General features: G+C 37.4%; 3 protein-coding genes across 29 annotated transcripts in view; 2 read left to right on the forward strand and 1 right to left on the reverse strand.

Moving 5' to 3' along the window:
* Window positions 1-25592, forward strand: part of LOC106670827 (insulin-like growth factor 2 mRNA-binding protein 2) — a 67047-nt gene extending 41455 nt beyond the window's left edge. For 2 of the 4 annotated variants that reach the window (XM_014401457.2, XM_014401460.2), the window contains 8 exons: window positions 18405-18566; window positions 18758-19015; window positions 19075-19212; window positions 19286-19402; window positions 19473-19608; window positions 24537-24707; window positions 24799-25248; window positions 25307-25592. In XM_014401457.2, the coding sequence (XP_014256943.1) occupies window positions 18405-18566; window positions 18758-19015; window positions 19075-19212; window positions 19286-19402; window positions 19473-19608; window positions 24537-24707; window positions 24799-25248; window positions 25307-25471 (1597 nt within the window). In that variant the 3' untranslated portion in view covers window positions 25472-25592. Of the gene's footprint in view, window positions 1-14156; window positions 14553-18404; window positions 18567-18757; window positions 19016-19074; window positions 19213-19285; window positions 19403-19472; window positions 19609-24536; window positions 24708-24798; window positions 25249-25306 lie in introns of those variants that run through there. The other 2 variants (XM_014401459.2, XM_014401458.2) reach the window with 2 other exon arrangements.
* A 12062-nt stretch (window positions 25593-37654) lies between these two features.
* On the forward strand, window positions 37655-118610 carry LOC106670817 (coiled-coil domain-containing protein CG32809). Of its 23 annotated transcripts, none has more exons than XR_002910446.1 (24): window positions 37655-37828; window positions 43800-44103; window positions 57929-57988; window positions 65067-65212; window positions 65309-65335; window positions 65413-65581; window positions 71287-71485; window positions 71729-71924; window positions 102217-102385; window positions 102441-102597; window positions 102678-102800; window positions 104258-104403; window positions 105089-105139; window positions 105463-105510; window positions 105627-105716; window positions 106519-106581; window positions 106683-106766; window positions 106837-107116; window positions 107173-107280; window positions 107556-107654; window positions 107712-107795; window positions 107856-107946; window positions 115198-115362; window positions 116633-116852. XR_002910446.1 is itself a non-coding variant. In XM_014401428.2 (23 exons), exons 2-23 carry the CDS (start codon window positions 43800-43802, stop codon window positions 117176-117178), a joined length of 3240 nt encoding a protein of 1079 aa, XP_014256914.1. In that variant the 5' UTR covers window positions 37655-37828; the 3' UTR covers window positions 117179-118610. The 23 variants fall into 23 exon arrangements, 19 of the variants coding, with proteins under 19 accessions (XP_014256914.1, XP_024083454.1, XP_024083455.1 ...); XR_002910447.1 differs by having other exon boundaries at window positions 116636-116726; XR_002910449.1 differs by lacking the exon at window positions 115198-115362 and adding an exon at window positions 114400-114469 and having other exon boundaries at window positions 116633-116721.
* Window positions 71941-86461, reverse strand: LOC106670819. Of its 2 annotated transcripts, none has more exons than XM_014401444.2 (7): window positions 86387-86461; window positions 75837-75981; window positions 75668-75773; window positions 72987-73201; window positions 72720-72930; window positions 72210-72655; window positions 71941-72152 (listed from the first exon to the last, which is right to left on the reverse strand). In XM_014401444.2, exons 1-7 carry the CDS (start codon window positions 86413-86415, stop codon window positions 72009-72011), a joined length of 1296 nt encoding a protein of 431 aa, XP_014256930.1. In that variant the 5' UTR covers window positions 86416-86461; the 3' UTR covers window positions 71941-72008. The 2 variants fall into 2 exon arrangements, with proteins under 2 accessions (XP_014256930.1, XP_014256929.1); XM_014401443.2 differs by having other exon boundaries at window positions 71943-72152; window positions 72210-72658.
* Window positions 118611-133433: the final 14823 nt, after the last annotated feature.

A 133433-nucleotide genomic window follows, 5' to 3' on the forward strand; every position in this document is an offset into this window, starting at 1 on the left:
GGTCCAGAATGAAAAAAACAAAAAAACCCTTGCATAAACTTTATACTGCAAGGTACATTTCATGGTTTAAACCAAAAATACAATATTTTCAGTTCATATTCCACGTACAACTTAATGTTAGAAAAGATGACAGTGTGGAAAAACCAACCACAGAATCTAGCTCAAAACCGAATTTTAAGCTACTTGAAATAGCAAAAACTCTGACAAATTAATAGATACTTGGGAAAAACGTAAATCTACCTTTTGATATACAGCCTGGCTCAGAATGAATATATATAATGTATATATATAATGAAATACCCATGTATACTGTAAGGTAAATTTTATGTTTTAAACAAATAATAAATATTTTCAGTTGATATTACACGTGCAACTTATTTTAAGAAAAGCAGACAATATGGACAAATCTACCATAGAATCTACGTACAACTTACTAGATACTTAGCTAAAAAGTAAAACCAATCTTTTGATATACAGCCTGACCCAGAACGAAAAAAACCATGCACAACTTACTAGATACTTAGGTAAAAAGTAAAACCTACCTTTAATAAACAGCCTGACGTAGAACGAGAAACCCATGTACAACTTATTAGATACTTAGGTAAAAAGTAAAACCTACCTTTTGATATACATCCTGACCCAGAACGAAAAACCCATGTACGACTTACTAGATACTTAGGTAAAAAGTAAAACCTACCTTTTGATATACAGCCAGACCCAAAACGAAAAAAAAACATGCATAAACTTTATACTGTAAGGTACATTTTTTCTAGGTATTATTTTTAAAAAAGCAGCTAATGTGGAAAAAACTACCACAGAATATAGCTAAAAACCGAACTTTACGCTACTTGACATAGGCAAAAAAACCCTGACAATTTACTAGATACGAAGGTAAAAGTAAAACCTACCTTTTGATATACTGCCTGGCCCAGAATGAAAAAAAAACCTTGCATAAACTTTATATTGCAAGGTACATTTCATGTTTTAAACAAAAAATACAATATTTTCAGTTGATATTCCACGTGCAACTTAATGCTAGAAAAGCTGACAATTTGAAAAAACCTACCACAGAATCTAGCTCAAAACCGAATTTTAAGTTACTTGAAATAGCAAAAACTCTGACAAATTACTAGATACTTGGGAAAAACGTAATACCTACCTTTTGATATACAGCCTGGCTCAGAATGAAAAACACCCATGTATAAATAGCCATGTATACTGTAAGGTAAATTTTATGTTTTAAACAAATAATACAATATTTTCAGTTGATATTACACGTGCAACTTATTTTAAGAAAAGCAGACAATATGGACAAATCTACCAAAGAATCTAGCTAAAAACTGAACTTTAAGCAACTTGACATAACGAAAAACCCATGTACAACTTACTAGATACTTAGGTAAAAAGGAAGACTACATCCTGACCCAAAACGAAAAAACCATGCATAAACTTTATACTGTAAGGTACATTTTTTCTAGGTATTATTTTTTAAAAAGCAGATAATGTGGAAAAAACTACCACAGAATATAGCTAAAAACCGAACTTTACGCTACTTGACATAGCAAAAAAAACCGTGACAATTTACTAGATACGTAAGTAAAAAGTAAAACCTACCTTTTGATATACTGCCTGGCCCAGAATGAAAAAAAAAACACCTTGCATAAACTTGCATTTCATGTTTTAAACAAAAAATACAATATTTTCAGTTGATATTCCACGTGCAACTTAATGTTAGAAAAGCTGACAATGTGGAAAAACCTACCACAGAATCTAGCTCAAAACCAAATTTTAAGCTACTTGAAATAGCAAAACTCTGACAAATTACTCGATACTTGGGAAAAACGTAATACCTACCTTTTGATATACAGCCTGGCTCAGAATGAAAAACACCCATGTGTAAATACCCATGTATACTGTAAGGTAAATTTTATGTTTTAAACAAATAATACAATATTTTCAGTTGATATTACACGTGCAACCTATTTTTAAGAAAAGCTAAGAAAAGCAGACAATATGGACAAATCTACCACAGAATCTAGCTCAAAACTGAACTTTAAGCTACTTGACTTAACGAAAAACCCATGTACAACTTACTAGATACTTAGGTAAAAAGGAAAACTTTCCTTTTGATATACATCCTGACCTAAAACGAAAAACCCATGTATAAACTTTATACTGCAATGCACATTTTTTTCTAGGTACATTTTATGTTTTAAGGAAAGAAAAATCACTTAATTTAACACAGAACGAAAAACAACCATGTACAACTTACTAGATACTTAGGTAAAAAGTAAAACCTACTTTTTGATAAACAGGCTGACCCAGAACGAGAAACCCATGTACAACTTATTATATACTTAGGTAAAAAGTAAAACCTACCTTTTTATATACAGGCTGACCCAGAACGAAAAACCCCTGTATAAACTTTATACTGCAAAGTGAATTTTTTCTAGGTATTATTTTAAAAAAGCAGACAATGTGGAAAAAACTACCACAGAATCTAGCTCAAAACTGAACTGTAAGCTACTTGACATAACGAAAAATCCATGTAGAACTTACTAGATACTCAGGTAAAAGTAAAACTTACCTTTTGTATACATCCTGACCCAAAACGAAAAACCCATGTATAAACTTTATACTGCGATGTACATTGTTTTCTAGGTACATTTTATGTTTTAAGGAAAGAAACATCACATAGTTATAACATACCTGATGCAATAGAAAACTCTATTATAGATATAACTTTATGAATGAAAACTCCCGTCTATAACCTACTAGGTATGTTTTATGTTTTAAAACATAGAGAATGTTTCCGGTATATATTCTAGGGTAAAAAACCTATTAAAAACTACCGTGGAAGTATAAATTGTTTGATACTGTAAAACGTACTAGATACTTTATATTTTTTTTTAGCACTAACAACCCAACATATAAATGTTATTACTGTATTGAATATAAGATCGTAGTAAAAATTGCTTTTTTTTAAACCCATGGGAAACTTAATTATGATTTAAAAACCCTTGCAAAACGTTCTTTTTACCTTTTAAATATAAAAATATTAATGGCCTTTTTGGGTTCATGTCCTACGTGAACAATATTATGGACTGAACACTTTTTTTTGAAACCTAACTCGTCAAAAGTTGTAGCCTTGTCGATTTGTCCCACTGAGACCATGGGAGGCGGTGGCGTAGAACAGCACTTATACGACATCCCAGGACGTTCCTCAATGATGATGGCGTAAGGCCAAAACGCGAGTCGTCAGTCCCGGTGAAGCGATCGAGTGCCGATTAACACGTGTTCACCGACTCGCCATATTTTTTTTATTATTTAAATAAGAAAATCAACGAAGTGAGTCCCGTGCCGGCCTTGACCGCATGTTTTTGACGTCAACGACTGGAGAGGAAATGACGACTCGGCCGTTCATTCAACTGGACGGACGAATTTATCAGCCGGTTTTACATTTCTCATATTTTTTTCTTTTTTCTTTCTACGCTTTGACGAAATAAAATGAATCGAGAGAGTGAAAGAAAGAGAGCGAGAGGGTTAAAAATGTGGGGCCGTGGGCCTCTTCTTCGCGACCGGCAAAGGTCATTGGGATGTCAATGAACTTTCTGGATAATAAACCTCTTCCCTAGCCGACAAACTCTTTAGACGCTCTTTAAGGAAGGTTTTATTGGTTTTTTTTTTTACAAAAAGCCGAAGGTAGATGGTTTTCACGTCTTGAATCGACCTATGTCCATCCATCTATGGTCCAACATGCGTCTTTGTCGTATCATGCCTACGGCCGGCCTCGTGCCCATTCAAAACCAGCACACCGTCTTGCACGAGGGTCTTGGATTTATTTTTATTCCTCCCTCTTCACTCTCTCACCCTATACTCTATGCTCAGACAACCGGTCCGTTGCTCAATTCCTGGACCCCTGGACTCGCTAATGAGAGAAGGTTTCGGTGGCGAGAAAGGTCCCCCCTTGGCCCATCCCTATTCTCTTTTTCTCCTTCTGCGGACCCCCGCCGCGCTTGCGACACACCCTATAGAAAAATCCTGGTAATTGGGGGGCTAAGAATAATTCTCCTGGTACTCCAAACTAGAAATGTCTCTCTCAAAAATTCTGATCTGTGCTGAACCCCAGAAAAAACAACCTGACCGTTTCAGATCTCTTTCCGCAGCATAGCACGCGGAAAACTGTCTCCTCTTGTGAGGTGATGAACGTATAGTTACTGATCATCTTGCAATGCCTGATGGCCTGGCTTTCTCTGCTCTTCGATAGACTAAAACAGCAATTACTGATGCACCTAACCTACTACATATCACCCTAACTACGTCAATCACTCTGCACACACACACACACACACACACACATTCACTAACTCACTATCAATCACTCTCACACACTCTCTCTCTTTCTCTCTCTTTCTCTCTCTCTCTCTCTCTCTCTCTCTCTCTCTCTCTCTCTCTCTCTCTCACACACACACACACACACACAGACACACACACACACACACACGTGTACATGCACACATTCGCTCACTCACTCTTCATTCACTAACTCTGTCTCTCTGTCTGTCTGTCACTCTCTCTCTGTCTGTCTGTCACTCTCTCTCTGTCTGTCTGTCTGTCTGTCTGTCTCTCTCTCTGTCTCTCTCTGTCTCTCTCTCTCTCTCTCTCTCTCTCTCTCTCTCCTGTACGCGAGGACGCGATCTAAAGTTGTAATTTTTTTAAAAATGAAATGATATTCATTCCTCATTTCAGATACTCAAAGGCGTGTTTGTCGGTCATGCGTGTTTGGTCTATCTTTCGCCCCGTTCCTCGACGGGATGGAACTTCCTCGGTTCCTTAGTGTTCATTTGCCAAGAGAACAAGTGTCAGACGGTTGTAAAATCATCTCTGTCTATCCTAGGATACGCTTATAAAATAAACCCGTAGGAAAATTGGGGGAACCCTTCGTCTTCCTACTCTTTCCCAGTGATATTTGGTAGTTTCTATATATCGCTTTTGGGATATTGTCTATGCAAGGCGGCCAGATAAGATAATTTATCAACAGGAGAGGCGGTTGAACGTTTGTAAATGGGCGAGTATCATTATTATCTGTACGTTATCTAAGCGGCGTAACTGGTTGAAAATCCCACCGTTTTTTTTTATTTTTTCGTTTTTTATTTTTTATTTTCTGTGTGCGAAAGGAAGAGCGTGCCGAGGACGGAAGCGACCGATGAATGGCAATTTGCCCGACAAATTCTCACCCCTTTTCTCCAAACGAGGCCAACCCCCTTTCGTCAGCCACCCTTTTGTCATGGGGGTCCCCGTTTCTGCTTGATTCCTCGTCAAAATTAGTCAACGGCGATTCGGCGAAATCGACCGTTTTACGATTCCAGATGAGGAAACGTTCAAGACGTTCAACATTGTAAATAATGAATTTCATATGCTAATTATGATTATTATATATTCTCTGTTTTTTACGAATTACCACAATGAGAATTGGCTTTTATGCATTCTGCAATTTTTATACAGTCGAACCCGGATAAGTGGAACCTGGGTTAGTGAGAAATCCTGGATAAGTGACAGAAGGTTGTGGTCCCGTCACTCTTTTGGGGCTCGAATCCTGGATTAGTGAGAGAAGGGTTGTGGTCCCGGCCTTCTTTTTCGGCCCAAATCCTTGATAAGCGACGGAAGTGTTGTGGCCCCGTCACTCTTTTGGGGCTTAAATTCTTGACAAGAGACGGAAATGTTATGGTCCCGTCATTCTTTTGGGGCTCGAATCCTGGAGAAGAGACGGAAATGTTGTGGTCCCGTCACTCTTTTGGTGCTCGAATCGTGGATTAGTAAAAGAAGGGTTGTGGTCCCGTCTCTCTTTTGGGGCCCAAATGATAAGCGACGGAAGTGTTGTGGCCCCGTCACTCTTTTGGGGCTTAAATTCTTGACAAGAGACGGAAATGTTATGGTCCCGTCATTCTTTTGGGGCTCGAATCCTGGAGAAGAGACGGAAATGTTGTGGTCCCGTCACTCTTTTGGTGCTCGAATCGTGGATTAGTAAAAGAAGGGTTGTGGTCCCGTCTCTCTTTTGGGGCCCAAATCCTGGATAAGGGACGGAAATGTTGTGGTCCCGTCACTCTTTTGGTGCTCGAATCGTGGATTAGTGAGAGAAGGGTTGTGGTCCCGTCACTCTTTTGGGGCCCAAATCCTGAATAAGCGACGTAGTGTTGTGGTCCCATCACACACACATTAGAGCTTGTAAATATCTTTTTGTTAAATGTGGACTTAGTTTCTCATCATTTTATATTTATACTGCTGAGCTACCTGTACACCCTAATGTCTTCATCACTACCTAAGCGGACGATGTCGCAATTTTGTCCTCTTTCTCGAATCATATCCAACCTCTAATGTCCAAAAATTTTGAGCTTATCGAAGTCTGGTGCTAAAGTGGAGGACAAGAGGGAATAAAGATAAATGTACTCCATATTCACAGTGAGAAAAGTCCTCCACTGTACGTCAACCGTTCAAGCGAAATTCGTAGGACTGGACCTAGACAGTAGACTGACATGGAATCCCCATACTAGTCGACAACTCAACGGAAGACTTGGACAACTACGAAGACTTCTCGGACCAAAATCTGCCTTGATCATCAAAACTAAATTAACCTTATACAAGACAATAATTAAGGTTTTAAGTTGAGTTAAAAAAGTCAGTGTCACGAGCGGAATTCGAACCCATGTCTTCGGCTTGATACGCCGCTACTCTACGATTTGAGCTATCGTGACTTCGAAATTAATTGGTCAAGCGGAACACGAAAAATAATGAACTTATACAAGACTTTACCTCGACGAGTTTGCACATATGGAGAGGAACCGTGGGATTCTACCAAGCCATCGAACATCCAGCGCATCTTTCGAAACAAAAGTCCCTAGACAAATTGACAAAGCTCCTTATTACATCACATCAAGAACGACCTCAACATTCATTTTGTCAATGAGCTGTCACAAGAAACAAGCTTTAAAATAAATAAACAAATAAATTTGAATAAACACAAACAAAAATAAAAAGAAAACAATAGAACCTGTGGTAGAAGGGGGGATTTTTCACCGTGGGTTTTCAACCTCGTTTGTACAAAGCGGTGTGGATATATTTTTTGCTTTTTTGGTTAAAAATAGAGTCGGACCCCCGCCCCTGGGGCTTAAAAGGGCGACAACCTGCATCAAGTAAAAATAGCACCGGCCCGGTCCCAAAACGGTTCTCGATTTTAGTCGACTTCCTCATTGTTACCTGTACCTCAACACACCTGTGGGCGGCCTGTAACTTAAGCTTATGTTTGGAACATACTTAAGCCGTTGAATATGTACAGTGTCGACTAGTTCCTGATCAAGATTATTTTTGTTTTTCTTACAGAATATTTTACAGTAAGATTCGAGTCTTGATTGACACTATTTCGACACTGCCAAAGGTCCTCTGGCCCGATGTGTCATAACCGCTCTCTGTCCAGTTGTGATGGGAATTGATTTTCAATGGATGGAGGTCATCATGCCGTTTTGGAATGTCAATAAATGATTCACCTTTGCTTTTTGGTCGTTTTGGTCTTAATGATTGGCGGTACACCTTTTTTTCCTTTTGGATGCCTCTTTGCCGAATGATTGCCGGTACACCTTTTTTCCTTTTGGATACCCCTTTGCCGGCTATTGGCACCTTTTGATACGGTTAAAAGGCGATTGTAAGCACTCCTCAAATGAATTATAATCGGTGTTTAATAACAAAGTGGAGTGATGAATTGATGCGCCTCATGCCCAGCCGGGTGCCTATTGATTATGAAAGGGGATTTTGCCCTCTTTGGCCAGTTGCTCCTTGGAGAAAAAAGGGGGCCGGAGAATCGCGTGCCGACACGAGGCGAGGGTGGCCACTGAGGGATGAGAAAGCAATGCGAACCCACCTCATACCAATTGTCGAAAAAGAGGGAAATAATTTTTATATGTGCGTCGAGTGTGCTACGCTCATTGTGCATAACAAAGGCTCAGAAAGGGGGTCCACGAACAGGTTACATTGTTCGGAAACCGCAGGAAGCGAGGGCGGCAGACTTCCGGTTTTGGGAAACCGTTCTCCCCTTTTTTTCTTTCCAACATCGCCCCCTTCTCACCACCCGACCGATCCGGCCAATAAATCGAGAGCGAAGCCAAGCGACGCCACACAACCTGTTCTCCTGGGCTTAGTGTCCGTCTTAAGACGATCACCCTTTGTCATCCAAGACTGAACTACACCAGGGTCCCAATAGATTAACATTAAGCCGAGTATGACCTATCATCAATCATCAATATGACCTATCATAGGGATAGGGATAGGGATAAAATAGACGGCCACAAGGCCTACTGCACCTCGACCCTGATTTGATCTATTGTGATCCCCTGTTTTTTTATTATATATATATNGTTATATATAACTCACTGGCCAGCTTCAAGTTATTAATCAGCCTCCATAGCTTTGCCAGCGGCCCCTTAGTGATCTTGCTTGCGATTTTTCTTGTCCTAGTTGCAAGGACCTGCAAAACAAAACATAGAATGTGTTCTGCGGTCTCATCCTCTTCCTGGCAGTATCCTCTTCTCTCTGTAAGTGCATGTGCCTTCTTAAGTGGCAGTACCCTGTCAGCAGTCCAACAAGAATCCTGGTTCGGTTGCAATCGCCTTCCAGTAATTCTTTTGTAAATTTTGCCGATGGTCCTTCTATGATGTCCTTCGCGTGTGGTATTGTTCCACATCCAGAATCCATTTTAAGATGTATCCTCTTTTGTAGTAGGATGCCACAGTAGGGTTCAGGACCCGGAGAATCCATGTTGGCCGCCTCTTTGGCGAACGTGTCAACCGCTTCGTTGCCTCTATGCCTCGAGTGCCCAAGGACCCATGCCAAGGTCAGGTCATCAGTGTCATTGACGTCAAGGCCTCCATGAGTTCCAAACACTCTTTGCCTTCGCCTCGCATGAGGCTAGGGCCCTAAGTGCTGCCTGGCTGTCAGAGAAAATGGCTATTTTTCGGGAATGTATTCCTAGCCTTTTTATTTCTCTAGCGCATTGTTCAATCACTATGATTTCAAACTGCAAAACTAGCATATTTACCTAGGTTTACTGGGTTCGGGTCAGTTTGGACTTTGGATTCATCCCGAAGACTCCAGCTCCCGTAGACCTATCATCAATCAAATCGAATATTCGAACCTATAAGAAAGACCATTGCTGCCATTTTCATTGTTCCAAAATGGCTCTATCTAGTCTTAACTTACTCTACCATCTCAGATATGCAATAGCCATGAGTCATACAGTAGTCACTACTGACAACATCCATCAGGATAGCAAATTCCAAACAATGTAGTGACAGCGATCTCAGGAGTGCTTGATAACTTACATATCTATCCAGTAACAGTTAAAGTGTTATCAATAATGAAGAGTGTCAGGATGGATTCAACCTTGAATTTCATCTAGGAGTCGTTTGATGGAAATAATTATGGGGAGGAGCTGTTTTCCACCCATGAATTATCCTCATAACGATCACGATGACAAGACAGTTATCTAGTTTATCATTAACCGATGTAACATCGAGATATGTTTGGTCAGGCTACAATATGATCTCTATTTCATAGTTTCCTATTTCCTGTCATCAGATAGTGGCAGAAACATGTACGAGTACTGGCCACACCGGGTCGACTCGGAAGAAATAGGACATCCCCGGTTGTAGTAAAGAAAGGTAAAACTCATAAAGAGAGGGCGGCGGACCCCACCCTACTATTTCGCGGCTATGGGGAAAGTCCGACATGGGGTTTTCACCGTCCTCGGTGCCCAGGGTGGATGCCCTCATCGATCCAAGGGTTTCGGCAGATTCCTTCCACCCCATCGCGACGGAGGGGGCTAGGAGCGCACCCTCACGTCGCCCCTCGACTTCCACCCCCACGGTCTTCCCTTCCTTTCCCTCTTCTGATTCCTCGGTGTCTACACCCCAAAAAACTTATATGATTTATCGTTATTCCAGGGAGCGACGTTCTGTATTCAAACCAAAGCTTGACGGGATCGTTGGAACAAACTCGGCCCCCACCGGTACTCGTGGGTCTAGACAGTTCAAAATTAAATGTTCTATTTTTGAGATAGGGACCCCGGGGACCGCCGACGGCCTGGCGCGGATTTTCTCCCTTTTCATAACCGATTTAATTAACTTTTCCCGTTTTTTAAACGATATTTTTAAAATTCATATTTTAAAACTATAACTCCGGAAAACGGCAGGTAACCAAATTTTTCGCTTGCACTGACCGGTATCGTCTGGTACTCTATCTTAGACACGGGTGCAATCCCAAAATATTAACATAAGAAAGATACAATTATGTTAGAAGCAAGTTTCCCTGGAACAGATGCTTCTTGGCTAATTAAAATCAACATACTACTATGCTAAGATGAAAAGCCAAGCTAGTAAGACTTGCCTAATCTGAACGGTTCTAGGTCAATAGGAAATTGTCAAAAGGGAGAACTAGGCTAAGGCCACACCGGAGGTGACAGCTAAGTGACCAGTGACAAGGCGATTCACCAGGCGAGTCACCTAGTAAACGAGCGGGTCTGTTTTTATTTACCTGGTGGGTAGTGATTTCTGATCGTTTCGTGGTGGACGGGTTTATTATTTCCGCAGTTTTTAAAAGACCTACTCTATGGAATCCAAATGAGGAACTCCACAAAAATCGCAATTACGTAATTGACCATACAAAAGTTTGAATTCGCCTTCAAACAATCTTCGCCGATTGCTGTCATGCACTCAACTCCTTGATTTATACCCTAATGAATCATATTTAAATTAAGCATGTTCGGAAAGAAATAGTTTTCTAGTTAATTTCGACTTTTTTCAAATTTGAAGAGAGAAATTTCGGGCACTTCTTTACAGAAAGCACAAAGCACTACTAACGTCACCCTGGTTTGGCCACTTGTAACCTGCCACCAAGTAACCAGGCGACTCACTTCGTTACTAAGTACCTGGCTTATCACCTCCGGTGCGGCCTTAGCCAACACTTTCCGGCTATGGAAGCCGAGCATTTAAACCAGATGTTGATATGCTAAAACGAGTCAGCCCAGGACATATGGTTGCTGAAGGCGCAACGAGAAAGCGGACGGAAGGAAGCAAGAAAAGGGGTGCTATCCCATTAATAAGATCCGAAACTTTCTGTGACATAGGAACCCACATTATCAATGAATAATAAGACAGAAAATGAGAGAACAATGGAATTCACTCATTGGACACAGACAATCCAAGAACCTCCAAAAACTGCCAATCCTAACAGGATTCTTAACCAGGAGACTGCAAACTAAATGGACGTTTAAAGAAGATTGGTATAATCCAAGACAGCACATGAAGATTTTGCAAAGAGACAGAGACACCAACCCACATATTAACAAACTGTGCTGCTACACTTGCCCGCAGGAGGAAGTGTTTTGGGATGTACAATGTGACTGTAGAAGAAATGACCAATAAGGTTCCTTGATGAAATGGAACTCAACGGTGTGCTATAGGCACAGCAAAAGGGAGACAATAGCTCTTAAAGGCGCGGTATATTTCACCCCGACCAATGAGATGCCAAGGGAAAAAGACTCACAGATGCTTCTGGCGAATAGAGAATATCTTTAGAACAGTCAACTAAATCACACTTTTAGTAATATGGGAACACCAAGAAGCAACATGAGATGAGCAAAGCAGACGATGAGAAGCTAAAAAAGCAAAACTCATCAAATCTAGATGCTTCTGGGTTAAAAGAGAATTGTTACAAGAGAATACTGAAATTTAAGACGCTTACAGGGTAATATGAGTACCCTTGGAGCGAGACGCAATCAGATGCTTTCTTGGTACAAATGAGAAGCTAAGGAAGATCCATTACATCTAGATCTTCTAGGCTATTGAGACTTGTTAGAAGAGATAGCTGAAAATGGGCACTTTTAGGCTAATTAGGGGAAGAAGTAGAAGCAAGGGCCAAAACAGGACGGTTCTACCTTAACATGAAAAGACTAGGAAGCGAAACTCACAAATCCTAGTTGCCAGTTTGTCTGCCTTTCTTTACCCGAAGTACCTTTGTGTGCCGGTACCCGAGATATCAGGTTGAGTAAGTTGAACCTTTTTCAAGATGTTCAAAGCAAACGTTGATGAACAGATGATAGACCGAGGTGTACTTCCCTGATGTGTTCGATTGCTCAAATTTTTGGGCTTGTACATAAAATGCCTGATCATCATTTGTTTCGGAGACATCTGTAAACTATCATTAAATAAATATTCTTCTTCTCCTTGTTTACTTTTTGTGCTTTATAGTATGTAGACTTCATTTTTAAGAATGAGTGTCTGATTTTATTAATTGCTGTTCTGCCCGAAATGTTTAGTCTCTAACCAATTTGTTTGTTTTTCTAGCCTAAATCTGTTTTTAGTTTCTCCTTGTATAAATATTTAATGCGGTTTAGCGGTGTTTCTAGTGCATATGACGGGGTTGATTTCCTTGCCCCTGTGGTACAAAGGTTTTGGCAGTATGTTGTATACTGCCAAATGTTTGGTTAACTTGTTTTTGTTGAACTTTGGCGTACTGATCTGTTGAATGGGATAATTTTGTTGTTGTCCATAAAACTCGGCGCCGTAGATTTTTAATTTTAAATTAGTAGGACAACATAGTTGGTGAAAGAAGACGCAAAATCAATTAAGAAATCACACAAATCAGCCATTTCTTAATATTAAGAAAAATTATGCCTTTCTCATTCTCTCGCCCTCTTCCCCATCTCTCTCTTCTTCACTCACTCTCATTTACTCGTTCACTCGCTCACTCTACTTATTTATTATGCACACCATCATCCACTCGCTTACTTTTATTTACTCGCTCACTCACTAATTCTCTCTCTCCCTCGTTCGCTCGCTCTTTCGCTCTCCCTTTTTTCTCTCCTTCCCTCCTTCTCTCGCTCAATTTCTCTCTTTCTCCTCAATCTCATTTACTTGTTCACTCGCGCACTCTTATCTTGTTTTTATGTACAATTACTCACCCCTTACTTTCATTTACTCGCTTGCTCGCTAATTCACTCTATCAGTATCTATCTATCTATTTCTCTTTCTCTCGTTCGCTCACTCTCTCCCTCTCCCTTTTTTTCTCTCCTTCTTCTATCCATCTCCCCATCTCTATCTGTCTCTTACTCTATAACTCTCTTTCTCACTCAATCTCTTTCATTCTCAACAGTCACTCACTCTGTCGCTTACTCTCTCTCCCTCCCTCACTCTCTCTTTCTCTTGCACTCTCTCTTTGTTTCTGTTCCTCCCTCCTTCTTTCGCTCTCTCTCTCTCTCTCTCTCTCTCTCTCTCTCACTCACTCACTCACTCAATCTTATTTGCTCTTTCGCTCGCTTACTCACTCTATTTCCCTCGCATTTGCTCGCCTCACATTATCAAACAGCCACTCACTGTCGCTTACTCACCTTCTCTCACTATCTCAGACATACTCGATCACACTTTCAACGATCACTCTTTCAAACAGTCACCCTATTTCTCATTCGCTATCATTTACTCACTCAATTTATTACTCTCTCATTCTCATTTACTCGTTCACAAAGTGATTCTCTATCTCTCGTTAATCGTAAGACATAAATTTGCGAGATTTTTTTAAATAAAATGATATTAATATACTTTTGTAAACGTTCTTCTTTTTATGGACTTATCAGACTTAAAGTCCACTCAAGGGGACGTTAAATATAAAGTTTACTTTCTATTTCAAGCTGTGGGTACACAGGTTTAGTTTATTTTTCCGATCGCGATAGTGTGGCTGAGATAGAGGTGCTAATTTTTCATTAATGAATTTTTTTTGGCCCCCCTCCGGGATTTGTGAAGGGGCCGCCATGCGGGACGCCGGCCGGTCGACACGTGGAGCCCCTGCGCGTCGCCCGGGCCGGGGAAAAAGGGAAAGAAATTTCGATTTTCCGCCGGCCGGTCGTCGCCCTCGGCGAATCGACCCTTTCTCCATTGAGAAAAGGGGCGCGACCCCTATTGATCCGGGTGAAAGCGCAAGTCTCTCCTCGTCCCGGGGTGGGGCCTCTAAGAAAGGGCTTGGGAATCCGGGCCCAGCCGGGAAATTCGTCTCGTATCCTTCGCCCCGGCAACACTGTCTCCCGCCTCGGAGTGGGGGGGCCCCTTCTCCTTCCCCCCTTTCACCCGTCAGTATCCGCTTCGACCCGAGTCTCAGAACGCGAATTTTCTCTCCGCCCCCCGTCTTTTTTCGATTTCTCCCCGGCTCCCTCTCCCCGGAAAATTTACCAAAAGTTACACCAAAAAAAGTAGAAAAAAACGATTTTCGGCCGTTTCGCTCGCAAAACGCGTTTTGATCTTTTTATCTCTGGACAACCCATTTTTTACGGTTTCACGGTTTTTCCTCCTCCTTCCCCCCCAACCAAAACCGACATCGGAAATCGAGAAAAGGCAGGGACACCGGTGTGTGACATGCACGTGCTATCCCGTTGAATGGACTATGTACCTCAGCTACATGATGCCTCCTCCTCCGTGGCGGTTCAACGGACATAGATACACGAAGAAAAATATCTACAGGTTCGCCTCCGGGTCGGAAGCCCGCCTCCCGTGAGGATGGCACGGCCCCTCCCTTTTTTTCTCTTATCCCCCTCGTGACCTTGTGGCGTCTTTGTCACCTCCGGCCGACGCCTTCAACACGTGGTCTCACTTTTTACAAAAACCCATTACGCTTATAACTATAATTTATTTATTTTTATTTTTTTAAATTTCACTTCAAAAACCGAACATCCCCTACTTATAAAAAAGACTATTAAATTTCATTTTGTACCAAAAAGAAAAAAACCGTTTATAAACTTCCCCAACAAAACCTTCTCAGTTTATAACAATTTTATTAACTATCTTTACAAACAAAATAATTAGAGTTCATTCCCAATTCAGGCATATTTTTATAGTGTTTACAATTAATTTAAAACTATACGGTTTTCCATAGAAATAACAAAGAAAATCATTTTTTTAAGTTTACCAGTCAGGTCGAGAAATGAAACCTCATCAGCTGTTACACCTCGTTAAAATTTTCAAATTAAAATCTCGCCTTAATTATTTAAAAAATTCGAAGAGGAATAGTAAATTCGACATCCATGACTCGACTTTTACAAGTTTTTTCGACCTGGTTTTTTTTTTCTTTATGGGTTTACAGATCCCTGCTACGAGTATGTGTTGCCGGAAAAGGAAACCTCACCGGCTGTTACTCTCATTAAATTTTCCAAATTCAAATCTCCCCTTAATTATTAAAAAAACGAAATTTTTCAAAGAGGAATAATAAATTCGATGACCTTGACGTTTAAATTTGAAAAATTCTACTTTTACCATTTTTTCCCGACATGTTTTTTTAATGGGGTTTACAAATCCCAGCCTCGAAGCAGGTGTCGTGCTGGAAAATGAAACCTCAACAGCTGTTACCCTCGTTACATTTTCCAAATTGTAACCTTGCCTTAATTATTTAAAAAAAAGTTAAAAACGTTAAAAGTTTAAACTATAATTACATTTCATTAGGTATCCAAAAATAATAAAAAAAACCTTTTGTAAACTTCCATAACAAAACATTCTCAGTTTGTGACAATTCTATTATTATAAAATGATTAAAATTCATTCACAATTCAGGCGTATTCTTAAATAGGTTTTTTTATAATTAATCGAAAAACAGTAGTTTTCCTTAAAAATATAATTGAAAAAAAAACAAATACGAAAAGGCAATTTTTAAAATTCATCAGTAGGTCGAGAAATGAAACTTCACCAAGTGTTACCCTGTTAAATTTTCCAAATTGAAATCTAGATAAATTTTCGAAAAGGAATAATAAATTCGACGACCTTGACGTTTCAATTTAAAAAAAAACTGCTTTTACAATTTTTTCCCGACCTGTTTTTTTTTTCTTTATGGAGTTTACAGATCCCAGCCACGAGCAGGTTTCATGCCGGAAAATGAAACCTCACCGGCTGTTACCTTCTTTATATTTTCTAAATTGAAATCTCGCCTTAATTATTTAAAAAAAGAAGATAAATTTTGGAGTAATAAATTCGATGACCTTGACGTTTAAATTTCAAAAACTAGACTTTTACTATTTTTCCTCGATCTGGTTTTTCCTTTCTTTATGGGGTTTACAGATCCCGGCCACCGGCTGGTGTCATGCCGGAAAATGAAACCTCCCCTACTGCTATAATTTTAAATTTAAATTTTAGCCTAATCATCGGATTGTTGAATTATTTATAATTTAATATTATTTAACGCAAAGGATATGGATTTACGTTGTTATTGATGAAGTTTTTTGACAAAGGAAATATTCTGACCTGATGATAAAAATTGGAAACTCTTAAGGGATTTTCCTGTTTAAAAATTTCCATTTCCAATACGTTTTAAACGATAATAAATTAATCATGAATCGGGCTTGTTAAATAAAGTTTTTGCTTTGTGTTTTGAAGGTTTCTGGCTTGGTCTCTTGAGAAAATTTTTTTTTTCCTTCCGGGTACCGGGTTACAATGCGAGCTTACCTTATTTGTGACTGACCCTGCGACTGCTATTTTATCCATAAATCTGACATGTTTAATTTGTATTTTTATGGAAAATTAAGGCCTGTCTTTTTTTTTCCCAAGATTTTACTGGTCGACCATATATCGGATGGAATAAAGTCAGTATCTCCTCGCAGCAGAACCCGCCTCCAATGCCTTACATTGGGTGCCAAAATCCTAGGCCCAAAATTTGCCTGCTTTGCTATGCGGAGACGGGATGGGTTATATTGTATATTAAATTGAAAATTGGCTCCACGCTGTACGAACCGTAAAGAAAAAAAAAATTAAATTAAAATTAAGCAAAGAGTTATGGTGAACTTAACACAGGAAGAAAGGCCTAATGTGCCTCCCTAAAAACTAATCAGGGTAGACATGTCAACCTCTCACATTAAATAATTTCGTCAGGCCAATTAATCATAATTAACAAATTCTAAGTAAATAGAACACAATATTCACATTTAAAAAAATGCATTTATTCTTAAGGAAACTAAAATACATAGCAACCTTAATTTTCTACAAGTAAGACTATAACAAATTTAAAACCTTACAGAACTAGAGTCGATAAATACTTTTTGATTCCGAAGATGTTGAAAATTCCCGTTTTCAAGAAATGTCTTAGAACACCTCTGAAGTTGGGTGGGTCCACCGTCGCCTTGTCGATGAATGAATTGATTATTTTCTAAAGTTAAGGCCAGGGCGTAGAGATATCCGTCTTGACACCGTCACACTCTTCTCTTACATACGTCTCATACATCTTGTACAGTGGCAAGATATTAAAAGAAATAAAGCAAAAAAAAAAAGTTGCTCTTGACGTAATTTCCTACAAGGATTGTTGGGTCACCAATAGAACTTATGGCCTCGTAGAATTTATTTTGATCAAATCTTTTAATATTGTATTTCCTAGCATGTAGGCTGATGAACGTGTAATTTGATCACGATTATTATTAGTGTGCCCATTCTCGCTTGAACAACACTTAAAACACGCCTTACAGACCATTCCCCCCATGCAGTTTTTTTTTCTTTGATGAACATTCCATGGAACCGGCTGCAAAGTGAAATTTCACAGTTATGTACACACTACGTCTAGTTCGGTTTTCTTTTCTCTATGAAGTTTTGAAAAATAGTCTTTACAAATAAATATTTAAGTTGATTTATATTTAGATGGGATCCCAGGTAGCTGAATAAGCATGTCAGACTCTCGGCTCAGATCCTGCAGTCGTAGGTTCGATTCCCGTTTCGCTCCCCCCCCCCCCAAAAAAAAAAAATCAATCCTCTGAACAATAAAAGTAAAGTAATTCCTGTTCAGAGTCAAGGAAGGTTTAAACTAATTTTCATTTTTCATACTATAATTTAAAAGGCACAGAGCTGGGATTTGAACGAGGTCCCCTTCCTCCTCCAGATAATATTCAAAACAAAATCTTTATTAAACTAGTTACTACCATGTATCACCGACAGTCATACGCATACTTTGTACCCGTAAAGCTGTAGAAATTAATTATAGGGTGATGTACTTTCAAGTAGTTGTAAAGTTAAAAGAGGCCCTGGAGGAAGGTTGAGTTGGTTTTAAAAACAGTTGTGTTACTGTACAGCACCGCACAATCTGTAAATACTTAGATCCCCCCCCCCATTTTTAGTGGTGGTTAAGTATCAATATGTAAAGCTCTAGGTGTCAGGAAGTTGAGAATTAGCTAAAATTCTATTATTTATTAATCTGGCCATGTTCGATTATCAAAGTCGGGGCAGACGGCGTGCGCCGAATGACATGTGTTGAACGGCTTGCGACCCTCTCCTCCCTACAAATTAAAAAAAAAAAAAAAATACAAATAACCTAAACAAGTAAGTTAATCGTCTTATCTTTTTTTCCAGTGGTGGAGGCGTCACGAAGTTGATTATCTCAAATTTGCCATCTCACTTGTCCAATGCGGAATTAGATGCGATTATTAACCGATTCCCAAACCAGGGCTGGGAGAGGGACGCCCGTTCGCAATCTATAGTCGTTACCTTCGAGAATCATGAACAAGCCGAACGGTGAGTATTTGTATTTTAAAAAAAAGTGCTGAAAAATGGAATATAACGACATGATCAACATGTTTTTATTTTTTTATCGTGAATTGGCTTGTTTTTTTTGGATCTTTGTAAAAAAAAAATTGTCAGATTTACCCCTTTTAAGCTTCCCCACAATAGGAAATGTTATTAATTGTTTTTTTGTCCAATTGCAGGGCTTATAACGATCTCATCCAGACAGAATACGAAGGCAATTACCCGAAGATGGAGCTGCGCGGGCCAGGCGGAGCCGGCGGAGAAGACAAGAGGCGAGGGAGGCCGAGGACGGTCGGCTACCCGCTGGGCGGGAGCACGCCGGGCGCCAGGCAGACCGACTTCCCCCTCCGCATACTCGTCCAGTCAGACATGGTCGGTGCCATAATTGGCCGGCTTGGTTCGACCATAAGGCAGATAACTCAGCAGACTCGTGCCAGGTAGGTCTGCACTTACTTAAGACGCAACGGTAAGAATTATTATAAATTTTTTTTATCAGGGTTGACGTTCATCGCAAAGAAAACGTCGGGTCGCTCGAAAAGGCTATCACTATATTCGGCAATCCGGAGAACTGCACTAACGCTTGCAAACGCATATTGGAAGTGATGAAGCAAGAAGCGACATCAAACAACAAAGGGTAAATTTAAAAAAAAAATTAATTTAACAAAATATATAAAAGAATTGACATTAACAATTTTTTTTTTCACCAGAGAGATAACATTAAAGGTGCTAGCTCATAACAATTTAATCGGACGTATAATTGGAAAATGTGGCAACACAATCAGAAGAATTATGCAAGAAACCGACACAAAAATCACTGTTTCAAGGTTAAAACAAAAAAAAATTAATTAACTAAAAAAAATGAATGAAAAATAATATTTTTTAAAAATTGTTTAGCATCAATGACATAAATAGTTATAACCTGGAAAGAATCATCACGGTCAAGGGATCGATAGACAACATGTCTAAGGCGGAGTCTATGATCAGCGCCAAGCTGAGACAGAGCTACGAGAACGACCTCCAAGCGATTGCGGTAAGTGACGACGGCGATGATGAAACGGCGCTGCCGACGCCCGCTCGGCATCCATGCCCTCCTACTCCTACCGATCCTTTCCTCTTCCAGGGCGACTGCTCCGACCTCGTAGTCTCCGACCAAGAGCAGGAGTGTTTCGTATGAGGCGAGTGCAAAAAAAAAGGCCGCGCCTAGGAGAACCGAAGCGAGACTTAGAATCAGTAGCTCCTCTCCTCCCTCTCGCCCTTAACCTCATCAAGACAAACACACAACAAATATATATATTTATATATAAAAAACGAAAAAAAAAAGTCCACAGTATTGAAAAAAACATGAGGAAAATCTTGAGAGATAATTAAACAGAAAAAAAGAAAAAAAAAAGAAAAAAGATAAACCATTTCCAGAGGAAAGGGCTTTTTAATTTTCAACGCTCTTTTACTAGCCAAAGCTTGATTAAAAGTCTGGAAAAGTGATTGTTTTATTTTAATTTTATTTATTTAGTTAAGTATTAGCAGTGATAGCGAAGTACTTAAAATTATGACAATCCTGATGTCTATACAATCTCTATTAACTGGAAAGAATTTGTCATGATCAGTAGTGGCTAAGATATTTAGATGTGAACATGTGGCCGGAAAAGTTTGTATTTTTGATGATAAATTAAGACTAGAATGGTGACTGTTGTCGCTGAGTGGTTAAGGCTTCAATTTCTTGGCTAGCGGTTATTGCTGTCATGGGTTCGATTCCAACCTTTTTGGGATTTTTTTCTCTGATGGTAAGGGTGACCGTTGCGAAAATTGACATGGCATTCGTTGACAGTAGGTCCGGGGTGCAATCGGATCTCAGCAACCATGAATTCGGTCTCCCCTTCAGTAGAAGAATACCGGGGGCTCAATTCACATGCTGTAGTGAGCTTGCTTCAAAAAATGGAAAAATTGAATGAAACAAAAAATCTCCTTAAAGGCATTATTTATTATTTTAGCATAATATTTGACATATTTTCTACTTTTGTAAAGAATTCAGTAATTTTCTTCTGAGATTTATTTTTACATTCTGTACAAAAGTGTCTCTCAAAACGCTTCTCTAACAGCCTCAGAGGTCTCATTGCTGCATACACTTCAGCATTCGATGAGATTTTGCCGAAATCGCCTTTGTCATCTTCTGTTCCTTGTGTGGGTGCTGAGTGTTGCTCTTCAGTGGACCTGGATGTTCTGGATTATAGCTTCATCAGACAACTCACATGTCACGACATACATGTTCACCTCAAGGAATTGGTCGATGGGTAATTAGCTCTGATGTCGGCAATTATATATTGTCAATCTCTGAAGAAAATGGCTGATCAGTATGAAGGTGACTAACAATGACCCAGAATTTGCTGCGTCTATTGTACGCTGTATCAGATATTTCTGTCCCCCTGGACTGAGAAAAGTGTATGCTCTAAATATTGTGTATATTGTAAATGGTGTTAATGTAATTTTTCCTATACCATTTCATGTCGCCGAAGATATTGTATGCTTTAACTGGTTGTACGTTCTATCCGGTGTCGTAAATGATGTCCACTGTATTTGGGGTTAACCTACTGCTTCCTTTGAGACCTATTGTATCCCTTATTCTATACCTATAGCACACCGGTGAGACCTAGTTTATTAAGAAATTGGAAAGGTAAAGCACATGAACACACCTGATGTGACCCGAAGCCACCCGACGCAAATCCAATGATCAATTTTCCATAAGGTTTTATTACCTACCCCTGTGCACATCTACCTGATGCCACACAACGCTACCCTACTCTATGCTATGCGATACAATCAAGTTCCCTATTGTCCAGATTTGTGTCGAGTACAGTCAAAGGCAAAAGAACTGGACACTAATATTTTTTATTTCAAAATATACGTATTATATTTATATTAATTACAACAAATAAAAACCATATTAAGCGAGATCAAAAATTCATGGGTTTTTATTTAAAAAATTTAAGTTTAATGGTTTGGCAGAAAATTTATCATAACTTCACTAATTTCGTGGTCCGCTTGACCAATTAATGTCTTCGGCTTGATACGCCGCTGCTCTACCACTTGAGCTATCATGCCTCGATCCACTCGGACACCAACTTCCCATCTCAACCGTACCTTTGAAAAATGGCAAAAAGGAGGGAAAATTCAAAAGATGTGGTTGAGATGGGAAGTTGGTGTCCGAGTGGATCGAGGTCACGATAGCTCAAGTGGTAGAGCAGCGGCGTATCAAGCCGAAGATCGTGGGTTCGAATCCCGCTCGTGCCATTGACTTTTTTATCTCAACTAAAAACCTTAATTAATTGTAATTTATCATAACACTGGAATACCATATTATTAAACGGTTTTTGCTCATAAAATTTAACTGACAATTTATTACACGGTTTTGCTTATAATATTTAACTAACAATTTATTATGTGGTTTTGTTCATAAATTTTAACTAAAAATTGATTTCATGGATTTCCTCATAAAATTTAACTAACAATTTATTACGTTTTTTTTTCTCATAAAATGTAACAGACAATTTATTTTACAATGTTGCTCATCAAATTTAACTAACAGTTTGTTTTCATGGTTTTGTTCATAAAATTTAACTACCAATTTATTACATGTTTTTTTTTCTCATAAAATGTAATCGACAATTTATTACACAATTTTGCTCATAAAATTTAACTAACAGTTTATTTTCATGGTTTTGTTCATAAAATTTAACCAACAATTTATTACATGGTTTTGCTAATAAAATTGCACCATTTTCGTCAGAACTGGACACTCACATTTTTTGCAGTTTAATTTAAATTATATTAAATTAAATTTAAATATGATTTTGTCATTATATTAATTACAACATGCTTATTTTAATGTAACCAAATTAAACTAAGATTAAAAAACATGAACTTTTATAAAAATTATTTGATTATGATGGTTAGGCAGAAAATTTATCACTGACACGTGATATAGAAATAGTGAATCATGTAGTAATCGAAAGGAAATTTCTGGTTTGTTTGCGGCATTATACAGCAGATGGCTTACAGATCCTGTTGTCATTTCCGCAAGAACGAAAAGAATTTCTGACGTCAAACTTTTATAATGCTGTCGTAAGGGATGTAGCACGCATAAAAATTTAAAAACAGATTCTGGATCGTTTAGTGACAACATAAGTAACGATTAATCCTTGTTAAAAGTGCTTTGTGTAATTTTGATGCACGGATATATTTTTCTTCAATTTTACCTACCTGGCTTTGTTCAGAATCAGTCGTATTAAATTTAGGGTAAAAGTTGGCTCCTGAATTAGTGTTATTTCCCGTTAGGGCCATTGCGTAACTTTTTCTAGGTGCCGGGATTGGTACTTTTCTGATGGACTTTTCCGATTTAACTGATAATTGGTCTTAGTTTTCATTTACGATTTTTGGTTCCTTTTCGATTATTATCGGGTCGTTTACGCATTCTTCAAAATTTTTATATATTTTTGTGGTCAATTTATCAATTAGTGCTAAACGTTTCTTTTTTGCAAGTCGAGAGATATTCGGGGTGTTAATTTTATTCATGAATTCTTGCGACTGGAAAGAATTCAATTTTGTACGATCGGATAGCTCCATAGTTTGAGTGGCCTGATACTCGCAGGACAATCTCGTGTGAGATGATTGTGGGGTTCTCTGACTGTCTAGCATATTTGACGAATTAAAATGTTATTTGAGAAAGTAATTTTGTAACTACGGAAGAAAGTGTAATAAAAAGAATAATCATGGATAAAGTACAATAAAAAAAGAATAACCACGCTCTGCTACCAATAACACAGGAATACCTTTATTTAAAAAATTAAATTTAACTAACAATTTATGGCATATCCCCTAATAATGCATTAACAGCAAGTTTATGGCCCTTCCTTTTCTTCATTTTTTAAATCTCCGGGTTGTCCTAACTGTCCCTTTGAAGGCACGATCTCTTCTTCCAGTCTCTCTCCTCCCTCATTTCTCCTTTCCATTCTTTCCTTAAAACTCCTAACAGTGGGCGGGTATTTTCAGAATTGTCAACTCTGTTAGAAATCCTTCAATCATATTTTTTTTAAATTAAAATATTTTTTATTAAAATTTATTAATTTTTGATCTCGTTTAATTTGGTTTACATTATAATATGAATGTTGTAATTAATATAATGACAAAATTACATATACTTAGTTTGAAATAAACTACAAAAAATATGAGTGTCCTGTTCTGAAGCTACTCGACGAAAATGGTGTAATTATGAGCAAAACCATGAAATAAATTGTTAATTAAATTTTATGAGTAAAACTGTGTAATAAATTGTTAGTTAAATTTTTTATATCAAAAAATGGTAGTCCGGTGTTTTGACCAATTTACTACCAAACCATTAAAATTAATTTTTTTAAATAAAAATAATGAATTTTTGATCTTGGTTAATTTGGTTTATATTAAAATAAGTATGTTGTAGTTAATATAACGGCAATAATACATGTAGTTTGAATAAAAATTTGACCGTCCGGTTCTTTTGTCTTCGACTGTACCCGATGCGACCTGACGAAAATCTGGACAGTGGGGATCGCAGAGCGTAGAGTAGGGTAGCGTAGCATAGCAACGGGCAGATGTGAATGGCAGTAATACAATCTTATGGAAAAATGGACTTTGGGTTTGCATCGGGTAAGCATGTCCCAGCTTAACCGATCAGCAATGACCAGTCAGAATTTGAAAGAAAAAAGCAAACATTATAATCAAAATTCACTGGTATTGAATTAGCATAAAGTTAAACTAGGCTAGTCCGCAAATGATATTATAAATCAAGTTCCCTTAGTAGTATTGATCCGGAAATAAGTGTGATCGTTGAAGACAGTAAGTATTTTTCACCGCGTTGAGTCGAAATGTTTTATTTATTTATTTTTTAAAGAGATGAAAAGTTTATATAAATATTCTTTTAATCTTCAGCCACAGACAATGATGTTTCCTGGGCTCCATCCAATGGCGATGATGTCAACTTCAAATATGGGCTATGGTGGACGTGGAGGTGGTTACCAGGGCGGCCTCTACTCTAGCAACTACCCTCCAGTTTACCAACACATTCCACCCATATCGCACGCTCCTGATGCCCAGGTAAAGGTAATGAGAGAGAATCAGCTCATTTCAACAAAGTCGGTTAATGGGAACAATTATGATGATTTTTTTTTTTTTTTTTTTTTTTTTTAAACAGGAAACAACTTATCTGTACATCCCGAACAACGCTGTCGGTGCCATGATTGGCACGAAAGGGTCAAACGTACGCAATATGATCCGCTTTTCTGGCGCTTCGGTCAAGATTGCAGCGCTCGAGAGCGAGAAGCTCGAAAGGGGCGACAACCAGCAGTCTGATAGGCGTGTCACGATCGTCGGCTCGCCCGAGGCACAATGGAAAGCCCAGTACCTCATCTTCGAGAAGATGCGCGAGGAGGGTTTCGCCACCGGCTCCGATGACATACGTCTCACCGTCGAGATCATGGTCCCATCGTTGCAGGTCGGACGCATTATCGGCAAAGGGGGCCAGAATGTCAGGGAGCTACAGCGCATGACCGGCAGCATCATCAAACTGCCCGAACAGGGAGCCGGCGGACCCCAGGAGGACGAGACGACTGTCCATATCATCGGCACGTTCTTTTCTGTCCAAGTAAGTTTACTTTTTACATTACAACATAAAATCATAATTAAACATGAAAAAATTTCAGTCAGCGCAGAGGAGAATAAGAGCAATGGTGAGCTCAGGAACTGGTAGCGGTGAACCTCGCACCCGTGGCTCACAACAGGGTCAGCAAGGCCAGCAACAACAACCACAAACACAACAACAACAGCAGCAGCAGCAGCAACAACAGCAACAGCCTCAGCAACAATGATCGGACTACTAAACAAGTTAGATGAAAAAAAAAAGCCCTCCTCAGATTTATGACTTTTAATACTTGACTGACCGACAGACTATTATTTTAAAAAAGTATATATATAAATTATATATTGACANATTAATATTTTAAACAGAGGCCCCCCCCCAAAAAAAAAACGAAAAAAATTGGAAATATTCTGGTTTTTTTAAAAACAAATTTTTATAATATTTTTGATACGTCTCGAGGCAATTTGTTTTTGTTTTTATTTATATTTATTTTTATTTTTTAAGCTTTCTTTCATGATTAAAATGATGTTTAAATGATATATTTATACAAATGTAAATTTTTTTTTGATAATTTTTCTCCCTTTTTATATCAAAAAAAAAAAATTTGGCGACAAAGCTAAATACAAAAAAAATTTTTTTGCATTTTTGCTAATTATAGGGAGAAAAAATATTTTAAAAAAATTGAGAGAGAAAGATGGTTTTTTAAATTAAAAAAAAAATTAAAGTTGAATATATATATAAAGTATAAAGAAATTTTTTTAAAATAAATTAAGGAAAATTATTAATAAAAATTTAAAAAAAAATTATATATGGGGAATCATAGGTCGGCACATCCAAGCATTTTTGTAGCTGGGGTGTGCCTTTGTTAAAAAAAAAATTTAAAAATTAAAAAAAAAAAATAAGAGGAGAATTTGCACCGCCCCTTAAAAAGATAAATAAAATTGTACGCATCTTTGCATAAATTGTACCTGTTTTTTTGAAAAGTGTTTCATTGGTGGAAAAGACACAGGGAGAAAAAAAAATATGGGAATACGATGTATAACGATCTAAGGTATGCGTACAGTTTTGAAACTTCAATAATAACAAAAATTCAAATGGAATATATATTTTTTATTTTTGTTCTAATACTTAAGCCTCTTGGTAGAATTTAACAAAACAAAATTTACACAAAACTAGCCCGCTCTAAAAAAAATTCAATTGTAAAAAAAATCTTGAGAAAAGCGCTCGCAAATTTTTTTGACATTCTTTTTCAGACATCCAAAAATTAAAAACAAAAAAAACACATCGTAGATTTAAAGAAAAAATGTAAATGGCTGCTACATCTTTTGCTACCCTCTCCCCCTAAACTAGAAGGAAAAACTAAAAATGACAGAACTTTAGCTTAAAAAACAACAACCGACGTACGACTTGAAAAAAAATGAAAAATTCCGCCGATCGATGACACTGTAGGTAAAAAGACGCAGGAAAACCAAACCTCCGCCTCTACTACACGATACGATTTAAAAAAACAAACAATCAAACAGATAAACCTCCGAAAAATCAAAGACTCGTTCTCAGCGTGGATTGGTGGTTCCTCTGAGGCGCTCTTTTTTATACGCGCCAAAAATCAAAAGAGAATAACAAAACAAATAGAAAGGTAAACGCTATTTTATATACCGTGTCTTTTATTGTTTTTATTTATTTACATTGTTTTTATTTTCCTGTTTAAATTGAATTAAAAACAAACAACGCTTAAATAAACTTAAGTAAACCGGAGAAAAATCAATAGTTTTTTATACAGAGTTTATAAAAATCGTTGTACCATAAATGAAAAATAGTTTTTTACTACATTAATACAATAATATACAATAAGCTGCTGGACTGCAATATGTTTTTTTGTTTGTTTTAAAGAAATAATTTAAATATATTTGATAAATAGACGTTATGTGCGATACCTTATATTGCTGGAACGCATAGTTATATTTTAAAATACATATATCTGGACTTTTTCGCATGTTCAAGGCCTGATTCATTTTGACACGCATGCGCACTAAAATTACAATATTACAAAAAAAATCTATACGCTGTTTTGAAGTGTAAGCACTTTATTTTTATTTTTTTGCGTGGGTGTACGTATTCTGCCTGTTTTTTATAATTTGTTTTATATCGAACGGTTCAAGCCAGCGACTCCCCGTGTCCGTCCGGTCTTGCGACAAGCCCAGTAGATGGCCTTAAAGAAAGAAAAGAGCGAAAGGCTTACAATGCCTTGTTAACTACCTCATAAAACAAAAAAAAATGCAAAAAGGGAAATGAAAACGCAACGCCGTACCTCGTATTCCCCCCATTGCTAATTCAAATTCAACAAAAACAAGAAGGCACGCCGATTAACGTTTTTTTCTCCTTTTTGTACCGAATTTAGTAAGAAGACAAGGTAACGGGAGGTGAAAAAAAAAAGAAAAACCCCGCAAATTTTCTTTTTCCCCCCCACCTGCTTCGACCCTTCCCCAATCATTATAATCCACATATATTTATATAATAGGTATATAATAATAGTTTTGTTTTCTGTTTTTCTTTTTCTTAAATAATAATTAATTGATAAATGAAACGAAGGGCATTTGATGATTTTTTTCTTCTTTTAATTGTTTTATTATATACATTTTTACAATTTGATTCCTCTCTCTAGTTATATTAATGTGAAATTTTTTTTTCTTTTATCACATTTTATTCCCCAACCCCTTTTCTTTCCTCTTCTAATTAAGATTTTTTTAAAATTTACAATTATACTATATATATATTCATGTAATGTATATATCCATACATATGTTACGTATTTGCATGAATTTTGTAAATTTGTTTCTCCTCTCTCTGTCCCTCCTTCCCCTGAATAATTAATTTAAATTTTAAACGGTTCAAACAGTTCGGTTTGAAAAATACAAGAGAAAAAACCGCATCGTTTATTAATAAATTATGTTTTTAATTTCATTTTTTTTTTTTAATTATAACATTTTTTTAGAAAAAAATTATAATCTTGTTATTATTCTGAATAATTAAAATAAAATTACAAAAAAAAGTATATAAATAATAGAAAAATATTGTTAAAAAAATAAACAAAAAAAAATTTAAAAAATTAAAAAACCAGAAATTTTTTTTCCATTGCATGTGCACGCGAAACGTTGGGTGAAAATATACAACAGAAAAATTAACCACAAAAGGGGGAAAAAATTTCACAAAAAAAAGTTAATAAAAAATAGAGTAAAAAAATAGTTTATAAAACGTTTTTTTTTGTTTTCTTTTGTCTTCTGTATTTCTTAGTGTGAAAGTAATATTGTTCATTTTTTGTTTTTTGGTCGCATATTTAAAACAAAAATCTATACGTAATTATTCACTACATATTCTTATACTATATACAATATATATGTATATGTGCTTTAGGAAGTTATTTAACTGTATTATTGGGAGAGATAAAAAATTACAGGCTTTTTCCCATATACGCCTATATATATTTTTTTTCTTGGTGGTTACATTGACATGCATGGAATTACTTAAATAAAAAAATAAAAATTAAAAAAAAAATTCCTTCGCCTCAATTATTATTTCAAAAGTTATGCATATAATATAAAAGGCCCAGTGGTTTTTAATTCATTTTTTCCTCAGAATGTTTTTTTTTTTCTTACACTACCTCTGTTATCCCTTCTTCCCCAATTGATACGCATGTAGTACGTACGCTTATGGTTTATATAGTTCCATGTAATGCGTGTTGTGTGTATTATATATATACATAACATTGTATATGTGCATGACAGATTTTTCTCAGTCCTTCCCCCTCTTTTTTTCACTTGAAAAAAATTTCTTTCTCTTTAAGGGTTGTCAACAGTGATTTTTTTATCATGGGAGGGGCGGGGAAACAGAGTAATAACAATAGATAATAATATAATTAAAATATATACAATTAATTAAGGTTTTCAGTTAAAAGAGATAAAAAAGTCAATGGGGGGATTCGAACCCACGATCTTCAGCTTGATACGCCGCTACTCTACCACTTGAGCTTTTTTTATCTCAACTGAAAACCTTAATTAATTGTAAGATATTAATTGGTAAAGCGGATCACGAAAGTAATGAATTAAAATATATAGTTTTATTACTGACCATGAAGTTATAGTTGTTAGATGGTTTATAGTTTTTTTGTCTTCTTTTCTTAGTTCAGCTTTTACTCTTTTTTTTATTTTAATTTTATATATTTGTTAATTAATCGAATTAAATTAGTTGAATAATAGTTGTTGAATTATATGTGTAAGCAATCAAGTGGGTGCAGGGTTGACGGGGGTCGTTCGTGGGCGGCCGGATGTGCGAAGGCAGTTTAAAGAAGATGAAATTTTAATGTAACGACGTGCCTTAAATAATATCAAATTAAAGAACGATTTTTAATGAAGCCTGGTCCGGTCGTGACGGTGTCGAATCCGATTTTCGGCGACTCCGTAAAACGCATATTCGTCCCTCACAAACCTTCGCCTCACGGTCAAAACGGGTCTTTTTTACAATCCCCCCTTTGTACCACCCCGTACCACAAATTCCCCACCCCCACAGTCATCCCAAAATACATAGACTTTTTTTTTCTTTATTCTGAAATTCAAATAATAGTTGAAAAAAAAAATTTTTTTTTTTCATTGCGAGGGAATAAAAAAAAGCTATTAAAAAATATTAACAAAAAAAATACAAAAAAATATGTTCGTAATATTGTAATGATTTTAATTTTTAAAAATAATAAAATAAATTTAAAAAAATAAGAAGAAGAAAAGAAAGTGTTTAATGTAAGCTTTGTATACATAAAGGAATTTATTTCAGAATAAAATTTAACCATTTTGCAGGTGTTTTCTTCTTTTTAAAAAAATAATTAATTAAAATAGGTTATTAAATATTAAAAGAAAGCAAACAAGTAAAGTTAGTTATTTTAAAAGGAAGAATGAAGTTATAATTATTAATAATTATGAAATCAATAGTTTCATTTTTTTTCTGTTTGTTTTAAATATTAATAGTGAATAAGAGAAAAAATCCGGCTGGCAATGGGCATTTTTGAACGTATTGAATTTTTTCAGCTCTTTTCCCCTATTTGAACAACATTTTTTTAACAATAATTTTTTTCCGGTTTTGGTAGGTGTATTAAAAAAAGTACAATTTTGCTACTAGAGGTTCTTTTTTTCTGGTTTAAATTCTTATTTTTAACCCCCCTGTCGATTTACAAAACAAGGGAGTCTTGGCAAAATCATGTAAAAATTTCTAAAAGAAAAAAAAAAAAAAAAAAAAGGAATCACTGGTTAATAAATAATAATCTTTATTATATGAAAAAAGAAGAGAAAATTGTTTTTTATTTTGCTCTAACGATTGTTTTAATTTTTTGGTTTTTAATGTTTTTTTTTTTTCTTCTATCAATTACCCGTTAGACGTCAAGAGTATCGGGAACCGGGAAAAAAATCTATTAGGTCAAATGTGAAATATATTAAAAAAAGTATGTATAAAAATAGAGGAAAAACTAAAGAAAAAAAAGAGAATGAAAGAAAAACTGAGTTATCTGTTTTTATTAAAGGATTTAAAAAAAAATAATATGTACACAGTAAAATAAGAGAGAGAAAAAACCGTAGACACAGAACTGTAGAAAAAACTGACGGAACGAAACCCCCGTAGAAGCGATGACAAAAGCGACAACCTCCAGTACGAAAAAATAAAATATCACAACAGAATCAGACTGGCGACACGTAGGAACGGAGGCAAAAGTACAGTTTAAAAATAAATGTTTTTTTGCAGTTCCCGCACCCCCGCTGAAAAAACCCCCAACACATCCATCGAAACGACACGGGGGTGCGGAAGGGAAATATAGATAATCAGTTTTTTTTCCTGAGATTATTGATTGCATCGGCCCTGAGAGCAAAAGGCTTGCGTTGTCGTCCCCCGAGGGCGAGATTTGTTATTTTTTAAAGATGGGCGGAAGACTCGCACGCCGTCGGCTCTCGTCCGATGCATGATGTAGTCTGTGCGAGCATTGCAGTCTCCTTTTTCTACCAATGGAAAAATAAATTATTCTAGTTATAAATTGTTATTTTTTCTTCCCTGTCTCATTAATATCCATATTTCCATACATGAATTATAAAAATGTAATGTGAACATTTAAATACAGGCCACAAGACTCATAAGACATCCTCGCCTGCACTCCAAGTTTTAGCTTCTGTTCCAACTATAGATCGCAGTCAGAATTAAGCAGATGAAAAGGCGTTGCTATGAGAAAAAGAGGATCAGCTCCCTGACTAACCGGATGTTCTTCAGGGGTAAGGATTTCTGGCCAGTGGATATAGGAAAGTTCAAGAGAACAGATCAAGTTGGCTTCCTTTGATCCTTATCCCAGCCTTTGATGACATCATTCATACCGAGGCAAAATTTGATCTTTTCCTCAATCTCTGGAAGCTGAAATTTTTGCCATACAACAACATCTCCAGAGTAGTCTAGAAAAAGATATGCCAATGGGTGGAAGAAGGCCTAAAGAACAGGAAAATCACATACACCTTGGGTGGGTGACCATCCGGACAAAGATGGCCCACAAGGGGAGGGTTCTCTCACCTCTGTTGTGGACAACACTGGTAGGAAGGAAAGTTCGGCCCTGCCATTGTAGTAAAGGTGTGCCATGCAGACATTGTGGTGGATCGTATACAAGACCTCAATCTGGTTGACAGGTGGTGCAAAAGGGAGGAGCTATCTATTAACCCCCACAAAACCATAATGATTCTATTCACAAGGAAGAGTACAATAGAAAGGCCTAAAAACTCCAAGTCTAAACGGGATTCAATTTTCCAAGGAGGCAAAGTATCTAGGGATCGCAGTAGACCAGCGGCTCACATGGAATTCAAATTTAACCAAAACCACCCAGAGAGGTGGGAGGTGCAGAAGGCTTTGCACCAAAAATTGGGGATTAAACCACAAAGTGACTCTATGGCTATGACCTGCGTCTTAAGTCCAATGTTGACGGGTCGGTGGTGTGGTGGACTAAGGCTGCAGGCATTAAGTTGTGTTACTGTAGCCATGAGTACAATGCCTGGAGGTATGAGCAGCTGCCCACAGGCTCATGGGCAACCATCTGTAAGAATAGGCTAGTAAATAAAAATGGAAATTGAGGGAAGAGATACAGGCCAATTGATGCCACTATGCCAAGATACAATTTTACGAAAAAGTACAAGTTACTGATACCAGAAAGGGCCAAAGGAACACTGCTGAAGGCAAACTCCTATTGAAACTCTAGGGCACAGGAACTGGAGTTTTCGGGATGAACCCAAAGACCTAGGTAAATATGTCTCAGTTTTCCAGTCTGAAATCATAGCGACACTGTGCCAGAGAAATAAAAAGGCTAGGAATACATTCCAAAAAGATAGCCATCATCTCGGACAGCTAGGCAGCACTAATGGCCCTGACCTCTTGCGAGGTGCAGGCAAAGAGTGTTTGGTACTGCTTGAAGGCCTTGGCAGAAGTCAGTGACTCATAATGACCTGACAGGCATGGGTCCCTGGGCATAGAGGCAATTAGAAGGTTGACATAGCAAAAGAGGGGGCCAACATGGACTCTCTGGGTCCTGAACCCTACTGTGGCAACCTGCCAAAAAGAGTATACATGTAAAAATGGATCCTTAACGAGACCAAAACCTGGTGGAAGAATACCACAGGAGGCACGTGAAGACATTCGTGGAAGGACCATCCTCAAAACTTACAAAAGTGGAAGGCAACCTCAACCACACCAGGATTCTGGTCGGACTTCTGGCAGAACGCGCCACTTAAGAAAGCACATACACCTGATAGGAGTACAGATACTGCCAGGAAGAGGAGGAGACCGCAGAACACATTTTATGTTTCTGTGAAGGTCTATGTACGTGCAGGTTCTTGCAACTAGGACAGGAAAAACCGCAAGCAAGATCCTACACTAAAGCTAGCACCACACTAGATGGAAGATACTGGTTAGGGATTTTAAAAACGCTCGTCAAATATATAGTCATACGATAGTATTGCAAGTCACATTATCAACTGAATATCCAAATAGTTGTGTCATTCCTTTCATTTCTGCTGTGTATGTGGCTTGTTCAGGTTGGGCGGATTTTCCATCACGGAAACATTCCATCTAGTGTGGCGCCAGCCTATGGAGCCGCTGGCAAGGCTATGGAGGTTAACAACCTGGCCAGTGTGTTATTAAAAAACGGGAGCACAATTGATCACTCAGCTCGAGGTGCATAAGGCCTTGTGGCCGCCTCTTTTATCCCCAGTTGACATCTCTGTGTATTGTACAACTACAGTTTGGCCGATTTTGGGATAGGTCTGACCATCTCCACCGCTGATCAAGTGAGGTCTCACATTTTTCAGAGAAAAGAATGGATTTTGTCAAGAAGCGATATAGGATTTTGGTTCGTTACTATCAATCGGTTCAAGACCAAAACCAAGCAAAATGGATTGTCTCTGATTAATGGACCAGTCAAACTTTGCCAGGGCATGGCAACTTTGCTTATAACAATCAAATGTTTAAGGAGTGCGGAGTTGGACAGGATCTCGAGTTCAAGATCTGCAAGAAGTTTAAGAGAGAGCGAGATGTACTCAAAGTCCTAGTCCAAATTAAGCAACTCTAAAAACTCTTCCAGGTTTAAAAGGGAAAACTAGGGAGATACTTTTAATTAGAATAAATATTGTTAAATATTAATCCATTATGTTTAGTTAATTAATTATCATTAGTCAATGATGTAGTATAAGTGTCGAGCAGGATTTGAACCCACAACCTTCAGCTCAATACGCCACTGCTCTAACCATTTGAGCTATCATGACTTCGATCGACTTGGACACCAATTCCTCATCTAAAATGGTTAGAGCAGTGTATTGAGTCAAAGGTCATGGGTTCGAATCCCGCATGTGACACTTTTTCATCTCGACCAAGACCTTACATAAAAAGAATAATTTTTAAAGATTACAGGCAAGACCAAACGAAGGTCTTTAAGCCTAGTACGCACTGGGATTCTTTGTTCGGACTCCGTCGCAGACTCATTGCCCCACAACATTGTCGCTCTGTAAATCGTGTCCGCACTGACTCAATGTTGCACAACATTGAGCAAAGAATCCCATTTAAGATGAGGTTCAAAAAATACTAAAACAACACACCAGATACAAGATTCATTGTCACAGTGCGTTTTGGATGCAAAAAAATGAATCCCAGACGCAACTCCGGGACAAAGAGTCCGAACAAAGAATCCCAGTGTGTACTAGGCTTTAGGAATTAAGCATGTCTCTGACACGGCAGAATGGAGTATGAGGGAAAAAAGGTCACAAGGCGATAGGTGAAAAAAAAGTTGGACCGTCTAATCATTACTACATCGTTACTGTTATAATAAAAAGTTTTATATAAATTATACACAATCTTGGATGTTAGAAGTGAAATGTAGAATGTGGTGGTTTGATCTCATACCCTCTGCTAAGCAAAATTCATTATGATTGAAGCGATATAATTTAATGTTTATATTTGTTAACTCTGGAAAGCATTATAAATAAAAATATAATTCATACGATAAGGATAAACTCACCACACTACTCAGGAGCACCGCCCAAGGAAAGGTATGTAAATTATTACTCATTTTTTAGATAATTGTTATATAATACAAATCTACTGTTCATAATATAATGTATAAATACCATATCTGTAAAATTGTAAATTTTGTCAATTGGCAAAAAAATAAATAAAAGATAAAACACTGACATTTAAGAAACATATCGGCTCCGATCATCATGGAGGCGACAAAAGATGGTGTGCAGAAGAATAATGGGGAAAACTGGGGATGTACACCATAATGGTAAGACCTATTCTTACATAATATGGACCCACAGCCTGCGCTGATAAAGCAGAACAAGTAATAAAAAGAAAAGAACTCCCAAAAATACTGACTTGAGTGCGTCTGTATAATGAGAACGGATTCCACAGTGGAAAAAATACTACACTACATGATAATGAGGACAGCACAGAAAACTATTATTAAAGAGAAACCTCCATACCATCTTAACCACCTATATCATCTTCGAATACGAAGCAACAGCTCAATAGAGATTTAACCTAACATACAGAAAAAAAAATCAAGGAAATGAAATTTTAGCAGTGACAGTCAATGACCTGATCTTTCTATGAAGGATTGAGTATATTGCACTAAACTAGGAAGGTACAATAAGCCAGAATGCTGCAGAGCGTGGGGAGCACAAACATGTATCATTACCATACATACAGCCTAACTGAATACAGGGTGCTTCAGGTTATTAAACAACCCTGGAAGAAATCAACAATGGTAAGGAATATGTTTCATGCACTATGCACACAGGATGCCAATCTTGACAGCGCCAAAAGGAAGAAATGGTTAAAGGTGGGTTGAGTATGTTGTTCAATTACTTTTAAAGATAGTTCTTACTGAGTAGTGAGTAAGAACTATTTTTTTTGAAAGTGGAAATCTACAAATTACTGACGAAATATTCAAGTAAAACCCACAGAGGTACGGGTGTGTCGCAAGGCAACACCCATGAGTGGTGCTGCAATTCTGCCTTCAAAGGGATGACATGGTGTACAGGGTATCACAGGACATTTGACATATTCTTTATTATCCCATTGAAGTCTTAACTTGTAAGTTAGGTAATTTCCTCTGTATACCTTCAAGCTGATTAATCTTAGATTGAATGTCCCTGGGAAACCAAACCAACCAGTATGCTCAGAACCAGCCCAAAATATAAATGTTTTATTACAATATATTCCGGAAACCTGATGGATTCTTCTTGAGGAACCCCAAGCTTCTATTAAATTCTATTAAAAATAATGCAATGAAGGTCTAGGCTCACACTGGTGAAGTAGGTAATGAAAGAGCTGATTTATTGCCAAAACAAGCATCGGAAGATGAGAATTTGCAGGTGTCCTTTGAATTTGTTCTGACAATTTATGTAGAACACATAAGAAAACAGAGGGAACTACAAAAATGGAAAAAATTTGGCAGATAATAGGGAAAAGCATGCTCGCTAAAGAATTTTTTCTGATGTCACAACATTGCCAAGGACTGTAACAATATTGTAACAATTTGAGAACGCCTATACCTTGAATTGCTTTTGGGTAAGACAAGCCCCATGGTGCATTGTCTATGAGTATACAGGGTGTCGTTAATCCTACACCTGAAAATTTTAAGAGTGTACCAACTATACTACACCTAATCTTAAAATGTTTTCAGTGTGGGTGCGAGTATACAAAGCGCTGTGTATGGAGCCAATCCGAGTATAATGAAAATCAATCACAAATTCTGGACGAAATTATCAAGGAAACCTCATATGGGTCTAGTTGAGTCGCATGGCAACGATGACACGGTGTACATGGTATCGCATAAGTTTTTTATCACAGACTTTTTTTTATAATTTCTGGTTGGTGATCGTTAATAAAAGGCGAAGAATGGACAAAATGGAAGGACGGCTATGGTACACCTGGGAATGAGTCAATTTTTAAGGGTTAAACTTCACCAAACAAGCCACACAGTGCTTTGTCTATGAGTGCTTCAGGTTATTGAACATGGAAGAAATCAATGATGGCAAGGAATATGTTCATGCACTTTGTAAACAGGATGCTGCAAATGATTTTGCATTTTCAACTCTTACATCTTCGAAAGGAAGAAATTATTAAAAGTGGGTTAAGTATGTTGTTCAATCACTTTAAAAGATAGTTCTTGCTGAGTAGTGAGGCTAGCATAGTACAAGGTGGAAATATAAAAATTATTGGCGAAATATTCGAGGAAAACCCGCAGGGGGTCTGGGTGTGTCGCAAGGCACTTTTTATTCTTAAACGAGCAATATGCGGTTAAAAAACTTATAATTAACAAGGAAAACGAACCAGTAAAGACTAGTAATTTATTTTTATAATTCTCCATGGCACAAAATCGCATTTTCAAAATTGAGCGGCATTAAATCCAGCGTCTCATTGGAGCGTCGCGTTGGCGGTGGATCGGCGGGGTTCATTTGTTCGAAACTTCGAGACGCGCTTGTCACAACTTCAACCTGATGATGAGCTTTTAAACTTTAAATCCGGAAAATTGTAAAGAAGAAATTTGTGAGTTGAACATTTTTTACAAAAAGAAAAAGAAAAATGAATCTATATACTCACCCAACCTTCATTTTTATCCTAGCCACCTGTCTTTTTCTTGCAATCACTTCAGATCACGCCCTGAGAATCTGATTGTTGAATACAGTTTATTTTTTCTTTAAATAATTTTCATTCGTAATTTAGTAGGATTATTAAAAAATCAGATAAGGATTATTTCAAGTATTAATCGTTCTAGTTTTATAAAAGAAGGTTTGTATTCGAAAAACGCCGTTGCGATGAGACGCAGCGCTCCCTGGCGGGCCCAAACGCCCGTCCGTCCGCCGAGGAGACGCCAGTCTGTGTACGCCCGTCGCTGATAACGCCGGCGCTCGGATTTTCTAAAAAACGTTCGAAGTTTTACTGGAGAGACCGCCGACGAGCTGGCGGCCGGCCGCCCCTTTTTTCCTAGAGGAGACGACGGCAGGGAGCAACACCGGGCAAGTGACAGGTGAGCGAGGATGGACGTATCCAACCTGTTGATTGTAAACACAACCCGGTTTTTTGGCATCTTTGCTATTCCAAAATAATATTTTACAGTCATTCAGCATTTTAACGCAATATTTATTCTCCAATCTGCCTCTATAAACATGCTTATAAGTGTCCCTTTCAGGATCTACACATTTAACAGAATTTGGCTCCCGCAGTGTATACGAATGAGATGTTCACTCATTCAAATTGGATAAATAAATATTAATAAAATTCTGAAATCTTCAGTTCTTTCAAATTCTGTGTGAACATATTAATACTTTTAGCTTGTCTAGCTTCTTTCTGTCTCAGTGTTTTTTGTGACATTGGATTTTTGTTTCGTTCGATTTCAAGTTCGCTGATCAGTTCTATTGATAGTTCGTTCATAAGTTTTCTTTTAACCGTTCAGTAATCAGTTTAATCAATAGTTCATTTTCATCAGTTCTTCGAACTGTTCGTTGATTAGTTCCTTCGATCGTTAGTTTATAGGTTCTTTTAACTGTTCAGTGATCAGTTCCATCAATAGTTCATTACATCCGTTCATTTAGCTGTTCGTTGATTAATTCTGTAGATCAACTTCATCGCTTCTTTTTATCGTTCATTGATTATATATTTCGTTTGATCGTCGGCTCTTTTAACCCTTTATTGGTCAGTTCTTTCGACGTTCATCATCGTTGCTTTGAACCGTTCACGGATCCGTTCTATCGATCGTTCGTTAATCGGTTCTTTTAACTGTTCCGTAATCAGTTTAATCAATAGTTCATTTCGTCCATTTTCCAACTGTTCGTTGGTTAGTTCTATCAATCGTTCGTTCATTGGTTCTGTTAATTGCTCATTGACTAGTTCTATAGTTCAACAGTGCGTCGTTCCTCGAAATCGTTCATTGATCAGTTCTACCCTCTGATTCATTACATCGATTCTTTAGACCGATCAATGATTAATTATTTTCGCTCCCTTGGACCGTTCTATCGATAGTTCGTTCATAGGTTCATTCTACTGTTCATCGATTCGTTCAATCTATTATAAGTTCATACTTTTCTTTTTTTTTTTGCATTAGCCGCTTTACCGCCATAGCCATGTTAACCATTGGTTCTTTGAAGTGTTCAGCAATCAGTTTAATCAATAGTTCATTTTCATCCGTTCTTCGAACTGTTCGTTGATTAGTTTCGTCGATCGTTAGTTTATAGGTTCTTTTAACTGTTTAGTGATCAGTTCCTAATCAGTTCTATCAATAGTTCATTTCATCCGTTCTTTTAGCTGTTCGTTGATTAGTTCTGTAGATCAACTTCATCGCTTCTTTTTAACCATTAATTGAATAATTATTTTGTTTTTGTACATTGCTTCTTTTTATTGTTCATTGGTTATATATTTCGTTTGATCGTCGGCTCTTTTAACCCTTTATTGATCAGTTCTTTTGACGTTCATCATCGTTGCTTTGAACCGTTCACGGATCCGTTCTATCGATCGTTCGTTAATCGGTTCTTTTAACTGTTCCGTGATCAGTTTAATCAATAGTTCATTTCATTCGTTCTTCCAACTGTTCTTTGGTTAGTTCTGTCGGTACACAGGTCGTTCATAGGTTCATTCAACCGTTCGTTGATCAGTTCTATCGATCATTGGTTCATAGTTTCTTTTAACTGTTCAGTAATTAGTTTAATCAATAGTTCATTTCGTCCGTTCTTCCAACTGTTCGTTGGTTAGTTCTATCAATCCTTCGTTCAATGGTTCTGTTAATTACTCATTGACTAGTTCTATAGTTCAACAGTGCGTCGTTCCTCGGAATCGTTCATTGATCAGTTCTACTCTCTGATTCATTACATCGGTTCTTTAGACCGATCAATGATTAATTATTTCGTTGGAACGTTCGTCGCTCCCTTGGATCGTTCTATCGATAGTTCGTTCGTAGGTTCATTCGACTGTTCATCGATTCGTTCAATCTATTATTAGTTCATACGTTTTTTTTGCATTAGCCGCTTTACCGCCATAGCCATGTTAACCATTGGTTCTTTTAAGTGTTCAGCAATCAGTTTAATCAATAGTTCATTTCATCCGTTCTTCCAACTGTTCATTGGTTAGTTCTATAGATACATAGGTTGTTCATAGGTTCACTCGACCGGTCATTGATTAGTTCTATCGATCGTTCGTTCGTTGGTTCTGTTAATTGCTCATTGACTAGTTCTATAGTTCAACAGTGCGTCGTTCCTCGGAACCATTCATAGATCAATTCTATCCACTGATTTGACACTTTTAACTGTTCATTGATCAGTTCTATCGATCGTTCTCTTGAGTTCTTGTACCCGTTCATTGATCAGCTTTATCTATAAATCTTGCGACTGTTCATTGATCAGTTATGTCGTAGTTATTTGGTTCTTTTAACTGTTCATCGATCAATGCTATCGATCGTTCGTTAATCGGGTTGTTAATTGATCAATTCGATTGATGGTTCGTTCATAGGTACATTCAACTGTTCAGTGATCGGTTCCATCAACAGTTCATTTCATCCGTACTTCCAGCTGTTCATTGATTAGTTCTGTCGATTGTCGGTTTCATCGCTTCTTTTAACTGTTCATTGAATAATTATTTCGTTCAATGTTTCTTCTTCCTGTTTTCGCATTTTTACAAGGTTTACCAAGTTTTTTACCCCCCCCCCATTTTCTCTCATTCCACCAATTGCATTGAATTTCGAGCAGTTGAGACCCCGAGTGCTAGATAATTGGACGCGTCGCGTCGTCCTAGCTCGCAGGCCGGAAAAAATTAGGTCAAACGAAACTGCCTAAACGGTGGGCCAATTACGTTCGTTAGCATTCATTTAACAAAGCAGTCGAAGTAATAATAAAAAATAACGTTAATAATGAAAAGTTTTTCATTGAATTTTTTTTTTGCACAAATCCTATCTCACGTCCAATTAATTCTAATTCCAGTACGGTAGAGACTGAATCGATGTTCAATTTAATCGATTCTCGACTGATTTTTACCCTAGAATATACATATATTTTCAACTTAATCGATTTTTAATTGAAAATGTCCCTAAAAGCGATATATCGTCATCCAATTACATCGATTCCCAAGTTTAAGAAAATAGATTTTCCTTGATTCACAGTGCATTGATCTTTCTACTTTTTCCTTCAATTTATTTAAATTTTGAAAATATTAATTAATGCACGAGGGAAAAGAGAGACTCGAGGCTTTTTATCTTATCTTTTTTTTTTTGTAATTTATCATTTTGCAAACTCAGAGTGCCGATGAGGCAATGGAGTTGTCGTCATGGGAAATATAGAGGTCGTTCTATAAAGTCGCCAATTCCTGGCCTCGGAAAAGGCTTCGTCCAGGATAATCTCAGATTCCTGGCCTCAAGAGACCAATCCGGATCATTCTGATGGCCCAGACCTGCGGGTTTCGCCCAATGTCCACCAGTGAGGATGGGTGCTTGGTTACTAGGCGGGCTATAGGTAGTGCTCACCATGATCGGATAGTTGTCAGTAGGGAAGTTTTACAAACATCGGATGATTGGCCGATAATATAATCATCAATGGAAAAAAAAATCATCCCTAATTGTTTTCTTGACCCCTTCAGAGTGCCGGTCACACCCCCGTGTCTGGAGCCACGTTTGGATGACAGTACACGGGTCATTCTTGTGTCACTGCTGTCCCATGTCAATTATTTATATTTGCATTCCCGTTCGTCTCATCGGCAAGGTTCCGCCAGTGCAGATCCATGAAAATATACATAACTAAATATGTCAACATTTCTCAATTTGCCGCTCGGCTTGGGATAACATTTGCACCGAAAATTTACGCAAAACGCACGTCCAATCACAGTGACACACTCGCTAATCTGATTTACGATGACAAACAAGGGACAGGATATTATTATCGCACGAATTAACAAATAAAAGATACCATCGTAGAACGATTGAAAGAACCGATCACTGATCGAATGTATAAATGAACAAAAAAACGATAAAACTAGTTTAAAAGGAAAAAGAACCTAACAACCAACAAAAACAGCAAAATCCATTGAGTGAATGAACTATTAAAATAATTGATGAAAAAACTAGCGATAGAACTAGTTCAAAAGAAAAAAAAGAACCTAGCAACCAACAAAAACTGCAAAAATCCTTGAGTGAACTACTAAAATAATTGATGAAAAAAATTAGCGATAGAACTGGTTCAAAAAAAGAACCTAGCAACCAACAAAAACAGCAAAAATCATTGAGTGAACTACTAAAATAATTGATGAAAAAACTGGCGATATAACTGGTTAAAAAAAAAAGAACCTTGCAACAAACAAAAACAGCAAAAACCATTGACTGAACTACTAAAATAATTGATGAAAAAATTGGCGATAGAACTGGTTCAAAAGAAAAAAAACCTAGCAATCAACGAAAACAGCAAAAACCAATTGAGTTAACTAGTAAAATATTTGATGAAAAAATGAGAGATAGAACTGGTTCAAGAGAAAAAAGAACCTAGCAACCACGAAAACAGCACAAAAAACCATTGAGTGAACTAGTAAAATAATAATTGAAGAAAAAACGAGCGATAGAACTGGCTTATTCAGTTCATAGGTTCATTCAACCGTTCATTGATTGAATAGTTCTAACCACTGATTTATTATTACATCGGTCTTTAGACCGATCAATGATTAATTTTTTCCTTGGAACGTTCGTCGCTCCTTTGCACCGTTCTATCGATCGTTCGTTCATTGGTTCTATTAATTGCTCATTGATTATATATTTTGTTTGATCCTTGGTTCGTCGGCTCTTTTTTACTGACTCAGTTCTTTCGACGTTCATTCATCGTCGGTTTGAACCGTTCATGGATTCGTTCTATCTGTCGTTAGTTCATCTGTTTTAACAGTTCATTTATAAATGCTAACGATCATTAGTTAATCGGTTCATTCAACCGTTTACTGATACATTAGATTGATAGTTCGTTCAAAGGTAATCAGTTTAAACAATAGTTCATTTCATCCGTTCTTCCAACTGTTCATTCGTAGTTCTATCGATTCATTGGTTCACTCGACCGGTCATTGATTAGTTCTATCGATCGTTCGTTCATTGGTTCTGTTAACTGCTGATTGACTAGTTCTATAGTTCAACCGTGCGTCGATCCTCGGAACCGTTCACTGATCAGTTCTATCTGCTGATTCATTACATCGGTTCTTTAGAGCGATCAATGTTTAATTCGTTCGTCGCTTTTTTGCACCTTTTTGTCGATAGTTCGCTCATAGGTCCATTGGACAGTTCATTAACTATGAAGTTCATTCGACTGTTCATTGATTCGATCTATCGATCGTTCGTTCATTGGTTCTATTAATCATTTTTTGTAATTTATCATTTTGCAAACTCGAGTGTCGATGAGGCAATGGAGTCCATGGGAAATGTATTTCTGACTCATGCTGCTGTTTAATAAACACCAATCCGGATAATTTTGGCGCCTCAAAGAACCATTGAGTGAACCAGTAAAATAATTGATGAAAAAATGAACGATAGAACTGGTTCAAAAGAAAATAGATGCTAGCAACCAACAAAACAGCAAAAATCCATTCAATGAACTAGTAAAATAATGGAAGAAAAAACGAGCGTTTTTGATCCCAGACATAAAATACTCGTATTTTTCATCTCTACTGTCAACTGGGTACCATCCACTCCTCATCATAGTTCCTACTCCTGGTCGGCCTTATGACCTGCCTTGTACGGATGCCTAGACTCGTCTGCACTGTCACTGATGACAGTGTTATTAGTACATCATCGCTAACAATATATACTCTAAAAACAAGATTGGTCTAAGAACTAACTGTGAGGAGGTCGTGCATTTACATACTTAAGAGTTTATTGGGTGTTTATTTTATTCCTTTGTGCGTGATTATATATGTAGGATTCATTCAATTCTTGGTCCACAAAATGCACTACATATCAATTTGTTAATTATAAGGTTAAATTTTTTTTTCAGATGTCGATCGATGAGACGAGTCGGAACGGCGGCGGAAGCACGGCGAAACGCCGCGGACCCCTCCGCAGATTTCTCTCACTGGGGACGAAACGAGAAACGGCTTTCCTACCGTCGCCTTCTCATACCAAGGCTTCGATCCCCGACACGTCTCTCGTCCTGGAGGAACGCCGCGAGCAGATGAAGGACCCGGACTGGAAGAGGTCCGCAAGGTTTCGCTTCCCGCCGCTCAGCCCGAAACGTGTCTCTTTCCTTCCGAGCCCGTCCGATACAGACAGCGAGTACGAGGTCATCGGCCGGTTCAGAAGTGAGTCAATTAGATATCCTCATAAGATCTGATAGCGAAGTAGTCATTAAAGCATTAGCATGTAAAAATTAGTCATTGAAATAATCCAAAATCTCCAAAACCTGGGGAAACACAACAACCTGACGTTATCTTGGGTGCCAATTCTTCAGTATCCACAGATTTTCAAAGTTGAGTTTTTGAGCATTTTAGTTTTGACTCTTTTCGAAACCTGCAGTTTTTTGGACCTGGATAAGTGGAACCTGGGTCAGTTAGAACCTGGATAAGCGACAGAAGTGTTGAGGTCCCGTCACTCTTGGGGCTCAAATCCTTAGTCATTGACAAATCCTGATCTCCTTAAGTGAAATCCACATTAAAGTGACCGTCACATCATCACAAACGACACACATGAAACGGGCAAATCGAAAGATTTTGCTGTTTCTTGACAAATGCACCGCTCATACAAATGCCTGAGCTGAGAATGTAATCATCGTAATCATCAACCTTCAATCACTGGGTGAAAAATTGGTAAGTGCAAAACCTCCATAAGTGACATCTGAGGGCATACTTTTTGCAGATAATTATTGCGTGTTCAAGATCATCTTTCATAAGCATCTTTCGCAATTGCTATTCTCGCACTTTCCAATGTAGGTACGCGGCACAGATCCCATGGTTCGCCCTGCGTCTAATAATTATTGTACAGTACTTCTTTGTTATTCCGGAATTATAAAACTCAGGATACCGATTGATGTTGGGGTTTGTGGATGTAAAAAATGCTCCTGTGTTCAGGTTTTCGTTTTCTTTATTCCATTTTTGTTTCACAATCTTCTTGATTTCTGGCTTTTCTTGGAGGGAGTACGAATAGCTAGAAGCTTAGCTACCCCATCAACCATCGTGTTACCCCCAATACCAGAGCGGCCTCGCACCCAAAAGAATACGGTTTTCACCCCTTTGTTCTTTTTCAGATCGAGAACTCTTTTTGCCCAAAAGATCAGATAGCTGCTAACGGTTTTAAGATTTATGTTTTTTAAGCCATCCAACGCACTTTTCGAGTCTGACATTATTCGGAAATACAGGGATGTGATCAAGAAGCGGCTCCATCATGAAAGCAGACTAGTAAAGATGGAAAAATGGATGTACAAATGGGAGAATCGACGGTCCCACAGAGGAAAGGGCAGAACCACTTTTGAGTACTTCCCAGTGCGAATGTCATCCTTATGGATTAAGCCCAACTTTTGGCTTCCCAGTTCCTGAGTGGCCATGGAAACTTCAGGTCATATTTGCACAGATTCCGCCTGTCTCTGCAACCTGCGGAAGGTGCGACGCGAACCAGGATATGGAACATGTCCTGCCCTATTCCACTGTGCACAGTCTTCTAAATATGCGTCTACCAGAGATTTTATGTTTTCCTAGATTTTTTTTTAACACATCGATATTTAAAAAATGTTATTTTTTTATAGGTATCACTGTTCAAGGATTAATTTCTTAGGACAAAATTGGAAGCAAATCGTTAATACGTAAAATTAGTGGATCTCTAATTTGTGAAGAGTTTAGTTTTGACTGTCTTTTGGAAACCTGCATTTTTTTTTGCACCAGCCTAACAAATTGATCGTTGTTTTCTTGAATTAAGTCCTTTTTAAGGTAGCAAGATTTTTTCGAATTGTTTTTGTGATTTCTTTAATAAGACGTTGGGGTAGTTTTTCGAAGTTGGGTGGGAAATCCGGGGAGGAGCGGGCTGTATCCCGGCGCCGCCGCCGTCCAGCCTTCGGGAGCCGCCCCCGGGAGCCCAGTACAACCGAGGCTTTCCGGCGGAACGCTCGTCGGCCGGAATCGAGAGAAGGAAGAGAGAGAGAGAGAGCGAGAGAGAGAAAGAGGAAAAAAGTCGGAAACGGGACGGCAGATTTCGCGCTCGTGGTCGTCCAGGGCCGGGCGCGGACACCCGTCGCTCTGCGACTAAAATGCTCATCAGATGGAAGAACAAGGACAAACAGCAGGGCTCAGGGAAGGCGCAGACGGCCACCAAGAAAAAGAGGAAATTCGGCGGGAGGGAAGGTTAGTACAGCCTCAGCCTCCGCCTCCGCCGATGATGGCGGGGGTGCGGCATCGATCCGCTCATCATCCTCCCTCTCGGCCTCGGAAAAATCTTCACATCCATTCGCTTTTCCCACACCCTCCTAGAACCTACCTACTTGGGTCAACTCAATCTCGCTTCGCGTTCAACGCCGTCACATCATTTACTATTTAAAACTTTAAAAATACAAATTTTTCAAACCCCACTCATCTCTTGACACATATCGGTCCGCAGACAACGCACATTGCACGTGTTTATGCAATTTTTAATTCGGTCAAACATGCCTCCTTATCCTTCAGACCACACAACACAACACTAAGTAAAAAAAATCGTTTTTCGTCTGTACAGAAGTTATGACAGAAAACAGAAGCTCAAAAGATAATAATGATACCCAAAAGCCCATAAATTAAAAGCAGGAGCTGAAAAATTCTTCCGATTAAATCGTTACTTCTATTTTAAAACATCTCGTATTCACATAATTCTTTATAATCGTTAATTCGTCATTTTTATCTTTCGCTAATCACTTTGTTATTTACGACGTGATGAATTATACCATCGTTCGTTCATGGATTCTTTAGTTAATTGATCAGTTCTGTCGTTCTTTCGTTCGTTTGGATCTTTTTTGTATAAATCCCATATTTACATTTCAGTAATTCGTAGTTTGGGATCTGATCTTAAATAATTTATCCGGTTCTTCCATTCAATTGTCAATTCATTAATTTTTTTTTAACAAGTAAAAGTGGAATTATAATGTATATGGGTCTGTCGTTCATGAATTCGTTCGTCTATCGATTCGTCGGCCATTCATTCGTTCGTTTATAATCTGTTCATTGATAATATCAATCGTTCTTTCGTTAGTTCTTCCCATCTTTTGTTTAGTAAATGATAAATTAATAATTTTTTCTCGTTCGTTAATTCATTCTAATGTTTATTATTTTGTTCGGCAATCAGTTCTTCAATGATTCGTTCGTATCATTAATTCGTTCGTTCATTATCTGTTCATTGATAATTTCAACCGTTCTTTCGTCAATTCTTTCCATCTTTTGTTTATTAAATGTTAAATTAATAATTTTTCTCGTTCGTTAGTTCATTATAATGTTTATTCTTTTGTTCGGCAATCAGTTCTTCAATGATTCGATCGAATCAATAATTCGTTCGTTCATTATCTGTTCATTGATAATTTCAATCGTTCTTTCGTTAGTTCTTTCCATCTTTTATTTATTAAATGATAAATTAATAATTTTTATGGTTCGTTACTTTATTCGTTTGTTCTTTTGTTCTCCATCGGTTCTTCAATCGTTTGATCAACTCTGTAATTCGTTCGTTCATTATCAGTTCATTGATAATTTCAATCGCTCTTTTGTCAGTTCCTTCCATCTTTTGTGTATTAAATGATCAATTAATAATTTTTATGGTTCGTTAATTCATTCGTTTGTTCTTTTTTTACTCCATCGGTTCTTCAATCATTCGATCAACTCTATAATTCGTTCGTTCATTATCAGTTCATTGATAATTTCAATCGCTCTTTTGTCAGTTCCTTCCATCTTTTGTGTATTAAATGATAAATTAATAATTTTTATGGTTCGTTAATTCATTCGTTTGTTCTTTTTTTACTCCATCGGTTCTCCAATCATTCGATCAACTCTATAATTCGTTCGTTCATTATCTGTTCATCGATAATTTCAATCGCTCTTTCGTGAGTTGCTTCCATCTTTTGTTTATTAAATGATAAATTAATAATTTTTATGGTTCGTTAATTTATTCGTTTGTTCTTTTGTTCTCCATCGGTTCTTCAATCATTCGATCAACTCTATAATTCGTTCGTTCATTATCAGTTCATTGATAATTTCAATCGCTCTTTTGCCAGTTCCTTCCATCTTTTGTTTATTTAATGATAAATTAATAATTTTTGTGGTTCGTTTGTTCTTTTTTTGCTCCATTGGTTTTTCAATCATTCGATCAACTCTATAATTCGTTCGTTCATTATCATCATTTGATAATTTCACTCGCTCTTTTGTCAGTTCCTTCCATCTTTTGTTTATTAAATGATAAATTAATAATTTTTATCGTTCGTTAATTCATTTGTTCTACCTTTTCTTTGTAAAATCTTACGGTATTTGAAAACTTTATTACACTCAACTGATAAAGTAATATTTCCCACACGTTTTTGTCGGTGGTGGGTTGTGGTGGATTTTTTCTTTCGATTTTTCCACCCTCGTCGTCGAGGGGCGGGGGTTGTCGGAACGGAGCTTAAAGTTCATAAAAGTCGGATTATTTTCAAAAAGACCTTTTAAGACTACAACATAAAAAAACACCGACATCTTACCGGCTCATTTTGATATTTGAATCTTCGTTTTTAAACGATAGTCCAAAATGGTTTTGGAGGCTTTTTTCCCACCCTGGGCTGGACTTTTTGGCTTTGTATTTTTAAAAAAAATATTTATATATATATATTTTTTTTTAATTTGTCCCCCTAACGGCGATCCCTTGCGTCCGCCACGCCCATCATCAGAGGCGGCGCACTCGTGCCGCGGGAGGCAACAAGTGTTCCAGTCGTGTCTACAACACGGTCAAGGAAAGTTCTTAGGGTTTTTTTTTGTAAAATGTAGTGCTTTTACTCGTGCCTTAAAAAATTAAAAAAAGGAATACAATAAAAAGAAAAATGTACAATAAATACGGGTAGATTAAAAAAATTTAAATTTTGTTTTTTGTTTTCACCAAAACTCGACACCGATGTCATGTTCGTTTTGCGTCAGTGCGTCTCCCTGGGTGAGTTTTGCCACTTGTCTTTTTCCCACTGCCAGCTTATTTTAATTTTCCCACCCCAATTTGACTGTTTTCCCCCCTCGGTCACCTCCTCAGCAGGAGTCGTATGTAGGTCAGAGGGTCACGCCACACCCTGTCCCACCCCCTCGCCTTTCCCTCAGGTCCATCAACCCCCGTGGGGGTCCGTCTGCACTCGCTCCACTTCGCCCGATTAATAAACCAGACTCCGGTCGGAATTTACAGGACGGCCGGCACAGGGCTCACAACCCCCAAGGGGTGAGATTACATTAGCCGGCGAACAACCCCTTTCCGCCGAACTTCCCAATGATGACAACAAACAATATATCCAAAAATGGGCCTATCTTGTTTCCCCTTTAAAAAAGTACTAAATTATATTGAAATAAAACTATAAAACCATCCCTAACTGTAAAACCCACACCCCCTCAAACTGAAAAAAAAACACAAAAAACTTTTCCCTTATACTCAGTCAATTAACTGCCTTTCAAATGTTAAATATAAAAAATTAAACTAAACAATCAACTTCCGGCTCGACTCGTCTCGCTTGACCATCCTCCGGACACCGGCTCAAATGGGGTTACGTTTCGCGGAAGCCTACGTTCTCATTATGACGATCAGTGCTGTCACATATTATCAGTATTGACCGTTGTCTTTAGTGCAGTCATTTGGTTTTGATCCATAGTTCCGTCGTTTCCGATTATTATGCCTGTCAGACGCGCTTCTCGCCGTCTTCAGTGCTGGGCCTTATCTGGATGTTCATGTTTTTTTTCCTTCTGCTTCCTCTTTTGTTTCTTAGTTTTCATTATTGTGGGCTTTAATTCGGAGTTAGGTTTCTTTGTTTTAACCTTCATCACTTTATTGTTTAACCCCTCGGTCAATTCACAAGGTTTCTCTCTCTGAAAAGTTTGTTAAAAGCATCGGTCGTAACCCTCTTAATGTGCTCCTCTTTTTTAACTGATCATATTCTTTATTATCATTTTTATTTTAATAAATTACTTCCACACTCCAGAGTACTCATTATTCCTCGTGGTAATTTGGTGTAATCCCCTTTATTCGCGCTAATAAATTATATCCACACTTCCTTCACACTACCCTCATTGATCTCTATGTTCCTCGTGGTGATGGGGATATGCACCCTTTCGCGCTAATAAATTACATCCACACTCCAAAGTACTCATTATTCCTCGTGGTAATTCGGGATAATCCCCTCTATAAGCGCTAATAAATTACATCCACACTCCAGAGTACTCATTATTCCTCGTGGTAATTTGGGATAACCCCCTCTATTCGCGCTAATAAATTACATCCACACTTCCTCCACACTACCCCCATTGTACTCTATATTCCTCGTGGTAATTGGGGATATGCCCCCATTCGCGGTAATAAATTACATCCACACACCTGCATTCCTTCACACTACTATAGTTGGTCACCATCATCGACAGGACAATTGGAATAGATTTGGACGATCGATAAAAATATCATGAAACACCCTCACCTAATGATGATATTAAATGGTCATGATCCCTAATAATATATAAATCATTTCATGCTATGGGATGAATGTGATGCTGTTTACTCTCTATTTCAATGTTTGTCAAGCTGATAAAAAAAAATCGCAATGATCATTATGGCGACAACGTGGGTTATGACGAGACGTATTTTTCCGTGTAGGAAAAAATCTATGACATCCACATGATATCGGACATAGTAATTTTTCAATGTATTCAATTAACACCTCTCGACTGTTATAAAAAAATGACAACAATTATCCTGATGGCAGCTTGGATTATTGCATAAAGGGAGTTATCCATAATTACTCCGAGAAATATCATCAAGTACCCTATGGTAGTGAGGAGGAAGACTGCTGGTGAGTGGATGTAATTTATTAGCGCGAATGGAGGGGTTTAACCCAAATTACCCCGAGGAATAAAGAGTACTCTGGAGTGTGGAGGAAGTTGTGGAAGTTGGAAAATAAAGATCCGTAAGGGACAGGGTTAGGGTTATGCTAGGATTAATGACAGGTTAGTTTAGGTAGTGATAGATCAGAGAAGGGTTAGACAAGGTTAAGTTTTTGTTGGAAATAGTGTAAGGTTAAAGCTAAAAATTAAATTTATTAAAATAATATGGCTTTGAGAATCACCCATCTCCGGTGCTAAAACACCGGAGTCAGACCTCAGGCTGTCCGTCCCACTTGCGATGAAGGTGCTTCAGGGGCTATAAACAGCTAGGTCATTACACAGAACTTTAAGATAAAACTGAAGTTGTGGTATCACCCAGACAATCATATCTTTCATAGATCTGGTAGTGTATAGAAAGGCACCCTTCGCGATTCCGTCTACATGGTCATAGAATTTTTCAAGAAATGAAACGCTGTTGGTTCAGATATTCTATCGTGGGATCATCTGATTACAGACCAACTTTTATAGGTTTTGATTGTTGATATCTGTTTCGTTCTTGGCGGGTTCTTCCGACCCTTGGCCAATTCTTCCGTACTGTCCACCTGCGGACACATCGAGCAACTTTTCTCTGCATTAGCCCAAAAGACAGTGTCCTTGTGTCAGATCCTTATACATGGACTCTTTTGGGGCTCAGGAATGGCATCGTTCCATTAACTGTGACACATCGAACAACCTTTCTCTACATTGGCCCAATAAAGTGTTTTTGTGTCATCCTCGCATGGCCTGTTAAACGTGTGAGGATGCCCTTTCAGGAGTCAGGTCATTATACATGGACTCTTGATCAGCCGATAATGACAGAGCAATATTTATATTTTTTTATTGTTGATATGTGCTTCGTCCTTGGCGGGTTCTTCCGACCCTTGGTCCACTCTTCCGTACCTTCCACCTGAGGACAGTGGTGACCACCCCGTTTTTACCCCTTTCACCGTCCTTAGCCCGGGGGGTGCGGTCGTGGACGGGCGCGGGCGATTGCGCCGTGACCTCCCCCGTCCCGGCGCCGAATCGACCTGAGGGAGAGCAAGGAGGGCAGAAGCTGTCGGTACATGGCCCTCCCGTCCTCATGTGCTCCAAATGCAGTCAATGCTGTAACGGAAGCCCTACCAGGCAGAATAACGGTAAATATTAACGTGAATTTACAGCTTTGCGACCGACGATCCTTCCTCCTTACGTCTTACATTAAATGGAAAATACGCTTTTTTTTAAGTTATTTATTTTCTCTTTCTACAATCCACTCCTTCACCCTAAGAGATAGACACAAAACCATCGATGCCGACCCTGATGAAGAGCCTGATCAGAAAATGCAAAAAAAAAAGCCCACGGAAACCCACAACTCCTAGTGGTTACCACACGAACCGGAAACATGCCAATCAAACCTTCTTACAGTAAATTTTTGAAAACCAAAAATACGACCAGTTTAGCTTTGGACAATCGCCTTTCCCAAAATTCACAAATTGGTCGAGAGACCATGTGGTATCGTTTCACCCATCCAACAAAAAAACTCACCCCGACCCTTACGGACCCTGTATATAAATCCTATAATTTGTATAAATACACCAACGTGTCTCTCCCTCTTTATTTCAAATATGAATTTGGATGGTCTATAATGTTCGCTGCCATTGAAACATTATTTTAAAAAAATTCAATATTTATTTATTATTTAATTGCTTAAAGCCAGCAACAAGTGGCCCAGGGCGAGAGGCACGACACCCTGTATATAAAAGAAACACGTTTGATTTCCATGATTGTTTTTCCCTTTAACCTAATGACCAATATTTTATTTTTTAAATCACGTATATGTACAAAATATTCGGCTTTAATAAGTCTGTTGGTCGTGTTCGTTTGTAAAAAAAATTCAAAACAACAACAAAAAAGGTATCGGCTTGGCATGTCCGAACGGCAAATTGCAAATCAAACAGAAACGAGCGTGGAAAATTAATTGGGTCTAGTCAACCAGAAAAGTAACAAAAACAAAAATATAACGACCTTGTCGCCTATCAAACAACGACGACTTGAGTGTTTGAAAGATAAACGATCCTAGATAATTATCTGGGTCTCGGTCACATAGTGAGAAGATCAGATCAGAAATAACTGCGAGCCACATAAATTAAACACGACCTCAACTCCGAGAAAAACTACAGCAACCGACGTTAAGAAAAATATAAGGGATCGTCGTGTAAAAAGTGGGCGAAGGCCAGATTTTGGGGAATCGACGATGGCGTGACCACAACAACGCGAACAACGTCGACGAGACAACAACCATTCGAACAACAACAACAAGGTGAAAAACAACCACGGAGAAAACGACTACGACGACCACGAAACTACATCAACAACGAGATCATAACTCGAAAAACAACAACGTGAAAAACAACCACGACGATCACACGTTTAGAAAAATATAAAGGATAGTAGTGTAAAATGTGGGTCAAGGCCGGATTTTCGACGTGACAACAACACCACAACAACAGGAAGAAAAATATGACTATCACACGTTTAGAAAAATATCAAGGGGCAAGGTCGGATTTTGAGATAAATCCGTCGTCGTGACAACAACAACAACCACTCGAACAACAACGACGTCAAAAACAACAACGTTAATCACACGTTTAGAAAAAATATGAAGGACAGCAGTGTAGAAAGTGGGCCAAGGACGGATTTTATGATAAATCGTCGTCGACGTGACGACAACGCGAACAACAGCGACGACGACTAGACAACAACAACCACTCGAACAACAACGACGTGAAAAACAACGACGTTTATCACACGTTTAGAAAAAATATAAAGGACAGCAGTGTAGAAAGTGGGCCAAGGACGGATTTTGGGATAAATCGACGTCGACGTGACAACAACGCGAACAACAGCGACGATGACTAGACAACAACAACCACTCGAACAACAACGACGTGAAAAACAACAACGTTAATCACACGTTTAGAAAAAATATGAAGGACAGCAGTGTAGAAAGTGGGCCAAGGACGGATTTTGGGTTAAACCGATTTCGACGTGACAACAACAACGCGAACAACAAGAACAACGATCAGACTACAACAACAACAACAACCACGCGAACGAAAACAACGAAGACTGTAACACGTTCGAAAAATATAAAGGATAGGAGTGTAAAAAGTGGGCCAAGGCCGGATTTTCGACGTGACAACACCACAACAACGCGAACAAAAATATGACTATCACACGTTTAGAAAAATATAAAGGGGTAAGGTCGGATTTTGGGATAAAGACGTCGACGTGACAACAACAACGACGACGTCAAAAACAACGACGTTGATCACACGTTTAGAAAAAATATAAAGGACAGCAGTGTAGAAAGTGGCCAAGGACGAATTTTGGGTTAAATCGATTTCGACATGACAACAACAACGCGAACAACAAGAACAACGACTAGACTACGACAACAACAGCCACAACCACGCGAACGAAAACAACGAGGACTATCACACGTTCGAAAAATATAAAGGATAGTGGTGTAAAAGTGGGCCAAGGCCGGATTTTCGACGTGACAAGAACAACAAGAACAACGACTAGACTACGACAAGAACAACGAATAGACTTCGACAACAACAGCCACAACCACGCGAACGAAAACAACGAGGACTATCACACGTTCGAAAAATATAAAGGATAGTAGGTAAAAAGTGGGCCAAGGCCGGATTTTCGACGTGACAACAACAACGCGAACAACAACAACGACTAGACGACGACAACAACAACAACTTGAACAAAAACAGCGAGGACTATCACACGTTTGAAAAATGTAAAGGATAGTAGCGTAAAAAGTGGGCCAAGACCAGATTTTGGGTGAATTGACACCGACGACAACGAAACTACTTCAACAACGACGAAGATAACTCAACAACCGCGCTCAGTTAAAACAATGTCATAGATGATGTACACGCGTTTAGAAAAAAAATATAAGGGATTGTAATTGAAAACTGGGCCAAGGAGAGATTTTGACAAAATCGGCGATGTCGCGACCACAACAACGACGGCGACGACGACACCGCAACAACGCGAACAACAACGTGAAAAACTACCATGACTATCACACGTTTGAAAAATGTAAAGGATAGTAGCGTAAAAAGTGGTCCAAGGCCAGGTTTTGGAAAAATCGACGATGCCACGATCACGACGACGACGACGACTACAAAAACCTCGACTTCAGGATAATTAGAGTTACACAATAGAGTGTGTAAATTAACCTGAGTCACGCCAAATTAAAAAAAAAAGGAATAATACCAACCGCAATGCGAATATGATATGAAAAATATATAAACTTGAAAGAATAATATGACCCAAGATGACAAAGGTGACATTTTAGGAAGATTAAATACAACAGTAAGCCTTCTGGAGAAAAAAAATTGAATGGATCGTAAAATTGTGTTCGAACCTCCGACAAATGACATCTGGAACGACGTCTAGGAATGGAAAATATGCTAATTGGCTAAGCCCTTGACAGAGGGCGGCGGGAGAAGTACCTCGTTATGAAAAAAGTTCCAAAAGCTGTTCGGTTAAGTTGAACGCTTTGATAGCTTAAACCATTCGACTGTTGACTTTAAGCTCAACGGGCATTTTTCTTAAATAATATCAATTTGGTGAATATTTTATCAACACCTTCATCCAGCACCGTTACCATATCTGGACATGGCTCGGGTATTTTGCAAGTTTATGCACATTGTCAACATAGCAAAATAAATGCTGATTGCGCAAGTTTGAACTTGTGCAATTCCAAGGTTTTCTTTTCTTCTACTCACAACGTTGACGTCATGCACATTTGTACTGTTTAAATTTTATATTAATTTCAATCCTTGGCAGTGTTAGGACTGTGTCGGTCTTCAAGGAAATTTGAGATCGCCCGTAAAAAAGTTAAATATTTGGCCAATTTAAAATTGTTTTGCCCTGATGTTGACCTTAAAATAGGTCAAAAGCTTGGCAGTAACAAATAAATTGGCTTTTTTCTTCAAGACCATACCTTCATCCTCATCATTTCACTATTCGACCATTTCTTTTTCTCAAGAGAACAAAAAACATTTGGGTGTGGCCCAGGTTTTGATGTCAGGCACCAAAGGCATCCTGAAAAAGCTTAAAGCTTTTTACCAACTCACCTTAGCCCGGAAACCTGGTGACCGGTTCAGAGTTAGGTGCGGCTAACTCAAATATAAGACCAATACAAGCCCGGCCATGAAGTAACAATCTTGGTCATATCCTGTACCATTCATCCTGCTGATTTTCCTACATCGACACCATCAAAACCACCTACGCGGATGATGCAGTTCCATCTTATAACCCTAATCCATCGAAGAGACCTGCAACATCAAAGTTTACCTTGAGATCATCAATGCATGATTATCATGCAAAAAGTGGAGGAAAGACTGAACAAGAAAAAAATTTCTCCTGTATGCATTTATAGTCAGATACTTCGGATTATACCTAGACTCTGACGTGATCCCCATGCAAGACATAAGAGCCAACAACTCAGCAGAAGGTTTTGTCAACTACTAAGACTTTTAGGACCAAAATCTTTTTCTTCGTATCCCAGGCTAGGTCTCCATTGTACACCGGTAAACTCCTGCTGGTATACTGACGCCTCCAAAACCGACATGGGCACGGGAGTTGGAGCCTTCGGGATGAACCCAAAGACCGAACTGTTAGTAAACTTAGGTAAATATGCTACAGTTTTCCATAAAAGGCTAGGGATACATTTCCGAAAGATAGCCGTCTTCTCGGACAGTCAGGCAGAACTAAAAGCCTCATGCTTGGTGAAGGCAAAGAGTGTTTGGAACTGCATGGAGGCCCAGACGTCAGTGACACTAATGATGACCTGGCATGGGTCATGGATACTCGGGGCGTAGAGGCAACGAAAAGGTTGACATGTTGGCCAAGGCGAACATGGCCTCTCTGGGTCCCCTGAACCCTAATGTGGCTTAACCTTCTGCCAAAAAAAGGATACATCTTAAAATGGATCCTTATTGAGTTCAAAACCTGGAGGAACAATACCAGGAGGCACGCGAAGAGATTCATAGAAGGACCATACGCAAAACTTAAAAAGGAATTACTGAAAGGCAACCATAACCAAGATTCTGGTTGGCGGCCTCCTGACTTGACACTGCCACTTAAGAAAGCACATGCCCCTGATATGGAAATATAGACAGAAGAAACACTGTGAATATCTGCCAGGAAGAGGCTGCAGAACACATTCTATGTTTCTGTGAAGGTGTAGGTGTAGGTTTTTGCAACTAGGACAGAAAAAACCGCAAGCAAGATCCTATACTGGAGCCGCTGCCAAAACAATGGACGGCTGATTAACAACCTGAAAATGGCCAGTGAGTTATAAAAACAGGGGAGCACAATAGATCTATTAAGATCGAGGTGCAGAAGACCTAGGCACCGAGATCAAACGGGTGGTAGTTTCTTTCTCTTCGTTTTGTAACCTACAGGGTCATCATTGAGTATTACCGAGTTGTGTAGGTTGTCACCTTTGACCTCGAGGAGTAGCAATGTGTTCCCCAGGTTTGATGAGTGTTCTTTAATCATTAATGTGCCTGACACCTCCGGTGCTGGTCCACCTGTCCTTTTTTTCTTTTTTGTCGTGTTATCCCAAGTGTAGGTTCTGGGCCTATGGTCTCGCAGATTCTTGCCAGTTTGTCCCCTTTATCATTACCGAATGTTTAGACATAAGACAAGCCCGGCGTCACAGAAGTATTCTGGGTCCCATTCTGTGTACCATTTATCCTGTTGACTTTTAAACACCATCATTCCACTGATGGTTTCGGTATTCTGTCTTGCAACCCAGAATCTTCTATCCATTCGACTTCAAAGAAAAAAAACCGGATTAACCAAATTTTGAGCTTATGCGCTTCCAACAAGATTTTTTTGCCGTGAAATGCTGTTCCAAACCATATTTATGTAAAAGATTACTCTTATCATAATCAGACATACTAATTAAAGTTCGATTAAATTTAATTTTTAATCTGCTTTTGGTCAGAATTTATAGTTTCAATTTTTTTTGTTACAGAGGAGGAATGGAGTGGAGATGGGAAAGGAGGAAGGTCTACCTCGTCCGCTGACACAAGTGGTAAGCTTTTCATTACGTCTTTTAATTTATCGGCCGTGTTTCCCTTCGGTTTTATATCGATGGGTCCGCACACGTTCGCTACACCTACGCTTCTCCATCAATGGGGGAAATTGCTACCCCCTTACGTCGTTGTGGCTGAACTGCCGTCCCCACCCCGTCAATGCCTATAACCTTACTCAAGCTGGAGGGCAGCAGTTCTCTCACCCTCCTCACCCCCGATTATTGATTTTTCGACGGGGTGTCGCGGAGTTCAACGTACCGGTACCAGCTTTGCCGACTCGACGGAACCAAGGACGAGATGAAAGGTGATGTCTAATTCTTAAAGAATATTTTCCTCTTTTCTGTCAACCCTCGCTTGAATATCCGCAACCCTCATCTTCTTTACCTCGGGGGTGGTTGTCTTCATTACTTAAGGGGGTGAGTGTCAGGTTGTTTAACCTTCCCTCTCGAACGTGCTTATGGCGTGTATCCATTACTATTAGAAATCTAATTAACTAAAAAGCTATAAAGCGCGATTCTTACCATCTCATCAGACGGTTCCCAAATAACGGCAATATATGGAGAAATCACTAGTCAATGCTCTCCCTTTAATTACCTAGCTTTGATTACAACAGAGCGGTATTATTCCTCCCTTTTTTTTTATTTTTGGTATGACTTGATGCTGTGAAAAACCCAATTTTGTAAGTAAAATTCGGTATCAGCAGTTGGTTGCAGGCGATGGAAATCGAAATCTGTTGTAGATGTTGTGGAAAATGTAGAAATGACTTTTTTTTAGGTCAAAGTGTACTCATGGCATCACACAATTTTTATGCTGAAGAAACTCAAAGGCTTTGTCCTATTCAGTCTTACTCTCAGTGCTGACTGTAGCTAGCATCTGGTTTAAATGTTCGGTTGGTTTTGATAGTGCTAATAGGCATACCGTCAAGGTGCGGGATGTTCTGTGCAGTGTATCTCGCTATTACCAAGGAGCATCATTTTATTTTTGAACTGTTTTATTGCTTCTTTTACACACCTCCAAAGTTATATTCCATGATGACGATGGATAATAGGAAAATAGGCTTATGTCGTAGAAAAGTCCCAGGCTATTGGGTCATGCAGTTCCCTTCTAAATTCTTTCCCACAAGGATCTTGGGATTGTCCTGGACCAGAAAGCCACATCCCACCCAGATTTCCTTAAGCTGGTTCTCCACCTTCCGTCCGTTTAGTAAGATTAAACTCTAGTTTTCCCCGTTATTCTCTTCCAGTTTGGTTATGGTTTATTGTGGGTGAGCTTGAACGTCTTCGGCTCCTCAAGGAGGTCCACGTGAATGATCTCAACGATTTGAAGTACCCTTTCCTAGTGCAAGCAATACTTGCTTGGTTCCTCTGTCAGCTATCTTCCCAGAAAGATCTCCATCAGATTATCTGTACCCCCCATAAAACCACCCTTCTAACCTTATCCTTCTATACAGGGGGACAACTTCCTCTCCAGTACAACTGCGTTCATTCCTTCCTTGCCTGTGCCTTCAGCCTGAAATTCCTTTTCTCACTATATCCGCCAAACCTGATGATGAAGTGGGGGGTTATTTCTTCCGAGGACAACCGCTTTCTGGTGTAGTGTACTCTCCTAGATCCTTAGTTCGGATAATCGACTCGACCCTTTTCTAAACAAGTCCTAGGCCATTGAGGTTTTTTTCTTTATATCCCTGTTTATGTGCCATTGTGCTTCACAATCAATTTGGGTGATGAAGATGATGTATCTATTTCCTCCTCATTGCATAACCTACAAGGTCATCATTGAATATGCGTTGTGTAAATGTTTTCTATCACTCCTCTAACGTAGCAATGAGTTTTGCCAGTCTTGATGAGGTCTATGTGTGTGTACCTGTAGTGTTTGTGCACTGCAGTTTTTGCCTTTTTAGATCCATTTTGTAATGGAAGATTCTGTTTGTCTTCGTCATCCCAAAAATAGTTTCAGGGCTTATGTCTTGCAGATCCTCCTCTGACCAGTGTCTGCCTTTACGTTATCCAAAATTCCTTTGTGTCCTGGTACCCAAGGCTGTGTTTCCCCAGATTTTGGATACTTTAGATGTACTGAAAAATTTTGAGGTGATTTTTTTTACATACTAATCCTTAAATAGCTGCTCGGCTATCCGAAGACACAAGAGTTGATGACATTTCAGCTTGAAAGACCGAGCTTGTACTTCTCTAATGAGTTTGATTGCTTCATTTGTTTCGGGTCCATCTGTATACCTACAGCTGCTTTATTGTGCTGGAGGTTTGCTTGAAGCACCCTCAGCATCAGTTTTTACTTTTTCTAACGACCCTTAGAGTTATCATCGCAAAACCAAAAGTTTTAGGTTGTTTAGAGACCCGATGCATCGTCCATGCCTACCACATATGTAAGAAGACCTTTACTTTCAACTCTCTCCACTGTCCAGTGTTGATTTCTGGGTTTTGAGATCCTTTCAACTCGAGAATGGTGGTTAAGTCCTTAGTATCCACATAGCCTGGTTTTTATTATTATACCGTACGGACATATAGGTTTTAATATGTGGTTATAAATTATGATTTTATTTTCTACTGATATATCAAGTTCTTTCCTTTTCTTTTTGATTTGTTTTCACCAATATAATTTTTTATCTATTGCCATGCCTAAATATTTAACCGAATTTATGAAAATACTTTACCAATGATGATGATCGGCTTGTTTAATTTTCTATTTGTGAAATTTATATTACTGAATTTTGGGTTTGGTTTGAACTTTCAAGTATTTGTCCAGAATCTTGTATATAGCAAGTATAGCACGGGACCTAGGATGCTGCCTTGTGGTAGGCCAGTTTTAACCTCTAACAAATCAGAGCATTCTTCTTGTTGCTTAACGTGAAACAGTCTTTCCGGGTTGGTAGGAGGACAGAAGTTCAAAATATTGCTTTGAATTTTTTTTAAAGTGAGTAGCTTTTTTTTTAACGTTAGTGCCAAACCTTGTCAATGGATTGCGATTTTCCAAAGCTTTCTGTATAACATAAATAATTCATTGATGTATCTGATCAATGGTCGAGTGCTTGGCCCTGAATCATGGTGGCTTGGTATAACATTCGCATTTTCATAGAGGGGTTCCCAGTATTTTTAGAAAAACTATTTCGAATAATTTTGAGATAAAAGTAAGCAATGAGACGGGACCGGTAGGATGATACTGCGGTGGTTTTAATATCATGGCGATCTCGGAAACTTTCCAGACAGGGACATAACTAGATCTTATCGCTGCGATAAATAATTTTGCCAATTTTAAAATTCCTTTTTTTGGGAAGTTTTTTCCTCCTCCTTGGAAGTCCTCTCAATGGAATGTTGGGTATCTAAATAATATTTAAAAAGCATACTTAAACTTACCCCCCTTTTGGATTATTAGGACAGCATGTAATATACATCACTCTACCTATATTATACTTAAATTTGTTTTAAAATAGGTAATAAAAATAGTTAATATGAATACTAAAGAGTGACAAAAAAATCGTAAATTTGAAGTGAATCATCACATAAAATGCAGACTAAATTTAACTGGTATTACCAACTGTACGGAATGCTTAGAAAATTAAATATGGAAATAAATGCCTTACATTTTAAGAGGAACATCCCAGTAATATTAAAAAAAAAAAAAAATGAAAAAAATCTAAAGACAGAAGATTGTAAGTTAAAACAAATAAGCAAATACAGTCCACTCTGAACTCGAAATATTAACTTTGGCCCCAAATACTATTGCACTAATAAGTTTACGTTTTGCTATGTTATGGGATTTTGCACGCGCTTGGGTTATGCTCTTGTTGGAATCCGTGGGGTTTGTTGAAAGTGAATGTATTTATTATCGTGAATGTACCGCGTGAGAGGGACAATGGCGGAATATAAACTACCACTTTGACCCTCAATTACATTAGCTATATTCGGGTGACTGACGATAAGTGTGGAAATTTCCGGAGGTGTTTGTATTCACCATATACAACAAAACTATAAACCCCTGCCCATATCTCAACGGTAAAGAAGTAATTTCAGGTTTTTGGTTGTTTTTCGACTCCACTAAATAGTTTAAAAACTTCAGAATTACTGACTGTTGAAAAATCCGGTTTATTCCGCCTGAAAGAACGTTGTATATAGGTTGGAGTGAGAATAGAGGATAGCCCGTGTCATCGGCAAACGTGGAGATGACTGACTGTTTGGGAGAGTAGGAACGTCAGCGTTAAAAGGTATTCAGCCTAGTCTAGACTATCAGAACGTATGATATGCATAAAATATCGATAACTTTGAAAAATCGCCACCAAGGATACAAACTTAAGGGACGGTTGGTGGAAGGAAATGGATATTATTCCCTGACACGGCAATAGGATTGGAGGAATAAACTGGGAAGAATCTCCTTGAGCATCCACAGTGGTGTTAAATGTGCCCATAGTGTTGAACTGCAAAACCAAATATTAGGTCGCAGAACAAAGGCTGGGTCCCAGGACATATGAGAGTAGAAGGCAACGAAAAAGCGGACACCCTTGCAAGAAAAGGGGCTGCTATACCGCTGATAGGACAAGAACCCTGTGGCATAGGAACCCACTCTAAAGGAGGAAACAATGGAATTCACCCATTGGACACAAACAATCCAAGAATCTCCGAACAAATTTCGGAAGGAAAGAAGTGATAGAATGTATCAAAGGAAGCAGGAAAAAACTGCGAATCCTAACAGGATTCTTAACAGGACACTGAAAACTAAATGGGTATTTAAAGAAGATTGGAATAATAAAAAGACGGCACATGCAGATTCTGCAAAGAGGCAGTGGAGACACCAACCTATTAACAAACTGTGGTGCTACACTTGCACGCAGGATTAAGTGTTTTGGGATGTACAATGCCACTGTAGAAGAAACCGACAAGACTGAAAACGGGCTTACTAATCAAGTTCCTTGTTTAAATCCAGTATGCTATAGGCACAGAACGGGGCATGCTGTAGCTCTTAAAAGGCGCAGTATATTACACCTCGACTATCTACATCTACATCCTCACCCGGGTGCCCTTCCCGGTCGAAAGCCTGGGTTACGTCTAGAAAGACACCCAAACATTACTTATTTACCCGTGAGAAGCGGCAATAGTGTCCACCACAACCTGCTGCAAAGTAAAGTTAACTGAGCGTTTGGGACGGTTTTCGTAGTCTCAAGAATGTTGGAATTACTATTTTAGACAAAGTTTTGCCAAGAAATTAAAACCGCGGTAGGTTTGTTCAAAAGCTAAGTTCGTGTTGAGGCGACTATAAGGTCATATGTTTTTGAGTAAAAGGCGAAACCGTAGGTCCAACAGGGTCAACTGATGGCGTGTAGCGCAGTCGGATCACGTCTAAAAACGCACCCGACATTCAATGGGGGCCTAATGGGCTCCGGTCCAAATATCTAAGCCTGCTGAAATAGCCAGTCCGACGATAGCTAGCGAGGAGGACGGCATCGTATCCCTCCCTCCCGCAAGATGTTGCCGCCTTGCCAACTGAGTAAGTAACAATTGATAAATGTAAACTGAATTAAGTCGAAAAAAAACAACCGGGCGATGCAACTGGCCGAAGTGCGCGTGAAGTTCTGTTGTCCGACTGTCAGCTGGAGGTACCGCCGTGCACGCGAACGTTCGAGGCTTTTAGAGAATGAGCCACACACGAACGACCCCAGTGAGTTTTTTATTTTTATTATGTTTTTTTACATTGCTAAAAAAAGATTATCTATCGCTCTCCAAGGTCAGGGTGGATATATTTCGGATACATACCTAGCCCATCTTTCTACTCCTCATACTAAGCTCGTCTTATACCTTTTACCAATATGTTTTGACGTTGTTTTTCATTATGAGAGGAAAACACTACCGTTTCTCTTAAGAATGGAAGAAATGCAGTACTATCATTTAACCCGCCCGAGTACCATCATGTCAGGGTCATTCGATCGGATGTGACAAACTAAACGTTTTTCTACACACCTCCGCGTGCTTTGCCCAAAAGCAAGTATCCATGCGTCAGACGGGTATGATCCCCAATAAGGTCATCGTTCAGTCGTGACTCTTGACGACCCGTCCCATTGACGCTGCCAACTCTCTTACACAGCATTTTCTGCACCGCGCCAGATCGTGATCGTTTGGTCTGGAGGCTTATCCGTCGATCTTGGTTTTTTTTTATTTGTATGCTGTGATTTTTTTTTGATCAGACACCTAATAAATACTTTGACCTTGACCTTTTGGACAGTAATTGTTTATTTCTCTTGTTTTTCTGGTTTCTGCTTTTATTGGCTGTTTGTTTTCGACGATTAAAAGCAGTACTTTTGTTAATAGTTTGTTTCTATTGTTGAAATCGTGCTGCTTTTAACCTTGACCTTATCTATCTTCTACGTCTATTTCGCTTATTCAGAATTCGTATTCCCGTCGAGTATTGTAGCTTGCCGGCCTGGATCATTGTTCTTTGGTCGCCTTTTTTATTGTACTTTTGTTTACCTTGGCTTAGTTCATGGTCTTGTTCAAACATCTTGTAGATGCTCATTGTTCTTACCTCTTTATAAACAGTCCCTTTTATTTATTTTTTATTTTCATTTCGTCTTTATCTTGACCGAAAGTTTTCTTTAAAATTCGTGTGCGACCTGCTGCAATCCAAAATATTTTATCAACTTATTTACGCCAAAAGCTAACCCGACCCATTGATCTTGTCGCCAAGGGGTATTCACGGCTTGATTCGTTTGGTTTCCAGGAGCTTCACATCACAGCTTGCTTTAAAAAGACATTAAACTCCTGTTAATCTGAATCTTCCGGGCACCTGCTATTTTTGAAGATGCATCAAGTTTGAGTCATGCCACGAGTCGCTATCAGGACGTCAAGGCGATCTCCAAGGTCCTGTCACAGAGATTTTTCGTATTAATTTGTTATCACTTGCTTTCGTATATTTTTAACCCGTATCTAGTTTAAAGTTTTGAAACGTTGGTTCTCTGAGTTGGACGGAGGTTCGGAAATAGACTGATCGTAAAATCTCTTCCCCCCTTGCGTAAACAGCCGGGAGCCACATGTTTCCTGTTTCACGATTGGTACTGATTCTGTTTTTTGCTTTCAGGCCGGCTGGAGGAGGAAGGAGGCGGCGGAGGCGGAGGCGGAGGTGGTGGACGGACGAGAGCCGGGCGTACCAGGGACATGGAGATGAGGCGGCACACCCTGTCCGCCCCCGACCACAGGTACACGGTACGTGCCATGGACCTCGAGGTGAGTACCGAAATCTGCTTTTTAACCGACTAACCGATCCCCCTGCACCAACTAACTTCCAATCCTTTTTTTTTTAATTTTTCCACGCTTGCCTAGATGGGGAGCAAAGCCAACAGGCGGAAGGTACGTCCACTCCTCACAACCCTCAAAATTTTTTTTAAAATTTATACGCTTGATTTTGTTTCCCTCCTTGTCTGCAGTCGCCCCAGCCTAGGGGCTACCCTCCCCCGCCGAATATGCTTCTCGATGACGATCCCGGGATAATGTCCGAAGTGGAGACGTCTTCGACCGGCTTCAGACGTGGGAACAAGCAACGGAGCTCGCTGCCTGTCGTGAGGACGCCGAGCAAGACCCTGGAACGGCCTCTAGGTGAGACACCCTGTATAAAATTCCCACTTTAGTAGGAATGCTATTTGTGCTCTGTCGTTTTTTGTCTGATTTGGAGAGAAAAATCGACCCCGCCGGGGAGGGGGATGCGTGAACAAGGGTATGACTACGTTTTGTCGACACTGAAGCCATTACCATTCTCATTTCAAAGAATAATATTCATTTTGACGTTTTCTACAAAATTTAGACAAGGCAGAAAACCGTTAAGATAATTCCTTCGCGCGAAATTCTACTTAGCAGGAGCTTCATATGAGATCCCTTGAATTCCTGCATCCAGGAGCAATCAATTTTTGATAAGAAGGTTCACAACATCATAGGTTATATCAGCCCTAAGGGTGCCAGTGTTTTTGAAAAGAAAACACATTTGTAATTATGTCGAGTTCGAATGCAGGACCGCTGGATTCGAACACAGGAGGTTTACCTTAGAGTGATGAGCGCACTATCAACGACGCTTAAACCGTTGCGGCACGGACGCCACCCTTCAGCTATACATTATTGTTAGTTGTAATGAACTGCTTGATTCATCCTCTTAGCAGGAGCGTAAAATATTGGGAGCTCCGTGAAAATCCACGAGTTCCTGGATTCCGAAAGTATTATTTCAACTCCTGGTTCATCCTCTTATCAGGAGCTTAATAACATCGAGAACTCCGTGAAAATCCACGAGTTCCTGGATTCCGACAGGATAATTTCAACTCCTTGTTCATCCTCTTATCAGGAGCTTAATAGGATTGGGCGCTCCGTGAAAATCCACGAGTCCCTGGATTCCGATAGGATTATTTCAACTCCTGGTTCATCCTCTTATTAGGAGGATAGGATTGGGGGCTCCTTGAAAATCCGCGATCTCACTGATTCCGACAGGATAATTTTAACTCCTGGTTCATCCTCATATTAGGAGCTTGCTAGGATTGGCAGCTTCCTAAAAATATGTGACCTCCTGGATTCCGACAGGATTATTTCAATTCTTGGTTTATCCTCTTTTCCAGAGCTTAATAGGATTGGGAGCTCCGTGAAAACCCACGAGTCCCTGGATTCCGATAGGATTATTTCAACTCCTGGTTCATCCTCTTATTAGGAGCTTAATAGGATTGGGGGCTCCTTGAAAATCCGCGTTCTCACTGATTCCGACAGGATAATTTTAACTCCTGGTTTATCCTCTTTTCCAGAGCTTAATAGGATTGGGAGCTTCTTGAAAATCCGCGACCTCCTGGATTCCGACAGGATAATTTCAACTCCTGGTTAATCCTCATATTAGGAGCTTGCTAGGATTGGCAGCTTCCTAAAAATATGTGACCTCCTAGATTTCGACAGGATTATTTCAATTCCTGGTTTATCCTCTTTTCCAGAGCTTAATAGGATTGGGAGCTCCTTGAAAATCCGCGACCTCCTGGATTCCAACAGGATTATTCCAACTCCTGGTTCATCCTCATATCAGGGCTTAATAGGATTGCGAGCTCCTTGAAAAGCCGTGAACTCCTCAGAATCAACTCCTGGTAGCAATTGTTGCATAAGCTGCTATTTTTTTGACTTATTGATTAATCAAATCTCGAAGATACTGAGATCCTGTTTTTCTAAAGTTTAATCAAACCTGGGATGTTTTGTTTCTAGGATCTTCATCTCAAAGATGTTAAGCTCCTGATAACCTGAGCATATGAGCTATACAAAAGTGTACATTATTTGTCCCATTTTGTTTCTTGGATCTTCATTTCAAAGATAAGCTCCTGATAGGCTTGAGCTCTTGTTTTTTAGCACTTTGAAATAGGGCCACCGGTCATACTTTTCGTGAATCCTGGCAAGCCGGTTTTCAAGGTAACCTTTGACCATCGAACCCGAAAATCTGCCCACCCCCAACACAGCCCTTGTTCACGCGCGCCTCCTTCCCCCTCACTTTTGTCAATATATAACAGTGTGTCGCAAATTGTGCCTTGTAAAACCAAAATTTGTGTGTGTGTGTGTTTGGGGAACTCAGGTGGAACCCCCGGGGGCGCTTGGTACGGCGAGAGAAGGGAGAGGCCTGCCGACGGACAGCCGCAGCAGCATTACTGCGGTAAAGGCAGTCACTGGCTCCTTTCTGTGTCACCCTGTAATCTTTTCTTTGTTTTCTGTTTTTCTTTTTTTTTTTTTTTTAATTTATTTTCTTATAATTTATTACTATTATTTTATTTTTAGGGAAGGAGTTTATAATTTTATTTTTATCGTTTCGCCGGTATTTTTCTAAAAATAATTTTGTATTTTAGATTTTTGTTATTTATTCAGTTCCTTTTTATAGAATCCACAAAACTCGAAAGCTGTAGTTTTAATGCTCGCCAAATTTGCATGCTGCATATGTCATGTTTTTTTATTTTTTTATTTTAATTTTTTAAGTTTATTTTGCTTTGTGTAAGTTGTATTATCCCTGTTTTATTTGTGTTTGTTCCTTGTGTCTTTATTTTCAAAAAAAAAAAATCATAAAAAACAAACAATATAATAAAGTAAATTTAATAGAAAAAAGTAAAAGCTAATATTTATATATTTTTCTATTCAAAAAAGGCCATCGTTTTTCCAAAATTTGAACCCCACTCCCAAAAGATTTGGACGTTCTACCCAGGAAAACCAACTCTCAGCCATTGCATGATCAATGTATATATATATTTTTAAAATTGATTACATTTTTTTAACGTCCGATTCAATATAGATTCTATAATTTTTTATATCTCTGTATGTTCTTATTATTTACTTCGCTCTCTTTCTCTTTCTCTTTTATTTTTCTTATTTTAAATAATCAAGCCGGTAGTTATTTCCTTTTATTTTATTTTATTGAAAAAGCCTTTACCGCAGTAATGTAAAAAATAATTTCTTTTTATTTTAAATTTAAAAAAATAAATTATTACACCCTTAAATGGCCTTAATTAAAATAAAGAAAGAAAAAAGAAAAATCCATTTTTTTCCTTTTGCAGCATTTTATAATTATATTTCATTATTATTCGAAAATATTTTTAAAACGTGTAGAATTTTTTCTTTTCTTTTTGTTTTTAAAAAATGTACTTTGTATCATACTTTGCACAGGCATTTTTCTTTTCTTTTTTTGAAAATCTTTTATTTACTTATATTTTGTTTGGTTTCCACACACAAAAAAAATAAATAAATAAAATAAAAAAAATCACATTTACTACATTGCCAGAGCATGAGTTTCATCAGACAGATTTTGACTGGGCGACACCGAGATTTGGCATCAGGCTGTAGGTCGATGTTGATTCTATCAGCTCCTGAATTCGGACTATCGTTTCTGCCTTAACAAGGGCATCCTAGTACAAGAAGCTTATCTCAAGAATCATATCTCGAGATTCCTTCTTTCAAAGGCTCTTCTTCAATTTCACCAATTAACTGCAACTGTAGCCATCAAGATTTCTTGCGCAACTTAGCTTTAACTGAATACGGTTAGGTAGAAACTTCACTGGACGTGTCATATAACTTGTGAAACCTGAACTCAGTTCAGTCATTTAGTTGTAAGTTTTGTCTTTCTGTTGTCCTAGGTTGTTTAGTTTTACAGGAACTTAATTGAAAATATCTGAGCCCACGCTTTTCTTGTACAGTTCAAGAGTTTATTAGCATCAGTGGCAGAACCTAGCAATTCTAAGTTCATTCTTTTCTAGTGCAGTTAGCCAGTTTATGGGTATCAGAAGCATAACTTGAGAATATCTGAGTCCATGCTTTTCTTGTCGAGTTCAAGAGTTTATGGGCAGAACGAGCAGAACTATGAATTTTAAGTTCATGCTTTTATTGTAGACTAAAAAGTCTATGGGTATGAGGGGCATAACTTAAGGATATCTGGTATCAGGATCATAACTAGGGAATATCTCAGTTCTTGCCATTTTTGTACAGTAAAAGTGTTTATGGCTATCAAGAGCAGAACTGGGAATACCTGAGTCTATCCTTTTCTTGTCCAGTTCAAGAGTTTACGGGCATCAGGAGCAAAACCTAAGAATATGTGACTCCAGGCTTTTCTTGTACACGTTTATGCGTATCAGGAGCAGAGCCTGAAAATATCTGAGTCCTTGCTTTTCTTATCCAGTTCAGCAATTTATGGGTATCATGAGGATAACCTGATAATATTACAGTAAAAGAGTTTATGGGTATCAGGACCAGAACTGGGAATTCCTGAGACTATGCTTTTCTTGGCCAGTTCAAGAATTTATGGGCATCACGAGCAGAACCTATGAATTTTAAGTTCATGCTTTTCTTGTAGACTGCAAAAGTCTATGAGTATGAGGAGCATAACCTATGAATATGTAAACCCCTGCTTTTCTTGTCCAGTAAAGAGTTTATTGGAATTAGAAGCATAACGTGGTAATATATCTGTTCATGTTTTTTTTTTTTTTTTTTTTTTTTAGACAAAGTCTAAGGGTATGGGGAGCATAACCTATGGATATCTAAGCCCCTGCTTTTTTTGTACAGTTAAAGAGTTTATTGGTGTTAGAATCATAACCTGGTGATAACTCAGTTAATGCTTTCCTTGTCCAGTTAAGATTTTAAGAGCATCACGAGCAGAACCTGAGAATTCTAAGTTCATGTTTTTCTTGTAGACTTCAAAAGTCTATGGATATATGGTGCATAACCTAAGAATATCTATGTCCCTGCATTTCATGCACAGTTAAAATGTTTATGGGTATCAGGAGCATAACTTGGAAATATCTCATTTCTTGTTATTTTTGTACAGTGTTTATGGGTATCTGGAGCAGAACTGGGAATACCTGAATTTATGCTTTTTTTGTCAAGTTCAAGAGGTTATGGGCATCACGAGCACAACCTTTAAGTTCATGCTTTTCTTGAGGCTGCAAAAGCCTATGGGTATGACGAGCATAACCTAAGAATATGGAAGCCCTGCTTTTCTTGTACACTTAAAGAATTTATTGGTATTAGACGCTTGAGGATATCAGGAGCATAACCTGGTAATATCTCAGTTCGTGCTTTTTTTGTACAGCAAAAAGGTTTATGGGTATCAGAATCAGGACTGGCAATATCTGAGCCTATGGTTTTCTTGTCCAGTTCAAGAGTTTATGACCATCACGAGCAGAACCTAATAATGTTTATGCTTTTCTTGTAGAATTCGAAGGTCCTGAGAACCTAAGAATATCTAGTCCTCGCTTTTTTTTTGTACAGTAAAAGAGTTTTTGGATATCAAGAGCATAACTTGGAAATATCTGAGCTCGTGTTTTTATTTAGTGCTATAGTTTCTGCCAACCCCTGGTTTGCTAGTTAATCATCGTTATATCTTTATCCATTTGTAGCTCTGTACTTCTGAAAAATAATTTCGTATTTTTTTAATAAATCTGTATTCTCGGTGTCGCCAAACAATGTACAATCACGTCCTCATTAACAGCCACAATGCGAACACCAATACATTATCGTTCCTGCTTGATTTGTATGTAAGTACGCACTTGCAGACTAGCTCCACAAACACTTCACAACCAACTGACTCACAGACACGACCTCATTTATTAAGGTCATTTGGGTGTCTTGTAAGTGATTTTCTTTCTTTCCTTTCTGAAAAAAAATTTCTAACTGTAAAGCGTAAAATACTAAAACAAAAAAGAGAGAAAGGAGATCACAGTTTCTATATAGAAAAAAACAGTTTTAAAAAACAAAACAAAAATAAAATCGTCGAATGTACTAAGTTTGTTTCTTCTTTCTTGTAAAAAAACAAAAACCAGGCTTGGTGTTTCTCCAGTACAGAAGCGAGACGAAACGGGCCCTCCTGCCCAACGAGATCACCTCGATAGACACGGTGAAAGCGCTGTTCGTTCGATCTTTCCCAAAGCAGCTGACGATGGAATACATGGAATCGCCTCACGTCAAGATTTACATACACGACTCGTCGAAGGACATGTTCTACGAGTTGGAAGACCTCAGGTGATTATATTCATTGTAGTTTGGTCAAATTTCTATCGCTTAGATCGACACTGATCACTGGTTTCTTACTTTCCACTATAAGCATTTCGGTCTCACGTAGTGTTCAGTGAGGAAAATCCAGCGATCATAGAGAGAGGCAAGGTTATCATTGTCGATCAGGTCGTTATGCCAGTGGCATTCTGTTAGCTCCAAAGTTCACGTTGTCAATAAACTAAAGTAGTGTTTTAACTTATTACGTTGCAGGTCTCACCTGAGAGATATAAGGGACAGGTCGGTCTTGAGACTGTTCGAGTCGGACGACGTCGTCGGGACCGGTGGAGGCCTTGGTCTCGGCATCATGGGTTCAGGGCCGATCCCAACCTGGGACCAAGACCAGTCGTACTTCTCGGAGCCGGAGTTTGACTCGGAATACCATCACCAGCACATACACAAAACGAAGGTTGGTAAAGAAATAATAACGAATTGTATTTATTTTTAAATTTAAAACTATATAATAAATAGGAGTAGGACTCGAAAATAGTATCTAGAAGTGATGGCACTGCTGCGCTGCGGGCACGTATAGCGCCCCGGCGTAGAGCTTCTTCGACGTCTCTCTCCAAGAGAGGACGGTCGCTTTCCTGAAAGGGTCTTCACCGCAGCCGGAGCAGAGCGCCATTATGCTTCTTACCTGAAAAGCCAAGAAGTTTAAGGAAAATCCGGTTTAGTTGTGTCGTTTCGATCTCACCTCCCATTCAGCTGGCTCGTTCCACTTCTTAGGTGGTTTCTCTTCGACGTCATCTTCCGCCAGCTGTAGATTGAAAGGGTTCTGCAGGCTCCCGCCGCCCAGCATGAACCCATCGCCTGTATACAGACCTGACAGGTCGATCCCGGGGAAGACGCCGAACTCGGTTGTCCTCTTCGTCTTCGACGATGGCTCCTCGGTATCGTTCTTGCTCTGCTCCCTCTTGGCTAACCTGAACGGGGAGCGCACATCCGACAACTGAAGCTGGAGCTGCTGTTGTAGCTGTTGCTGTTGCATGAGATCAAGCTGCTGCCTCTGGCGGATCACGTCGAGTTCCTGTACCGGCAGCCTGGGAACGAGTTGCATCCCCCTGAGGAAGGGGAACTCTGTGACACCGTCGGGTAGTGGTGTTGCCTCAGGGCCGGGCATCATCAACGCCTGCTCCGCCTCTTCTAAGGGAAAAAAGCGATGTTAGACGCACCCAATCGTGTTCGCCCTTTCAACGCCACATACCAACTCCCTCGTGGTGGAACTTGTGCGCGTGATGGTGTTTGTGGTTGTTGTACGCTTTTCCTGCCGTGAGGGCCGCTTTGTACAGCTGGACCAGGGTCACTTCTCCCATGAGACCGCTCGTTTTCCTTGCCACGCCGAACCCGCCCCCGTATTGGCTCTGCTCCTGTCCCGTCATCGCGAGTCCGCCTCCCTTGATCTTCTTCCCCACCAGCTGCAGAATGTAGACAAATAAGTCATCTATTGTAATTTATACCTCCGGACACGTACTAAGTTGTAGAAACCTCTGCCGGCCCTTTCCGAGTCGATCCACACCTGCCACTCGCCAGTTTTCCCGTTCCAAGACTGGCAAACGTGGTGCCACTTGAACAACTTGATCGGGTAGTTGAGCCTGTAGATCGTGTGGCCTCCGATGGCCATTTGGTAGAAGCTAGACTTATCCGTGTTGCTCACCCAAGACACTATCTCCCTAGGTTGGTCTTTCACTAAGAAAATCAATGAAATATATAACAAAAAATGCTTAACAGACTATACAGTAGATGCTAATTCCGGATCTACAATTGCCATAATTTAGCCTACATGCTACAATTGATTAGTTGTTTATTTGTATCAGATGTCCATTGGGCCTTTACTCTATAAAACACAAACTTTACCTTTTTTGCTTAGCAATAATGTTACATTTCAGTTTGAGTTGTGAGTTGTATGTGCTTATCAAGCTGTTTCGATGCATTGCTCAGCTTGTCTGTGGCATATCTCTAGTTCTTTTTGATTTTCTTTGTGATGTGTCTAGTTACGACTTATCAGGAGATCCAGTGAATTTCTCACCTGCTGTTGATCTATTCATCAAAATCCAAGAAATCATGTTTCATAAATAATTACTAAATCATATTTGTGTTTTTTCGTTGAACGTTTTATCTTTCTTACGTTTTTTTAGGCTATTTACTTTTAAGAAGAGCATAATCTGAGAATATCTGGGTCCATGCTGTTCTGTTAAAAGGATTTTTGGCTAATACGAGTAACCTGAGAATATTTGACTTTATGCTTTTCTTGTAGAGTTTAACAGTTTCTAGGTATCAGGAGTAAAACTTGAGAATATTTGAATTAATGCTTTTCTTGCACATTTAAAGGGTTTGCTGGTATTAAGATCATAATTTGAGAATATCTGAGGTAAACCTTTTCTTGTACAGTTAAAGAATTTTGGCTATCAGCAGCAAAACGTGGGAATATCGGACTCAAGCTTTTCTTTTAAGAGTTCAAGATTTTATGGTTATTAGGAGCAATGCTCATTTCGTGCTTTTCTTGTACAGTACAAGGTTTAACATATCGGGGGTATAACCTATAAGTTAATGTTTTTCTTATATAGTTAAATAGTTTTTTGGTAACAGGAGCATAACCTGAGAATAGCTGAGTTTATGCTTTTCTAGTACAATTAGCGACTTTATGGGTATCAGGAGCATAACCTGTAATATCTCAATTCATGCTGTCCCTGTACGGTTAGCGAATTTATGGATAGCATGACTATAACCTAATAATATCTCAGTTCAAGCTTTTTTTTTGTACAGTAACAAAGTGTATGGGCATCAGGACTAGAACTGGAATAGCTGAATCTATGCTTTTCCTGTCCAGTTAGAGAATCTATGGGTATCAGGAGCATAACCTGATAGTATGTCAATTCTGCTTTTCCTGTACAGTTAGAGAATTTATGGGTATCAGGAGCATAACCTGATAGTATGTCAATTCTGCTTTTCCTGTACAGTTAGAGAATTTATGGGTATCAGGAGCATAACCTGATAGTATGTCAATTCTGCTTTTCCCGTACAGATAGAGGTGTTTCTGGGTTTCTGGAGCATAACCTGATATTCTGTCAATTCATGCTTTTTTTTGTACGGTTAGCGAGTTTAAGGGTATCAAAAGTATGACCTGATAATGTCTCAATTTTGGTTTTCCCGTACAGTTAGAGAGTTTATGGAAATAAAGAATATAACCTGATAATATCTCAATTCATGCTTTTCCTGTCCAGTTAGAGAGTTTATGGGGGTATCAGGAGCATAACCTGATAGTATGTCAATTCATGCTTTTTTTGTACCGTTAGCGAGTTTAAGGGTATCAAAAGTATGACCTGATAATATCTCAATTTTGGTTTTCCCATCCAGTTAGAGAATTTATGGGTATAAAGAATATAACCTGATAATATCTCAATTCATGCTTTTCCTGTAAGTTAGGGAGTTTAGGGGTATCAGGAGTATAACTTAAGAATAACTGGGTTCATGTTAATATCTCAATTCACGCTTTTCTTGCACAGTTAAAGAGTATTTGGGTATAACGAGCAGAACCTAAGACTATCTATCTTCATGTTTTTCTGTTCAGTTAAAGTGTTTTAAGGGTGTAATATATGACTTCATGCTATTGTTGTTAAAAGACCCCTTTTTTGATCAGGAGCATAACATATCATTCTTAAACTACCCTTTGAAGTTAATTAGCGATCCCGTTAATTATTCGCTTTATAATCACATGTTTAATATGCTCGTGTAGCATGTGTGTTAATTTGGATTTATATAATATTATATGTATAATCCATTATAGTATATTGAGTTGAAATTCTTTCCAACCATGACGTATTTTTTTCAATAATATTATTCAACACATGTTGCGCTAATCAGTTGAATTATCAGGGCGTGCAATGTTCTTTGCCAACCAGAATTTCTTGTTGTTATTTCATGCTTTTTTCTTTTCTGATCTCTTGAAAAATACAAATATTTTTTATATGTAAACAACATGATTGATTGTAACGTTCTGGCCAACACCCCACAGTCACAAGACTCTGAATTGGATCCGTCGACGCAGTTTACTTTAACATCCGTTGACGGGGATAATCGCAAATTCCCCCCAACGAATTCGTCATACTTAGTACGGTTTTTATGTTGTTATCGTATATTTTTTAGCATACTCACGGGCGTAGGAGAAGAGAGGGTGGTCGGTCGAGTGGTTGTAAAACTTGTGCCAGGAGCAGAGTGTGAACTCCTTCATGTCTGGAAGGTGCACTTTGTACTGGATGTACTGCAACCGGAATACGGATACTTAGCTTACAAATCGGGGATCTGTTTCTTTTTGACCTTTTACCTGGTAGAATTGGTCTTGGTGCATCACCACCTTGTATAGGTCGCAGTGGTTGGGGTCGAGTAGGCCCAACGTCCTCGGTGAGCCTTGGCCCAATCCTTTATCGACTGGCTGCCACTCGGCCAGTGCGCAGCTAACCGCCAACAGCCTAGAAATAAAATAACATCCGACGTGCTATAAATAAATACCAATTTTTTCAAATCCTTCCTGTCAGTAATCATTCGATTATCCCAAGCTCCTGTCACTTTGGTATTAATTCAATCCTAGGTGATACAGAAGAAACATCGGCTACTGCAGGCTCAGTCTTTATTAAAACACCTGATTCAATGTTGGAGTGCGCATCTGAGCTCCTACTTTGTTTTACTATCAGAGTTGAGGATAATTGGCAGGTTTTTATTTATCAGGGGCTTATCTCCTGATCTACCTGATTAGAATGTAGAGTTCAAGGGTCTTTGGCTATCAGCAGCTTAATTCAGTCAACCTTAATTTTCTGGGCTTCTACTTCGATTGTTATAAATATCAACGTCATGTATGTTCCTAATTAAAAATTGGATTTTTTTTATTAGCACTTATAACTTCAAGAAGGATAGGCATATAGTAGCATAGGTGGATGGATGGATCCAAACCAAACAAAAGAAGAAGTGAATAAACTCTAGAGGTGCTAGACACAGTAAACTTATGCTATTACAACCCTCACTGGGCAAATCACAGCTTCAGAGAGGGCCTGTCCGTGATAGGCGGTCACTGGCATCTGAGAAAACATCTACACAACTTGATACCTCACAGCTTCAATGGTTTGACTTAATTTATTACATGCCCTAGAGGGCGCTGCTGGTCAAAGCGTTCAAATTTTTAAATTCATCTGCAGACCCTGATCGAGATAATTTTTATAGATGAAAAGCAAAATATACAGCAGCGCCCCTGCCAGGTAAACTTTTATGGAATGAGGAGGAAGAAACAGCCGGCCATATCATCTTCGAATGCTAAGCAACCTTTCAATCGCGTGAATACCACCATAACCTGGTGCACATGAAGTCGTAGGGAAATGAATTGTAGCAACGACAGTCAATGACCTACATGGTACTTCTTAAGGAAAGGATCGAATCGATTGCACTGAACTTAAGAATTAGTAAAGTACAATAAGCCAGAAGGTTGCAGTGCTTGGGGAGCGAAAAAACACACTTTCTATTATCCCTCATCAAATTCTCTTTTAAATAACGGGAGCAGGACTCTGGCGTTTTCTTAGGTAGGTTATGGTTTTGAATCAGTCAAAAAGTATTCCATCAACTAGCATAAAGGGTCATTAGAAACGAGGATGTAGTTAGTTTTGGGGGAATTGTTCTTCAACTTCCTTCGAAAGCAGAAGCGCTTGGCTCTCTGGGCGCTCGATTATCGCACTGACTTTCCAAGAGAATATCGGTGGCCGTGTTATTAGGGGCTCATATTTGCAACGCTGCCGGTCCTGGGTTCGAATCTCAACCCCCCCCGCATGGTTTTCCACTTGAGTATGAAACAAGTATTTTAAAGCGGTTTGACCTCACGTCCGCGACTTCCAACGGGTAGTTGAACGTCCTCCTCGTATGACAGGAATTACTTTAAGAGGCGCATTAGAGCGTAATATCATCAGCATATAAGTTGACAGAAATTGAGATTCGGCAAATCTTTAGAAAAGAAAACACGAATCAGACCCAGTATTGACCCCTGAGGAACACAGCTATAACGAAGGGAGATTGAAGTGAGTTGTTCTGTCCAAAGCAGACCTCTTTTGGAAGTATAAATGTACAATTTTGACTAGATATGCTGTAAACCTGTACTAATCATGCGCTAAAATATCCCGTATTGTCTTACAGTGTCAAAGGCCTTACTCCACCTTATGTACTAAGGAAGAATACTGTACTGAGCCCAGGACGTAAACCAAATCGTTCTTCCATTATTAGATGGTTGCGTAGATGTGTGGGTTTCAAGTCTTTTTATACTCTACTACCGTCTATTATTAATACGAGCTATGTCTGGTTCAGGAAGAATTTGGAAAATGTTGTTTTGGAAAGAACACGTCCTAATTGGACATCCGTTGCCATATATTTAGTATCAACTGCTGAATGTAATCTCACCTATCACAGACAAATATCTAAAATTACAAAATCCCGCAGGAACAATAAAATCCCTGAACATGACAACATTCAGAACATCCTTCTCAACAAATGTTCCACAAAAAGCCATAGTCCACCTATCAACTTCGATCAAATATTTATTCTTGGATTACTATACTCTATAGACCATGTGTTGAAATTTGACTAGCCCCCATACCAGTTACAGGCCTGTTAGCTACTTAGCTCTGATATGAAGGTATTCGACAGTGTTATGCTCACCCGCATCTTCCTATATAAAAACAGCATCATTGTGCCGTAGCCGTTTGGTTTCAGGCCAAGACTACCTACCACTGCCAATTAGCCAGGAGATGACAACGCTTTGGTGTCAAAAAACTCTTTTTTTTGATAGATATCCAAATGGCTTTGATAGTGTTTGGCATAATGGTATGGTCAGTGGGATGATGGAATATAGCTTCAAACTATATAAAAATAGTCCACTCCTATCTCTTATTTACCCAGACAATTCAGAGTTATCTTCCTGAGAGACATGGTTGCTGGTGTTCCTCAAGGAATCCTTGGACCCAATTTGTTCCTTTTATATATCAACCAAATACCTAGCCCTAAAAACGTAAAATTGGGTCTTTACGTTGACGATTTAGCTCACTACGTTTCTTCTTGGATAGGAGAATATATCAAACAGGTTGGCAACGCAATGCGCTGCAAGGAAGTTTCTCTAACCGTTGGAAAATTAAAATGAATAATAATAAAACGAAGGTATTCAGCAAGCAGCAACTGCTCGGATACAAGTCGGTGTACCACATGGTTTCTTCGTCATCGCAATTTTGTCCTCTAATTCGAATCCTACCCAATCTTCGAAAAAACAGCCTTGCCATCCACAGTACATCAACAAAACCGAGATACCGAGTTACATTCGAGGCAAATTAGGACTTGTCGTAGATAGCAGGCTGACGTGGAATCCCCACACAAGACGTAAGAGACAATGACTTAGCAGAAGACTTGGACAACTACGAATACCTCTAGGAACGAAAGTAAAAATTAAACTAGCATTACGCAAGAGTTTTCCTGCGACCAATTTGGTCATATGGAGTGGAACTGCGGGGTCCTGCCAAGCCATCCAACATCCACCGCATCCGATTCTTCCAATGAAAGTCCTCAGATAAATTTAGTCACTATCCACATTTACCCATTCCTTTTTGTCAATGAATTGATCCAATCCCGATTCAAAAATTTCACACCAACTTCTCGATCCATACTAACCCTACTTACTGCTCAAGACATCTCGATGGACTCGAGACCTCCTTGCCTTTAGAGCAATGGCTGGCTTCTCGTGGTATTTGTCCTCCTTGAATTAGTGTGGAGGGACACAGTTGTATTCAGTTGAACGGAGTTCACGTATTAAGTACGGTGTTACATCAAGCGATATATTCTTATACATGGTCGGTGGTTTTTGTGTAATACTCAACGTATTCGCGACGGTGATCGAAATGAATTCCATTCCATGGCGCCCTCCTCCAGATAAAGGGTTGCAAAAAGCATTCTCGCCATAGTTTGAATAGTACTAATGCAATAATGATAAAAGAAACAATGGCAAGACCGGTGAAGCGGTTGTTTGGCCATGGCACGGAGGGTGGTTACGAAATTTTCCTCGGATCACCGGGGTAGATGATACGAATACATATTCAAACCTAAAGATTCTTTACGGCTTTCCCAACCGGAATTATAAGGCCATCAATTATAGAACTGGCTTTCACCTTCATCGAGTAGATTTTGGCATTGGCGCCGGTCAGTCTCAGCGAGTGTTGACGGACGATGACTGGTTCCAGCGCCAGTTCGAAATTTCCCCTTTTTTCGGAAAAAACACCTATCTCACACACAGTCACATATATACTTTCACTTAAAGACAGAAATAAGCAGTAATTTATTCCAATAAATGGACAGGGTGCCGCGTACTCTCTCTTTTTAACTTGGAGACACGCGAACCCACTCTCCATACCAATCTCGCTTTCTCGTCCCCACGCTCCAATTCAAAACGAACTTCTTAATTGTGCGTGTATTTGTTCTTGAATGTGTGTGGAGTCTACTCATGGCCCCATGATGATGATGATAATGATGACGGAAACTCAACTTCCCAAGCACTGCAGCCTTCTGTCTTATTGTACTTTTCCTAATTCCTTACTTCAGCTAAATCGATTCAATCTTTCTCTAGTTATTGACTGTCATTCTTTCCCCTGGGTCTTTTTCATATGCTAGGCCATGTCTCAGTTTATCGGTTTATCGAAGATAAGAGTGACAGTTTCGACCTCAACACAGTATAACTTACATCATGTGTAGGTGTTTTCTCAGATGCCGTGACCGCTATATAGTCCCACCATTCTCTAGTAACAGTGTGGTTCCCTGTTTTGGTGAGGGTTCTTTAATCAATTCTCTCTGGTATTCGCCAACTATATTGTGAGAAATCTCAAATTTTCCTTGTTTTCCCGAAACGCTTCGTCATCAGCCCAGTTCTCTTTTTCATTGCACAGAATTCGTTTGGGTCCTAGCACCCAACATATAAGGTTGTTGTGATTCAGGTTTTGGATCCACTGATTACTTTAGATCTGACCTTACAATATAGTGCTTTCATGGCTTACCTAACTTTGATACTGGACACCCGTTGGAATGGGATATTCGAGCTCGTGTATATCAAAAAGGACTGTCATTATTCATCTAATCCGAGCTCCTGATACAAATTAACTATTGGTAAATGAACACTTATAATACATTCTTTACAGCATCCTACAAAGTCTCAACGGACTATTAAGGAGAGGAAGAACACAGGAGAGTACTAGATGCATTGATATGGTATACAGATGGCTCCAAAACAAACGAAGGAACCGGATCGGGCATCTTCTGTACAAGCCTAAAACATGAACACAATCAAACTCGTTAGGGAAGTCGGTATCTTTCAAGCAGAAATACATGCCATCAAAGCTTGTGCCTTAAAACTGGCAAAAAAATCCTCGAGATTGATAGCCATGAAATCACACCAAAATTAGTGAATTCATCCAAAATCTCCAAAACTGCCAGGGCACAGGGTAATTTTCGGCAATGAGAAAGCAGACCGTCTGGCCACAGGAGAATCTGCAAGACCATACATAGGCCCCGAACCTATACTTGGGATAACAAAAACAAATATAGAATCCTCCATCGCAGAATGGATCAAAACAAAAGGAGAAGTGGATAAACTCTAGACACAGTAAAGTTATGATGAAACAACCCTCACCAAGACTGGCAAAATCACTGCAGCCATTGGAGAGGGTAGGAGAACTCAGAGGAGTGGTACGACTACTAACCGGTCGCTGGCATCTGAGAAAACATCCTCACAACATGGGTATATACAACGATGATCCCATTTGCAGATTATGTAATGAGGAGGAAGAAACAGCCACTCATATCATCTTCGAATGCGAAGCAACAGCTCAATGGAGATTTAACCTAACGCACGGAAAAAATCAAATTGCAGCAGCGACAGTCAATGACCTGATACTTCTAAGAAGAAGGATTGAGTCTATTGCACTGAACTAAGGAACTAGGAAGGTAAAATAAGGCCAGAAGGCTGCAGTGCCTGGGGAGCGCAAACCCCGCTTCCTGGTATCCTTTTTTTTACCACACACATCGCCAGTGGGTATAGTAATTTTTATTAGCTCCAGACTATACTGTAATCATTATTACACCGTAGCTCTTGAAACAGATTAATATTAGATAAAAATGAATTCTTATGACTAGACTGTCAATTGGAAAAGGCAGACCTTTACATATACGTATGTAATAGTCAGAATAGTGATCTTATGGGCACTATCGCTCCTTACAGAGATCGACAAAGAAAATTCTTTCTTTTGGATGTGGATCCTTTGCGCTATGTCATCACCAACAAAAGACTGCACCGCGGTTACGAGACGCGTGGTGCGTGCGTGAAAAAGCTTCACTCTCCCCGTCAGCCAGATGAGTCCCATGAGGTTGTGCAACGTTTACCAAGCCTCGGGCTCTTTTGTCCGGGAAGTGAAAGGTGATCGTTTTCGCCCCGGGTCTAGACCGGCACAACACCAATGAGTGCAATTTACAAATGAAAATTATAAACACATCGCGAAAGTAAACGCGTTCGGCCTTTAACTAGGCCGTTCCATTTCGGAAGGTAAAAGTCCAACCCGGGACGCCTCCAAAGCTCTGATGTAACGTGATTGATCTCTTCCGCGGGTGATATTAAAAAAAATACAAACAATAATTTAAGCTATCCCAGAATTGATCAGCCCTTGGGCTCCTCAGATCGTTCAAGTCAAGAGAGAGAGACGAAACTCAAGCTAGACTGGATCGACGAAAAAGTTCATCAAAAAGTTACGGGACGTTATTTTGTAAGTATTGGTCGGTGGTCAATGATGCCAAACTTTCGACCTTTTATTTGACCTTCATCAAGGCTATCGTATGTCATCTAAAACTAAAGATTGAACCTGAGGGAAGTCCTCTGTAGTAAAAACTATTTAATTTAAAATGTACCAACTTTATATAGCTTAGTTCTATTATTTCATAGACTAGAAAAAACAACCAAGGTGCATCAGGAGCAAAACATGATATTTGTGTAGGAGATAGTGATATTTGTCTGAACAGGTTGTGAAACAATGCTCAAGATAACTTACAAATACAAATGGTTCGAAAGAAAAGGGAACAATAAGCAATCAAGGTGTGTATCAGGAACAACGGATCCATGTCTAATTAGGATTTTGATTTTTAGACAGGAGCTCAAATAAGTTGTCAAATAATCAAGACAGGAGTTATAAATAATAAATGTAAAATGAAAAAAGTAAAAACAAAGGTTAAAACTTAATAAATAAAGTAAACAGTCAATGTGGGTATCAGAAACAACCGATCCGTGTCTCATTATTAAGTAGATTTGTGGACAGGAGCTCAAATAAGTTGACAAATGATCAAGACAGAAGTTCAAAATAATAAACGTGAAAAGAAAAAGTTTAAAAAAAATTTAAAACTAAAATTAAGTAAAGTAAGCAGTCAACGTGGGTATCAGGAGCAACCGATTGATGTCTCATTATTAGGTAGATTTTTAAACAGGGGATCGAATACAACAGCATTTTTGAAATAACTGAACAAAATTTTTAAAAATCAAAAATATTGGTACAAAATCAGCTTGCAAACAAGATGAAAAAATCGATTGTTTCAGAAACGTTTGAAAGTCTAAATAAGAGATGAAGAAACCAATAAAAGAAGGTTAAAACTAACAAATATATAAAGTAAGCAGTCAACGTGAGTATGAGGAGCATCCGATCGATCTTTCATTAATAGGTAGATTTACAATTTAATTCGAATTACTAATTCTTAATCAAACCACTGGTCGGAAAGTTCAAAAGTTTAAATATGAAATGAAAAAGAAGAAGAAAAAATGTACCTATAAGGAGCAATGGATCGTTGTCTCGTAGGGTTGATTTTCAGACAGGAGCTCAAAAACGAAAGTACTAATTATTAATTAAACGTCTAATTAGAAACGAGCAAAAGTGTAAATATGTGATGGAAAACAAAAAAGTATAAAAAATGTAAAAACTAGTGAATAAATAAAGTGAGCTGTCAAGATGAGTATCAGGAGCAAACTATCGATGCCATATTAAGAGGTAATTTACAATATAATTGAAATTTTGAATTATCAATCAAACCACTGATCGGAAACGTTCAAAAGTTTAAATAGGAAATGAAAAACAAGTAAAAATATAAAAATTGTTAAAACTAGTTAACAAATAAAGTAATCTGTCATCATAGTATCAGGAGCAGAGTATCAAAATATAAAAAAATGTAAAAACTTGTGAATAAATAAAAGAAACTTGCCTTCAAGATCGGTATCAGGAGCAAACTATCGATATCTTATTAGGATGTGATTTAGAATATAATTGAAATTTTGAATTATTAATCAAACCACTGGTCAGAAATGATCCAAAATTTAAAGATGAAATGAAAAACAAGAAAAAAATATTACAAAATGGTTAAAACAAATGAATAAATAATGTAAGGTGTCAAGCTGAGTATCAGGAGCAAACTATCGACGTCTTATTAGGAAGTGATTTGCAGTATAAATAAAATTTTGAATTTTCAATCCAACTACTGCTCGGAAACGTTGAAAAGTTTGGCTTTGAAATGAAAAAAATATTAATGCTAGTTTTTACAATTAATTAAGGTTTTCAGTTGAGATAAAAAAGTCAGTGGCACGAGCGGGATTCGAACCCACGATCTTCGGCTTGATACGCCGCTGCTCTACCACCTGAGCTATCGTGACCTCGATCCACTCGGACACTAACTTCCCATCTCAACCACACCTTTTGAATTTCCCTCCTTTTTGGAATGAAATTAATGCTAGTGAATAAATAATGTAAGGTGTCAAGATGGGTATCAGGAGCAAACTATCGATGTCTTATTAGGAGGTGATTTAGAATATAATTGAAATTTTGAATTATGGTCGAACTACTGGTCAGAAACTTTCAGAAATGTAAATATGAAATGAAAAAGAAGGGGGGGGGGAAATGTCTAAAAAATGTGGCTATTAAGAGGATCGATGTCATGACGGATGTCTCATAGGGTTGATTTCAGACAGGAGCTCAAAAATTAAAGAACTGATTATTAATCAAACGTCTAATCAGAAACGATTAAAAGTTTAAATATGAAATGAAAAACAAGAAAAAATATAAAAAAAGGTTAAAACTAGTGAATAAATAAAGTAAGCTGTTTAGAAGGGTATCAGGAGCAAGCAATCGATGTCTTATTAGGTGATTTCCAATATAATTGAAATTTTGAATTATCAATCAAACACTGGTCAGAAATGATCAAAACATTAAAAATGAAATGAAAAACAAGAAAAACTATATAAAATGTTAAAACTAGTGAATAAATAAAGCAAGCTGTCAACATGGGTAGCAGGAGCAGTCGATCCATGTCCTATTAGGACGTGATTCACAATATAATAGAAATTTTGAAATATCAATCAAACCACTGGTCGGAAACGTTCAAAAGTTTAAATATGAAATGAAAAAGAAGTGTGAAAAAATTGGGTAAAATATGTGGCTATCAGGAGCCATTATGGATGTCTCATAGGGTTGATTTTTCAGTCAGGAGCTCAAAAACTAAACAACTAATTATTGATCAAACTTCTAATCAGAAACGATTAAAAGTTTAAATATGAAATGAAAAACAATGAAAAATATACAAAATATTAAAACTAGTGCATAAATAAAGCAAGCTGTCAACATGAGTATCAGGAGCAGTCTATCCATGTCTCATTCACGTGATTCACAATATAATAGAAATTTTGAATTATCAATCAAACTACTGGTCAGAAACAATCAATAGTTTAAATATGTAATGAAAAACAAGAAAAACTTTAAAAATGTCAAAACAAGTGAGTAAATAAAGTAAGCTGTCAATATGGGTATCAGGAGCAAACTAATCGATGTCTCATTAGGAGGTGATTTACAATATAATTTAAAAGAAGTTAAAACTAGAGAGTAAATAAAGTAAGCTGTCAAGTTGGGTATCAGGGCAAACTACTCGATGTCTCATTAGGAGGTGATTTACAATATAATTGAAATTTTGGTTTATCAATCAAATCCGGAACCATTAAAAAAAAGTAAAAAGTAGTGAGTAAATAAAGAAAGCTGTCGAGTTGGGTATCAGGAGCAATGTTAAGTTAATGTCTATTATTTGTAAGACCGAAAATGAAAAGGCTTTTTCCCAAACAACTGTTCGAAAAACGGTTACAACTTTAAGCTACGTTATGAATATAAAGGACTTAGTTGTTGAGTGTCAGGTGAAAACAGTTTAAATGTCAGGGGCGTAAAAGCGTTTTGAGGACAAGCCCTTATCACCGGTCAATACTGATTGCCATTTCATCCTCTTCTATCCGCACATATAAAAAAAGTCGCCTGGGAATCAACCATCCTTTTCTCGAACCGTTTTTCCCAGTTTGCTTTAGTTTCAAATGCCACTTAGTGTTCCCATCTAGGCTCGGGTTAGAATCGTATTTTTTCCTCTTTTTTTTCTTTCAAGAGGACGTGAGAACCATTTGTACGAGTTGACTTTCTTTAGAAAGGGGTTCTTTCGTCCTTGCTCCCACGCCGCTCCTGATCACGGCCAAGGATTCTTTTTTCCGTACGCGATATTTTAGGCAATTTTGACCAAATTGACGTTAATATGAACAGTTCTTTTTTCACTATTTTTATTATCAGAAACTTCTTAATCCCCAAATACAAAGCTGAAAATTACACGATTGCCGAATGGTTATTAGGGTGTAGGATTTATATATGACCGTGTACCCTTGATATTTTGCTAGATGTGCAAACTGATTAGAATAAACCAAAGATTCTGATGTTCATTGAAATATATTTTTTGTTAGAAAAAAGAACATCGTCTACTCACAGGGATGCGATTCGGTCTAGGGCTCCCATATCCGAACGGTCCGGGTTCCACCGCTGTTTTGGCCAGGGTGCCAGGGGTAGGAGGGCCGGTTCCCTTTCTCCCTTTCTCCTTGTCGGTGGGGAGCAACATGCCCCCTTTCGCCTCTGATAAGCGGGAGAGGAAAAATTAACAACGACAAATTAAAAAATTCAACCGGAAAAAGGGAAATGAAGCGTACCTTAATTAATTAGGTAGATTGTAGTTGGTTGGACGTTTTGTCTTCAAGGTGTTTTGTTGTAGTTGGTTAGGTATCGACAGGATTTTCCACCAGAATTGTAGGTATTTGACCAATATTCTTTCTTCTACATTTTGGAGTCCTTTCCTCCACTGTGATCTATATGGATCTTTTGTGGAATCCCTAGAAAATATAGCCATATCTGGGAAAGTAAAATTTTTTACTTAAGATTAAGAGCTTTCCTCGGTGCCTCTTCGCGCACTTTTGGTGTGATAATTGCCTTAAGGAAGTACATAAATGATATACTGATGTCATTGGTTCCTCTTGAGAGAGTCGGCATGTTTCTGTCTCTACTTAACCGGTAGTTAAGAGAAGGCTATAATTTGCCTTAAATCTCTTCCTCAAGAGAGAGGAGTTCCTTCGTCTTCCTTTTTGATGAGATAAATCGCCTCATACTCTGGTGCTTTTGTCCAGTGCTTGAGTGTTTTTTTCGCGAGCCATTTTTCCAGTTCCAACTTAAGCACACACTCCGGTGCACCTAGTCGTGGTTCTGGTCCCATGGGTGAGAGGGCTGCTCCTTTTTAGCTGGTTGTTCAGTCTGTTCCTTCTGTACCTTTGTGTCCCGGAACTTTAAAGTAATCTTGTATTTTCCCAAAGCCATTAGGCAATTTGGCACTCCCAGACCAGTTTGGACCTGAAAGCATATGCATTTATTGCCTTCTTAGCTGCCTGTCTGTCTGAAATTATGTAAATCTATGCACCTTTCATATTTTTCTGTATTAATTCTTGAGCACAGAATTGTATTGTATGGAACTCAGCTTGGAATATTTTGAAATTAGTCCAAGGGGTTTTTGAGTCAACTTGGATTTGTCAAATTCCGATTCCGTACCTGATTGGGTCTCTATAAGGACTTTTTACTTACTACTAATGAAGTCCATTCTGTTTCCACAGATTTATCGAAAGCTTTTGATTGGGTTGTATTAAAACAATGTTAAATTACTTAAAGCGAATTATTTTAACCTTTCATGACATCGAAATTGGTAGATTGAAAAACGTTAAATCGCAATAGATGACATTTGAATATATGCCTCGACTTAAACAGAAAAAAAAGCAGCAGTAAAAGTTCTAACAGGTAGACTTGAAACTGAATCGAAAAATATGTAATTCAAAGTGCAGAAAAACGAGCTGCTAGCTTGTCTACAGACCGCCTAAAATTCCGTCGAGCATCAAGAAGCTGGAAATATTTTTAGGCATGGTAACCTACGTCTCCAAGTATAAAAATGAACTGTAAATGCTTTCTGAAGCCAGAGCTCGTTTAGCCGGTACTCAGGGCAAAAAAGAGAAAAGCAAGGCCAGGGAGAAACATTTGGAAGAGTTTTCTCCTTAGGAACTTGTCTCCATATCTGCATAGTTGTTCTTTCCAACATCAGCAAATTTCTTTGGCTCGGTTTGCCAACTTTTCCTGGGTTTATGGTTGATGTCTGCTCTGGGTTTCTGTAGACATTTTTCGAAACTCTTTACGTAGGTCCTGTAACCGAGATTTCGTTAGCTCTGACCTGCCACCGGTATTCCTTTAGCTCTGAGCTGTCACGAGATTTCTTGGTCTTTGAGTTCCTTTAGACAATTCGCCCCTATTTTCCAAGCTCTTATTGCCAATTAAATTGCTCCTGTGACCGAGATTTCTTTGTCTCTGAGCTGCTGTCGACAACCGCCCATATTTCCCAAGCTCTTATCGCCATCTAACTGCTCCAGACACCGAGATTTCTTCGTCTCCGAGCTCCTGTCGACAATCCGCCCGTATTTCCCGAAGTTTTACAGCCAATTAAATTTATCATGTCACTGAGATTTCTTTGTCTCTGAGCTCCTGTCACCGAGATTTATTCGTCTATGAGCTCCTGTCAGTGAAATTTCTTCGTCTCCGAGCTCCTGTCGACAATCCGCCCATATTTCCCAAACTCTTACAGCCAATTAAATTTCTCATGTCACTGAGATTTCTTTGTCTCTGAACTCCTGTCACCGAGATTTATTCGTCTATGAACTCCTGACGACAATCCGACCGTTTTTCTCAAGCTCTTATGGCCTATTAAACTTCTCCAGTCACCGTGATTTCTTTATCTCTTAGCTCCTTTCCACATTGGTCCATTATTTTTCGCAAGCTCTTATCGCCAATTAAATTGCTTCTGTCGACAATCCGTTCATTTTTCCAAAGTTCTTATTGCTTATTAAATTGCTCCTGTCACCGTGATTTCTTTGTCTCTAAGCTTCTGTCGCCGATCCATCCAGTTTTCCTAAACGCTTATCACCAGTTAAATTGCTTCCGTCACCGAGATTTCTTTATCTCTTTGCTCTTCTCGACAATCCGTCCATTATTTTTTCGTCAGCTCTTATCGCCAATTAAACTGCTTCGGTCACCGAGATTTCTTTGTCAATAAGACCCTGACGGCAATCCGTCCATTTTTACCAAGCTGGTCTATGGTTTGTGACATAAAATTGATGGTATAATGATGATTTTTGTTCGCCCACCCATCAACCTTTGCACAGGGTATCCGATGCTGTTCCTTGAATATTGCGCTGATTCAAAAGAGCTAAGTGGATATCTAAGCCTCTGGCTCGTTTTGTTAATAAATACTTGGTCTCTTATGTATTCGCTCTTAAACCCAGTCGACCGAGGAAAATGTGTGCCGGAGACTCGATATAATCCATGACATAACAAAATCTTGCAACTGTGGACCTCCGTCTGTTTTCAGCTTGTAAAATGAATGTAAAAACAAATTTTTAATTTCTTAATCACCGCTGAAAATCTCAGAGTATGGCGACTCTTTAGACCAAAACATCTTGAGGCACAACGTCATAGTTTTATGTTTTATTTTTTAATAACTGGTACAGCTTAGTTTATTCAATTGATCAACGCTGATCACTTTAGTGGGTCCATCGATTTTTGCTGATTTACATTAATAGTAGAATGTACTGTTGATAAGTTCAATTTGAGCCCATCCATTCGCAGATCGACGAACAACCTGGCACTTTAGGAGAGGAGTTGGTGGACCAAAATTGCACCTATTTTTGACAAATAGTTGGAAAATTTACTAAACTACAAAGTTCAGCCTTGTTATCTAAGTTCTAGAGTTTTGTTTAATTTTAATCAAGTTTCGACATTTCACTACTATATAATTACGTACAGTTCCGGAACTTATGCGCCCCACTCACACAGTGGATATTATTGTAATTTTATGCTGTACTTGTTGTCATCTAGTGCCTGTTCGGTGAAATGATCATTTATCTGAGAATGCATACTGCGATGGTTAAGGTTTAGTTCATAAAAAGCACATCCCAACTTATGATTTAATAATGAACCATCTGAGAATACGAATCGGCCATTTTGAAAAAGGGTATGTCGCATTTTTTATTGTCTTCTATGTTGAAAGTCCCCGAAAAATTTTTAAAATAGTTGTGTTGATAGAGGATTGGAAAGTGTAAAAGTTTCCAGTTAAAGTATGGTAACAAATCAGTCTCTTCTAGCCGGTTTTAATGCTGTGCTAGTTATGTAAAAGCGTAAACTGTTAGTATTGATCTCTTTTTAATCTAGTCAATCAGGTTTGCCGTATGTTTGGATAAGGAGCCTTATTTTTGCCATTATGTGAAACATGAATCGGTGGTAGCAGTTTTTTTTTTCTGCATTCGAGTGGTTTGTTCGTTTCCGCATGAAGGATGCCAATAGCTGTTTTTATTGTTGAATTAGGTCTATTTTCTTCAGAACCTATTTACATTCATGTCCATGCATATACCATAACTAGAAAAGTGGATCTATAGAACGTTAAGCAATTGCTGTCCGCATTGTTCTCTACTGAAACCATTTCAAATAGGCAGCCCATTTAGCTATAACTCCAGTTGTTATCTCTGTAATGATTCTTCTCCTGCTTCAAAATTCTTGTTTGCTGTGTACACACAAATATCATAAATTGTATAATTTTAACTTTTTCAAAAAACAGTCTTTTTGAATTAAGTACACAAAGGGGTGAGAATCCATCTTTGGGATAGTCTGCCTGCCTGAAATTCATGTTTCTCACGATATGTACCGCACTGAATTAATTTATCCCTCAGAAATTTTAAGGTTACGCTGTCGTGCCCGACCCCCTGACCTAGACAATTAACCAGACTAGAAAATTCAGCCTTGTTTTAGGGATGTTACTTCACCATATCTTATGCAATTTGTAGATTTGTCAGATTTGTTTTACGAAAGAATCGAGGAATCGAGTTTCAACAAGTTTTTGACACAAAATTTTCAACATTCCGTCCGATTTTGAAAAAAAAAAAATGGCATTTTTACTTCAATCATTAACATTTTTTTTTCAAAAAGTTTTTTTCACCAGAATTTCGAGTATTCTGACTTCATATAATATTTTCATAGTACAATGTTCAGTCTTGTTTTTAACATGTTACTCAACAATATTTTGTCATTTGTGGTTTTTGTCTGTTTTTTTCAATAATAATAATAATAATTTTATTTGCGAAAAGTACATATACAATAAGATAAAACAAAAAGAGACAAAAATGTTAAGGATAAAATAACACAATAACTAAAAATTTAGTCATTTAACCAATCTGCACATTTTCGCCTGTCACCTAAAAGCAGTGCTTGTAACAGGTGGCAGGAGTTATCCAGTGAACAAAATTGCTTAAAATTAAATCAAATGAACTTAGAAGGTGTATAAGACAAAATGAATTAAAGAAAAAAGAAAAATAATGAAGAGAAAGAAAAATAAAATAAAGATACAATAAAAATTAAAGAATACAATAATTGCCGTATGATGCCAGATATACAACAATTATATAAATTTGAAATTTCTACACCAATACAATTTTTGAAATCATTATGTGAATTAAATTTGTTAAAATTAATTTTATGATTGTAAAAAAACCTAAAAAAATTAACGAAAAATTTAAGGAAAAATTAGTATTTATTTTGGATATAAAAATGTTAGTAATTACTTTTTCGTCTTTTTTGATAATTATTGTTTGATTCAACAAAAAGGTACAAACAATACAATTTTAAAAACAATTGTTTAAATTTTAGAATCTGAAAAATATCATATAGTAAAAGTAGCAAAAGAAAAGATATAATTACAAACCAAATAACGTTTAACATCAAGGAGATTTTAATCTGAAACTTTGAAAAATGTCATTTTTGTTTTTCAAGTCAGCAGAATTTACGTCTTTTTTAATTTGAATACAAGAAATATTTTGCAATTAAGTAATTAGTTTTTATATGACATTAAAGCCTGGAAATTCCCTAACTCCTTTTGAAAAGCTCATGTCAAGGAGATTTCTTTGTCTCTGTCTACATTTAGCTCATGTCGCCAGGCATTACTTTGGGTGTGAGCTCCTGTCGACAATTCGTCCATTTTTCCAACGCTCTTATTACCCTTTAAATTGCTCCTATCACTGTGATTCGTTTGCCTCTGAGCTTCTGTGAGCATTTTTCGAAAGCTCTTATCTCCATTCATTTTGCTCATGTCGCCAGACATTACTTTGGGTCTGAGCTCCTGTCGACAATACGTCCATTTTTGCAAAGCTCTTATTACTCTCTAAATTGCTCCTGTCACCGAGATTTCTTTATCTCTGAGCTTCTGTCGCCGGTCCATCCATTGTTCCCAAGTTCTTATCGCCAATTAAAATGCTCCTGTCACCGTGATTTCTTTGCCTCTGAGCTCCTGTGGACATTTTTCGGAAGCTCTTATCTCCATTCATGCCGCCAGGTATTACTTTGTGTCTCAGCTCCTGTCGACAATACGTCCATTTTTACAAGGCTCTTATTACCCTTTAAATTGCTCCTGTCACCGAGATTTCTTTATCTCTCAGCTCCTGTCGCCAGTCCATCCATTGTTCCCAAGTTCCTATCGCCAATTAAATTGCTCCTGTCACCGAGATTTCTTTGGCCTCTGAGCTCCTGTGGACTTTTGTCGGAAGCTCTTATCTCCATTCATTTGGCTCATGTGCCAGGCATTACTTTGGGTTTGAGCTCCTGTCGACAATCCGTCCATTTTTCCACCCTCTTATCGCCCATTAAATTGCCCCTGTCACCGAGATTTCTCGGTCTCTGAGTTCCTGCCTTACAAATAAGATTAACATTACATCGAAGTTATATTAAATCAAATAACATTTAACTTCTGATGAGATTTTAACCTGAAATTTTGAAAAATGTAATTTTTGCTTTTCAACTCAGCAGAATTTACGTCTAGTAATTATATTACGGTTTTTAATCTGAATTCATGAAATATTTTGATCTAAAAGAAGGTAAGACAGTTTTACACCAAATGGTCAGTTCTGATAAATGTTTAGATTTTAAACACACACAAGCTCTGCTTTGTTTTTGACATGTTTCGCCAGAAATTTCTCTATCATTCAATTTCTCTAGGGATAATTAATTATTCTTCAGAAAAAAATCCAATTATACTCAGTTGTTTTTCTGGTGGGCCACGGTTAATAGTCTTATAAAATTCAAATGACTTACACATGAGCGATTGGGAAAGGCGAAATTCATACTTTTTCTCCCCCTTTTGTATTTCCCTTTCTGCACTTTGAGTGGAAGAAATAATTTTGTATAAATTAAGGTACAATAATTATCTACGGACGTGCAAAGGGGCGTTTCACTCTGCGAACCTATCGCGTTTCTGAGGTCGTACGTTTCACCTAACAAAGTATCAGCGTATTTTTTTCTTTTCTCGTTGCGGTTGTTTCAAAACCTCGCCGATGTATTCGATTCAATTGGTTGTCGGTTTTTAAAAGATTTTCGATTTGACCTTTTCTACCTGTTTGCCGGCCCTTGAAAAATCTGGCCCGAAAGGCGATTCACCTTCTCTAATTAGATTGTGGAAGACGTGTTAAAGAAGGCCATGAGGAACGGGGAGAAAGTCATAAAAAACCACCACCACATGTGCCCTTCGTGTTTTCTTTTCCGTACGCGATTTCAGGTCATTAGCTTTATAATGAGCTTTTGCTCACCCGCCGAACTATCATTCGATAGGGGGACTTTTGTTTACAGAGCTTTCTAGATTTCGCGGTGGTGTGCGCTAGAAGGTTGTTCAAATCGGACGTGAAAGTCATACGTTCTTACTCGCCGTTTTCACCAATTCAAAAACCAATATAAACTAAGTCTAAAACTTCCTTGGACGTAACAGGAGCAATTAGGTTTTATATGGCATTAAAGCCTGGCAATTCCCTATCTCCTTTTGAAAAGCTAGTGTCAACGAATTTTTTTGTCTCTTAGCTCCTGTCGACATTTTTCGAATGCTCTTCTCTCCATCGCCAGGCATTTGTGCCTGAGCTCCTGTCAACAATTCGTCCATTATTTTTTTCACAAGCTCTTATCGCCAATTAAATTGCTCCTATTGACAATCCGCCCATTTTTCCAAAGCTATTATCACCAATCAATTGGTCCTGTCACCGTGGTTTCTTTATCTCTTTGCTTCTGTCGCCGATCCATCCTTTTTTCCGAAGCTCTTATTACCAAAATGGTCATGTCACCGTGATTTTTTGGTCTCTGAGCTGATTTGAGAAAATTAAACAAATTACGTATACTAGAGTGTTTGTCGCCTAGCATTCCTTGGCAGCTTATAGGCAAGGAGTGCAGAAGTCTATGGGCTGTACATAATGTGCATGAGGTAAGTATATGCTTGATTGTGACGATCTGATGGCACATTCCGCAAATTGGAGGTGGCTCTCGCCCCATCAAATGACCCTTAGTGGCTCTACAGTGTCCAATCCTCGACCGTGCAAGAATCTTCCGTCTTCCCTTCTACTATTTCTGAATGAAGTAGGCCATGCATCTACAGAGTACTTTAGTTCCCGTCGTTTGTTTTCAGATATATTAGTCTAGACCTGTTTCCATTGACCCTTAACTTTTGACTTGTAAACTACAGTCATATCACCCTTTGGAACGTTCCTGATTTGAAGGCCTGTAATGGCTGCTTCTTTTGCAGTTTCATCTGCCAAATGGTTTCCTTTAATATTTACATGTTCAGGAACCCGGACGAAATTAACGCTCCTTCCCTGCAGTTGGAGGCTCCTCGGTGATGCCAGTACCTCCTGCACACTGGGGTCATCTGAATAGGGGTGTTCCAAGGTATGTAAGGCCGATTCTGAATCAGAGCAATTCACGTAGCTGCTATTGTTATCGGAACATATGAAATTGAGAGACTTCCGTATTGCTAATAGCTATAGTTGCTACAGAAATGATGTAGAGAGAAAAGAAATTTGTTAGGGCCACATATAGACACAGCTCCCACGCCCCTAGAGCTCCTTGATCCGTCCGTATAGATAAATGCCACTTGTGGGAGTGCGTTTTTTATTTTCAAAAACTCCTGCTGGTATACATGAAAAGGTGTAAGGGCTTTGCGATATTTTCCAAGTGAATACAAAATTTTCGGTTTAGGAAATGTCCAGGGAGGGATGGGAGCCACTGATTCTTTTTTACTGGAGGTATGGATATTTGTAATTCGTGCAGTAGTGTATATATAAGGAGCGGGAAGGTTTGTCGTACAGAATCACGTGATAGCTGTCAGATATCAGACTAGTCCCTGGAAATAAACGATTTAGTGGGTGAGACTTAAAGGAAGTGATTTTAGCAAAAAACTCCATCCTTTTTCCGAAGCTCTTATCATCAATTAAATTGGTCCTGTCACCGTGGATTTTTGGTCTCCGAGCTTCTGTCACCGATCCATCCGGTTTTTTCGAAGCTCTTATCACCAAGAATTCTAGTTGACGTTGATCGACCTACGTAGTTTAAACTGATGTTGTATTGGATCTTCTTGAGGTCATTTTACCTTTAATAGTAAAATTTAATATTACCTTTAGTAGTAAAATGACTTCTAGAAGATCCAATACAACTCTTATCACCAGTTAAATTGGTCCTGTCACCGTGGTTTTTTGGTCTCTGTGCTTCTGTCGGCGCTCCATCCTTTTTCCGAGGCTCTTATCCCCAATTAAAATGTTCCTGTCATCCCGATTTCTTTGTCTCTGAGCTACATATGAATTACGTCACCCATAGTGTAATGCTCAAAATATTTATGGACAGTACTTGCGTTTTATATTGTAAATAATATACAATTTCACGTTAGTGAGAATGCTGTAATGCAATGTGAATGTAAAGCTTCAAGTGCAGGAGTTCTTCGCAAGAAGATTTTTGAATTTACTTTTTTCTTCATAAATTATCATTCACCACGTGCAAATTTTGTTTTAAAGTGAAACAGATTGTTTCTCATGTTTTGTAATTCCTTTTTTAATATTTGTAACTACAAGTGTAAAACTTTCCAACAATTTAGTGAAAAACTAACAACTCTCCCGGCCGACTGAAAGTTTCTAAGCTCTTGGAACCTGTTATTTGTCAAGCTCCAATAGATTATATAACATATTTTTCTTATGTCCTAATATTTAATTTTTATTCGTACATTAATTAGGAATAAGCGTCTAGAATAGTGTTGTGAACCAATAGACCCAAGAAAATTGTCAATAAGTGGTACCTTCTGATCTGAGTTTTGGATTACACATTTGCTAAATTGGTCAAAATCACCCTTTTATGCATGTGTTACATAACGTTCTGACTGTTGACATTCTTTTTTCCCAATGTTTTTTTGTTTACCGCCGTACTAAAGGCAAAAGGGGGGAAAAACCAGGTCATGTACGGCCTCCTGCGGCTGGTTTGAGCCGAAGCACACGTGGCTTTCACTTTCAAAAGAAAGGATTACCTCTTTCTTTTTTTTCCTTCTTTCCATTATAGGTGATTAGCTTACACAACCGGCCGGGAAACTTGTCTGGGTCGAACTACAAGGCGAAGGCTAAGGACTAAAACGAATCCACGGGGAAACTTTGATTCATCTTCATCCCCTCTTCAGTTCCAGGAGTTCATTTACAACTCTTTGAACCTCCGGCTTTTGGTAATAGTCCAACTTTTAAATGTGCTCCAGATTTGGTCAGATATTTCCAAACTGTTCCTACTATTTTTCCACCATCTGCTCCTGATATTAGTTGGCCAGTTTGATCTTCTGATACTTAGCGAAATTTTAGAACTACTACTTTTTCTTTCTTTTTTTACCGCCAATTGATCACGATAAAAATAAATGTGTTTTATTACGCAACAATATACAAAATAATTAGAATATTAACATCAGGTCGGCCTGCCAAGCTGACTATGAGAGCATTATATAAGGCATTTAAAATATAATGCTACATTCCACACTATGTAATTACTAATTAAATTAATTACAAAAGTGCAATGAACTTACAATAAAATTTCTATTTTTTTCCTTCAAACGTTCAAATTTTAGAATTTAAGTTTAATTTTATTTGAAGAATAAACAAAATAAAATATATTATTTTAAAAAAACATCAAGTATTATACGCCTCCTGCAGGAGAAATATGCATAATTAATTAGAAAAAATAATATTTAAAAACATGAACGAGCAAAATTGAGTAGTCCATTTAACGAAAATATAAAAATTGATATAGACCGTAACGGGAAGTTAGTGGTCGAAGTCACGATAGCTCAAGTGGTAGAGCAGCGGCGTATTTAGCCGGAAGTCGTGGGTTCAAATCCCGCTCGTGACACTGACTTTTTTATCTCAGCTAAAAACCTTAATTAATTGAAAGATATTAATTGGTCAAGCGGACCACGAAAACTAGTGAATTGAATAAGTTAAAATGAAGTATAACTTCACTAAAGCTCTCCATGGCCATTTCAATTGTCGCCGCAATACATTACACGACATTTGAAAAATGGCAAAAAGGAGGGAAAATTCAAAAGGTGGGGTTGAGATGGGAAGTTGGTGTCCGAGTGGATCGAGGTCCTCAAGTGGTAGAGCAGCGGCAGAAGATCGTGGGTTCGAATCTCGCTCGTGACACTGACTTTTTTATATCAACTAAAAACCTTAATTAAATGAAAGTTAATAAATAGGATAGGATTTTTTTAAATTTAATATATTTTTACAATCTGTAACATTATTTACAACATATATGGGAGGCCTTCTCCTCTTCAGTCGTCCGATGGGATTTTTTTTTTTTTTTACGAAAGGGATTTTGAGGTCGTTGTGAAGTATGTTGTTGAATATGTAGTAAAGAGCATTCTAAGGACTATGGATTGAAAGGACTGCATTTTTTTTGGATGTTGGAAGGTTTGGCGATGCTCCACAATTCTAGTACGTATGCCCACATCGGTTTTAGTACTGTTTTGTAAATTGTCAGTTTGTTTTGCGTTGAAACGTTAGATTTGCGTGACAGTAGACTGTAGAGAGGTCCGAAACTTCGGTTTAGTGCCTGTCGTTTTAGTCGGTTGGTTCGAGGTTAATTTTGGGTAATTCGAGTATTATTGAGGAATTATTGAGGGGTTTTTTATAAGATAGTTACACATATCAGGATACGAGGCATACCGAACTGACCCACTCTGATGGTAGGGCCCATGGAGTTGCAGCAGCCATAATCTATTCACCCTATCTCACCATGTTATTCCTAAAACTGCCACCGATTTCCTACAAAGCACAGCTATTTCGGTATCTTTTCAGTTAACGCCTATTGCCATCGACTCCGTATATTGTCCTCCTAATCACTCGTTCCACCCACCCAATTTGAAGAATTTGGATCTCTTGGGCCCCAGATTACTCACGGGTGGCGACTACAATGCGAAACACTTGCAGTGGGGCTCTAGATGACCGACTACCGTGGTCGCTCTCTGAACTGGATGTGGACCGCATGTCCTCATCCCTCGAGCTCAAAGAATACTGTGTACCTGTGCCGCAACGTTTGACCGGGTGTGGCAGAAGGCCTCCTGTACAAACTAAAGCGCATCCTACCAAATACCCTTTACCTAATCCTTCTATCCTACTTAACTGAACGATTCTTTAGAGTCCGCCCTCCAAACCTCCTGCTGAATTTCAGTAGCGAAGAGACTCATACAGTTCTTCAGAAGTTTGTAAAGAGATGCTTAAGTCTATGGAGTTTTCAATTTGGAGACGGAAGGCGCCCCAGTCTATAGTAGCAGTGATCAAGGATTCTGATTTTAGTTTAGGTAAAGGAGTGAGAGATAAGGTAAGTAGAATAGCTGTGGTCAGAGGAGAGATCTTGGAGTGGTGGATATTGAGTAGAGGATATGATCAAGGTTTTTTTAATATAATGAAATCTATAAGGTCAGGGCTGGTTTTCGTCAGTTGACCAGTATGTAGGAGTAGATATTGAAAAGGTGGAGGGAATTAAGTATTGAGTGCAGAGAGCAAGCACGGTAGTTAATCACTTTGGAGCCCACTGTAAGTGTTTCGCATTGTAGTCGCCACAGGTGAGTAATCTTGACCTAAGAGATCCAAAGAATTCTTCAGAAGCGTGGTTTTTTGGTCTCTGAGCTTCTGTCGCCGATCCATCCGTTTTTCCGAAGCTCTTATTACCAAAATTGGTCCTGTCACCATGGTTTCTTTGTCTCTGATCTTCTGTCGCCGATCCATCCGTTTTTCCGAAGCTCCTATCACCAATTAAATTGGACCTGTCACCGTGGTTTCGATCGATGGGTTTAACGATTTATTGGGAGGACAGTATACGGAGGCGATGGGACTTGACTTAAAGGATGCCGAAACGGCTGTGCTTTGTAGAAATCGGTGGCATTGTTAGGAATAACGTGGTGTGATAGGGTGTTGTGGATGTTGCTCTACCATCGGAGCGGTCAGTTCGGTATGCACTGTATATGTGTAACTGTTTGCGTTACGTCAGTCGAGTTTCTTTTATAAGTGCAATATGTGCACGTAGCCATGCAGGAGTGTCGTTAGTTCGTTAGTATGTGCTTGGACACCTTTTGCATTCCAAAGTAGTAAAGGGAGTCAATCGTAGCAGGGATCACGGAGAAGGAGACGGAATTTTGAGACGACTTAGTGACTAAGGAAATGAGGGGTGTAATGAAGGATTTTAATTCGGTAAAGAATGTGTTTAGGGCTGAGTGGAGATCTGTAAAGGTTAAAGGAGGGATGTGAGGGATAGCATGAAGAGGAGGTTGTAGATGGGGTATTCTTGCTCGTTAGGTTCGCTGTAGCGGATCAGGGCTTAGGTGGATCCAGGGAGGCTGTAGTTAGGGGGCTGCGAGTCGTGTTGATTGGAGGATTGAACGTTTTTCGTTGTTTTAGTTGTTGGTACACCACACAATCTTGTAGTTTCCTGGGTGATTTTGGTTGCAGAGAGCGACAGGAATTAAGCTTGCGTCGCAGCAATGTTGTATGCGATTTTAAATGCACTCGGCTATTACAAGTCACAACCGAAAAAATCCTGCTTAATATCGGACAGACAGTTATATAAGCTTAAAAAAACACAACTGTCAGGCATCGGATGACCATTCAGATTTTATACAAAATCCATCCTCCTTTGCTAATGTGGGTATTAGCTACATTAAGAAGCAGATAATCTAGCGGAAGAAGCGACTTGCTTAAGCGGTAGTTTTTCTGTGTTAGTGCGAAGGCGGCAGTTTTATGATAATGCAATAATAAGATTCAATAATTTATATTTTATGTTAGTGGTGAAATTGGACCAAAAATTGGCTTTCCCAGTCTTTCTGAGGTAGGATATCCCGTTATTGCTCTGTACGTCGAGGAAAAAATCTACCTGTAAGAACTGCTTCAAATTTCAGAATAATTTACCTCCCAGGCTCCTGACCAGTTTTACATTCGACGGAAGGGCCAGTGATTCCGAACAAAAAATCAACTTTCACCAGTCGATATCACAACTCACAAGTCCTTTTTACCCTGGCCGTCGCTGGTCCCCTGGTCAGGTTCAAGAAGCAAATTGTCCCAGACGAATTTCGAAAATCACGTATAACGAATCACAGTTGGCCAATAATCACCAGGGAAGGTCCGAATTGATTTTGTTGATGTTGTTTGACATTTTGTAAAAGGGGTTTGTCGTGATGGAACGTGGTCGAGGGGGAAAATTGAATTACATGATTAGAACAAACGTTGCGTTCGCAGAAATCTGTTGAAACGAAGAAAAAAATCGATTTTATTATTTTGGTAAAAAAAAAGAAAAAAAAATACAATCAAGAGTCATCAGGTTCGATTGAGCATCGAGCACTGAGCATATGAGATAAAAATCTAGTTTTTTTGAAAATGTTTCAAAACTTGATAGGTTCATTTGAAAAAAAAAATTATACTTAATTACCTATTGCTGAGACTTAAAAAAAGTATGGACTTAATTATTTTAAACCCTTAGGAAAATTAGGAGGAGTTTCGATTTAAACCTTATTTTTATTACTCTTCGTAGTAATAAGTAGAGACTACAATGGGTATTGCATTGAAATTTAAACACGCTGTATATTGAGTTTACTATGACATTGTATTTGCATTAGAAGGTTAGGAGAAAATAAAGGCAATAAAAATAAAAATTTATTAGGAGGTTAGGATGTAACAGGAGCACGGATTTCTGCCAAAAATGTTACATTATATTAGCATTATGAAGTTATGCATATTTACATTAGGAGATCAGGAGGGTATCATTTGAAAAAATAAAATTTTATACTCAATTACCTATTACTGAACTTAAAAAAGGTTTGGACTTACTTTTATAAACCCTTGAAGTTTGTTGTGTTAAGATCAAACTGGGCCTCGAAGAACGATTTTCAGTGTTCGAGATAGCAAGTTCTCGCATTTTTACCAAAACTACGGCATTAGAAGGTTAGAAGAAAATAAAGTGCTCAGCAAAATATATACGACGTTGTATGTGCATTAGGTGATAGCAGGACGTCGGACTTCTATCAAAATTATGACGTTATATGTGCTCGTATGTGTTAGGAGATAACAGGAGGTCGAATTCCTACCAAAATTATGACGTTGAATGTGCATTAGGAAGTTAGGAGATTACAGGAGGTCGCATTCCTACCAAAATTAAGACGTTGTATGTCCATTGGGAGGTTAGGAGATTACAGGAGGTCGGATTCCTACCAAAATTATGACGTTGTATGTGCTTGAATGTGGATTATTAGGAGGTTAGGAGATAACAGGAGCTCGTATTTCTGCCAAAATTATGACGTTATACACATTTCCATTAGGAGGTTAGGAGATAACAGGAGGTCAGATTCCTACCAAAATTATGACGTTGTATGTGCATTAGGAGGTTAGGAGATAACAGGAGGTCGGATTCCTACCAAAATTATGACGTTGTATGTGGATTATTAGGAGGTTAGGAGATAACAAGAGGTCGGATTCCACCAAAATTATGACGTTGTATGTGCTTTTATGTGGATTATTAGGAGGTTAGGAGATAATAGGAGCTCGGATTTCTGCCAAAAATATGACGTTATACACTTTCCATTAGGAGATATCTAGAGCTCGAAGATCTACCAAAAATAGGTAGGTCTCATTTGAAAAAATGAAATTGATACTCAATTATCCATTACTGACCACTTATTTTAGATCCTTAGGCAAAACAATGCGTTACTATTTAAACCCTTTATTCATTAACCTTTTTGGTCGAGAAAAGTGGGTGTCGTATTGAAATAGAGACACCCTGTGTATTGTTTTTCTTTTTCTTTTTTTTTGTTATTTTTTGTCTTTTGCTTGCAGGTTTGGTAAGTTTATTAAGGGTTTCTTCTTCGTGTTCCAGGGTAGTAAAAGCAGCGTTGGAGGGCATTCGGGTCCGCCTTATTACATGACGCACAGCTTCCCGCCCGGGGGTAGCGGAGGCGGCACTCTTCCCAGGGGCGGTTCTTCAGGCGGAGGCGGATCGTCTCTTCTCAGGCCGTACGCCTCCTCAGCGAAGCAGACATCCTCAGGTATTTGTGAGCATTGAAAACACTGCTTGAATCCCTAATAACCGTCCATCACCAGTTGATGGTTACATGTCTTCCCCAGAGAGGAGTTCGGTGACGCCTCGCGGGTACACGGGACAGGGGTTCACACCTGGGTCCGGGTACGAAGAGCCGTACTACGCCGGGTACACGCCGAGGACGGGAGCGATTACGCCGGTGATCGACGAGGAAGCCAGGTGAGCACTCGACGGCCGGCTTGGCCTCGAATTCATTATCATGTGTGACTTGTCTGTTTGTGTGTTTTGCACGCATCCAGCGACACGGAGGGAATGGAAGACGCATACGTCAGCGCGACCGGGGTCCCTGGGTACAAGGTAAGGGGCGGGGCTGGTACCAGCTTTCCGCCACCGGTAGTGCCCCAAGCTCTGGACCAGACTAGGTGAGAAGCCCCCAAGTGTCAAGGGGTACGAATTTTCAAATTTGTTTAAAAAAAGAAACAAAAGTAAAATTTTATATTCAAAACCATACTTTTTGTTTGTTTTGAAATTTAATAAGCGGTAGAAAATACCAGAACTCTTACAAGCCGAATATATCAGGAACCCTTAGGCAATATTAATAATATAGACGTCAAGAATCAAGACTTCAAGATTTGTCACATGGGATTAGTATTATGACGGTAGAATGACAATAAATAACAAGTTTCACGGGGTCATCAAGAAATCGAGAGCTGTTGCGTTATATATCCCTTAGAATTGAATTGGAAGGCAGAATGATCACGCGTAATTTATAATTTATCTGTCTTAAAATATATATCAACCTCGAATTGTGTATAAATAATTTCAGAAACATAAAAAAAAAGTCGAAATCTGGTGTGTTTTCAAATTAGAAATGTAATTAAAATATATAATATAATGCCAAATAATACTGACAGTAATTTTGTATTGGTTTGTTAATTTGGAAGTTTAGCTATTAGGAATTTAGGAGATAATAGGAGCTCAGATTTCTAACAAAATTATCACGTCATATTTGAATTTCAAAATTGGGAGATAACAGGAGCTCGGATTTCTAGCACAAATATGATGATATGTATTTGGATTAGGGGTTAGGAAAAATAGGAGCTCGGATTTCTACCAAAATTATGACGTTATATATTTGGATTTGGAAGTTAGGAGATAATAGGAGCTCGGATTTTTACTACAATTATGACGTTATATTTGGATTAGGAGGTTGGGAGATAATAGAAGCTCGGATTTCTACCAAAATTATGACGTTATATATTTGGATTTGGAAGTTAGGAGATAATAGGTGCTCGGATTTCTACCACAATTATGGCGTTATATTTGGGTTAGGGGGTTAGGAGATAACAGGAGCACGGATTTCTACCAAATTGGTCGCTTGGTATGTATTTAGATTCGAAGATTGGGCGATAACAAGAGATCGTATTTTTACCAAAAATTATGATGTTACTGTGTATATATTTGGATTCGAAGATTGGTAGATAACAAGAGCTCGGATTTTTACCAAAATGATGATATTATATTTGAATTAGGAGGATAGGAGATAACAAGAGCTCGGATTTCTACCAAAAAAGTCACTTTGTATGTATTTGGATTCGAAAATTGGGAGATAACAAGAGCTCGGATTTTTACCAAAATTATGATGTTATATTTGGATTAGGAGGTTAAGAGATAACAAGAGCTTGAATTTGTACAAAAATTATGATATATTCAGGGGGTCGGGAGATAATGAGAGCTCTGATTTGAAAATGTTTACCTTATATGTGCATTTGGAGGTTAAGGGAGCACAGATTTTGTAATTTTTTAAATTAATAATATTTCTCATCAATTTGAATTATAACTGATGTGAATATTGCTCATTCATTTCTTTATTTTTTAGACTGAGAGTGGAACACATGGAGAGACAGCTGGCCTCGCTAACAGGCCTGGTGCAGAAGGCCTTGAACCAACAGCAACCCTCCGGTTGTTCCACGCCACAACCCCAGGTCCAGCCCCAGACCCACATATACCACAGATCGTCATCAGGTAATTGATTATCAACTTTATAATTGTGCCTTCAGCTTTGCAAATTGATATACTGTGAAATATAACTCGGGTGCAGTCCGAGGCTTAAAAGTTGTTTTGAGAGCTCTTGATAGTAATTGCAATCTGTTATGAACTCGACACATTTTTTTATGGTTACGCTCCTGGTAGGGTTTGACATGAGTCTATAAGGAAGTATCAGGAGTTCAAAGTGTTCATTTTAACCTGTTAAGCTCATAGCCCTTTTCAATAAGTGATTGCCAGGAAGTACCAGGAGTTCGATACTTTCATTTTTACTAGTTAAACTCCTAGTATGCGTTTGTTTTGGTACAAATCGATAGGAGCTCAAAGCATATTCTCAGTTTATTGCAAACTTCGCTAGGTAATTTAATGATTTTAGCTCCTGCTATTTCATCATAGAATTCACTCAAACTCCCATTGAACAAATTGTATTAGGAGCTTGCCTTGTGAATAAATTTTACCTTTTGGTGCTATCCCATATTGTACATACATATAATAGGGCTGCACCTACTTACAAAATCTAAACAATTTACTATAACGGAAAAATGCACATTGTGACTAACAAAAAACTTTGTCTGTTTCCTGTTTTTGCCCTGCGTGTACTCACATCCCGCTGCCTAACAAAAAACTGCACCAATATAATAATAAAAAATATTAAAATCAAAAGTTACGGATGAATATGACAAACAATCTAGCTCAAGTTCAGCATCGTTACCAGGTAAGAGCTGCTTATTTTGGCCAGGTCGAAATTTCAGTCTGTCCAATTTTTTTTTCTCTTGCAAGAAAGGAACTAGTACTAAAAATAATTAGTTATTTCCAGAGATATATAAAAAAATTAGACGGCATTAAAATTTGACCAGTTTACAATATATAACTTATAACCCTGGCTATGTCTACACAAGTACTAACACGTGTTTTTTCTTCTTTTCCTCTTGTGCTTCTTCCCTTTTGTTTTTGCCAAACACGTAACACTCATGGCTGGCTCTTCCACAAACTCGCTCACATGCAAAACAAACAAACAAAAACATGCACACAAATAAGATGATACGTATCTAAGGAGTGACACGAAGCCTCCGAAATTGGGAAGAGGTAATTAAAAAAAGAACAAAAAAAACAAACAAAAAGGATCTACATATGGAAATTATTAATGTTCTTTTTTTCTTCTTTTTTTATGACATCTTTGTCTTCTCATTTTGCCGGTGAAGACAAATCGGTCTCGTTCGAAAAATCCGTCTCCTTCTCAGACGAACCACCCGACATGAATTCACCAAAACAGCACTCACCTCAGCATTCAGGTGAGCACTATAAATGTTAACAAATTATTTAAACATTTTTCGAAAAGGTGTTGGGTTTTTCAATGGTGGTGGTGCAGAATATAGAAGAAAGCCGGTTTTTATTCGTGCTCCTGTTACTTCAAGTCATTGGTTGAGTTTTTACATACAGTCGTATTGTTTGAGCTCCTGTTTGGATATCTTACTGGTGGAACTCCTATTACTATATTTGTTTATGCTCCTGTTTCTTTTTATTGGTTGAGCTCCTATGTGGAATCACATTTTTTGAGCTCCTGCTACTTCTTATTTGTTGAGCCCCTATATGGGATCATACAATTTGAGCTCTTGTTCATATTTTTTATTTGCTGATCTATTAATGAATTCCTTTGAGATTCTGCTTCAAATATCACTTTTGTCAAAATACTGATTCAGTACCTTAATTTTTTATTTACTTTTTTTCACTTTAAGTTGATTAAGCTTTAGCCTTAAAATAATTGTTGTTTAGCTTTGGTTACTGTGGTTGATTTAATCTTTGTAGAGTATCTGCTACAGTTGTCTTTTCTTTTGTTTTATTGTTAAAGCTCTTTTTTATCCGTACTGTTAATTGATTATTTACTTACTTATATAATATTTTTTCTTGTGTGTAAAACAAAATCTAAATCCTGGTCGCCACCTTTTCAAAACCTCAACGCTTATAAATGAAATTTTAATATTTTGTAAAAAGTTTTTTTTTATGTACTAACATTCTTGTCTATTTGTTTCTATTTTCCTTCTGGGGCTCGGATTGCTACTGACTAACATGAATTTCTATTTAAAAAAATCAAAGCCGATACAAAGCCGACAAAGCCCGCGATTAAGTCATCAACGTTGCCAAGGATGTCGTCGCAAGGTGAGTAGAAAAGCTTGTCCGACAGAAACTAGGGAGAAAGTGTTGTTGAAGTTTGTATATTTTTAAGTGTTTTAATTTTTGTTTTGGTTTTGTTTTTCAAGACCGAGACCGGCACAAACCCACGCCACCACCAAAGCCTGTTTCCCTCTCGCCCGGCCAGTATGAGAGTCGGAATGTTTACAGAGGTGGTTTAAACAACGCATAAAAATATGTATAAATAAATAAAACAATACAACAATATTTAATTTCAAATAGACCTACAGCTGACAGCAGAAATGTACAACCATCTTCGTGGACTGCAGCGTAAGGCGAAGGATCTGCGCCAAGAGGTGCGCAATCTACGTCGTATGTCGCAAACCCAGGCCCACACAGTCCGTGAGACGATCCGTGACGCTTTCCTCAAGATCCGCTCTGTCCTGGTGTCTGCAGGCGGTGAAGGACTATGGTCTCCAGCTGGTGATGAGACCCGCCTCAGGGTCAACAGGGAAGGAGACCTCTACAGGCAGCAGATGATCAGGCTCGAATCGGATTTGACGTAAGAACAATGTTTCAAAATAAAATAAAACTAAATTAAAATTTGATCCTGCGTAGTGAGCTTGAAGGCACCGTCGAAGAGCTGCGCGGCAATGTCATAAACAGGAAGACAAGGGTCAACATGTCAGATGTCGAAGCTATGGCATTGGTACTTAGTAAATCAAGGTAAAAACAATGAAAATCCTTCAGGCTTATTCTAATTTTTGATAATTAAAATCCTAGTCTGTTTCGTTGCAATGTATTTTAAAAATTTATTTTACGAAGTCTCTTACACTTTTTGACCCAGTGCCAGTTTGTTAAAATCATTCTATAACAAAATAGAATTGTGAATTGAGGGCAAATGTGCAAGACATCCCTAATATCAAACCTGCCCTTTCACAAACTTGACTAAATCTATCAAATTTAATCAATCAAAAAGACGTTTTTATTTCAAATTGTAGCAAAACTGTTGCTGAACTGAAGCTGAGATTCCCAAGCTTGCAAGACGCCATTAAGAGCTTGATATCCCAAGAGATGGAGAAGGTCGTCTCTGAGGAGAAGTGAGTTGAACCTTTGGTGTTTGTTGACAAAGTGAAAAATTTGGATTTTTTTTTAAGGTTCTTGAAGGAGGAACCTGAAAGGCTGGAGAGTGCTCTGAGGCGTTGCAAGAAACTGACAGGAACTCTTGTCACACTCAAAAGGTTAGATAAATTTATGAGAATTTTGTTGTTTTGTCATTTCACCCTCATTTTATCTGGCAGGCTGGCATCAGTACAAGAACAGCGCCTGCCGGACACCCGCCTGTCACCGCCCCCGGATGAAATGCCCCCTGTGACACCTACCTCCGGCAAGGTATGTATCATGTCTGAACCTCACAAAAAAATCGTAAACTGCCTTAAAATTATAGAAATAAATGACCTTTGTGCCATTATGCAAAATATTTTGATTTGAGGTGTGATCAAAAAAATTTGACTCAGCAATTCTTGCAAATAATACTGAACAGTTGTACATTTCTGCGTATATTTTGTAAAATGTCTCTATATTTCATGTTTATATCTGCAACTGGTTTAACACCATGATTAATTTTATACTGGACTGACATACAAGCTCTTTGTGTCAATCAGTCAGACGGTTCTTTGCTCTCGACTCATTTGAACTCCTAATGGGATTGATCATCCTGATACTTTAATTAATTTTCGTAGATGATTAATTGTACTAGTCAGTTCTTCAGTGTTTTTAACGTTTTTAAAAGTTTTAACATATTAAAAACGCAAGCTCCTGTCCCAATCATTTGCCAAGCTATTATTACTGAAAAATTGTTTGAACTCTTGTTACTTTTTATTGATTGCGCTTACATTGATACAACTTGTGGCATAATATTTACACCTGTGTTCCTGTTTAAAATATGTTTTAGCTACACGCGGTTGTAATATCTGGGCCATCCTGTTGAGGGTCGGAGCTCCTTGGTTGGGCTTCTCTTAGAAAAGTAATCACGGTTGGTCTCCTGTACCAATATTTTTAAGTAGTTATTCAGATATCGTGAGATGCGGTCGGGTGTGATGTAGGTTTCAGAAAAACATTTTCTTTATCGTACCAACGTTTCGATCTTTTATTGAGATCATCTTCAGGGCCTGGGATTTACAAACAATGTTTACATTTAACAAATACATTTAGGATGTGGATAAGTGAATTTATACAATGCAAAATATATTTTATATTCAAACAAAGTATTTCTACTCACTCAAAGTGTTTGTCTTCTGTGTAATTGTGCCATCCTTGTGTGTCGTGTTGAGAGAGGACGACACACAAGGATGGCACAATTACACAGAAGACAAACACTTTGAGTGAGTAGAAATACTTTGTTTGAATATAAAATATATTTTGCATTGTATAAATTCACTTATCCACATCCTAAATGTATTTGTTAAATGTAAACATTGTTTGTAAATCCCAGGCCCTGAAGATGATCTCAATAAAAGATCGAAACGTTGGCACGATAAAGAAAATGTTTTTCTGAAACCTACATCACACCTGACCGCATCTCACGATATCTGAATAACTATCGATTAACGGTCACTAATCTCTACACATTTTTAAGTAGGTTTTTCATTTACTAAGCTAATCAGAAGGTTCAGCTATTTATTCATTATTTTTAGGAACATTTTTGGCATCGTTCATGTAAAATTCATGCTATTTATTTTGGATTTTTTTTCATAATTGTACTGCCAAATCATAAAAATTATTGTTGCTTTAATGATCTGAGCACCTGAGAGCATCCTGTTAGCACATTCCAGTATTAAAGCTGCAATGTCCCACTGGTATTAGTCATGATACCCACCTCAGATACATATGTTGCTTAATGTATTCACAAATCAGAGCCAAATTTATTGATCACACCTTGTAAAAAAAAAAATTTAAACATATTTTTTTAACATGTTCTGTTTCAGCAAGGCCAGTGGTAAACCCTGCACGGGGTGTACCGCTGTGCCATTTTTTTGATTAAAATTGGAATTTTTTTCAAATTTATCCTGTAGAATTTGACAAAAAGCATTGGCCTCACTTTTGTTTTGTTTTTTCTTTGTAATTAACCTATTCCTCCCGAAACTATATCTATTTCTTTTTTATCCTATTTCTTTTCTTTTTCTTTTATTATATTTATTTTTATTTATTTACTTTTGGTTGAAAATTGCACAAGTCCTTGTTTTGGATTTTTCTTCTTTTGTTGATTTATAAATTTATAAATTCAGCCTGCTGGGAATTTGTGCAATTTTCAAAGGTATCACCTAATAAATAAAAAAGGTTTATTTATTTATTTTAATTATAATTTTGAGAAATGAGTGTGTGGCTGTGTGTGAGAGAATTGTAGAAGTGGAAAAAAAATAAACAAAACAATTCTATACCTCTAACCTCTAAATTTCAGGAGAGACGATCTTTTTTTTTTTTATCAAAAAGTTCATTTTTTTTACAAAGCTATCTTTTTCCAATTTTTCAAAATATTCAAAACACTATTTTGGCCATGAAAAAAATAAATACATGTGTTGAATTCTTTGAACAAATCCTGATCTTTGCCTTTTAATGGATGTTGAACCTCTATTTTTGTAAAGATATGAGCTTTTTTAAGAATTTAGAGCTTGTATTGTGGTATGTTTGAGTAATTATAGTTTGGTATCTTCATGATTTTAGTAAAATTTAAGATCTTTTATAACTCCATTCCAAGCGTCTGCCTAATAAGGATCATTTTTCTCCCTAAAAAACACCTATTTTATATCTTAAATTCTTCTACAGTTACATTCTGAGCTCATGATTTTTTAAACTGTGGTTCAAGAAAAATTCAAGTACTTCTAGTTAGTTTGAGCTAGTTTTTAACAATCGATCTTTGCCCTTCAATTTATGTTGAGCTTCTATTTTGGTAAAGTTTGAGGTTGTAATTTTTAGCTTTTATCTAAAATGGGTTGGAGTTCCTTTTGTTTTAAAGTTTAAGCGCAGTTACTATAAACTAATGAGATTTTGACTCCTGTTAAAGAAAAAAATTCGAGCGGTCTTATAGTTTGACATCTTTTGAGCTAAAATTAAAGTTTTAGGCCTTGTATAAGTAAAATCTGAACTTCTGTCAAAATATGGTCTTCCTCCATAATTTTTGACATTGAAATCATGCTCAGTAAGTGTACATTTACATCATCTGACATTGTCTTATTTTCCATGGCCAAAGCTTTTCACTATTTTATTTACACTAAGACTAAGACTTATTTTTTTACACACACAACAAGCATTGTTGACACATCCCTCTTCTCACGACCACATAATTTCCATCCATGCCTGTGAAAGGAATCCCCACAATTTTATTTTCAAAGTTTTTAATTTCTTTAAAGAAAGAAAACTATAAAAGAGTTCTTAGACTTTTGTTATTGTTATTGCCAACAACACACAGTTCGGTTGGAAATGGAGCTCGAACTTCAGGGACGCTGTCAACACTCACGAGTAATCTCAATAATCAACTTTTCCTTTTCTCTCGTTTTTTCATTATTTTTGTTTATTTATTTATTTATATTTTTTGCTGGATTGCTCTTGTTACAGAAAATTGATACTTAAAAAATGCATATTTACTACAATTATTATTATTATTATGCTTTCTATCAATGTTTTGTTTTTTTGACAAGAGTGAGCCAGCGTTTTCCTTTTCTTTATTTTTTAAATTAATTTTTAAAAAATTCTTTTTTCTGTTCGCTCGTGCATTTTTTGAAGTTTATATGGGTATGGAAAAAAACGCATTCAGCATAGATGTATTTTTATTTCATTTATTTTTTACCTCTTCCCCCCAGGAAAAAATTAAACAAGTAATTAATTTAAATATTATTTTTTTAATTTTTATTTATTTATTTATTTTTTGTTCTCTTTGCTCCCACCCAATGTTTTTTGTTGCGTTTTTTGAGAGTTTGCGCTTTAAAAAATGGAAAGCTATTTACTAAATGAAGAAGAAATGAAAGAAAAAATGGATAGAAAGTTTGTTACATTAAATGTGCATATATATTTTTTAATGTCCTTTAAGTGTTTTTTGTTTGTTTGTTTGTTTGTTGAATTTTTTTTGGAAGGGCATCAATAAATATGAGCTAGTTCCCACTCCTAATATATATATAAATAAAATAAAGTAGCAGATATATATTTAATTTATTTATTCTTTACAATTTCGTCACGACCATTAAGCACCAGATTTTTTAATTATTTATTTAATCTTTTTGAAACCTTGTGACACTTGGCACCAATTCACACACCCCCAAATAGTTGGAAAAATTTTTAAAAAAATCGCTCTCAGATTCAGCATGATTTAGATAAGCGTATGATTTTTTTAGTTTTATTTAATTTTTTAATAAAAGCATAACGGGAGGGGGAGATCACCACTAGAGTTTTAAAATTTAAAAAATTACAATTCTCCCACTCCCTAACCAAAGAGATTGATAGTTACAATTTACAAACAAAAAAGAATTTATATATTCTTTTTTTAAAATTTATTTTCAAAGATATTTTTTGTTTTAATCTCAATTGTAGTGGAAGGTTCAGATCAGTAATGAGTCCAAGTTTGGAACCTGTTGCGTTAAGAAATCAGGAAATTTCTGATTTTTCTGCTTACAAAACGATACCCGAAAACGATGTCACACTTGTCTACTATTGTGTGGGTTTTGGTGGTACCACATTCAGCAATTCTCTGATTCCCACCGATGCCTGCCAAGTGTGCAAAGGTGGCACTTTGAAGAAGTGACAAAAAAAATATTTAAAAAATGCAATTAAAATGCTACAATTAGTGACAAATTGGTGTACTTTAGTAGATATTTTAATTAATTATACTTTTTATCTGACCGTCGGCTGGGTTCAGATCTTGCTCATGGCACTAACTTTTTTATCTCAACTAAGACCTTAGAGTATAATTAATTAAAATAATTAATATAGTCAATTATTACTACTAAATACATTTATGATTTAGTAGATATGTTGATATTTGGGACAGACCATCCTTACCCCCAGTCTTCCTCCCAAATACCCCCACCACATTTCTGGCATCAAGTCTGATGGTGCGGTGTGAGAGACTGATGGATCATTTTAAATAGCATGGTTTTTACCTTCTAGCCCACGGGGATAGACAAAGGTCATGACTACCCCCAATTTCTTTGATATGTGACGTCACTGTTCTTTTCTTCTACCACTGTGGGTTTGAAAAGGGTTGTAACTATCTCCCTTTTTCCCTTTTTTTATATGTGATGTCACTGTTCTCTTTCTTCCACCACTATGGGTTTCACTAGCGTGTGACTACCCTTTTTTTAATCTGTGATATCACTGTTCTCCTTCTTCCACCATCATGGGTTTGACAAGGGTTGTGACTACCCCATAATTTTTTGATATGTGATGTGACTGTTTTTTTCTTCCACCATCACGGGGTTTGATGAGGGTTGTGACCACCTCACATTTTTTGATATATGCCATCACCGTTCTATTTCTTCTACCCTCATGGGCTCTCACGCTCCGTCACAACCGGGAGGGTAAGGATAATCTGACCCAAGTGTCAACATATCTGTGTCTTTTAGTGTGCTTTAGTGTCAGAGATCATGGCACAGTGTGATACACAATAATGGAAACACTGCATGAAGAATTCGATTGTTTATCTGTGGTGCACCCAAAAACCCAATTAGTACCTTTAGGATAACATTTTGTAAAGAATTCAATGGCATCTGTGTCGTATCAGTTTGTGATTTAGTTGCAATTTGGTGTCTAGCGCAGAAGGTACGGAGTCGGGTACTATATCGTGAAGCCTTCCCCAATGCATTATTCAAGGTGTTGTTTTGTTAATGAAATAAATCAAGATAATTCTGTACTTCTTTTCTTTTAAATACTTTTTTTTTAATGTTTAAAACTAATACTTCAGAGAGAATGCTTTTAAGCTACAGGGAAGGGAAGGTTAGGTCATTTAAAAAAAAAATATATAAAAAAAAATAACGCCCCATCCAAGCACTTGCCTGGCCCATAGCTCCCCAGTTCGTCCGTGCATGATTGTCATGCTCGAGCTCTCTTCCCTCCACTAACGCATTACTAGGTGCGGTGATGATGATCCCTTGACTAACTTTATTTGTCCCGATTTGGGAAAACTGCATTTGCGTTCTGTTTGTACAACTCAATTTTTGATTTAACTGGCTGATGTTTTTAAATTTTCCCCCCATCCACGTCTGACACCATTTGTTCCTGATTTTTAAATGAAAAACAAAGGCAAATAAACTTAGTCAGGGATTTGGCAACTGTTGTTCTTGACTTTTTTTAAGCACGGATGTTTTTTTTTTCTCTCCAATCTAATACTGTTTTACAGTGACCCATCTTTTCTTTAAAAAAATATAAAAAGTCAGAATCTTGCATGGATCTAGCATTTGCCTAAAGGGTTTATTGTTATTTATAATTATTTTTTCAATAGATGAATGGTGTCAGTTGTGATGGGTGTGAGTCCCTTTTACCCATTTTCTTTTTTCCTTTTTTCCCTCATTTTGATTTGTTGTGCTCCCTAGCCCTCACACAGATTTTCTTCCAACCCTTTTTTTTTTAATATTCTTTTTAAAAAAAATTTGTGTGTATTTCATAGAATCAAATTAAAATTAAAACAAAAATACAAGCAAGAAGACCCTTTCGATATTAAAGTTTTTAAGAAAACTTCTTAAAAGTTTTTAAGAGTAAAAAAAGGGATTTTCAGCATATCGAAAGGATTTTCTTTAAAAAAAAAAAAGAAAGAAAAGAAGACAAAGACAAAAACTGATCGTAATTTGACAAATACAGCAATCAGTGTCCGTTTGAGCTTAGTTCCTGTGGCTCCGGGGCTGGATTTGGCTGAAAGCTTAGCCCTGCAGTAAGTAGATTTTTTAAAACCAAAACAATTCAATTATTAAAAAATAAAATTACAGACAGAAAAAGATCGTATGTTTAATAAACAGCATGGTAAAATGAACGAGAGATTCTTTAAACGAAAACAAAAGAGGCAAGAATAATCTCATTTCATCTCACCAACCCTTCCACCCATCTGGCCAAACATCCCGCCCACCAATGTTGAATGTTGACAGGACTGTTTTCTTTTTAAACTAAAAGGGCTCCTGATTGAAAAAATAAAACAAACATATTATCTATACAATAAATAAACATTTTATGTTGGTCTAATTTTCTCTCTCTCTCTCTCTCTCTCTCTCTCTCTTTCTTTCTTTCTGTCACTCTCTCTTTCTCTTTATCTCTCTCTCTCTCTCTATCTATCTATCTATCATATCTCTCTCAATCACACATGAAAACACACACACATACATACACATACCCCATCACTGCCTTTGAAAATCCATTGAGACTGATTGTGGAGCATGACTGCATGGAGAAAAAAAACACTCCTTTCTCGAAATTTACAGTGGCCAGGTCGAGACTGGAGGCGGAAAACGGGGCCCATACGGTCTCGCCCTGCTCCACTGTTTCATTCTGATATAAGCTGTGTACTCTAATAATTTCTTATTTATTTATTTTTAATTTTTTTTTAAATTTTATTTTAAGTATTTAAATTTTTTTAACAGTTTGTGCATGTGTTTGTGCCTTGTTTAGTTCGTCCAAGTCGGCGCCAGCACTGAGGACTAAAAAAATTAATTAAAAAACCGTAATATAGCACTAGAAAAACACAAATTGCAAAAAAAACCTCTTGCAACTGCACCCCAAAAAAACAAACAAAAAAAATCATAAAATACTTGCATCCCGACCTGCATTTTATTAGTGAGTTGAATTTTATTTTATTTTGACGTTTCTGTAATTAATTTGTGTATAATTTTGTTTAACAATTTTTTGTTTTTACACTTAATTTTAATTTCTATTGATTTGACTTTTAATTAATTTGATAATTGTATATTAATAGGCATGCAAATGCACGTTGTAAATTGTAATTTAACGCTAATATAACGCTGGAATGGTTGTCCGCTGCATTCTTCGGCCCTGAAACATTGAGAACATGATTGAGCTCTTGTTTAAAAAGATTGAGTCCATGGGCATCTAGCTCCGGTGACACATCCTGATAAAAAGTGTTTTAACACCTGCGGTCTGGCATTCTCATAGAAGAGCTCCTGCTGGCAAGTAGCCTGATAAAAGTAAGCTACCAAGCACCTTTTAGCCTCAGTTCATCTGAGGGATATCGAACTCCTGATGACCTGGCATAAAACTTACCAGCATTGGAGGTTTCTAATATTTATGCTTCTGATCGACAGATATACAATCATGAAGCTCCTGTATATCCCCTAAAGTACTCCTGGCTTATATACCAAGCTCCTGTTCTCTACTCCTGTTTTTAATACTATGCTCCTGATAGGCCGAAGATTTCTCGCATCCATAAAGCCCTAGTTATCTACTTGTCCTTTGAACCTCACTTTTGAGTTTACAAGCTCTCTAACACCTTGTTGGATTAAATTAAACTTAAATATGTCCTTACAAATATCAAGCTCTTTTTGTCTAGGTTTCCTACTACTTACAATCCTGGTCGGTCCAAGATCTTTTAAAAGTACCGGCTCTGTTTACATATTGCTACTCCGGTTTACTGCATGTCCTGTTAAATGGACTTATGCTTCACATACCCAGTTCCTGTTCTCTACTCTTGTTTCCAAAATTATGCTCCTGATCAGCCCAAGATGTTTTACAATCATCAGCTCTGTATACTTCTTGTTCTCTTACTTCTTTCTTTGTTTTATTTCATTGAGCTCCAGTTTACCACATGTTATAAGCTGTTTCCCTTACGCCTTATATGCCTCCTATCTCGTAAATATCAAGATCAGGAGCTTTCGCGATTTGTAATAATAACGATAAGCGTATGGTTTGCAAACGTTTAATATCTTGTGGTTATAACATGTGAATGCAGCAGACAATTTTTCGGCTTGTCTAATTATAAATATATTCAAAAAGTAGAACGCATTTTATATTAAGTCATATCATAGTGTAATGCGTTCTGCTTTGAAGGAAATGATTTGATCAGATTGTATGAGTTGTCGGCTGTGGACAGGAGACCTGCGGAGGAGAGGAGGAGGAGCAGTTCTGCGGAGAGAGCAGCGGAGGGCCAGCATCTCGTCCGGAGAACCCACTCGACGCTCTGCTAGACGAGCTGCAGTCATTTTCGAAAGGGGGCACAGCACCGCAGCCGGGTACCGGCTCCCTGAGGCGGCTTCACTCCTACCCGTCCGACCAGAAGGCCCTGCCTCCGGCTCCACCGCCGCGCACCTCTTCCAAGTCGCCGTCCGAGAGCTCATCGACCGAGAGCGTCGTGCCCGTCTCGCGTCAGCAACTGCTAGAGCAGAAACATCAGGAGCTCCTCCGGAAGCAGCGTGCCCTCCAGGAGCAGTACACGCGGCTCCAGTCGCTCCAGCGGGCCCCGCCCCCAGACCTCCTACAGCTCAAGAAGACCGGCTCAGAGAGCAACCTCCTCGGGAAAATGGGCCTCACACTCGCCCCGACTGGCTCCCTTTCGCATCTGGCGGCCACTACCTCGTCTGGAAGCCTCACCACCAACACGACGACGACCTCAAAAATATACGAAACGGACATACTTTGACTTATATTTGCTCAAATAGTCTACTAGCTACTTTTAAAGAAAAAATTAATTACACAATTAACATATTCACCCAACCCACCCTCAAACTCGAAAGTTTGAACCCATACAATCCGTTAAACTATATATATAGTTTATGTATACATACATGAATAGTACTGTATGTATGTATGTATATATATTATAAGCAAAAGTAATTAATTTTAAAGAGTAAGTCTTCTCAGCCCCTGTCAATTATTTATTAAACTGAGAAATAAAAATTAGCAGAAATTTCTTTCTACTCTTGACTTATTAAAATTTATTATATTATGACAACAATAGGGCGTTCCATGTTTCGATGGACGGGCGGTAACACAATGGTTATTTGCAGGGAATTACCCTCTACCCACCACAACTGGATACGACGAATTCAAAACGAACTGATTTTCCATTTGTATAAGTACAGTGAACCACATGGTATAATTTTTCATAGAACTAGTCTTTCCTTTTCTATTAGCACTTTCCTTATACTTCTTAAATATGAAGGATCAGGAGCTTTTTTTGATGTGGAACTGCCTCCTATCATTTAGCTAATTGCAGTGTGCTCCTGGTACATTGGTTGTTTCTGTTCTGACCTCCTTGTTGAATTTTTAATCATTTTGCATGGGGGGTAATTTCACGTTCAACACATACCTAACGTCTGCCCGACATGAGCTTTCGTCCTTATTGCTTAATGCACGTCTGGAATAATTTAAAAAAAAATTGAATCCCTGAAGTGGCCATGTTTAGCTATCATGTACACTGTTATATTAAGGGATATTTACTATAATAATAAAGTAATTTATAAGGGATGATAATTGTAAGGCAAATATATATACATATGTGTATATAACAGAGAAACAAATTATATATATGTAAGTATACACGCAGTGGTGTTTACACTTTTTTTTTTAATTGTATTATTTATATTTAGCGCTTGAATTAGTCTCGGAAGTGCAGCGAATTCAGAGGGCCAAACGCAACTAGGTCGTTCAATTGACTTTGATTTATAGATTTATAAAAAAAAACCAAAACTAAAAAAATGTCTAATAATAATCAACCTAGTTTACGCTGCAATAATGACATCAATTGTGTGGGTTTTTTAAAATTAGCTGTATTAGTTTTTTAGTTTGTGTTCAATTAACACTGACTCATTATCTTTGCAAAGCCTGAAAGAGAGTACTATGAAATAAACAAAAGAGAAAAACGAAATAAATATATATTATTATAACTTATCTATATTATTTATACAAGATATAAATTGTAACTACTATTGTAATGGGTTTATCGTAATACTTAAAAAATGCATATGTAACTATATATAAAATAAAAATTGACATGGTGAATTTATGATTAACGATATTGTATGGATACTGAATGGAAAATAAAGAGAATATAAGCAAGCAATTCAACCTGTTATTTATTTTTTTATTTCCGTGTGTTCCAAACCATTTCATATTTTGTATGACCAGAAATGCCTACAATTGTAAAAAGATTTTTGTGTTGGTTTTTGTTTTTAAACAACTTTGACATTTGATGTCTTTTTCAATGTAAATCAAAGAATTGGACCTATTTAAAGAAGAATTAAGCTAGTAAAGCCTGTAATTTTTAAAATAAAGGCAAAGAACAAAAACATAATAATAATAATTTGTTTCCGTATAAAACGACCTGCAGGGTTGTTAGAACTAAGCGTAAAACCCTTAATTTTGGAAATAAAGGAGAAAAAACATTTTTTTTAAATTGTCTTTTTCAATGTAAATTGATTGTGGGGTTCAGACACACATTCCAATATCCTCACCATTTGAGAGACCTAATGCAACCATTTGAAGAAAAATTAAGCTAGTAAAACCCTTAATTTTTAAGATATATGCCAAGAACCGAAAAAAATTAATGTCTGTTTCGGTGTAAAACGACCTGCAGCGTTGTTCAGAAGAATTAAGCTCGTAAAACCCTTAATTTTGGAAATAAAGGTGAAAAAACGAAATTTTTTTCAATTGTAAACTGACTATGGGGTTCAGTCACACATTCCAATATCCTCACCATTTGAAGAAAAATTAAGTTAGTAAAACCCTTAATTTTTAAGATATATGCCAATAACCGAAAAAATTAATGTCTGTTTCGGTGTAAAACAACCTGCAGGGTTGTTTAGAAAAATTAAGCTTGTAAAGCTCTTAATAACGAAAATAGATACGAACACATGAAAAAAAATGTATTATCTTTTTTGATGTAAAACGACCTAATGCGACCATTTGAAGAAGAATTAAGCTAGTAAAGCCTTTAATTTTGTTAACATTTGTAGCAAGACATTAAGATGAAGTTTTGGGAATTGATGTGGGAAGTGTATCTGGATATTCTCCCATTTCTTTAACAAAAAGTAATGTTTTTATGTATAATATTTTTCAAAATTTGGTATCAATTAATGTTCAAAATTACAATAAATAAAACAATATCAATCGCAATAAAATCAATTAATATTACAGAAATAAAAACTATCTGGTTGGGAAAACACATTTTTGTAACTTATAATTTTTTCTAAGTTAACTGGAAATCTGTAATAGGTAAGACTGACAATAGACCTAAAGTGATCTACAAAATTCAACAGGGAGAGGGTTTTCCTGTTCTCGACATCAACAGGGTCGATGTATGCCAGCCATCTCAACTTCTCACCAAACAGGAGGCTGAGGAACGTACCACACAGGTGTGCCTGTGAGGCAGAGCTACAGAGTTGAGTGGGCTATGGGCCCTCATCAATCCACATAAGTAGATGTACATCCTTTCGACGTGGAGAATATTATTACCATTATTATTGCTATAGCAATGAAATGATGTTGTGGGAATCGATGTGAGCAGTAATGTTGGATTCTCTCTGTCTTTGTGGCCATGAAATTGATCGGTTTTGCATAACATTTTTCTAAGTTTGATATTTTTATTAATTAAATTTCAAAAAAAAAAATAAAAATAAAATAAAAACTTTACATATTTGGGAAAACACATATTTTTGTAAGTCCTAACCATTAGTAAGAGCAAAGTGGTTTCAAGCAGATTTCTGGATCACACAAATAACTTGACAACATTCAATAAAATCTAAGAAAAATAAGTATGTAAATAGGTCAAAATAAATACAAAAACGTTTCAAAACTAAGTAAATATCATCAAAAGACTAAAAAATACTTCATAAAAGTATGTTTTTTCCTGTTCGATTTTGAACTACTGTTTGAGTCGAGAGTTGTGAGTTAGCAAACGAACCCTTTCGAATAGTTCATCTGCATCTCTTGTTTCAATTTTGTTAAACATCGGTCAAAATATCTAGAAAAACTTTCTAAAAACTAAGGAAATATCAAAAGTCTAAAAAACGTCGCAAAAGTGTTTTTTCCGGTTTGTCGATTTTGAACTACCGGTAGAGTCGAGAGTTGCGACTTAGCACACAAAGCCTATCGACTATTTCATCTTGATCTCTTGTATCAATATTGGTAAAAATTGGACAAAATATCTAGAAAAACTTTCTAAAACTAAGGAAATATCAAAAGTCTAAAAAAACTTCGGAAAAGTATGTTTTTCCCGGTTTTTCGATTTTGAACTACCGTTTGAGTCGAGAGTTGCGAGTTAGCAAACGAACCCTTTCAAATAGTTCATCTGCATCTCTTGTTTCAATCTTGTTAAACATCGGTCAAAATATCTAGAAAAACTTTCTGAAACTATGGAAATATCAAAAGTCTAAAAAACTTCGTAAAAATATGTTTTTTTTCGGTTTTTCGATTTTGAACTACTGGTTGAGTCGAGAGTTGCAAGTTAGCGCACGAAGCCTATCGACTATTTCATCTTGATCTCTTGTATCAATATTGGTAAAAATAGGTCAAAATATATAGAAAAACTTTCTAAAACTAAGGAAATATCGAAAGTATAAAAAAAAACTTCGGAAAAGTATTTTTTTTATACTGTTTTTCGATTTTGAACTACCAATTGAGTCAGACCAGGAGGCCATGAAACTGTTTGTATTGAATAACGTTCACTACAAAAAACGAAAACTTTATCTAGTTGGGAAAACACAAACTTTTGTAAGTTCTAACTTTTCTAACCAGGTGCTGTAATTGGTAATAGGTTTTATTTTCGGAACACCACCTGTATTAAAATTTGCAGATAGTATTAAACTGAGAGAGTTATATTGGCTGCTGGGGCAATAATAAAATATTAAAACTAACATGCTCACTAACCTGACTGCCAGCAGAGAGAGTTGATTTACCATTTGTAAATCCCTCCTGGAAAAATAGAAAAGTAAGTTTAAATGAGAGAATAGTTGACAATGTACATAAATAGATGTTATATAAATGAAATTTACCCTCTGAAGGCAACAATCCTCGCTTTAAAACTGCTACGATGAACCAGCTAACTACACACTGATCAACACTCACGAAACAACTTAACGCACTGTTTAAATAGCACTTTGTGAAATTGTAAAACAATGATGTAAAAATGGAAACACACCCTTGAAAAAACAAAACTGAAATGTATAAAGCATACAATAAATTAAATGTAATTTGCACACAAAACTTATTTACAAGATCATACAAAAAATTGTATTAATTGTAACAGTGATCTACAAATTTCAACAGAGGGATGGGTCAATCTATGCCTGCCATCAAAGCTTTTTGCAACCCAGGAGGCCACAAAACCGTTTGTATTAAATAAAGTTCGCTACAAAAAATGAAACTTTATCTAGTTGGGAAAGCCCAAACTTTTGTAAATTCTAACCCTTCTAAGCAGGTTCTGTAATAGGTAATAGGTTTTATTTTTGGAACACTACCTGTATTAAAATTTGCAGGTAGTACAGATAGTATTAAACCGACAGGATTATATTGACTGCTGGGGCAATAATAAAATATTAATTCTAACATGCTCACTAACCTGACTGCCAGCAGAGAGAGTTGATTTACCATTTGTAAATCCCTCCTGTACAAAGAAAAAATGAAGATTAAATGAGAGAATATTAAACAACCTACAATAAATAGATGTTACATAAATGAAATTTACCCTTTGAAGGCAACAATCCTTTCCTTGAAACAGCTACAATGAACCAGCTAACCACACTCTGTTAAACACTCACGAAACAACTTAACGCACTGTTTAAATAGCACTTTGTGAAAATGAAGGAAAAACATACAAACACGGCACAACACCATCTAGAACAGAAAAACACAATAAATGTACACAACAATAAATGAAATATAATGTACAATGACAATCAGATTACAGAAAAATTGTATTAAATAATAACTATAACATACAAAAAGGGCAGAATATGATTTCTTGTACTAATACTAAATAGAATCTCCATATAATTTTGTAAAATCTTAGGTAAGTTTTGTTTGAACTTTCCACAGGAATCAACTTTTGGTCAACCATAAAATGTACATTTTTAACAGCATTGTTACAATAGCAAAGGCTACAAAACATTCAATATAGTACATGTTATTATTATAAAAAGAACTTATTTCAAAATGAAATAAAATAACTTTGACTTAATATTGTCAAATTCTTTTGTTGTGGGTGCAAAAGTCTGTTTAAATTATCATTCAATTATCAGCTCCAATTATCATTGTTTGTGTTAATAATCAGTGAAATAATTTGTTCAAATTCAAAATATTGAAGGGAACTGAGAATTCTTTTTTAAATCAGACTAGTTAAAAGATATGCTATAGTAAAAATGGGAAAGGGAAGATCTGGGGTAAACTTTTCATGCCAGACATAGCAGAGAATCGGTCAAGCCTGTTTGGCCTATTCTTAGAAACGTGAGTACGACACCTCTTCACCTATTCAGATCATCCTAGGGCCCCCTCCCCAGCTAATCAATGCTCTATTTCAATTTAATCATCTTTTAACACATTTTCAGAGTCTGGGGACAATTCTGAAAATTAGTTTTTCTTCCATTAATTCTAAATGTTACTCTGTACTTTGTGATTTCTAAATTTTTATGCCTTACATATGAAAAAGAATATCTGTCTGTCAACCTCCGATGGCCTATTCTTAGTCGAGTGAGAATATTCACTCTTTGCCTATTTATATCTGACAACTGAGCTCTTGGTACATTTGAGCTTCTGTGCCGTTCTAGCCCTCCAATTTTTTAACACGGCAACTGGGGGACAGATTGTGATCATCAGTTCTGAAAATTGGGATGTCCCTGCCTTAATAATAGTGAGTAAACACAGTATTATTAAATCAATCAATAAATTAGAACAGCCGTAAACACAAATTTTATTTTTTACGGATTAAAAAATAAAATTAGTGTAGTAATTATGTTTAGCAGCCATAATTGACTGTTATGACCCATGACTTTCGGTTCAATACACCACTACTCTAACTACTTGAGCTGTTGTGACTTCGCGAGTCAATAGCTCAAGTGGTTAGGTAGCAGCATATTGAGCCAAAGGAGGTGAGTTCAAACTCCGCTCGTATCACTAACTTTTTCATCTCTACTTAGATAAAAGGTATAATTTATAAAATAATTACGTGTTGCAAAAATGTACAAAAACTATATAAAACTCAAGAAATATGTAAAAAGTTCGAAAAAGTAGGTGTTTTACCGGTTTTTAGATTTTCATCTACCTGGGGAAGTGTTAGTTATGAGTTGGAGTATTAATGTATTCGACTATTGCTACTAGATCTCAGATACTAATCATAGGTATCTTATTCATTCTGCAGATGGCTGCCATCGAAATCACACAATTTTTTTAGAACATCTCCACCACAACTAGAAAGGAAACAAAATGGTCTCTTTTGAATTAGCTAGTTGTTTAAACAATGTCAATCCATTTTTAAACAATGTCCATCCCTAACCACCCTAATGTCAATCGAAATTGCATTGGATGACTGATGGAACTGAAAGTAGGATTCGTGTTCAAAATTCACCTATTCGATCAGATTCCTACAAAATATGGAACTGCGGTAATTGAGAACACCCGTTATTTCGTACCTACTCTGGTGACCGATGAAACACCATTAGTAGTATTTCTACCAGATTTTTTTTTTTTTTGCTTTGTCGGCCAAGCACTCACCATGCCAACCTTGAAATGTGACGTTGAATGCACAATTATAAAAATTCCAAGACTATTGCAATTTTTACTTCTCTTACAAATTAATTGATTTATAAACTTTTACATGTGCAGTTTGAATAATTCAATTTAGAATAATTAATTGATGCCTAAAAAGACTCTTGATCTTCTAGTTATCTTCAATATAACTATCTAGTTATCTTAAATATAAAAATGAGGTCTGAGTATTCGTTCATTTGATGTGGATAGAATGTCATCCTACTTCTTAAATAATATTACAACAATAAAATCTAGTGATTATTTAGAGATGTGATGTAGGTTCAGAAAAACATTTTCATAATAGAAATGATGAATGATGGTGTTCAATCCTTTTTAAAAAAAGATAGTTCCTACTCAAAGTAAGTAAGAAACATTTTCTTTATCGTGCAGAGCGCATCTTACAATCTCTAAATGATCATTAATTAACGGTCACTAAATACTACACAAATGAAATCTAATAAATTTCTTTTTATAAATAAAGAGAAAAGACAATTATTGAGGGTTTAAATGAAATTTTAACATCTTAACCATTTGAGCCGACTCGAAGAGCCAGTAGCTGAAAAGCTTCTGATCCATAATCCAAAATAAATCAATATCCGTATTATATAATAATTGAAAACTGGTCAATTGACTATTTGCAATGGAATTCATTTAAAAAAAAAGAAAGACCTGGACTTTTTAAATTAATAAATGTCAAAAATGATAAATACCTTTTTCCAGGACGAAAATGTGATGTCGAACCGATGGCCGCCACGAGAGAAAGAGAGCGAATGGCGGGAATATTATTTCCCAGTCCCATCACCAATTGACAATTAATCATAAATTTTCTCACAAATTAATTTAAATATTAAAAATTGTTTTAAAATAATATCAACCGAATATTGTAACTATTTTTTTTTAATTAAGCCCCATTTTTAAAAAATATAATCATACTTTAATACTTTTAGAAGATACTTGTTCAAGCTGGCAGTGATCGGATAGGCCAATGATTCTCCGTTTAGAATTTCAATAATTATTTGAGTTTAAAAATAAATAATTAATTTTAAAATATTCCCGTAAGTTTTTGTGCTATTATTTTTAGAAAGTATTTTAAAGAATGTAGTATTTTTTATTTACTTGGAAGTGTCCTTGAATCACCGGCCGTTTCCCGCCATTTTCATGGACGATTCAGGCTACAACTGGCGGTCGAGACTCGGCTTTTTCACGGTGAGCTTTTATTTCGGAATATTATAATTATTTTCATTAATAAAAGCTACTTTTTCGTTGAAATCAAAGAAAAATCGTTAATGAAAAAATTTATCAATCATCGCCAGTTTTAAATATTGATTTCTTGGATGTATTATTGCAACACAGCGAGTCGGTTCAACCTCTCCGGATTGCCTGGTGACCGTTAAAACTTCATTTTCGATTACCGGCAAATCCAATATTTTTTCAAGAGGAGCAAGTCGTTTTTATGATTATACATATATAATGAGATTATTTAAATTAATTATCCTGTTTATAGACCAATGGTCGTTCGAATCTCGCTCGCAACACTAAAAAAGTTCAATAAATCATGCATTTTATCTAAGACCTTGGTGAGATGGAAAAGTTAGTGTTACGAGTGGGTTTTGAACCCGCATCCTTCGGCTCAATATGCCGCTGCCTTAACCTTTTGAGCTATTGACTCAAGAAGTCATGATAGATCAAGTGGTTAGAAAAGTGGCATATTGACCAGATGGTTGTTGGTTCGAATCGTTATCACAACACAAAAAAAGTATAATTACTTCAATTAGTTACGCGTTTTATCTAAGGCCTTGGTTGAGATGAAAAAGTTAGTGTCGCGAGCAAGTTGGGTTAGAACACAACCTTCAGTTCAATAAGAGTGCTGCTCTAACCACTTGAAATATCGACTCACAAAGTCACAATAGCTCAAGTGGTTAGAGCAGTGGTGTATTAAGCTGAAGGTTATGGATGTTAATGGTCAATTATGACTGCTAAACATATATGGATTCAAAAATAAAATTAGTGTTTATGACAGTTCTAATTTATTGATCGATTTATTAATGCTGGGTTTACTTATCGGTTAAGGCAGGGACATTTTCAAACAAATTGCGCATCATATAATTTGCCAATGAATGGCAGTGTTTGATGCATTGCACAAATGATTGACTTGTTTCAAAATGGTTTGAACTCTTTTGTACAGTTTGGGTCGTGTAGGTTCATATTGCATGTTTTTATTGGCTGGTATTCTTGATGGAATCTTTTAATTGTGTGTCTTGTTTATACATATGTGGAAATATCAGTTACCAAAGTTCTACGCAAGTATTAGAATCCATCCTCAAATAATTTTTGTTATCAAGGGGGGATAATAACTGTTGTTCTTGAATTAGGCTATCATGGCTAAGGGTCGCCGTTTTCTGTTGCCATTCCATTATCCAAATTCTGAATTTTCTTTTTTGTTTTCTTGTAACATTGACATCATCTAATCTTAATAATTGATGCAATAGCTATTGGGGACATGGTGGTCACACAATTCCCAATTTACAATTAAAGTTTCAACAAAAATTGAATGAAATATAGGGGTGATGCAATGCAACATTGCGTGTCACTTTGTTGAACATTTGACAATGTAAGGGCACCTTCAGATATTTACGATTATGATATGTAGGTACATAAGATTAGTATCTGTGATCTAATAGCAATAGTTGAATACATCGAGACACAAACTCGCCACTAACAACTCCACCAGTTCGTGAAAATCTAAAACACCGACTTTACTTTAAGTATTTCAGGTTGGTTCATGAGTTTTAAAAAGTTTTTTTTTTTACATTTTGGGTACAATTTCTGGAGAGATCAGTACCTAGTAGCAATAGTAGAATACATTATTACTCCAACTCGTAACTAACACTTCCCCAGGTAGGTGAACATCTAAAAACTGGTGAAAACACATACTTTTTCGAACTTTTTTTGTATTTTACTTATTTCTTGACTTTTATATAGTTTTTGAACATTTTTGCAACACATAATTATTTTATAAATTATACCTTTTATCTAAGATCTTGGTAGAGATGAAAAGTTATTGATATGAGCGGGTTTCAAGTCTTTAACCACTTGAGCCTTCCTGACTTTGTGAGTCAATGTTCAAGTGGTTAGGTAGCAGCATATTGAGTCGTCATGGGTCATAACAGTCAATTATGACTGCTAAACATATATAGATTAAAAAATAAAATTAGTATTTACGGCTGTTCTATTTTATTGATTTATTAATAGTGTGTTTACTCACTGGCTAAGGCAGGGCCATCCCAATTTTCAAAACTGACCATCACAATCTGGCCCTCCATCGATGTGTTAAAATCATTATTAAATTGAAATTGGTGGGCTAGAATGTCAGATAACCCTTGGAGGACTTAAATAGGCAAAGAGTGAATATTCCCACTCGACTAAGAGTAGGCCATCTGACGCTGACAGGCAGATACTCTATTTCATATGTAAGGCACAAAAATTTAGAAATCACAAAGTACAGAGTAAAATTTAGAATTAATGGAAGAAAAACAGGGTCCTTATTTTCAGAATTAACCTTACAATCCAACCTCTAGATTCTGAAAATGTGTTAAAAGATGATTAAATTGAAATATATCATTGATTAGCTGGGGAGGGGGCCCTAGGATGATCTGAATAGGTGAAGAGGTGTCGTACTCACGTTTCTAAGAATATGCCAAACAGGCTTGACAGATTCTCTGCTATGTCCGGCATGAAAAGTTTATCCCAGATCTTCTCTTCCCCAATTTCACTATAGCTTATCTTTTAACTAGTTTGATTTTTTTTTAATTCTTGGTTCTCTTGAGTGAGTGTAAAACTTCACCTGCAGAATTCCTGGCATGGAAAAACTAATGAAGATGACACTTTGCATATTGTTTTATCAAACTTTCCATAGGAATAAATGAAAAGAAATGATTACAGACTGTTGGTTTATAAACACAGCAGATATATCGACAAATCACAAAAGAATCAGAGCCCTAGTTGTTTATTGAAGATCTTTAAAACATATTGAAAAAGGTGGGACAGAATTTATTACATGATAGATTATTCTAATATAGACAAAATTTTCAAATAATTTCAATCATTATTAACAAAATCAATTATAATTGGAGCTGTTTATTTCAATCACTTTGCTCTTTCCACTAAAATCATCATCAGAACTGATTTACATTGTCCAATAAATCCATGAAGTTATTGAATGGTGGGCATCCTTTCGGTTTCTGAAATTCAAGAAGCAAAGTAAGTCAGGGTATGACAAAGGATATTTGACACTTTTTTCTACTCATACCTGATCATTTATGGTTGAATTACAAGATTTAAAAAAAAATTAACACTTCTGTTGAATATCCATTTAAAAAGTACAGGAGGTTGTAGTACCAGTGAATAGTTAACTTTATTCCTCTGTAATTTGTGTTAATGATACCGAATTTGAACCTATAAGTTCCTTGATGAATTAAGACTTACCAGTGGGCTTTAAGCACAGAATGGAGGATACAATAGCTTTTAAAGGCGCAGTATAATATGCACCCCACTATACTTCTATCAACCTTTTCAATTTGAACAAATTATTTTAATGATTATTAACAAAAACAATTATAATTGGAGCTGTTTATTTCAATTACTTTGCTCTTTTCACTAAAATCATCATCAGAACCAATTTTTGCACCTACAACAAAAGAATTTGACAATATAAAGTCAAAGTTTTTTAAAATTTCTTTTTGAAATAAGTTCTTTTTATAATAAAAACATGTACTATATTGTATGTTTTGTAGCCTTTGCTATTATATCAGTGCTGTTAAAACTTATTGGTTGACCAAAAGTTCATTCCTGTTGAAAATTCAAACAAAACATACATAAGATTTTTTTAAATTATTTATGTGGAGATTCTCTTTAGTATTAGTCAATCATATTCCGCCATTTTTGTCTGTTATAATTATTATTTAATACAATTTTTCTGTAATCTGATTGTTAGTGTAAATTATATTTAATTTATTTAAGTTTTATTCATTTGTTGTGTTTTTCTTTTCTAGGTGGTGTTGTGATGTTTTTGTATCTTTTTCCTACATTTTCACAAAGTGCTATTTAAACAGTGCGTTAAGTTGTTTCGCGAGTGTTGATCAGTGTGTAGTTTGCTGGTTCATCATAGCAGTTTTAAGGCAAGGATTGTTGCCTTCAAAGGGTAAATTTCATTTATATAACATCCATTTGTGTAAGTTGTCTACTATTCTCTCATTTAAACTTAATTTTTTCTTTTTCCAGGAGGGATTTACAAATGGTAAATCAACTCTCTCTGCTGGCAGACAGGTTAGTGAGCATGTTAATTTTAATATTTTATTATTGCCCCAGCAGCCAATATAATCCTGTCAGTTTAATACTATCTGTAAATTTTAATACAGGTAGTGTTCCAAAAATAAAACCTATTACCTATTACAGAACCTGCTAAGAAGCGTTAGAACTTACAAAAGTTTGGGCTTTCCCAACTAGATAAAGTTATCATTTTTGTAGCGAACTTCTTTTAATACAAACGGTTTTGCTAAAAGCTTTGATGGCAGGCATAGATTGACACATCCCTCTGTCGAAATTTATAGGTCACTTTAGGTCACTGTTACAATTAATACAATTTTTTGTATAGTCTTGTAAATAAGTTTTGTGTATAAATTACATTTAATTTATTGTATGCTTTATACATTACTGTTTTGTTTTTTCAAGGGTGTTTTTCCATTTTCACCACATTGTTTTACATTTTCACAAAGTGCTATTTAAACAGTGCGTTAAGTTGTTTCGCGAGTGTTGATCAGTGTGTAGTTAGCTGGTTCAACGTAGCAGTTTTAAAGCGAGGATTGTTGCCTTCAGAGGGTAAATTTCATTTATATAACATCTATTTATGTACCTTGTCTACTATTCTCTCATTTAAACTTACTTTTTTATTTTTCCAGGAGGGATTTACAAATGGTAAATCAACTCTCTCTGCTGGCAGTCAGGTTAGTGAGCATGTTAGTTTTAATATTTTATTGTTGCCCCAGCAGCCAATATAATCCTCTCGGTTTAATACTATCTGTACTATCTGCAAATTTTAATACAGGTAGTGTTCCTAAAATAAAACCTATTACCAATTACAGTACCTGGTTAGAAAAGTTAGAACTTACAAAAGTTCGGGTTTTCCCAACTAGATAAAGTTTTCATTTTTTGTAGTGAACGTTATTCAATACACACAGCTTCATGGCCTCCTGGTCTGACTCAATTGGTAGTTCAAAATCGAAAAACAGTATAAAAAAATACTTTTCCGAAGTTTTTTTAGACTTTTGATATTTCCTTAGTTTTGGAGTTTTTTAAATATATTTCGACCAATTTTTTAACCAGATTGATACGCAAGATCAAGTTGAAGTAGTGGAAAGGCTTCAATCACTAACTCGCAACTCTCGACTCAACCAGTAGTTCATACTCAAACAACTGGAAAAACATATTTTTACGAGGTTTTTTTACACTTTTGGTATTTCCTTAGTTTTAGAAAGTATTTCTATATATTTTTACCTATTTTTACCAATATTGATACAAGAGATCAAGATGAAATAGTCAATAGGCTTCGTGCGCTAACTCGCAACTCTCGACTCAACCGTAGTTCAAAATCGAAAAACCGGAAAAAAACATATTTTTACGAAGTTTTTTAGACTTTTGATATTTCCTTAGTTTTAGAAAGTTTTTGTAGATATTTTGACTGATTTTTAACAAGATTGAAACAAGAGATGCAGATGAACTATTCGAAAGGCTTCGTTCGCTAACTCGCAACTCTCGACTCAAACGGTAGTTCAAAATCGAAAAACCGACAAAAAACATACTTTTCCGAAGTGTTTTTTTTATACTTTCGATATTTCCTTAGTTTTAGAAAGTTTTTCTATATATTTTGACCTATTTTTACCAATATTGATACAAGAGATGATCAAGATTAAATAGTCGATAGGCTTCGTGCGCTAACTTGCAACTCTCGACTCAACCGGTAGTTCAAAATCGAACAGGAAAAAACATACTTTTAGGAAGTATTTTTAGTCTTTTGATATTTACTTAGTTTTAGAACGTTTTTGTATTTATTTTGACCTATTTACATACTTATTTTTCTATCTCAGCCTATTTCGTTGGTCCTGGCTTCTCTTACCTTTCTCCACCCGCAAACTCCTTACATCTTCCCTTATACTCTCTCAGAGGGGGGGAGCAATTGAAGCGATTATGAATTGTTGCGTAAGATTTGTGTTCGGCACCCCACGGGGGTCCCGGGTGTCAGGGTTGTATTCCCAACTTTACTGGCTCTTCCCCTCCTTCCGTGCACAGTATTTCCTAGGTTGCTTTCTTTTCCAGTCCATCCACACTTGTCGTCCTCTTTACATCACCCAATCCCTCCAATTCAACTCTTCACGAGATTTAACCTAACATACAGAAAAAACTTAGAGAATTAAATTGCAGCAGCGACAGTCAATGACCTGATACTTCTAAGGAGAAGGATTGAGTCTATTGCACTGAACCAAGGAACTAGGAAGGTACAATAAACCAGAAGGCTGCAGTGCCTGGGGAGCGCAAACCCCGCTTACTAGTATCCTTTTTTACCATACCATACCATACCAACCATCTCCAACTAGACCATCCTTGGCTAATTTGTAACCATCTTTAACCAGACTATAGTTATACTAAAGACTATCTTGGCGCCTGGTGCATAACCATCCACAAAGCATTGACCATATCTGACCACACCATCCTCATCCCAAACTATCGTAGTGCCCGGTGGGTCTAACAATACTGTAACCCCTTGGGTATTTGCTTTCTAATTCATTTATTTCATACAGTTGGTTAACAAATTTAAGAATAGACCATGGTTTATCTGTTTCTAATCTCGGTACGTCTTTAATAACGTCTTCCAAATACTTAGGTAATTTTAATACTGGTTTTTGTTCGACCGTTGCTGATCTGAGAATTTTTTCTTTAAGAGTCTCGGGGAGTTTATTTGTTTCGTCGTCCGAATGAACGGTATTATTTATTTTTGTGATGGTATCCAATTTTGTTGTGTTTTCTTGTATGTCTGTACTTTCTATTGTAGATTTGTTGAAAGTCAGCGTTCCTAACAATGTCAAAATTTGGTCCAGTTTGTTATTTAAGGCCTCTGTCTGCTTTTTTAATTGTGTATTTTCGTGTTTCAATGTTACTATGTCATTGTTAATAGTTTTTATAGCTATGGGGTCGGTGTTACCGGAGCAATTGCCACACTTCCATTTCTCCCTTCGTTCGAAACTCATTTTTACGTGTCTCCCGTGAAGCTAAACGTGTGCACCTAAAATGAAAAGACCCTTCACATTTATTACAAACGCACCCTTCATCTTTTTGCACAAACTTGGCATATGTTAAACACTGAACTGGATCAGACATCTTCCTGTTCCTTAGAGAAAAAAAATTAAAAGATCTTACTTTAATAAGTCGGATGGTGTAGCGACAAAGGTCTTTCGATAAATCCTGCTAAACTGGAACTGATAATGTTCAGCAGGAGAAGATCAATAGGTAATTTTAAAAACCCAAAATGTCAGGGCATTGAATTAAAATTAAAGGATACAATCAAGTTCCTAGGGATAACGCTAGATAGGAAACTTGATTGGAAAGGCCACATTAAAAATATACATAGGANTTTAACCCCTCGGGTCCTGGTCGCCCGCCCTGTGTAATATATATACTTTAATAAGTTAAAATTTTAGTTATAATCAAACAGCAAAGTTTAAGCGCTATTTGTTCGCTCTGCTACCATGTAACCCCTTGGGTATTTGCTTGACCTCAAAGGGTGTACCAAAAATTTATGGTCCGGCTCTCTCGCCAGTTTTAAATTAAAAAAAAAATAACAAAACAAAATCTCAACTCAAAATGTATTTACAAATAAAATTACAACTTCAAATTTTAAAGAAACAAAATACGTTTTCTGGGAGAAATAAAAAAACCTTGAATAACTAAGGGGGAGCCTTGACTCACCTTGAAAGAAAAATTTCTAATTAAAATCGTCTGGACAGCACCAAAGACAGGGCAGGAGTGAGTCCCCCGCTCTGATCATAAGAGACGGAAAAGATAATCCGCTCCCGCCCCTGCCCATCGTACTGGCGATTAGAGGC

This window comes from Cimex lectularius, unplaced genomic scaffold (genome assembly GCF_000648675.2).
Source record: "Cimex lectularius strain Harlan isolate CLEC.00 unplaced genomic scaffold, Clec_2.1 scaffold252, whole genome shotgun sequence".
NCBI classification, from domain to species: Eukaryota; Metazoa; Arthropoda; class Insecta; order Hemiptera; family Cimicidae; genus Cimex; species Cimex lectularius.

Excerpts from the sequence above, each read along its gene's own strand:
- LOC106670817 (XM_014401428.2), top strand. The coding sequence starts at position 43,800 with ATGTCGATCGATGAGACGAGTCGGAACGGCGGCGGAAGCACGGCGAAA. Across the intron at positions 65,582-71,286 it reads GACCCTGGAACGGCCTCTAG|GCTTGGTGTTTCTCCAGTAC; the intron begins GTGAGACACCCT and ends AACAAAAACCAG. Across the intron at positions 102,386-102,440 it reads AGCGAAGCAGACATCCTCAG|TTGATGGTTACATGTCTTCC; the intron begins GTATTTGTGAGC and ends GTCCATCACCAG.
- LOC106670819 (XM_014401443.2), bottom strand. The coding sequence starts at position 86,415 with ATGGGAGCCCTAGACCGAATCGCATCCCT. Across the intron at positions 75,774-75,836 it reads ACCAAGACCAATTCTACCAG|TACATCCAGTACAAAGTGCA; the intron begins GTAAAAGGTCAA and ends TTCCGGTTGCAG. Across the intron at positions 72,659-72,719 it reads GTTCCACCACGAGGGAGTTG|AAGAGGCGGAGCAGGCGTTG; the intron begins GTATGTGGCGTT and ends TTTTTCCCTTAG.